The sequence below is a fragment of the Acipenser ruthenus genome, chromosome 36 (assembly GCF_902713425.1).
Source record: "Acipenser ruthenus chromosome 36, fAciRut3.2 maternal haplotype, whole genome shotgun sequence".
NCBI classification, from domain to species: Eukaryota; Metazoa; Chordata; class Actinopteri; order Acipenseriformes; family Acipenseridae; genus Acipenser; species Acipenser ruthenus.
In genome coordinates, this window is record NC_081224.1 from 7,934,052 (window position 1) to 8,078,230 (window position 144,179).

At 42.1% G+C, this 144,179-nt stretch overlaps 1 protein-coding gene across 2 annotated transcripts; it reads left to right on the plus strand.

The window, feature by feature from the left end:
* The first annotated feature begins 52,572 nt into the window (after window positions 1-52,572).
* On the plus strand, window positions 52,573-118,973 carry LOC131706678 (interferon-induced protein 44-like). 2 transcript variants are annotated; one of them, XM_059008242.1, is made up of 12 exons: window positions 52,574-52,695; window positions 66,925-66,970; window positions 67,332-67,508; window positions 72,114-72,337; window positions 80,382-80,416; window positions 80,986-81,024; window positions 86,455-86,541; window positions 86,641-86,851; window positions 109,227-109,355; window positions 110,278-110,425; window positions 117,888-117,985; window positions 118,482-118,973. In XM_059008242.1, the coding sequence occupies exons 2-12, from the start codon at window positions 66,940-66,942 to the stop codon at window positions 118,638-118,640; spliced, it is 1,338 nt and encodes a 445-aa protein (XP_058864225.1). In that variant the 5' UTR covers window positions 52,574-52,695; window positions 66,925-66,939; the 3' UTR covers window positions 118,641-118,973. The 2 variants fall into 2 exon arrangements, with proteins under 2 accessions (XP_058864226.1, XP_058864225.1); XM_059008243.1 differs by lacking the exon at window positions 118,482-118,973 and having other exon boundaries at window positions 52,573-52,695; window positions 110,278-110,336.
* Window positions 118,974-144,179: the final 25,206 nt, after the last annotated feature.

A 144,179-nucleotide genomic window follows, 5' to 3' on the forward strand; every position in this document is an offset into this window, starting at 1 on the left:
ATCTCTGCCCCAGACCTGCGTTAGCCCTCGACTCTCTGCCCCAGACCTGCGCTATCCCTGCTCGCTCAGACTCTAAGAAACTACAAGACTGCACCTGGAGCCCACAGCTCTCAGTATTTATCCATCAAGGTTGGGGGCCCTGACACTCAGAGAAACACAAGGTAACAGAACGCTGAAAGTGACTGCTTGCCAGGCTAGGTAACAATACTCTTAAATATCTATTCAGGTATTGTGTGACCCCTTGTTTTTGTGTCAGTATGTACTAGTACTTATTTAGTAAATTGTTGTTTTAAACCTTAGTTCTCATTGTAATGCTTTTAATGTGACATTAGTTGTGTAACTGTTTTGTGTGATTTTCAAACTTGTTTTGTTGCATGCTTAATAAATACCATCTTTCTAAGAAGAGATTCCCAGTATTGAATCATTCGCTCATGTTGAACAAACACGATTTATGAACTTTGAACAGTCTGGAATGTGGTCAGTTTTTGGTTTGTTGTAACGTGTAAATCCGCCATCGTTTATAGAGAGCGATATTAAAAACGGGTTTGTACATTATAATAGGACACTGTTTATTGTAGATGTCCCACCGAGATCTTGACAATCGAAGGTATCTCTTTATCCCCTACAGTTTTTGGAGGTCCTTTTAATGTATTGCTTTTAAGAATATATTAACTGCCTACAATAGTACCCACAGCTTTCTCTGCGTCTCACACGGTCCTTCCAGTCTCTCAATAAAAACCAAGCGAAGGAAAAGATTTACAATTCTCCGGCCCCTTTAAGCGATCATGCATGACCCCTAGGTAAACGATTACAGCTGACTCTATTGCCTGCAGCTGCTACCTCGTTTCCCTTCCGGGTCAATACGTTCCTGCAACGGAGTCTTGCCTTCTTCCAGGCTGACCGACTTCCCGACCCAGGAAGTGAACTGTCAGGCCAACCCGTCCAAAGCCTTTCCCTTTCGCTACTTAGCGCCCTCACAGGGCGGGAGGGAGATTTACAACCAGAACTCATTATATTTCTGTCACACAGTGAAACAAAGCAGTTTCCATGCAAGACATTTAAAAAAAGACTTTCGATCTATTTGGAACAAGAAAATAACTCTACATTTTGAAGGTGTGTTTGTGAATTGTTTACTTATGGGTAAACTTAATGAATATAAACTACGCTTTTTCTCATGGGAATTTGTCGCAATTCCTTTAGGCATATTCATAGTTCATATTAGTTTCATAGCAAAATCAAGTTTAATCATAAATGATAACCAGCATGTTTGCACGTTTGACACTTGTCATTTGAATCTGTGATATCCCTACATTTTATATTTTCTGTCAAAGACACATTTTCTTCAGTATCATGCATCTGTTAACCACGTCATTTCAAAATGTTAAACTTGTGTATTTGAACCAATGCATTTGACCTAGTGCTTGTCTATGGTTAAGTGGCATTCAAAATATCTATGCGTTATGTTTTAGGGTGGTTCATTTATCCTTGGTTGTTGGTATCTCTGCTCAGCAACGGAGTTGTCTGTTATCTTAATTGCTCAGGTTGTGACAAGCGTAAGGCTTCAGGACACACCCGGCACTTAAATAAACATGTTGTTGAATTGACTATGCCACAAACAAACTTCTCCAGTGACATTTGAACGAGTGATCATATTTATTCAAAACTTAAGCCCCTAGGCTCTAGAACTACCCCAAGCTTGTATGGATGCCACAGACATTTACTTTTGTAATGTGTGTGTGTGTTCCAGGTTTTGTTGTAATAAAATAAGAAAATAAAATGAAAATAGAAAACATCCGGTAAGTTGATGTAATAACTGAGCCAGTGAAACAAAGCAGTTTCCATGCAAGACATTTAAAAAAAGACTGTCGGTCTATTTGGAACAAGAAAATAACTCTACATTTTGAAGGTGTGCTTGTGAATTGTTTACTTATGAGTAAACCTAATGAATATAGACTACGCTTTTTCTCATGGCAATTTGTCGCAATTCCTTTAGGCATATTCATAGTTCATATTAGTTTCATAGCAAAATCAAGTTTAATCATAAATGATAACCAGCATGTTTGCACGTTTGACACTTGTCATTTGAATCTGTGATATCCCTACATTTTATATTTTCTGTCAAAGACACATTTTCTTCAGTATCATGCGTCTGTTAACCACGTCATTTCAAAATGTTAAACTTGTGTATTTGAACCAATGCATTTGACCTAGTGCTTGTCTATGGTTAAGTGGCATTCAAAATATCTATGCGTTATGTTTTAGGGTGGTTCATTTATCCTTGGTTGTTGGTATCTCTGCTCAGCAACAGAGTTCTCTGTGATCTTAATTGCTCAGGTTGTGACAAGCGTCAGGCTTCAGGACACACCCGGCACTTAAATAAACATGTTGTTGTTTTCCACATACAGGGGTGAGTGAATGTTTGGTCACAATGGGGCTTGCAGCCTAAAAGTGTCCATCTGTTAATCTCTCTCTGTCCTTTTCAAAATCATTCCAAGATGTATCTTAGAAACTGTTGGAAATACTGAAACACATTGTCCATCAGTTGAATTGACTATGCCACAATCATGGTACAGTTTACAGTTTATAACTAAGTAATATAATGTATTACAATTGCATTCCACCCCTTTCTAGGCTGTTTTTTAAGACATGTAATTTCATCTAAAAATAAGTTACAAGCATTCTTCTGAGTGACTCACGACCAAATCCCAATATACCAACTAATAATAATAATTTACATTTAGCACTTTTTCACTTTTGTGTGTCTTCTACCATAATCGTTTCAATGTCAGCTAGAATCGAAGTCACTACACACACACACACACACACACACACACAGTACAAAAGTAAATGTCTGTGGCATCCTGTGACAGAAATATGAGTTTTGGTTGTAAATCTCCCTCCCGACCGGTGAGGGTGCTAAGTAGCGAACGGGAAAGTGTCGCAGGTGATGCTGAAACAGTTATTCTGTGCAGTAAAACATATGACCCCTTTTGCGTGGAGGATCTCAGTAAGCTACAGTCCACGGTTCATCAACTGATTCAGATTCAGTTATGTTAAGTCTGCCAACTGATGATGTGGAGCAGAGCAACTGGGTGCCTGAAAATATGAATAACAGTGAGTTTTGGCCTCCTTCAGTATTCTGGATGGAGGGCACACCTCACAAAGTGATCCTGTGTGAACAAAATGAAATATATAGAAATAATATGTACAGATCCTGAACTATTGTAAAAGGTATCCCAGCTAAACGTGTCTAAGTATCTTGTAGGTATGAAGTCAAGACCATGGCGACCCACACCTGTGATGCGAAACTTTGGAGAAAGGGACCTGTTGTGGTGTTTACAGAACCAACTAGAGCTGAACCTGGCACAGAATTTGAATCCTGCTGGAAATGTGCTGATATGCTGGACATGTACTAGACGATTTCAAATATGAAATGTACTTTCTGATATAAATTAGTAAAAAATAAATGATTAACACTTTTTTAGACAGAACGATATTTGAAACTAAAAAGATCTATTTGATTTCATAGGATTCATAATGTGTTTTAAGTATTTTGGTCTAATAAGAAACATAATATTTAAACTGTCAAGTGTTATTGCTTGTTCATGACTTTACTGTAGTGATAGAGGACTGAAGAAGCTGGAGCAGTATGTACTTTAATCAATTTAAGGATTGGTTCAGTTTCTTTCTCTAACTAAATAAAAAGTTCTTTAGACATTATAATATCCACCAAATTACAGAATATATAGGTATTATGCTATGTTCTTTGTGTTAGTTTGTAATAATATACTATAATGTACCACATGGCAATTTGTCGCAATTCCTTTAGGCATATTCATAGTTCATATTAGTTTCATAGCAAAATCAAGTTTAATCATAAATGATAACCAGCATGTTTGCACGTTTGACACTTGTCATTTGAATCTGTGATATCCCTACATTTTATATTTTCTGTCAAAGACACATTTTCTTCAGTATCATGCGTCTGTTAACCACGTCATTTCAAAATGTTAAACTTGTGTATTTGAACCAATGCATTTGACCTAGTGCTTGTCTATGGTTAAGTGGCATTCAAAATATCTATGCGTTATGTTTTAGGGTGGTTCATTTATCCTTGGTTGTTGGTATCTCTGCTCAGCAACGGAGTTGTCTGTTATCTTAATTGCTCAGGTTGTGACAAGCGTAAGGCTTCAGGACACACCCGGCACTTAAATAAACATGTTGTTGAATTGACTATGCCACAAACAAACTTCTCCAGTGACATTTGAACGAGTGATCATATTTATTCAAAACTTAAGCCCCTAGGCTCTAGAACTACCCCAAGCTTGTATGGATGCCACAGACATTTACTTTTGTAATGTGTGTGTGTGTGTGTGTGTGTGTGTGTAGTGACTTTATTTCTAGCTGACATTGAAACAATTGTGGTAGAAGACAAACAAAAGTGTAAAAGTGCTAAATGTAAATTATTATTATTATTAGTTGGTATATTGGGATTTGGTCGTGAGTCACTAAGAAGAATGCTTGTAAGTTATTTTTAGATGAAATTACATCTCTTAAAAAACAGCCTAGAAAGGGGTGGAATGCAATCGTAATACATTATATTAGTTATAAACTGTAAACTGTACCATGATTGTGGCATAGTCAATTCAACTGATGGACAATGTGTTTAAGTATTTCCAAAAGTTTCTAAGATACATCTTGGAATGATTTTGAAAAGGACAGAGAGAGATTAACAGATGGACACTTTTAGGCCCCATTGTGACCAAACATTCACTCACCCCTGTATGTGGAAAACAACAACATGTTTATTTAAGTGCCGGGTGTGTCCTGAAGCCTGACGCTTGTCACAACCTGAGCAATTAAGATCACAGAGAACTCTGTTGCTGAGCAGAGATACCAACAACCAAGGATAAATGAACCACCCTAAAACATAACGCATAGATATTTTGAATGCCACTTAACCATAGACAAGCACTAGGTCAAATGCATTGGTTCAAATACACAAGTTTAACATTTTGAAATGACGTGGTTAACAGACGCATGATACTGAAGAAAATGTGTCTTTGACAGAAAATATAAAATGTAGGGAAATGACAAGTGTCAAACGTGCAAACATGCTGGTTATCATTTATGATTAAACTTGATTTTGCTATGAAACTAATATGAACTATGAATATGCCTAAAGGAATTGCGACAAATTGCCATGAGAAAAAGCGTAGTCTATTGTGGCAACTAAAGGGTTCAAGTGCATGTGCGTGCGTGCGTGTGCGTGCGTGTGCGTGCGTGCCTCAGGGGAGTAGATAAAAGCCCAGTTGAAAATGAATAAACAGTTCAGTTACCTTCAGCCTGGTGTATGTGTGTTACCTATAAGAGCCTCCGATGTAACATACTGGCGACGAGATAAATGGATTGTGAATTAAAAAAAAAAAAAAGTAGAATCCTCGGCACCCAAGCACTATACGATTTTCCTAAATCGGAACCCGGGCTGGCAACAGACGCCCGAAAACTACAAGCAGATTCTCCACGCTCCGTTCACTACAGGTCAGTGCAGTACAGGCCTTGCTACGCGCAACAATAAATAAAGTGCAAGAGAGTCTACTGAGACACGGATCCGCCGCTGCCCCTTCGCGTTTGAAGGGGCAAACAGCAACTACCACAAATAATAAGAAGGACTGCATTGTACTGAATTTGGTTGCTTATAAAGTTGCCTGTAGATAAACCAATTAAATGGCACACTTTGGGAAAGTAGAGATCTGTGACCCTAATCAAGAGCCTTGGAGCAGATACAGTGCCTTGCGAAAGTATTCGGCCCCCTTGAACTTTGCGACCTTTTGCCACATTTCAGGCTTCAAACATAAAGATATGAAACTGTAATTTTTTGTGAAGAATCAACAACAAGTGGGACACAATCATGAAGTGGAACGAAATTTATTGGATATTTCAAACTTTTTTAACAAATAAAAAACTGAAAAATTGGGCGTGCAAAATTATTCAGCCCCTTTACTTTCAGTGCAGCAAACTCTCTCCAGAAGTTGAGTGAGGATCTCTGAATGATCCAATGTTGACCTAAATGACTAATGATGATAAATAGAATCCACCTGTGTGTAATCAAGTCTCCGTATAAATGCACCTGCACTGTGATAGTCTCAGAGGTCCGTTTAAAGCGCAGAGAGCATCATGAAGAACAAGGAACACACCAGGCAGGTCCGAGATACTGTTGTGGAGAAGTTTAAAGCCGGATTTGGATACAAAAAGATTTCCCAAGCTTTAAACATCCCAAGGAGCACTGTGCAAGCGATAATATTGAAATGGAAGGAGTATCAGACCACTGCAAATCTACCAAGACCTGGCCGTCCCTCTAAACTTTCAGCTCATACAAGGAGAAGACTGATCAGAGATGCAGCCAAGAGGCCCATGATCACTCTGGATGAACTGCAGAGATCTACAGCTGAGGTGGGAGACTCTGTCCATAGGACAAATCTGGCCTTTATGGAAGAGTGGCAAGAAGAAAGCCATTTCTTAAAGATATCCATAAAAAGTGTCATTTACAGTTTGCCACAAGCCACCTGGGAGACACACCAAACATGTGGAAGAAGGTGCTCTGGTCAGATGAAACCAAAATCGAACTTTTTGGCAACAATGCAAAACGTTATGTTTGGCGTAAAAGCAACACAGCTCATCACCCTGAACACACCATCCCCACTGTCAAACATGGTGGTGGCAGCATCATGGTTTGGGCCTGCTTTTCTTCAGCAGGGACAGGGAAGATGGTTAAAATTGATGGGAAGATGGATGGAGCCAAATACAGGACCATTCTGGAAGAAAACCTGATGGAGTCTGCAAAAGACCTGAGACTGGGACGGAGATTTGTCTTCCAACAAGACAATGATCCAAAACATAAAGCAAAATCTACAATGGAATGGTTCACAAATAAACATATCCAGGTGTTAGAATGGCCAAGTCAAAGTCCAGACCTGAATCCAATCGAGAATCTGTGGAAAGAACTGAAAACTGCTGTTCACAAATGCTCTCCATCCAACCTCACTGAGCTCGAGCTGTTTTGCAAGGAGGAATGGGCAAAAATTTCAGTCTCTCGATGTGCAAAACTGATAGAGACATACCCCAAGCGACTTACAGCTGTAATCGCAGCAAAAGGTGGCGCTACAAAGTATTAACTTAAGGGGGCTGAATAATTTTGCACGCCCAATTTTTCAGTTTTTTATTTGTTAAAAAAGTTTGAAATATCCAATAAATTTCGTTCCACTTCATGATTGTGTCCCACTTGTTGTTGATTCTTCACAAAAAATTACAGTTTCATATCTTTATGTTTGAAGCCTGAAATGTGGCAAAAGGTCGCAAAGTTCAAGGGGGCCGAATACTTTCGCAAGGCACTGTATGTGGAGAGACTGAATTTTTATTTTGAAGAAAATGAAGTGACAGAGGAAGAAAAAAAACGAGCCATTCCACTAAGTGTCTGTGGCAGTGTTGTTTATGGATTAGTGAGAGATCTAGTAACACCATTGAAGCCATCTGATGTTTCTTTTGCTGACATTGTCAAAACTCTGGGAGATCATTTTGAGCCTAAACTTTCTGTGATAGTAGAGAGGTTCAAATTCCAGTCTTGCACCAAGATCGCTGGGGATTCAGTGGCCAGTTTTGTGGCTAAGTTGAAACACCAAGCAGCCAGGTGTGAGTTTGGTGGGACGCAAGAAGAGCGTCTCCGGGATCAGCTGGTCTGGGGTATAGGAGATGAAACAACACAGAAGCGTCTCCTTGCACTACCAGATGTGACATGGCAGAAGGCATTGGAGACTGCAGATAAAGGAGCTCAGAACATTCAAGGCTCAAAGGAAGTCAAGAAGATATCTATGTTTCCACCATCAGACCAGGTTAGAGAGAGAAAATGGGGAAGGTCCAAGCCCTCCGTACAGTCGATACAATGCTACCGGTGTGGAGAAAATCATGCACCAGATGTCTGCCGTTTCAAAGAGGCTGAGTGCCACTTTTCCAAAAAAACGGGGGCATATTGCTCGAGTGTGCCGCAGGAAAGCACTGGACAAGAATAAAATACCCCTTGCCAAGCATAAAGTCGGGTTAAGTGCACACCAAGTTACTGAACCCCAAATCCCTGCTTCAGAGGGAGAGGAGGTGGCAGCGTACTCTCTTTTCACTGTGCAAAAGTGGACACCGGCGCCTCATTTTCAGTCATTGGACATGAGACATTTGAGGAATTGCAGGGCAAGAACCCCAAGTTAAAACTAGAGCCCTCATCAACAGTCCTTAGAGCTTACACAGGAGAGCGCATTTCAGTTTTGGGTGCCCTACATGTCCAAACATTGTACAGTAGCCAGAGCTACTGGTTGAAACTTTCAGTTGTACCGGGTCATGGTCCAAACCTGCTGGGAAGAGATTGGATGAAGGTGCTAAAGCTAGACTGGCAGGAGTTGTTCAGTAAGATCCTTAAAGTATCAGAGAGCAGACTACCTGCTATACTGGAGAAACACAGTGCAGTGTTTCGTGATGAACTGGGTGAGCTCAAAGGATCAGAAGTCCATATTCAACTGGTTCTTTCAGTACCTCCCCGGTTCTGTAAAGCAAGACCTGTACCCATGGCTCTACAGAAGAAAGTGGAGGTTGAGCTTGAGCGGCTGCAAACAGCAGGAATTATTAGACCTGTAACGTACTCAAGAGTTGGCTGCGCCCATTGTGCCAGTCCTGAAAAGTGACAGGTCAATCAGAATTTGCGGAGATTACAAGCTAACAGCTAATGTGGCATCAAGACTGGAACAGTACCCCATCCTACGGATCGACAAGCTGTTTGCTAAGCTCTCCGGTGGAACCTGCTTCTCCAAACTTGACTTGTCACATGCCTACCAACAGCTGGTGTTGGCTGAGGAGTCACGCAGTGTGGTCACTATCAATACTCACAAGGGCTTGTTCCAGTATTCCCGGTTACCCTTCGGAATCTCTTCCGCTTGTGCAATCTTCCAGGGGGCCATGGAGGGACTCCTGGCTGGAACTGATCACATTGTAGTATACCTAGATGATATTCTTGTGACTGGCACCACTGAGGAAGTACACTTAAGGAACCTGGAAGCGGTGTTATCCCGCCTGGAGGATGCAGGGCTGAGACTGAAGAAATCAAAGTGTGCTTTCCAGATACCTGAAGTGGAATATCTGGGGCACAAGGTGTCTGAAAAAGGGCTGCAACCAGTGGATAAAAAAGTACAGGCGATTAAGGAAGCCCCAGAGCCACAAGACGTGGGAGAGCTGCACGCTTATCTGGGTCTGCTAAACTATTATGGCCGTTTTCTACCAGCCCTGGCCTCTGTGTTGGCCCCACTGCATGAGCTTCTAATAAATGGGAGGAAGTGGGCCTGGCACACTCCACAGAAGTTGACATTTCAGAAGTCAAAGGACTTGCTTTCATCTGCTGCTTTACTGGTCCATTACGATCCGTTAAAACCGCTGGTGATTACCAGTGATGCATCCCCTGTGGAGTAGGGGCAGTATTGTCTCAGACAATGGATGACAACACATATCAGCTGGTCAGTTTCACATCATGCTTGTTAGCTCCGGCAGAGAAGTGTTATTCTCAATTAGAGAAGGAAGGTCTTGCTATAATATTTGCAATCAAAAAGTTTCATCAGTATATTTATGGTTGCAGCTTTACCATTCAAACAGACCATAAACCATTGCTTGGGCTTCTTGGGGATCTGAAAAACACCCAACCTACGGCATCAGGTCGTCTGCAAAGATGGGCTCTCATGCTGATGCAGTATCAGTATACGCTGGTGTACAAACCGGGCCCCACAATTGCCAATGCTGATGGCCTTAGCAGGTTGCCATTACCGTATATACCCGCAGATCCCCCTGCACCCCCTGAGCTGGTGTGTTTACTGAAACAGCTGCAGTCAGCTCCAATCACCAGTCAGCAGCTTAAGCGATGGACAGCTCGAGACCCCCTGCTTGCCAAGGTGTGTCAGTTTGTAAGGGAGGGCTGGCCCCATGTGTGCCCATCAGCGGAGTTACAGCCTTATTTTAACAAGCAGAGTGAATTGTGTGTGGAAGATGGCATCCTGTTGTAGGGTCTGAGAGTAGTTGTGCCACCACTTGGCCGCCAAACTCTTGTGGAGGAGCTCCATGAGACACATCCAGGGATCTCAAGGATGAAAGCCACGGCTCGAGCATACATGTGGTGGCCTGGCTTAGATGCCGCTGTGGAAGAGCGAGTGAAGTCTTGCGAGTGATGTCAGCAGTTGCGGAACGCTCTGTCCATGGACACAAATTCATATTGACTATGCAGGCCCATTTATGGTGATGGTAGATTTATGGTGGTGGTAGATGCCCACTCCAAGTGGCTGGATGTGTTACCAGTTAAGTCAGCCATTTCAGCTGCTACTATAGAGCACATGCGACAGCTGTTCAGCATTCATGGGTTACCCCACACCGTGGTCTCGGACAACGTTGCCATCTTCACAAGTGCAGAGTTTGTGGGTTTTCTGTCAGCTAATGGTGTGCGGCCCATCACCTCAGCACCTTACCATCTAGCCACAAATGGTTTGGTGGAGAGAGCAGTACAAACTGTGAAGTCTGCACTTAAAGAAATGAAGGAAGGCACCCTGAAGACACGATTGTCTCAGATTTTTGGCTTCCCATGCAACAACCAGACTCTCTCCAGCTGAAATGATGTTCGGCAGGCAAGTGAGAACCAGATGGGACCTGCTTAGACCGGACATTCAAGGTAGAGTTCTCTGCAGTCAAGAGAGGATGAAGCAGAAAGTACTATGGCCGGCTCGGGTACTAGCCAGAGGGACAGCTGTTTGGGTGAACCACAGCGTGATTCTGGCATTGCTATCCTTCATTCAGTGAAGCCATGCTAATGGGGCATGATCTGTAACCAGGGTGAAGTGTCGCCCCAGGAGGTAGTACCGGAGTGACTCGACTGCCCATTTTACCGCGAGACACTCCTTCTCGATGGTACTGTAGTTTTTCTCACGGGGAAGTAGCTTCCTGCTGATGTACAGGACCGGGTGCTCACTTCCCCTGACCTCCTGAGACAACACTGCTCCGAGACCTGTCTCGGATGCATCCGTCTGCAGGGTGAACCCCTTACTGAAATCTGGACTGCACAGCACTGGCTTGCTACACAGTCTCTGCTTCAGAGCGAGAAAGGCCCTCTGGCACGGCTCCGTCCACTGAACCGTATTTGGGGCAGCCTTCCTGGTGAGATCTGTCAAGGGAGCAGCAAGCAATGCGAAGCTCGGGATGAACTTCCTATAATAGCCCGCTAGTCCCTGGAAAGAGTGTACCTGGGTTTTGGTCATAGAGACCGGCCAGTCAGCCAAGGCTTTCACCTTAACAATCAGTGGTCTGATCTGGCCACTCCCTACTCGATACCCCAAATACTCAGACTCACTCTTCTCAATGGTTGGTGTCAGATTATCTGTAACCTGTACCGATCCCTTTTTCAGAAAGATCAGGTCCCAGGTCTGTCATCTGCTTGTGCCACTAAGAAAACCTCATGTTGCAACCAGGGCTTCAAAAGGTTTACATGTGCTTTTCTCTCTGCCGCTCCGGCTGGCAGATCTCATAATCCACCGTCCCAACCCGGCGTGTAACCGCACAGGGTCCTTGCCACTTCACCAGAAGTTTGGACTTAGAACTGGGTAACAATAGAAGCACTTTATCCCCTGACTGAAATGTGTGTAACCAAGTCCCCCTGTTATATTGGGTCTCCTGTCTGTGCTGAGCCTGCTGCAAATTGTCATGAGCCCATTTTCCTACAGACTCAAGATGTTTGCGCAGGTCCAGCACATACCGGTTGAATTGGTTGAATTGTCCTGCTGCTCCTCCCACATCTCTCTGACCAGATCGAGCACACCCCGGGGTCTCCGCCCATACAGCAGCTCAAATGGTGAAAACCCGTGGAAGCCTGGGGTACCTCTCTGATAGCAAAGAGAAGGGGCGGAATCAGCTGGTCCCAGTAGTGCACGTCACTGTCAATGAATCTGCGCAACATGTTTTTGAGGGTCTTATTAAAACGCTCCACAAGGCCATCGGTTTGGGGGTGAAAGACCGAGGTCCTAATGGTCTTAATCCCCAAAAGTTTACATGTTCTGCGGACTAGCCGGGACGTAAAGTTAGTGCCTTGATCGGTTAATATTTCCTTGGGGATCCCCACCCGGGAGAAAACCTTCACAAGCTCGTTGGCAACAGACTTAGCAGATGCAGATCGAAGGGGAATGGCCTCTGGATAACGTGTAGCATAATCCAAAATGACCAAAAGGTGTGTGTATCCCGCCACACTCCTTTCTAGCGGTCCCACTATATCTACTCCAATACGTTCAAATGGAGCTTCCACTAGGGGCAATGGCACCAGTGGGGCTCGCGGGACGGCTCTAGGGCTAGCTTTCTGACACTCCCCACAGCGTTCGCAAAAACGTCTGACGTCACCATCCAGCCCCAGCCATTATTATTATTATTATTATTATTATTATTATTATTATTATTATTATTCAAACATATAATAAGGGCCAGACGCACCTGCAGAAATCTTTCCCATGGTCCGCACAACTGAACCACACCGACATCCCATCTCATGCCGATAACGACTCTGCATCACCATGCAGTAAAGAGTTTCAGCAATCAGAGTGATGCATGTCTGTTCTTTCAGGAGTTTCCCTTTCAATACAGTAAGCATACAGAACCCACAGCAATTCTGTTACCAAGGAAGTGACCTGTATAGAGAGCTGTGACAGGGTCTTCTTCGTGTCACGCGTGTGGGTAGCCGCTGTTCAAGCATACAGAGAGACAGAAGTGGTGTTGTTGAAAACGCCGGCACAGGCGCGCAGGTTTTATTCACAAACAAACAAACAGAAAACGAAAGTAAAATAAAGGTGGTCATGTGACGTTACCAGCGATGGTAACGCACAGAGGACTAGTACATCAAGCTGTACAAAAAGTGCAAAATAAAACACAATACCACAAACTATAAATCAAAGGTGCCGTGAAAATGGCAGGCCTTGCAGCAGCCCTGAACCATCTCCCGCGGATGTTTTTAACCTGACGGACACTCGATCAAGACCCGCCCACCTGCTGATTGAGGTCCAGCCCAGCCAATCACCTGCTGCCCTTCCCCTCAACCAAGCCTAGCAGGCAGCAAGTCTCAATCGAGCGTCCGTCTGTAAACAATAATTCAATCAAACAAATCAACTCCCAAAACGACACAAAATAAACCCATTTCCCCATACAAATGATATCAACACTAAATACACATATGCAGGGCAATAGCCCTGCTACAAGAGCATACAGAACCCGCAGCAATACTATTACCAGTGAACTGACCTGTACAGTGAGCATACAGAACCCACAGCAATACTGTTACCAGTGAACTGACCTGTACAGTGAGCATACAGAACCCACAGCAATACTGTTACCAGTGAACTAACCTGTATAGAGAGCATACAGAACCCACAGCAATACTGTTACCAGTGAACTAACCTGTATAGAGAGCATACAGAACCCACAGCAATACTGTTACCAGTGAACTGACCTGTACAGTGAGCATGCAGAACCCACAGCAATACTGTTACCAGTGAACTAACCTGTATAGAGAGCATACAGAACCCACAGCAATACTGTTACCAAGGAACTGACCTGTATAGAGAGCATACAGAACCCACAGACAGCAATACTGTTACCAGTGAACTGACCTGTATAGTGAGCATACAGAACCCACAGCAATAATGTTACCAGTGAACTGACCTGTATAGAGAGCATACAGAACCCACAGGCAGTGTTTTAGCAGTAGTGAATCCATAACATAATTTCATTTTTCTTCTATAAAAAATGTGAAAATGTTTCAGTGATATCACTGGTAATGAATGGCAGTGCACAGCACATGAGATTTAATCTATAACCCTTTAAAATAGGACTGTATGATAAAGTACCTATCTAATTTATCTGTATCTATGCTTTAAGTGTTAGAAATGGTTCACTGCTTGGATCAGGAGGACACAAATACAGACTTTACTGTAAAATTTTATCAGTATTTGTGTACTGAGAAAAGCTGTCCACATCTGCTTGTAGATCACAGGTAGCTGGCAGTTAACACTAGAACTGCCACAGTAGTCATTTTGACGGGTTTGGATTTAAAATGTAAATGAATCTGTGTTTGTGAATGCAATGCGGTTGTCTTTTTTTTTTCGTTATTTTCTTTCTTTTTTTTTTTTTTTTTTAACGGACAACCGCCTTGCATTGACAGTATGCAGATTCGTTTACATTTTATATCTCATTAATTCCTAAATCCTGCTTTACTTTTTGCCAGGGGCATGCTTTAGCTTTTGGGGGCCCTGTACAAAGGTTGAGCTCGAGACCATACTAAATACAACCCATGTAATCAGGTGTGAAATCTGCACATACAGTTGTGAAAAGGTATGTTTACGGTAGGTGATATAAACACAGGGGACAGAATGATAAGCTTTAGATTAGGAATAATCAATACCAAACAATTATTTTCCCTAAACTCAAAAGACCCTTGACTTCCAGGTCTTCCTTTGCTTCTGGAATATCATCAGTGTTCGTGGATCTGGTCTGTTTAAAACACTCTGAAAGTGTTCTTTCCATCTTGAGATTGTCTCTTTCTTGCCAGAGATGAGACTTCCATCCAGAACTTTGAGGAGTAGGTCCTGGTTTGTCCCGTTTCCTCCTTTCAACTGCTTTGTTATTTTGCACAGTGTCTTCAAGTCCTGCCAATCAGCTGCTTGTTCTGCTTCTGTAGCTAGTCTTTCAATGAAGTGTTGTTTTTCTTTCCTGGCTCCGTTATCCGAGTATTCTCTGGATATCCTTTCTTTGTCTTTGGGACTTGGTGTCAAGCATACGTTTCTTAATCTGTTTTCTGTGTTCTATTGCCTTCCAAGTTGGCTGTGATATCCAGTCTTCTTTCTTTGTTTTTCTGCAGCCAGTTATTGTTTTCCCAGCTTCCTCCATGGCTTTATTGAAGGCTGTGGCAGGTTGTGAGCTCTGCACATGTGTGAAGCAAATGTGTAAATATTGTATATACAGTAGATGTGTGTGTGATGTTGGTGGTGGGTGAAATGCGGGAAAGGGTTAAATTCACTGACCTAAATACACATGATTATGTGGTGGTGGGTTTAATTATGTAATTGGTGTGAATGGTTAACACAGGTGATTATAAAAGAAGCTCACAGCTCATTAGGGTGAAGGTGGAACTCCAGTTTTGTTTTGTGTTCTTTTGTTTGTTCTGTGAGTATCGTGACTGTTTTTGTTTAAACCTTTTATTTTTGTTTTGTAAATGAATACGCATTGGCACTTTTCACTGCAATCCTGTCTCTGAGTCTCTGCTTCAACGCATACAATGCCCTGTGCCTCAGTATCCTGTCACTTATCAGCGCCTGGGAGACTCTGGCTTGCAAAGGTTTTATTTTATTTTGCCTTTTGAAAAAAAAATGAAAATGAAACCAGTAAAATGGGACAGAAAAAGGGACAGCGGCAAAAACAGTAGCAACAGCAGCAACAGCCACAGGCACAGCCACAGCCACAGCAGCAACAGCCACAGCCACAGCCACAGCAGCAACAGCCACAGCCACAGCAGCAACAGCCACAGCCACAGCCACAGCAGCAACAGCCACAGTCACAGCAGCAACAGCCACAGCCACAGCCACAGCAGCAACAGCCACAGCCACAGCCACAGCAGCAACAGCCACAGCCACAGCCACAGCAGCAACAGCCACAGCCACAGCCACAGCAGCAACAGCCACAGCAGCAACAGCCACAGCAGCAACAGCCACAGCCACAGCAGCAACAGCCACAGCCACAGTCACAGCAGCAACAGCCACAGCCACAGCAGCAACAGCCACAGCCACAGTCACAGCAGCAACAGCCACAGCCACAGCAGCAACAGCCACAGCCACAGTCACAGCAGCAACAGCCACAGCCACAGCCACAGCAGCAACAGCCACAGCCACAGTCACAGCAGCAACAGCCACAGCCACAGCAGCAACAGCCACAGCCACAGCCACAGCCACAGCAGCAACAGCCACAGCCACAGTCACAGCAGCAACAGCCACAGCCACAGCAGCAACAGCCACAGCCACAGCCACAGCAGCAACAGCCACAGCCACAGCAGCAACAGCCACAGCCACAGCCACAGCAGCAACAGCCACAGCCACAGCAGCAACAGCCACAGCCACAGCCACAGCAGCAACAGCCACAGCCACAGCCACAGCAGCAACAGCAACAGCAGCAACAGCCACAGCAGCAACAGCCACAGCCACAGCAGCAACAGCCACAGCAGCAACAGCCACAGCCACAGCAGCAACAGCAACAGCCACAGCCACAGCCACAGCCACAGCCACAGCAGCAACAGCCACAGCCACAGCCACAGCCACAGCCACAGCCACAGCCACAGCAGCCACAGCCACAGCCACAGCCACAGCCACAGCCGCAGCAGCCACAGCCACAGCCACAGCCACAGCCACAGCAGCAACAGCCACAGCCACAGCCACAGCCACAGCCACAGCCACAGCAGCCACAGCCACAGCCACAGCCACAGCCACAGCCACAGCAGCCACAGCCACAGCCACAGCCACAGCCACAGCAGCAACAGCCACAGCCACAGCCACAGCCACAGCCACAGCAGCCACAGCCACAGCCACAGCCACAGCCACAGCAGCAACAGCCACAGCCACAGCCACAGCCACAGCCACAGCAGCCACAGCCACAGCCACAGCAGCCACAGCCACAGCCACAGCCACAGCCACAGCCACAGCCACAGCCACAGCAGCCACAGCCACAGCCACAGCAGCAACAGCCACAGCCACAGCCACAGCAGCCACAGCCACAGCCACAGCAGCAACAGCCACAGTCACAGCAGCCACAGCCACAGCCACAGTCACAGCAGCAACAGCCACAGCCACAGCCACAGCCACAGCAGCAACAGCAACAGCCACAGCCACAGCAGCAACAGCCACAGCCACAGCCACAGCAGCAACAGCCACAGCAGCAACAGCCACAGCCACAGTCACAGCAGCAACAGCCACAGCCACAGCAGCAACAGCCACAGTCACAGCAGCAACAGCCACAGCCACAGCCACAGCAGCAACAGCCACAGCCACAGTCACAGCAGCAACAGCCACAGCCACAGCAGCAACAGCCACAGCAGCAACAGCAACAGCAACAGCCACAGCCACAGCAGCAACAGCAACAGCCACAGTCACAGCAGCAACAGCCACAGCCACAGCAGCAACAGCCACAGTCACAGCAGCAACAGCCACAGCCACAGCCACAGCAGCAACAGCCACAGGGCATTAGGGTAAGGAGCTGTTTGAAAGGTCGGGACAGTTTCACTGTCAACATGAAATGACGTTGGAAGTGATAGTGTAGAGCTTTCTTTAATCAAGTATAACCTGGAAACGTAAAGAAAGTGGAATATGCGGTTTTAATGTCTCAGACAGACTACAAAAGCCTTGTGTAATATTATAAAAGGTAAAAATGCCTTCAGAAAATTTGAGGAGGGAAATTCAGTTTGTATTTCTGCTGGTTTCCCACCTATGACCTAAAGGATGCTGAATTAATGGGCAGGTCAACAACATACAGTTTAGGTTCGCCAAGCAAATTAACAAGCACTCAAACTAGAATAAATATTCTACATATATTCAGGGGTTCACATAACTGGTAGGCAGGTACGCATGCACTAAAAAAAAGCATACTTCCATGTTGCTTATGGCTTACGGTTTAGGGTAGCAGGATCGTCTTCACTTACTGTAGGTATGTATTCCTGATAATAATAGTCTGATTTATTTACTTCAATGCCAAAATTGGAAAACGTACACAATCGTTGCCTTTCAGACTTAACAATAATAGTAAATGTTGTGAATTATTTAGGCCTACTTAAATATGCCACTATTTTAGTTAGCTAATTAAAACAGCCTTTGCCTTTATATAAGTGTGTCGTGCTGCTCACCCAAATCTTACTGATAAAACAAGCGTTTACTACACAGCTGCAAAAACCTTCAGTCAAACACGGAGAGTGCTGAACATGTAAAGGTTGTTGAAGGAATGTCGGCTGCAAATCTCAGTCCTGAAGAAAAATCAAGTCGTCCACTCGACCGATGGCAACAATAAAGCAAATGAAGAACAGTACGTAGCTCTTAAGAATATTTTTTTACTTGCATTTCATGAAGGTTATGCACATGCACGTCCTATTCGCAACTATGAAGAAGATGTTGTACTATGAAAGTGGCTGTGTGTAAACGTTGGAAGTGCTTATCACAGCAATACAGGGGGTGCACAGATTATTAATACCATTGCAGACGTGATTAATTCTGCATTGCAAGAAAAACTGAAATCCACTGATTTCTGGGGTCTGGTGTTTCGAAAAAAGGGGAATTTTCTTCCGACTTCCTTGGTCTTATTCAACTAGATGAAAAGCGGTCAGCTCAGGATATTGTGAATGGAATTGTGAACCTGTTTGACATTTAGGAGGAAAAAACTGGTCTTGGTGTGCACAGATGGCGCCCAGAGTAAATGTTGTACAGAACCTATGCAGCATGGTTGCCATAGGGGATTCCATTGTACATATTCTGTGCATTGCACATACGCTAGAAAATTGCTCAAAATCAGCTGATCGTTCAGTTCCATACTGCGAGATATTCAATCGCTGTGTTGTTAGGGTGCTGAGCTTCTATTTGCAAAAAGACCAGGCTAAAAAAAATAGCAACATAAATATTGTGATAACCAGCAATCCAGATTCCTTCTTAAACATTCATCAGCTATTGTTGTTGTTTCTTACACTGCCATTAAGCAGTGTTGCATCTCAGTTGTTCGAACTGACAGAGGAGGAGGTGGAGCTAGACAGTGACTTGAATGAAGACGCCTAATTTCGCTGACTACCAAACCATTTCTGCTGGTACTAATGTGAGAACCTAATGCAAAACAAATATGTGAACCCCTGGTAATAGATTATGGAAGCCAAGTTATAGAGGCAGCAAGTAAGAGTCAATTAAAGAGTTTAGAAGCAATTCAGGGACAGGCATTAAGAATATGTACAGGAACAATGAGATCATCACCAATTGAGGCTTTGCAAGTAATGACAGGAGACATGCCACTAAGATTAAGGAGAACAGTACTGAATATAAGGTATTGGAATAAGATTCAATCCTTTAGTGAGGAACATCGAGATAAAATATTGATGCCAAAACAGATGTATAAGAAACCAAAAAATATGTAAACTGTTAACCACGATAATTAGCAAGAAAGGAGATACAATGTAAACTAAGATAAAAAGACAGGGGTATGTTAAAAATAAGGAAGATATGTTACATATATACACAGATGGATCAAAAGACCCTAAATCTGGGAAAACAGGATATGCTTACTATATACACACATTTGAAATATGTAAAAGGGGAAGATCACACTATGTAACACAATTTTTGTTCCTGGGTAGTAAGTGTTATTTCCTAATTGCTTATGCCTCAAAAGTATAGAAAATGGCTATTATTCCCCACAAACTTTGCTTTTGTGACCAGGACAGTGATATTTTGAAATTTACCTATTTCCAATGAGAAAACGGGCGAATTTGTGTCTTTTCATTCACATAAAATCAGAAAAAAACAACATATGAATCCAAATTAACATGTATTTATACTAAAGTAATACAAAAATGACTACAAAAGATTTAGAAGTGAGTAGTTTTTCGAGATTTACGATTATACTGTAAATCACTTTCACGAATCAGCCCCCAAATGTAGTCTCCCATCATGTTCTCGTTATACTGTCCTTCATTGACAGCTCATCCAGGAGCCTCAAAGCCGTGCTGCTCCATAATGGTAACAAGTACCCGTCTCTTCCCCTGGCTCACTCGGTGCACCTCAAAGAGGATTACAACAGCATCAAGACCTTGCTGGACGCCTTGAAGTATGATGAGTACGGCTGGGAGGTCATAGGAGACTTCAAAATGGTGGCATTCCTGATGGGTCACCAAGGCGGTTTTACCAAGTTTCCCTGCTATCTTTGCCTTTGGGACAGCAGGGACACCAAGGCGCACTACCACAGGCGGGACTGGCCACAGCGGACCGAGTTCTCTGTGGGGAGGAACAACATCAAGTGGGAGCCACTGGTGGACCCCCGGAAGGTGCTGATGCCACCACTGCACATCAAATTGGGCCTTATGAAACAATTTGTCAGAGCTCTAGATAAGGAGTCGGCAGCCTTCAAGTACCTTCAAGACTTCTTCCCTAAGTTGTCTGAGGCAAAGGTCAAAGCCGGTGTCTTCGTCGGACCACAGATAAAGAAGATCCTGGAGTGCAATGAATTCCCCAAGAAGCTCAGTGTCGCAGTGGTTCGGGGCTTCCTGGGCAATCACAAGGCCGAAAACTATGTGGAGCTGGTTGAGACTCTGGTGAAGAACTACGGCACAATGGGCTGTAGGATGTCCCTCAAAGTCCATATCCTTGATGCTCATCTTGATAAATTCAAGAACATGGGAGCGTACTCGGAGGAGCAAGGCGAGCGCTTCCACTAGGATATACTGGACTTTGAACGCCGCTAACAAGGACAGTATAACGAGAACATGATGGGAGACTACATTTGGGGGCTGATTCGTGAAAGTGATTTACAGTATAATCGTAAATCTTGAAAAACTACTCACTTCTAAATCTTTTGTAGTCATTTTTGTATTACTTTAGTATAAATACATGTTAATTTGGATTCATATGTTGTTTTTTTCTGATTTTATGTGAACGAAAAGACACAAATTCGCCCGTTTTCTCATTGGAAATAGGTAAATTTCAAAATATCACTGTCCTGGTCACAAAAGCAAAGTTTGTGGGGAACAATAGCCATTTTCTATACTTTTGAGGCATAAGCAATTAGGAAATAACACTTACTACCCAGGAACACTTACTAACACACGGTGTTATCAGATCGTTTATCAGGATTTACGGCAGAGTGTGTGGCAATTCTTATGGCCATAGACAAAATAGAGGAATTTAAAGAAAATGATATTGTGATTTTTACAGTTCTCTAAGCTCGATACAGGCATTACAATCGGAAACAGGAAATAGGATAGATATTATAAACAAAATTATCCAGAAATTACATACTAACTACAAAAATGGTAAAAAAAAGTTATATATTCTGTTAGCCTGGATTCCAAGTCACTCTGGTATCTTAAGAAATTAAATTGTGGATTTTGAAGCAAAAAAAGCAACTCTAAATGAACAAATTGATATAACAATACTTTTGAGTCCTGCAGAGGTGAATGCTGTGGCTAAATCAAACATAATGGATGTATGGCAAGAACAATGGGAAAACAGTGGAAACAAGATTATATTATAAAAATCACTCAAGTAGGGAAATACAAACAAGAAACTAATATTAATAGACAAAGGTTAGGACACACAGCATTACACCATCATTTCTACAGGACTGGGAGTCATGAGAATGGGTTATGTAGTAATTGTAGTGAACAAGAAACAGTGGAACATATACTCAGGAAATGCAATACATATATTCAGCAAAGAGACACATTAAACAGAACATTAAGGGAAATAGAAATTGAAGTAACAACAGTAAATGATACTTTGAAGATAGAAGCGACTGAAAAACAAATGGAGAAAGAGAAATGTATAGTTAAATTTATAAAAAGCATAGGGAAATGGGTGAAAACATAAGAGAACTAATATATATATATATATATATATATATATATATATATATATATATATATATAGTGGTTTGCAGAAGTATTCACCCCCCTGCAAAGTTTTTACATTTTGTTGGCACCTGAGCATACTCCACGACACTTTCAAATTAGACTTTACATGTAGAATCTACACAAACTACTCCACATTGATAAAGTTAAAAATGCATATAGAATATAAATACGTAAGATTTACATAGAAAAACAGATTAATCTCAGTTGCATAAGTATTCAACCCCTTTGCTACTGCAGCCCTAAATCAGCACAGGTGCAAATGATTTGTTTGAAAGATCACAAAATTAGTGAAACAGTTTCAGCCTGTGTGTATTCAAAGTGGTTTAACTTGTAGATAATTTCCCTCAGGTATATAAAGACTTTCAAGCTGCAACTCACATAGTGATCCAACAAAGCAACCATGAAGACCAAGGTGCTTTCGAAACAAGTCAGGGATAAAGTGGTAGAGGCGCACAGAGCAGGAGAAGAGTACAAGAAAATGTCAAAGGTGCTGATTATCCCTGTCAGCACAGTGAAGTCCATCATTAAGAAGTGAAAGATGCATCATACCACCCAGCCACTATCCAGATCAGGTTGCTCTCCCAAACTGAGCAGCCGGGCAAGCAGGAAACTGGTTCAGGATGTCACTCTGAAGCCAACAATGACCTTGAGAGATCTGCAAAGTTCTGTGTCTGATATGGGAGTCAGTGTTCACACATCAACAATAAGCCGGTCCCTACACAAAGCTGGGCTGTATGGACGGCTGGCAAGAAAGAAGCCATTACTCAAAAAAACTCATCTTAAAGCACGTGTGGAGTTTGCGAAAAAGCATGTAGATGACACTGCAGACATGTGAAAAAAGGTTTTGTGGCCACTGACTCATTGTGTGACCCTGAGCAAGTCACTTAACCTCCTGGTGCACTGTCTTTCGGGTGAAACGTAGTTGTAAGTGACTCTGCAGCTGATGCATAGTTCACACACCCTAGTCTCTGTAAGTCGCCTTGGATAAAGGCGTCTGCTAAATAAACAAATAATAATAAATAATAACAGGTGAATCCTTGAGGAAAACCTGTTTGAGTCAGCCAAGACTGAAACTGGGGAGGAAATTCCTTGAAGATTGCAGTCCATCGATGATCCCCAACAAACTTAACAGAACTGGAGCAATTTTCCCATGAAGAATGGGCAAAAATGTCACCATGCTGCAAAAGGTGCTTCTACCAAGTACTGACTTAAGGGACTGAATACTTATGCAACCAATAAATTTCATTTTGTACATTTTCTTTGCAAGTTTTGCTTACATTTAACCTCCTCCTCATATAACAAGTGTTCAGTTTAACCACTACAGCTTTGAATAAAAAAAAAATGTGTTTGAAAAACTGTGCATAAATTATTTGTAATTAAACAAAATGTGACATTATTGGTAGGGGGTGAATACTACTGCAAACCACTATATATGTACATATAAATGCAAAACTTGCTTATAACTAATTTAAAGTGCATATTTAATATGGAACACATCTAGTAACCCATATATACTCCAATGGTACAATATGCTACACAGATTAGTAGAGGACAATGGGCTACTATGCCACGTGTGAAATACAGTCATAGGACACATGGTCTGGTGCTTGAACCCCGGTCATTACTGCTTGCAGCTATATTTATTATTATTATTATTATTATTATTATTATTATTATTATTATTATTATTATTATTATTATTATTATGAACAGTGGTAGATACCATTGAGTTTTTCAATGCAGATTCGTTCTTCTGCTTGTTTATTTTCCAACGTTTTGCATATCCTTGTTTACAAATGTATATAAAAAAACAAAATGAATACTTTTGTTTTATACTTGGGGGTGTACAATACAATGGGAATTTTGTTCTAAAGTAAAACTTGTTACTTAACCCACTGACATACAACTTTTAACAGTACGTTGCTGGAATGCTGTTATTTAGTTATGTTCTTGCTATCATGGTTGCATCTCAAGTATTTGAAGATGTTGGTGATCTTACATAATAAACGCAGAGTCTCAAATAGTCGCTTGTCTCCAATAGGCGCCGCCGGGGGCTACCGGCAAATATTGTAAATAAACACTGGGGTGTTTAAAAGAAGTTTTATGGCATTCAGATGTTTTTCAATAGTAGCTTAAAGTACATTATTAGTATACCTAAATTGTAGGTTGAATTTACTTAAGTATAAAATAATACAACTTTAAGTAAACTAAAACTAAACTATACATATACATTACATAGCAATACTTCAAACAAACAAAAAGTAAACCATATAAATTATAAAATACTATTAGTATTGTGACATTTTTGCTGCTGTGGGTGTACCCAGAAATTACGAGATTGTAACAGGCATTGGATCAATCAAGCTCTTTATTCTTCCACCCTGTAACTGCAATGCATAATACAGATAAGGAACCAACATAGTATAGAGAGACACAAACATGTCAATATCAAACTGATTTAAAACAAGGATTATTATTATTAAAAACAATGCATTATGGGAAACTATATTACAGTACATGGGAAATGTATGAGATGGGATTTTCAAATACAGTGGTTAGTAATGTGGACATCCTGAAGTTAATACATTTGAAAGGTGTTTGAATGAGCCCCCTTATTAGACAGACTGACCAATACAATACAATACAATACAATACAGTACAATACAATACAATACAATAGCAACAGCAAACATGAGTGTTGCGTAAATAGGAAACAAAGGCATATTTTATTTATTTATTTCAAAATTGACATTCTTCATTTTCCTTAGTCTTTTACATTATTACAGAGTATCTGTAAGCTGTAAGATTCAACTGTTATTAATAAGGAAACGGTTAAAGGAACTTCCAACATATAATGCAAAGGTTATTGCTGATTAATTCAAAGATCATTAATTGACGTTAGAACTAGATTTAAACAACAGTACTCAAGTAGAGTATTTTTAATCATGTTTTTGAATAAAATGATAGGTTAAACAGTAGATTAAATGCTGAATAATTCAAAGCCGCTTATTGACAGTTTTTCTCTGTTTATGCAAAGCTGACGGCAGTAGTGCCCTATAACCTGCTTTGAATACGGGCTATGCCACCGCCTGTCTTCATCGCTCCCAGTCAGTGTAGGGGTTGAATAATAAGAAGTGCCAATTCCAAACTGGGAATAAAAATGGTGAAAAAATTGACAATTCTAAATTTATATATAAAAAAAATTAACTAAGAATATACAAAAAGTAACACTGTGATAGCGCTGTTTGGGTGTTACTTTTCTTATCTGGGACCACAGCCTCCTGCTGCTCCCAGTCTCTCTCCAAACAGAGGAATTGGCTTCTCTTATACACACAGTGGCCATTCTCCAATTGGAAATCAATCAATGTTGACTCAGAAATGTCTTCATCTAGACAATGTGGGGAAGCTATAAAAAAGGCTAACAAGATGCTTGGATATATTGTGAGAAGTGTTGAATTTAAATCAAGGGAAGTAATGTTAAAACTCTACAATGCATTAGTAAGACCTCACCTAGAATATTGTGTTCAGTTCTGGTCACCTCGTTACAAAAAGGATATTGCTGCTCTAGAAAGAGTGCAAAGAAGAGCAACCAGAATTATCCCGGGTTTAAAAGGCATGTCGTATGCAGACAGGCTAAAAGAATTGAATCTATTCAGTCTTGAACAAAGAAGACTACGCGGCGATCTGATTCAAACATTCAAAATCCTAAAAGGTATAGACAATGTCAACCCGGGGGACTTCTTTGACTTGAAAAAAGAAAAAAGGACCAGGGGTCATAAATGGAGATTAGATAAAGGGGCATTCAGAACAGAAAATAGGAGGCACTTTTTTACACAGAGAATTGTGAGGGTCTGGAACCAACTCCCCAGTAATGTTGTTGAAGCTGACACCCTGGGATCCTTCAAGAAGCTGCTTGATGAGATTCTGGGATCAATAAGCTACTAACAACCAAACGAGCAAGATGGGCTGAATGGCCTCCTCTCGTTTGTAAACTTTCTTATGTTCTTATGTTCTTAAAGTTGTGAATGGGCTCAGCATGCTTCAGGTGTGACAGGTGATACACTACATTCTCTCTTGAAAGGATTTTGCAGCCATCAGCATTTGAGCAACTGCCTCCAACAGCAGAGTTCCTTTTATTTGGTTAATTTTCATCTCCTCAAAGTAGTTTGAAACCACAAGGACATTGTTCATTGAAATTCTAATCTCCTTTGCTAACTTTTCAATCTGAAAGAGAATGAATAAAGTATTAGTTTATAAAGAACAGCACATTTCAATGCCTGTGCATATGTCGTGTGAAACATGCTGTATTTGATGTCCTCCAGAAATACTCCACAGTGATTTTCATTTTTATTTTACAGCTTTTCTTTCTTAGTTTTTATCCTTGTTGTACTAAAAATAAACACTTGAACATTTGGATTGACCTTGACCCATCCAAAAAGGATGACCATTTTCTGGACGTTTTTGGGGCTCAGCCACAATACTGCAAGTCATTGCGCCAAAATGTGTCAATCGTGGATTGGAGGAAAAGCGATTACAATCGCTACCAAAGTGGGCGGACTGATGGTATAAAAAGGGATGTGGCCAAGCGATCTGTTCCTTTGTATGATTAGATCTAAACCGGAAGGAGACCGTGTATTGTAATCGTGAGTGTTTTGTTTGTTTTGTTTTGTCGTATCTAAAGAATCACTGTTTGTTATCATTAGACGGCTGAACACGATCTGGAGCTGTCGCCAGAGGCCAGCACTAAACCAGGACAACATCACTGCACTTTGTGTCACTGAAGAACTGTATTGTCACTACGAGCACTAGAGCACGCACTGTGTTTGTGTCTGTGTTACGTACTGTATGGGTGAATAACAACGGGACTGTATATTATTTGGGAACCAAACGTGGATTTAAACAGAGCAATACACGCCGCTGTATTGCCTGTTAACGTTGTTATTATTTACTGCTGTTCCGCCATCAGGCAATTGGATTACAAAATAAAACACCCTTGCACCTGGATTATCATTGTCTGTTTGATTATTGATCACCTGCACCTGCACACTGTTAACCACTTTGCCACATAACTTCATACAGTTCTTCTTTCCTGTATCTAGTGTTTACTTTAAAAAAATTACACATTTATCAGTTCAGGTCTAATGCTACTTGGACTCTTCTTACTATATCTTCTTGAAGAGCCCTGGATTTTATTAGCGTATGTTTCAATCCATGTTGATATTGTTTTGACTCACCTTTTGTTTCATATCTCTTCTCCTGTACAGACTTTTCAAATCCTCAGTTTTCTCAACAAGTTTATCAATGAATGTAACAAGCAGCTGGCATGGTACTCCTGAAAAATGATGAATTAGAAGTGTTGTGTTATATAGAGTATAGTGTATTGATGGTTAGAAAATAAGATCATGTTTCAGGTCAATCATCTCACTTAACAGACTTGATTAACACTAATCATCAACAACCTAATGTTCCTTCACCCCTGTAGGGGGGGTTACTCAAGAAAAATGCTAATCAGGATCACTGAAAACAGGCCGATTTTTTTTTTTTTTTTAATTTAGAGTGCCCAACTATTTTACCCCCAATTTGGAATCTTCAACTATCATCGTTTCTCCTCAACAAACAGCGATCTCCACACAGTGCAGCAGATCTGAAGGTTCAGTGAGTATCCTCCTATCCCACAACCAAGCCAACTTCCTTTTTACACCCAACAAACCAAGAGCGGATATCAGCGAGGTACCAACCTCTGGAGGACAAAGACCAGCCCTGCAGATCTCCACCCAGGCTTACCAGCTGTCTGGCCTGTAGAGTTCACTGTGGCTTGATGAGGAGAGACAGTCCCTGACGGCTTTTCCCTTCCTAACCTGCTGGAAGTGTCAGAGCCAATGCAACGCCCCCTTGGAGTCCCCAGCACAGACCGGCTAACTGCACACAGGCAGGATTTGAACCTGCTCTGTAGGACTCATCCTGCACGCCGCGCGGTACTGCTTTTGCCAGATGAGCCACTCTGGGATTCTTCACCAGACCTATTTTTAAGCAGTCATGTTCAACGCAGCAGTCATTACCAGTTAGATAATCTACCACAGTGAGCTAAAGAAAGGAGCACTTAACCAAACACAAGATACAAATTAGAACATAAGAACATAAGAAAGTTTACAAACGAGAGGAGGCCATTCGGCCCATCTTGCTCGTTTGGTTGTTAGTAGCTTATTGATCCCAGAATCTCATCAAGCAGCTTCTTGAAGGATCCCAGGGTGTCAGCTTCAACAACATTACAATTATCTGGGTAAATAACTGCCTCCTATTTTCTGTTCTGAATGCTCCTTTATCAAATCTCCTTGTCCTTGTTTCTTTTAGCCTGTCTGCATAAGACATGCCACTCCTCCTATTTTTGTGTCGTCTGCAAATTTAACAAGTTTGCTTACTGTACCAGAATCTAAATCATTAATGTAGATTAGGAATAGAAGAGGACCTAACACTGATCCCTGTGGTACACCACAGGTTACGTCGCTCCATTTTGAGGTTTCTCCTCTAATCAGTACTTTCTGTTTTCTACATGTTAACCACTCCCTAATCCATGCACATTTTAACAGTCTGAAGCTAGCGCACAGTATTTATTCTGTTCTCAACAGGTGAAGGTGCTTACCTGGTGGAGGTGGCAGGGATATATAATATATACAAGAGAGAGAAAGCAAGAGAAGGAGGAAAAGAAACAAAACAAAATAAAAAAAAACAATATCGTATATCGAGCACATACAGACGTGCTCAAATTTGTTGGTACCCCGCCGCAAAAAACGAAGAATGCACAATTTTCTCTGAAATAACTTGAAACTGACAAAAGTAATTGGCATCCACCATTGTTTATTCCATATTTAATAGAAATCAGACTTTGCTTTTGATGTTTTATTCAACATAATATTGTAAATAATAAAACAAAGGAAAATGGCATGGACAAAAATGATGGGACCGCTAACCTAATATTTTGTTGCACAACCTTTAGAGGCAATCACTACAATCAAACGTTTTCTGTAGCTCTCAATGAGACTTCTGCACCTGTTAACAGGTAGTTTGGCCCACTCTTCCTGAGCAAACTGCTCCAGCTGTCTCAGGATTGATGGGTGCCTTCTCCAGACTGCAAGTTTCAGCTCTTTCCATAGATGTTCGATAGGATTCAGATCAGGACTCATAGAAGGCCACTTCAGAATAGTCAATGTTTTGTTCTTATCCATTCTTGCGTGCTTTTAGCTGTGTGTTTTGGGTCATTATCCTGTTGGAGGACCCATGACCTGCGACTGAGACAGAGCTTTCTGACACTGGGCAGTACGTTTCGCTCCAGAATGCCTTGATAGTCTTGAGATTTCATTGTGCCCTGCACAGATTCAAGGCACCCTGTGCCAGGCGCAGCAAAGCAGCCCCAAAACATAACCGAGCCTCCTCCATGTTTCACTGTAGGTATGGTGTTCTTTTCTTTGAAAGCTTCATTTTTTCATCTGTGAACATAGAGCTGATGTGACTTGCCAAAAAGCTCCAGTTTTGACTCATCTGTCCAAAGGACATTCTCCCAGAAGGATTGTGGCTTGTCAATATGCATTTTAGCAAATTCCAGTCTGGCTTTTTTATGTTTTTCTTTCAAAAGTGGAGTCCTCCTGGGTCTTCTTCCATGGAGCCCACTTTCGCTCAAAAAGCGACGGATGGTGCGATCAGAAACTGACGTACCTTCACCTTGGAGTTCAGCTTGTATCTCTTTGGCAGTTATCCTTGGTTCTATTTCTACCATTCGCACTATCCTTCTGTTCAATCTGGGGTCGATTTTCCTCTTGCGGCCGCGCCCAGGGAGGTTGGCTACAGTTCCATGGACCTTAAACTTCTTAATAATATTTGCAACTGTTGTCACAGGAACATCAAGCTGCTTGGAGATGGTCTTGTAGCCTTTACCTTTACCATGCTTGTCTATTATTTTCTTTCTGATCTCCTCAGACAACTCTCTTCTTTGCTTTTTCTGGTCCATGTTCAGTGTGGTGCACACAATGATACCAAACAGCACAGTGACTACTTTTCTCCATTTAAATAGGCTGAATGACTGATTACAAGATTGGAGACATGTGTGATACTAATTAAAGAAACTAATTAGTTTGAAATATCACTATAATCCAATTATTTATTATCTTTTCTAAGGGGTACCAACAAATGTGTCCAGGCCATTTTAGAGTATCTTTGTAGAATAAGCAATAATTCATCTCTTTTCACAGCTTCTTTGCTTTATTCTATGACATACCAAAGGCATGCAAGTATACATGATAAAATAGCTTTTAATTTCATCACTTTACAGGAGGAATGAAGCATTATTTCAATGAGCTGTAAGGGTACCAACAAATATGAGCACGTCTGTAAAGTATATAAACATACACACACACAGAAATTAGCACACACAATGCTAATTATATATTACCAGTCTCTGTGAGCATTCCAATAAATTGTTCATAAAAATGAATCAAGGCTGGGTCCATATTTTCAACGTTATGAAGTGATAGAACCAACACAACACAGTGGATTTGGTTTCCTTCCATTTTGATTTTTGTTTTCAGAATATCGTCAAACTGAAAGATAAAAACCAAAATAAGTTTTAGAAAACAGTAACCATTTCTCAAAAGACACTTAAAATATTACCAAGAAAAGTCCCCTTTTCTGAGATTATTGCAATTTTCTTTTTAATGCCTCCAGTTAGCCATCTATATGCATTGAGAAACAGAGTAGCTATTCAGAGACTGAGGTCTATTAAAATGACCTGCTTGGAATAAATGAACTTGATGATGATGATTAATAATACATTTTATGTTTGTGATTTATGATTTTTACTGAGAGGGAATGTTTTAACTGACATATTAAGTATGGTTAATTGCTGTGGTTTTAACTCACACAGTTTTAGTACAATTGAAATAAGCTGTGTTTTCTTTCAGTGTAATAATGGGGAGAATTCCCCACTCCCCCTAAAAAAAAACACGATGCAAAGATGTGTGTGTGTGTGTGTGTGTAAAGATCAAGCCTGACATGATACACCTGACATTAAAAAAATAAAAAGCTAAGGATGTTTGAAAGTGTATCTACTTCTGACATGAATTTGAATTTTAAAGGAGCTGAAAGCATTAGTTGTAAATGCATGGTGTGTTTGTTTACTGTATGCCACTGTAAATGATGGAAGAGAGAACTGTATTCACTTGTATTGCATCATGCTGTGTAAAAATAGTATTCAATGATGTTACAGCTGCTGAGCCACTCAAAGGAGCCAATGCGCTTTCAAAATGCTTTCTACAAGTCTTTTACACATCATTGCATTAACATTACTTACATACCTTTGAGTCTTCAGCCACTTCACCATCTATGATCTTCTTTAATACTATCGTGGCAGTTGCTGTTTTCTCCAATTCAAATCCTGCTGTATCAAAGATTTTGATCTTGTCAATGAATTTGTGGCATTTTAACTGCAAAGCAATTATACAATGATCATATTTATTATGTGTATGCATTGATGTTATGTGTAACATGCTACAGTTATAGGAACATTAACACTCAAACCCAGAAAACCCAATTAACATAAAGTGCTACAAAACTTGCTCGACTGCGCCAAGCCCTGATTAAATATAGAGCAGAAGGAACTCAATCTGGTCAATTAAGAAATAATTAACCACATTCCGACAACTGCAAACACTTTTCAATTAAATGAAAAGTAGTGAGACATGAATTACAAAAGTGCACATTTTTTTCACAAGTAACAAAAGAATCCATTCAGCAAAAGTGTTAATTTTTTTCTTTAAAAAAAACACATAAAAATGGTGGATTATGAGTTACAAACTTCATAAAATCAGAACACGTGCAAAACTGTTATGCAGGCTCGCTTCAGAAACGTAGACAAAAATGAAAGGAGTGTGTTAGGGACACGTCAGGCACAGATCTCCTATCACCAAAGCAGGGGCGGATCCAGACTGTCATGAAGGGGGATACCTGATACAAAACATACCGTTAAAAGTAAATAATATATTGACATTTTTAACGAAAGTGCTCTTTCATTTCATGTATGACATGTACCTGTAACCTTTATAGTTATAGAGATATAGGCACAAATCTAACAACAGTATAAAAATAAAAAAACAGATGAAAATAGCTTAGACTCTAACTAAACATTATAATGGCTTTTACTGGTCTGCAACTTTAACTAGCCCAAACTACTGCTATTTCCTACTACAATACATGTAGATATAATAGTAAATGCTGACAAGACAGACAGAAGTACAGAGCCACATCATGTATGTTATTGGATAGTTATGTGCTAAGACATGTAAAATGTATGTAAGACATGTATGTGTGACATAAACCCAGTGCAATCCAGACTTGTATTAGAACAGAAATTTTATTGACCTCAAACACACACTATGTATGAAACACTTTGTGGCTCATCTGTTTAACTACTGGAGCATAACTACAGATTGCTCCAGTAAACCCAACCATATAAATGGGGACCACAATTTGTATGTAAAAAAAATTGCTTTGGATAAAAGCGTCAGCCAAATAAATAATAATAATAATAATAATATACTGTACACATTTTATATAATACATCAACCTGCAATTAATGGGTTTTCCCATCTGTATGAAACATACATGGTTACTTTATACTTAACAAAAAAATAAAAATAAATAAATAAACACTCATTTAGTGTCAAATCACCAAAACAACAATTCCATAAAAACAAAGTGTACACGTTTTTTGAACTTTACTGTTTGTGGCACGACTGTAAGCCTGCTGAATACTATCCCCCATTGAACGATGCCATCTATTTATTTCACAAAGCAATTTAAGCTCAACAGCATTCTTTTTTAAGCAGTTAAGCAACTCTGTTGTAGAGTGATGAAACTTCATAGAGTAGTAGAGGCCTATGGGAATTAATATCAGCAGAAGAATGAAGTTGATTAATCACATGGTTTGGTAGCCATATTGAAATTTTCAAGCCAAATTTTTGAATGTCCCTAAAATGCAAAACTGGCTTTATAACTCCTTAGAGACTGCAGATATTGAACACATATAGGAACCCACATATGCTGTATCAAAAAATGTCCACTCATATGTTGCACTTGGCCCCCGGGCATTGCTGCTTGCAGCTATAATTCTAAATGTTATTGTTAATGTTTCTGTAGTTTTAATAATTCTCTTAAAATGTGTTTTATGAAACACTGATAGGCGTCTTTAATTTCCTAGCCGCTGCCTCGTTGGTTTTACATGGCGTGTTTCGAAAAGCGAACGATTTAAATTACTTATGGTTTATTTTACTAAAATAAACCCCCTTTCACACAAATTTCCAAATTTAAAAGCACACTGATGGACTGCAACTTACTAAAATACTTTTATCTAAATTAATAAATTAGAAAAAGAGTTTACAGCCACTTCACGTATTTACTGCTCGGTATGTATTATTATTATTTATTATTATTTATTTCTTAGCAGACACCCTTATCCAGGGCAACTTACAATTGTTACAAGATATCACATTATACATTATTTCACATTATTTTTTACATACAATTACCCATTGTTAGTTGGGTTTTTACTGGAGCAATCTAGGTAAAGTACCTTGCTCAAGGGTACAACAGCAGTGTCCCCCCACTGGGGATTGAACCCACGACCCTCCGGTCAAGAGTCCAGAGCCCTAACCACTTAAAACATTTAGATTGGGTTTCAGTCTTTTCTTTGTGCAAAGAAGCACAAATAATTGCCATTTTTGTAGGTTGCTCACAAAATAATTTTTTATATTAAAAGGACAACACATGTTTAAATTAGAGAAAGCTTTGTGTGGAGTGCATGTTGTGAGTGTTATCATGACTGTATGTTATTCTGTAAAAAAACAACTATGTTTTAAGGTAATTCTGAATAGCATTGTGTACTAGCTGCCTTTAAATGTATTTATTGTTTTTAGCTAGATTTTGAGAAGTTGCAGCCAGCAGGGAGGTGTAGGGCTCTACAGCTCATGTCAAGTTCCAGAAAAAAAAAGTTAGTTAGCACTGCCCCCATTAACCTACAATGAAAGGTAGGCCTACATAGTATCTAAATATAGATCTCATGGGAACTTATGTTTCTGGTGCAATAAAATCATTTTTAAAAATCGTTTTTGTAGTTCATTATTTTTATTGTGAAGTTGAAAAAAAAGGGTCAAATTTTGTCTTGTCATTTGACATCATAATTTTTCAACTAAGTTGAAAAAGTCAGTCATATTACTTTACATATTTATATGTGGTATCATATATCTTCTTTTTAATGTTTGTCATTAGTATTTTTAGTGGGTTTTGGCTTTCTTGAAACTCAAATTAACTCTACTTGTCTTGCAATAATTAAGAACGGTTAACCAATTAAAACGGAGAACGCAGTTTATAAAATGTAAAACTGCCAATCTAGCACAAGTAGCTCATATCAAAGAGGGTGCATTTTCTTAGAACAGCTAATCTTTGAAAGTGTACTGTGCATTATAGATAATTTACCGTAACAAAATATTTATGTATACATGTATATTTATGTATACGCTGGTGAACAAATCCTTACCTGGTTAAGTTAAGCACTAGTTTCAAAACAATTGAAATGGGGTTAACGACTTTACTCAAATAAGAAATTTTCCACATGTACATCATCTTGCCCTCCCCCCCACTTTTATTTAAATATGTTTTATTTGAACTGTGCAAGCACAAAATGTCAATCATTCCCCTCAGCCTTGCCCACTTCCATCGAGGAAATCAGGGCTTACTCTTGCTGTCTGCTGACACGTTCTGACACTCGGACGAGTTCTGGATGGGGGCACCGAGCTTTACAGGAGGACCGGGCTGAAGTTAGTTACTTATTCCCGATTCGAGGGTGAAGTTAGTTACTTATTTGCACAGTTACGTATTGAATATTAGCTCACATTCTAAAGGAGAAATCACATAGATAGTCTGGACGTGCCACCTCAAGTAGGGTATCATTTTATTTTATTATTTATTTATTTATTTCAATTTAGTCGTTGCCAATTGATTTTATCCCGTTTTTCTCCCAATTTGAAATGTGCAATTGTATTTTAGGCTTAGCTCACCACTACCACCGCTGCGCTGACTCGGGAGCGGCGAAGATGAACACACACTGTCCTACAAAACGTGTGCCGTCAATCGACCGCTTCTTTTCACTCTGCAGGCCCACCATGCAACCAAACCAGAGCTACAGCATCAGAGGACAACACAGTTCTGGGCAGCTTACAGGCAAGCCCGCAGGCGCAATTGTGCACCGCCCCCTGGGAACTCCAGTCCACGGTCGGCAGTGGAATAGCCTGGACTCGAACCGGCAACCTCCAAGCAAAAGGGAGCATACTGCACTCCACGTGGAGCGCCTTTACTGGATGTGCCACTCGGGAGCCCTGGGTACCATTTTAAACCTTGAGCATTTCTCTTCAACATAAAGTAGATTGCAGAGTGGCACAAGTAGGCATTCACAGGATATGCCGTGAAATATACACACACACCCTTTGTCACCTCAAGCTGGGTGTGATGTTGAAGGTTAAGCAATTGACTTGCAAATAGAGTATGGTGCATAGTGGCATGTACAGTACTATTAAGTGCTTTTTAGTATGAAAATTAGAGCATTTATTATGAATTATTTTGCTCAAATTGCGAAATGGAAAATATCAAACAAGCAAAGAACAAAACAGTAAAGAAGATTGAGCAGCATCTTCAAAATCTGTTTGGGAACTGTGCATTTTACTCAAACCACATTTTGCAATTTGATTATTTCGCTTTACTCAAAGACTGAAGAAGTTGTCTCTTTTCTGTTTCGTTCTTTGCTTGTTTGATATTTTACGTTTCACCAAAATAATTTGCTCAAAGACCAAAATAATCAAAATAATTTGTAAATGCTCAAGTCGTGAAATGGTTATTTTTGTCGGTGATTGACCAAATCCTGACTCTGAGTGTAACACACACACACACACATATTATTACATTACATTAAAGGGTACATAAGGACCTTTTAATTTGATTGTGTAACATGTTCCCATGTGTGGCTACAACTGTTTATGTGAGGTGTGTGTATTGTTTTAATTATTGTTTTTTGTTTTTACATTTTGACCACTTTTTTAAACTTTAAAATTGCATTCCCTGCCTCAAGATGGCTTTACATGTACCCGCATGGACCTCTCAGAACTACATTTCCCATCATCCTCCTGATCACATATGTAAGTGAGATGGATTTACCAGTGAACAGGAGGATGATGGGAAATGTAGTTCTGAGAGGTCCATGCAAGTAAAACATTGAAACAATACACACACCTTACGTAAACAGTTGTAGCAACACCTGGGAACATGTAACACAATCAAATAAAAAGGTCCTCATGTACCCTTCAGGTACATGGACATTTCAGGCTCATATCAGAGGTTCTTTGGGCAGTAAATATTTAATACAAAAATAATACAATTTTGGAATCTCACTGCATCAAACTATAAAAGGACTTTTGACTAAACTGTTTATGTTGTTTTATTTATGTATTTTTCTGTGCTAGGATCAATAACAGTAATACTTTGAAACAAAATTAAATTAAAAAACGACTGAAGATCCTTGAAACATGGATTTATGAACTGATTGTGCTATCTGAACTTTCATTTATGATTTTGGTATTTATGTATTTTTTTTCACTAGTTTTGTTTTTAATCTTTGTACAAATGTTTGTTTAATTTCTTCTACTCTTCATTAATGTGGATTAAAGTCTACAACAAAACATATTTTTGTAATGTACCTAACACACACACACACACAAACAATGTGTTTTATTTTAGGTACACACTTTTTGGAGCAACAGTGGAAACCACTTTATATCTGTGTAATTGGATTCATTGGATTTTATCCAATGAATTCAAGAGTAATTTGATTTTATATGATGGCCTAAAGGAAGACTTCCAGATAATTGAAAAAAAAAATCACAAAATAAAAGCTGCAATGTGTAATGTAATTTACATACGGGTGTGAGTACTGATGTATACAACACACTTTATAATAACATTAGAGACATTTAATTTCCAGAAATGTGGTGCATTGCACATACCAGGCTACTGCCTGATAACATACTGTATGTGTTCCGTCATGTAAAATTTCATTCAAAGAAGAACACAAGACATATTTTTTATAAGTTAAATGATTTTGTACCTTTAAATGTTTATTATAAATGAGTATATTTCACATACTGTATTTGTTGCTTAGTTCAAAACAACATGTGACTTTCTAAATAAATATATGCTATTAAACAAGGCCTTTTTTTCTTACAATTCATAATAAAATAGCACTTAATAGTACTGTACATGCCACTATGCACCATACACTATTCGCAAGACAACTGCTTAACCTTCAACATCACACCCAGCTTGAGGTGGCAAAGCCCTCACAATGTGTGCTAATATGCAGGAAAAGAAGGGTGTGTGTGTGTATTTCACAGCATAGCCTGTGAATGCCTACTTGCGCCACTCTGCAATCTACTTTAGGTTGAAGAGAAATGCTCAAGCTTTAAAATGATACCCTACTAACTATTTATGTGAATTCCCCCTTGGAACGTGAGCTAATATTCAATACATAACTATGCAAATAAGTAACTAAGTTCAGCCTTTGAATCGGGAATAAATAACTAACTTCAGCCTTTGAATTATTATTATTATTATTATTATTTATTTCTTAGCAGACGCACTTATCCAGGGCGACTTAAAATCGTAAGCAAATACATTTCAAGTGTTACAATACAAGTAATACAATAAGAGCAAGAAATACAATAATTTTTGTTCAAGTGTGACAAACCACAATTCAATAATACAGCAGATAATAGTGATAGTTACATTAGGATATGATTAAATAGTGATAGTTACATCAGGATGTGATTAAATACAAAATACTACAGGTTAAACACTTGGCAGATTACAGTATTCTGAAGTACAGGATTAAATGCAGTAAAATAGGGGGCAGATAAGAGCAAAATAAAGCACATTTAAATGAAGGTTGATAGTGTCCCAGGATACAAACAGAGGAGTTCTACAGGTGCTGTTTGAAGAGGTGAGTCTTAAGGAGGCGCCGGAATGTGGTCAGGGACTGGGCAGTCCTGACATCTGTAGGAAGGTCATTCCACCACTGCGGAGCAAGGGTGGAGAAGGAGCGGGCTCTGGAGGCAGGGGAGCGTAGCGGAGGTAGAGCCAGTCTTCTAGTGCAGGCGGAGCGGAGAGGTCGAGTGGGGGTGTAGGGAGAGATGAGAGTCTGGAGGTAGCTGGGTGCAGAATTAGGCATAAGTAACTAACTTCAGCCCGGTTCTTCTGTAAAGCATGGTGTCTCCATCCCAAACTCGTCTGGGTGTCAGTTTTGGGTTCCAACTAAAGTTAGCTGTGATTGGCTGAAAGTGTCTGCAGACAGCAAGAGCAAGCCCTGGTTTCCTCGATGGAAGTGGGCGGGGCTGAGGGGAATGATTGACACTTTGTGCTTGCACAGTTCAAATAAAACATATTTAAATAAACTGTGGAGCAAAGGTACACAGGTCAAATGAAGATCTTGCGCACCCTTGTGTAAACTGAATTTCAATTTAAGGGAAGCTGTTTTTTTGTACACAACTCAAATGAAGAACTTCCGCACCGAGGGCAAATTGAATGTCAATTGAAGGTGTGCTGTTTTGTTGTTAATAGATGCACATTTTGTTAATAGATGAGTGTGACGGGGGACTGCCCCGTCTTTATGAACATGGTTGGGACTGGCAGGGAGGGGGTTAAAATTCTTCCCTGACAGGAAAACATGTGAGAATGTGGCTGGAGCCCTAATTGAATAATTAGCAATTATTGATTAGTTGGGCTCCAGCCACAGGGGATAAAAGCCAGGGGAGAGGTCCTGGCTAGAGAGAGTTGTAGAGAGAGTTCTGGAAAGAGAAGGAGTGTTTTGTTTGTGCTGTGTTTTCTGTTCCAGTGAAGGCAACGCCCAGCCTGGAAACTTTATTTTGTAAGTTTTTGTTTTGTGTTTGTATTTTGTGTTTGAAACCTTTTTGTTTGGCCCTCGTGCCGGTTTATTTTGTATTTTTGTTTATTAAAAACTTTATTTTTGAACTTTATACTGTCTCTGAGTCTCAAACCTCGGTCAATCCTGTCATAATGAGTTTGCATTATATTATTTACTTTTTGTTACTTTCACCTCTCATGTTATTACCTCGTAGTTCATGATGATATTCGATTGGGTTTCATCTGCTTTTCCCTGGGAGGAGCATCATCTGCCTGTTACTCCCTGTCCTTAATACTGTTCCGTTTTACAGATGAAATCCTTCATTGACGGATTGCACAGATGGATTTAAGGGGGAATGTGTGCTCACCGAAGTGTTTTATTTTAGGGGATTATGTTTGTGTATCATTTCGACTTTCCGACAAAATGGTAAAACATTGCTTCGGTAAAATTCGGTAAAACACACTGAAATACTGATGGTTGAGTATAGAGCCCTATATATATATATATTTCAGGATTTGGGACCCAGGGGAACCCAGTGGCATGCATGCATTCAGGGCGTGGTTCTTGAGCTAGTCGTAGTAGTATACATTAGCCCGGAGGCGCTGGAGATGTCCGGGGAAACCCGGAGATGCCCCGAGCCTATTATTATTATTATTATTATTATTATTATTATTATTATTATTAATAATGAAAATAATAATCACGTATTTATACTAGAAAGGAAGGGGGGAGAAAACAAAAAAACAGAAGGGAGACCACATCAAAACAAGGACAACAACTCAAGTAAGACAAGTCTTAAATGTATTTATCTTAATGCTAGAAGTCTCAGAAACAAAATGTTAGAACTTGAAGCTACTGCATTAACAAGTAGCTACGACGTGATAGGTGTTACAGAAACTTGGTTATCCGAGAGTGATGGAGACGAATATAATATTAGTGGGTACACACTGTATAGGAAAGACAGGCAGGACAGAAGAGGCGGAGGGGTAGCGCTATACATAAGAAATAGTCATAAAGCCCAGGTGTTAAATCTGGACAAAGAAAACAACGGCGAATCAGTATGGGTTAGAATAATGGACAAAAATTCAAAGGGCATAATAACAGAAGCATGCTATAGACCGCCAAATTCAGACGCTAAGCAAAATAATCTGTTATACAATGACATTCGAAATGCGTGTAGAAAAGGAGAAGCCATGCTAATGGGGGATTTCAACTTCCCCCATATAAAATGGGAGAACCCGTTGGGGAGCACGACGGACGAAATTGAAATGGTGGAAATGACAAATGACTGCTTCCTAACGCAATTTGTCAAGGCACCGACTAGAGGGGAGGCAAGCCTTGATTTAGTCTTTTCAAATAACAAAGACAGAATTACTAAAACAGAGGTCAGAGAGCCATTGGCAAACTCAGACCACAACATCGTCTTATTTGAAGTATTTTTTAAAACCCCAAAAGCTAAGGTTTACAATTTTAGAAAAGCAAACTATGAAGGTATGAAACAGAGACTAACAGAAGTAGATTGGAGTAAAATAGAGAAAACATCCACAGAAAAAGGGTGGCTGTTTTTTAAAAATGTAGTACTCGAGGGGCAAAACAATTACATCCCAAAAGTAGACAAATCTAAATCAAAATGGCCAAAATGGTTTAACAGATCAATTAAAAAAAAATATTCAGCGAAAAAAGGCACTTTTCAGAGCGTTTAAAAGGGACCAAAAACAAAGTACACAGAAAGAGTACTTGGAACTGCAAACACAAGTCAAAAAGGAAGTTAGAAGGGCCAAGAGAGAGATAGAAATCAATATTGCTAAGGGGGCTAAAACCAATTCCAAAATGTTTTTCCAATATTATAAAAGCAAGAGAAAATTCAAAGAGGAGGTTAAATGTCTAAGAGACACAAATGGCAAAATCATAGATGAAGAAAAAAAAGTAGCAAATATATTAAATGATTACTTTTCACAGGTTTTTACAAAGGAGGACATGGACAACATGCCCCACATGTCGACCTGTTCCTATCCAATTTTAAATAACTTTAGCATAACAGAGGCAGAAGTGTTAAAGGGAATAAGAGCTCTTAAAATAAACAAATCCCCTGGGCCAGATGAGATCCTCCCAATTGTACTCAAAGAAATGAAAGAAGTTATTTACAAACCGCTAACCAAGATCATACAACAGTCTCTTGACACAGGGGTTGTACCAACAGACTGGAAAATTGCAAACGTAATACCGATCCACAAAAAGGGAGACAAAACCAAACCAAGTAACTACAGACCAATAAGCCTGACTTCTATTATATGTAAACTTATGGAAACTATAATAAGATCTAAAATAGAAAATTACCTTTATGGTAACAATATCCTGGGAGACAGTCAGCATGGTTTTAGGAAAGGGAGATCATGTCTAACTAACCTGCTTGACTTCTTTGAGGATGCAACATTGACAATGGATAACTGCAAAGCATACGACATGGTTTATTTAGATTTCCAGAAAGCTTTTGACAAAGTCCTGCATAAAAGATTAATTCTCAAACTGAACGCAGTAGGGATTCAAGGTAATGCATGCACATGGATTAGGGAGTGGTTAACATGTAGAAAACAGAATGTACTGATTAGAGGAGAAACCTCAAAATGGAGCAAGGTAACCAGTGGTGTACCACAGGGATCAGTATTAGGTCCTCTACTATTCCTAGTCTACATTAATGATTTAGATTCTGGTATAGTAAGCAAACTCGTTAAATTTGCAGACGACACAAAAATAGGAGGAGTGGCAAACACTGTTGCAGCAGCAAAGGTCATTCAAAATGACCTAGACAGCATTCAGAACTGGGCAGACATATGGCAAATTAAATTTAATAGAGAAAAGTGTAAAGTATTGCATGCAGGGAATAAAAATGTGCATTATAAATATCATATGGGAGATACTGAAATTGAAGAAGGAATCTATGAAAAAGACCTAGGAGTTTATGTTGACTCAGAAATGTCTTCATCTAGACAATGTGGGGAAGCTATAAAAAAGGCCAACAAGATGCTCGGATATATTGTGAGAAGTGTTAAATTTAAATCAAGGGAAGTAATGTTAAAACTTTACAATGCATTAGTAAGACCTCACCTAGAATATTGTGTTCAGTTCTGGTGACCTTGTTACAAAAAGGATATTGCTGCTCTAGAAAGAGTGCAAAGAAGAGCAACCAGAATTATCCCGGGTTTAAAAGGCATGTCGTATGCAGACAGGCTAAAAGAATTGAATCTATTCAGTCTTGAACAAAGAAGACTATGCGGCGATCTGATTCAAACATTCAAAATCCTAAAAGGTATAGATAAGGTCGACCCAGGGGACTTTTTTGACCTGAAAAAAGAAACAAGGACCAGGGGTCACAAATGGAGATTAGATAAAGAGGCATTCAGAACAGAAAATAGGAGGCACTTTTTTACACAGAGAATTGTGAGGGTCTGGAACCAACTCCCCAGTAATGTTGTTGAAGCTGACACCCTGGGATCCTTCAAGCAGCTGCTTGATGAGGTTCTGGGATCAATAAGCTACTAACAACCAAACGAGCAAGATGAGCTGAATGGCCTCCTCTCGTTTGTAAACTTTCTTATGTTCTTATGTATTAATGTATCGGGAAACAGACAAAGCAAGTACGTTTCACGTTCTTTAGCCTGCAGCAAACCTGCAACCAAACAAAGAACATCAACTTCCTTCTATGTGTTTCATTGCCGCTTACTTTTAATAATGGTTTAGACAGTTGGCTTCACTTACAGGTTTGCTAGCATTTTACTTCTCTCTCTGTTCAGTCCATAGCTGTGGCCCAGTACAGAAACATCTCAAACAATATCTATATTGACACATTATGTTCCTCCTTCCTGCACTTAACATTCCAGTCAAAAAATCTACAGCACAATGTACTGTGTGTATTATAAATGAAATAACAATACAACACTAACATGCCTTTTAACATTAGGATACTTTCCCCATTAGAGAATAGGTTCATTTTTCAAAAATAGGTCAATTTTTAAAAAATATTTCTTTATCATTGCAAAAATAGTTTTACAATTTAGGATATAGTATGTCACTAAAATATAAAACCTAGCTAACAGTTTTACGTTGTTACATTTCATTGCCACAATGTTACAGACCACTTTGTCTGTGATAAGGTTTTGATCAAATAAATCCGTGGACTCCAGGAGATGCTGTCTCACTGATATATACGTATATGGATACGTATACATACCTACCTACCTACCTCACTCACTCAGAAGCTCAGGAACACAACACATTGAAGTTAATACCCCAGTTAAGGGGAAATGTATCCTTATGTGTTGTGCTTAAATGTAATAGTTCAGGTGTTTTGTGCAGCCAGCCCCTGGAGTTTATTTCAGTTAATCACAGCGCCTTCAGTAGTTTGCAACAGTTTAAGTGACGGTTGTCACACTGACACAAAATAGAAGAAAATAAACGAAAGAACAGATATAAGCAGCCCGCAAACCACTAACATAAAGAACAGGATTCATAAGGGGGGTGTAAACTCAACAGATGTGTTTTACAAAGTGTCTGGAAATTGTAAAATGTTTTTATATCTAAGTGTTTGCAGTAGGCTATATTTCCTGTCATGTGTAATGCAGCACTATCATCTATTTTGGGCTAATTGTAGATGAAATAGGCTAAAAAGAAAATGTACTAAAATATTTTAAGTCACCTTTTATTATCTACGTGTCATACAACAATGTGTACAGCTTTTCAGCACGATGGGTTTGTATTTGATTTATTACTGGTAGCTTATAGACTAGAATAAAACAGAAAGTGTACTATTTGATGTGTAGCTTACTGCCGTACTGTATAAGCCAATAACATCTTTATATTCGTACATTATATCATTTTAGCACAATGACTTGTACATTTAAAATAAATACACATACGTGTGTGTCTATGGTTTGTTTTAAACTGGACACATCGACATTTCGGAGTTGGACTTTGTGGCGGAGTGTCCCGCCCCTATGTATTTATTTATTATTATTTGTATTTTTGTTTGCGGCGCGGATAATTTGTTTATTGTTTTTTATATTTAAAAACCCGTGAGGATGTGTGGCTGATCAGCTACTGATTATTTAACTAGCTGACAGTCACGCATCCTTACCAAACACGTGCAGGCTGTGGCCGAGGGGTAATAAGATAATTAACAGCTAGTTAACCCCTCGGCCAGAGTATAAGAACCTGCAGCTGTCCGTGCTGCGGGGGTTGTTGAGTGTAGAGAGGAGAGTACGGGAGAGCGGAGAGAGAGAGCGAGGAGAATATAACGAACAATTGCTATATTTAAAAATATACTTGTTTCTGTTTGTTTGGCCATCGCGCCTTTTTGTTTTGTGTTTTGTTATTGTTTAAATCTTTTGTTTTGTTTATTTATTTATTAAACACGCTGAGTACCGTAGCATTCAGCTTCACCCGCCCATCCACTGTTTTGGTTCAGTTACTTCCTGGTCCGTGACGTCACCACACCTCACCACTGCAAGCCATCCTGCCACAGACTTATACAGAATCACGTATTTATGTATTAATACATCGGGAAACAGTGTTTCTGTACTAGGCCACAGCTGTGGACAGAACAGAGAGACGTAACAGCAGAAGTAAGGTGTTTAGAGAGAAGGAAAAAGATCTGACAGAAGCATGCTAGCAAACCTGTAAGTGAAGCCAACTGCTTAATAAACATGTGTTGTTGTTAAAGTTGTATCGAGTTGCCTAAACCATTATTAAAAGTAAGCGGCAATGAAACACATAGAAGGAAGCTGATGTTCTTTGTTTGGTTGCAGGTTTGCTACAGGCTAAAGAACGTGAAACGTACTTGTCTGTTTCCCGATATATTAATACATAAATATGTGATTATTATTTTCATTAATAATAATAATAATAATAATAATAATAATAATAATAATAATAATAATAATCATAATAATAATCATAATAATAATCATAATATTCTCCGGGCTCCTCCGGGCACTTCTGACCCCACATTACCACTTACAATGGCTTTCTATGTGCAACTGGTCCGGTTAAAAAACACAAGTATTAAATCACGCAAGTAGTGGAAGGTAAGCGTTCACAGTTTATATTAAAATTGCAACATGATGGGTTTGAAATAATATCGATTTATATACTTGTGTTCATGTAATACTGCAGCTAACTGCAGTTACAGTCCTGATTGGTAGGATATATGTATACAAGAAAAATATCTCCCTTTCTACATTTTTCTAGCAACATGTAGACTGGTGTCCCCTCGGCTTAAAGCACCTGAACCTCATCTGCACTTGCTGCTTTTTTCTCTTCTGTTAGTGAGATGACAGGACACAGTAATTAAGCACACTAGATGAGAAGTGTAGGAGGTGTTGGAATTTAAACACTTACATGTTGTGTGACGCTTGTTTTTACAGCTGGTCTCGTGGTTTGAAAGCTTTGCACTCTGCCGTTGAATTCTTCTCTCCTGAGTTCTGAGAGCACAGAATTCAGAAAGCTTGACTTTCCAGAACCCACATTGCCCGAAATTAGAATATTTGTTGTGGAAGCCTTAGGGTGTGGTTGGTGGTTTTTTATTTCTTCTTTAAGTTTCATGTAAGCACTGTAAAACAAGTAAAAATGAAAACAAATAAACTTTAAAAAGCTCAGTCTTACAAATATTTCAGAAAATACAAAAATAGAAATATAGCTGCAAGCAGCAATGTAGGGGGCCAAGAATGGCAGTATGGATGTATGGATATGGCATATGACAATGGATATGGCTGTATGGCTATGGTATGGCTGTACAAATATGACATATGGCTGTATAGAAGCAGCAACGTACAAATCTGGTCACATAGTTTGGCAGCCATATTGAAATATTGACCAATCATCTTAATTCATTCATAGACTGTATTTCTCACAGTCTGGTATCTGATATTAGATTGGATTGTGGCGGCCATGTTTTTTAATGCAGCGACTTGCCTTGAACAAAGTGTGCCAATTTACCAGTTATTACTTTCCAATGGTCTGTGCAATTGTGTTGACATTGAAGAGCATAAGTGCAATGGTGTTCTTGTTATGGGTTGCGAAGGTTTTTTTACAATTATCAATATGGCCATGTGATAGAGAGAGAAAGGATCGATGCTGCAAATCTCCCTCCCGATTAGAAAGGGCGCTGTGTAAGGGGGAAGGTATGCAGCCTCCTAGATCTACCACCTCGGTGGTAGGTGGAAACCGGAAGGTGACCATATTAGGAGGGGCGCGTAGCTGCAAGTACTCAGGACGATTCCATTGCAGTCAGCTGCGGGGCAGCCCTCTATTGGAGAAATCATGGCGACGCGTTGGCTGCAGGGAGGAGTTTGCTGGGTACAAAGGGGAAGCAGCTATGTCAAAACCTCCCCTTGCGCTGAGAATGATACACAAACGGCCGGAGCCTGTATTGTTTTTATGATTTTGGATTACGTGTGTTTTGTGTTGCAGAGGAGGAGTGAGCCGCGGACCGGCAATTATAAAGAGCACGTCCCTGCACTGCACAGCACAGCACAGCACAGCACCGCACTGCACCACTCACGGCACCACGCTTCTCTGGAGCGAGAGCACTGCGTGCACAGAGAACGTGGGGACGGACAAAGTCCCGTTTTTGTTTATTTTTAAGAGAGCTGCTGTGTACCCCATCAATACCATCGCTGGTAAACGGGTGGACTTATTTTGTGTTATTTGTTATTATTTTTATTATTATTAAAATCCACAGACTGTTTTGGGAGAAAGGATTGTGTGGACTTGATTTATTTACTGCACCATGGCACCTGACCACACTTGGTGTCAAGAAGAGGGATTACAATGGACCCAACCGCACTGGCAGCGCTGTTGGAGGCGCAGGAGCGGAGGCATCAGGAATCATTGACGGCCATGATGGAGAGGATGCATGGCTTGTTCCTGGAGGCCAATCGGGGGAGGGAACCGGTGGTTCAACCAGCAGTACCCCTACCAAGGGTAAAGGTAGTGAAGATGTCGCTGGAGGATGACCCCGAGGCTTACTTAGTTGCCTTTGAAAGGCAGGCAACAGCAGCTCAGTGGCCTCGGGAGTGGTGGGCTACCCAGTTGGGCCCCAATTTGATCGGAGAGGCCCAGGCAGCCTACCAAGCCCTGACACATGAGCAAGCCCTGGTGTACGACCAGGTGAAGCAGGCCATTCTCCAGCGGCTGGACATCACAGAGGAGACACACCGCCGCCGGTTCCGGGAGTACCAGCGCCCCCCAGGACTGCGACCCCGCGTGGTGGCCCAGCAACTCGTGGATCATGTGATCCGGTGGCTCTGCCCCGGCACCAACAATGCAGAAAAGATCACCGAGCTGATTGCCATAGAGCAGTTCGTGAAGGTGCTGGGGCCGGACACCCAGAACTGGGTCACCAGGCATCGACCCACCACGCTAGAGGCAGCAGTCCGATTGGCTGAGGGGTATGAGGATGCCTTGGCATCAGCTCCCGTGGTCGTTACCCCCGCTCCTCCCTCCAACCGACCCCGGACAGGACCGACTCCAAGGACAGGACCCCCACAGCACTTCACCCCCTCCCTCCACGGGGCTACTTCTCATCGGCACCCCATGGGCGGCCTTCCTCCACCCCAATGGAGGGCGAGGTCGACCCCCAGCGGGGTGAGAGCAGAGAACCCCTCCCCACTGCTGAACCGGCAGTGGGACATACAAGCTCCGTGGGCGCCCTTTCACCCCACGTGTTACCGGTGCCATGAGGTCGGCCACCTTGTGCGGAATTGTCCAGCGGCGATGGAATGTGGTGCGGCCTCCCATTACTTACCAACAGCACCAGGTAAGTCCAGGGGTAATGATTGGGAGGGGCCTTGCATTGTTGATGTACGGGTTGGTGATGTGAGTACCCACGCATTAGTGGACTCAGGATGTGGGCAGACTTTAATTGAAGAAGCTCTGTTGGCGGGGGTACCTTGGTGGTCACGCGGGGTCGTGGTCATTTCCTGTATTCACGGGGATAACAAGGACTACCCCCTCACTAAATTAGATGTGACGATTGGATGTCATACCCGCCGCGTAATCGTGGCAGTGGCTGCAAAGTTGCCATATCCAGTTATTTTAGGTCGAGACTGGCCATATTTTGAAACAATGATTAATAAAACGGTAACGCCAGTCTCCGGTAAGACCTTGGGAGCAGCGGGGGAAACTATTGGGAAAATATTCCCGCTGCAAGCTGATTTGTTCCATTCCCAATGTCACAGTGTTTGAAAGAATTGTATAAATTGTTGCAAATTAAGTCCATTCGAACCTCTGTTTATCACCCGCAGACGGACGGTTTGGTGGAATGTTTTAATCAGACTTTAAAACAGATGCTGAAGCGGTTTGTCACCCAAGAGCAGAAACATTGGGCTAAACTCCTCCCCTACCTGATGTTTGCAGTGAGAGAGGTGCCTCAGAGCTCGACCGGGTTCTCTCCCTTTGAGCTGCTGTATGGGAGGCAACCACGGGGCATTCTGGATCTTGTGAAAGAAGGGTGGGAGGAGCAAACAAAAACTTCCAAAAACATAGTCAAATACGTAATCCTGTTAAGAGACCGCCTGGAATTGGTTGGTCGTTTGGCACAAGAAAACCTAAAACTAGCTCAGCATCGCCAAGAGCAGCAGTACAACAAACAAGCAAGAATTCGGACTTTTCGGCCAGGTGATAAAGTACTGCTGCTACTTCCTTCATCAGAGTCTAAGTTGTATGCTAAATGGCAGGGGCCATATGAGGTGATACGGGGAATTGGTAATGTGAATTATGAAATTAGACAACCCAATCGCCGAAATAAGACAGAAATGTATCACATTAACTTGCTAAAACCCTGGAATGAAAGGGAGGCCCTGTTTATAGCTGGTGACAGTTTAGAAGAGGATTTTGGTCCCACTGTCAATCCATTAGCTACAACTAACATTCCGATGGGAGAACAGTTACTTCCGGATCAGAAACGTGAGCTCTTCCAGTTGGTGGAAAGGTTTAGTGATGTTTTTTCTGATTTGCCCGGCAGAACTAATGTTATTTCTCATGCTATTATTACTCCGCCAGGTTTCAGGGTCCGAGAGAGACCGTACCGGATCCCGGAGAGTCGCAGGGGTCCCGTTCGCAAGGAGGTGGAGGTTATGCTCGAGCTTGGAGTCATTGAGCCCTCCCGGAGCGAGTGGTGCAGTCCTATCGTGATGGTGGGCAAAAAGGACGGCTCCACTCGGTTCTGTGTGGATTTCCGGAAGGTCAATGCCATCTCTAAGTTTGATGCGTATCCAATGCCCCGAGTGGACGAGCTCCTCGACCGACTGGGTAAGGCACGGTTAATTTCGACTTTGGATCTGACGAAGGGGTACTGGCAGATTCCACTCACTCAGAGCTCAAAAGAGAAAACTGCTTTCTCTACCCCAGATGGCTTGTTCCATTTCCGGACCATGCCCTTCGGGTTGCATGGAGCTCCCGCCACCTTTCAGAGACTGATGGACCAGGTCTTAGCTCCTCATCATCAGTACGCAGCCGCATACATCGATGATGTAGTGATTTTTAGCTCCACCTGGAAGGAGCATATTATTAGGCTTTCAGCCATCCTACAGTCTCTAAGGGGGGCTGGGCTAACAGCCAAGCTGGGCAAGTGTGCATTTGGCAAACAGGAGACCCAGTATCTTGGCTACATTATGGGTAATGGCCGGGTAAAGCCTATCGCCTCCAAAGTCCAGGCGCTGGTGGAGACGGCGATCCCGAGAACCAAGTCACAGGTGAGATCACTACTGGGGTTAGCCGGCTATTATCGCCGTTTTATCCCCGAGTATGCCACCATGATACACAAACGGCCGGAGCCTGTATTGTTTTTATGATTTTGGATTACATGTGTTTTGTGTTGCAGAGGAGGAGTGAGCCGCGGACCGGCAATTATAAAGAGCACGTCCCTGCACTGCACAGCACAGCACAGCACAGCACCGCACTGCACCACTCACGGCACCACGCTTCTCTGGAGCGAGAGCACTGCGTGCACAGAGAACGTGGGGACGGACAAAGTCCCGTTTTTGTTTATTTTTAAGAGAGCTGCTGTGTACCCCATCAATACCATCGCTGGTAAACGGGTGGACTTATTTTGTGTTATTTGTTATTATTTTTATTATTATTAAAATCCACAGACTGTTTTGGGAGAAAAGATTGTGTGGACTTGATTTATTTACTGCACCACGGCACCTGACCACAGGCCGCCAAACCATGTGACCAAAATGTGTCATTTTCATATCACCAGTACTTCACGCGAGTCTCTATGGTCATATGAAGTTTCATGACTGTAGTGTATTGCACCTTGGATTTATGCACGAATGTATGAAAATAGAGCTGTCAATTATATGTGTGTCGCGGCCATGTTTTTTAACGAAAAATTTTGCATTGAACAAGCGTAAGAAAGGACCAGGTCATAAACATGCGTGCCAGTTTATGTGCTGATTGACGTTGCGGTTTAAGACAAGAAGATTGTTGAATATTTGGCGCCAATCCAGCGTAGCGGACAAAGTAATTGTTCAATCGACCTCGATTGAACATATGTTTTTTATAGGCCATTGCTGCACTATCTGCTGCCATTGTCATAGTTCCACCTTAAGTTGTTTTTAATGGCAAGAGTTTTGAAAAATTCCCAAAGTTTCCACGAGATCCAATATTGCGGTCGAACCATGTGACTTTTTCATTTGGGGACACAGGTCTGGTTATCTGCACATAGCCAGCTACCTACATACCCGATTTCATAAGCCTGCCATGAGGTCTCGGAAGAAAGAAAAATAATAATAATAACTAGAGTTGCGAGCAACTTTACGGCTTCCAAGCAGTTATCATGAAATTTAAGCGCATTGGTTGTTATAGATGGAACGTTATCATCACAAATCATTTTGGACACAGCTGACTGTCAATTTTGGCAAAAATATTGGAATCACTGGTTAGATAATCAATGCTGAAATCTCATTGGCCCACAGCAGCCATGTTTTGTACCATAGCAACTTCCCTTGAACAACCGTAAAAGATAATCATACGTAGATCATTTATGCTCATTTTGGCTTCAATCAGAACTCTGCATGTTATATAACATGTATGTTATATTCAAGTATCACAGTACAACACAGCATGTTGTACTGTAATACTTGAAATGTATTTGCTTACGATTGTAAGTCGCCCTGGATAAGGGCGATAAGGGCTATAAGAGCGTCTGCTAAGAAATAAATAATAATAAGGGATAAGGGCTATAAGAGTGTCTGCTAAGAAATAAATAATAATAATAATAATAATAATAATAATAATAATAATAATAATAATAATAACAACAACAACCATCTGCAGTCAATAAGAAATGATGGGAAGTTTTAAAGCCAGCTTTAAATTTGACCAGAACTTAACCATACTATATAAAACTATTTATGTATTACACATTACACTTCTTGCATTACCTATAGTGCTCATATAAACACACCAGTTTGGTAAAACAGCAAAAGTCACTTCTAATAAATTACAAACATACAAACCTTGCAATTCTGTTCAAGCCACAACAAATCAAAACCAATTGATATCAACACACATCCTATATTAAATAATAAAACATAAACACTTTATATAAATAGTGAGTATTTCAAAACTACTATCTGCAAAAATCATACATGCACAACACACTGAGCTATTTCAGTATAACGTTTAAAAGGGACAGTATTTAATACAGGGTTATAGTAGGTTTAAGAAAGAGCTGAAGTTAATATTCCAATATAAAAGTAGTATTACTGAACTGCTTTCATGTAACGTTTAGCAGGGGCAGTATATAATACCAAATTAGTCGTGGGTTTTTAAGAAATGATTACAGTTAAATGCTTTAGCTAAAAAGTATTCACAAGTTAGTCACCATACATATAAAACAAAGAGGATAGAGAGAGAAATGTGAGATTTGAGAGACAGTCTTACTAAACTCTGTAGGTATTGCGTGATCACTTTCAGAATTTGTTTCCGAAGCATGTCTGGGTTTGGTCTGCATAAAGGTGGCACCCCTACTTACAGTGTGTGTGTCCGTATGTGTCGCCTACAGTTGTGTATATGCCTGCATGTCCACCAGGATATTTAAAGTAAACAAACAACATTACTCTGGTCAGCTGCAATTATACTAAAATGTCCGCTTTTTGGGGGGATTCTCCGTGAATAACCGTGCGAGCTTTACCGTTACAAGTGTATTTCATAGCGCAAGCGATTCTGAAGAGTTTTGTGTATACTTTTTTGTTACCTAAAATTACATATATTATTAATTATAAAAGCCAGTCAATCGAAATTGCTCAAGTGTACAGGTGGAAAATGTGGACGTGAAATGTGCCTACGGCTTGGAAGCCTATTAATAATAATAATAATAATAATAATAATAATAATAATAATAATAATAATAATAATAATAATAATAATAATCATAATAATAACAATAACAATAGGTAACTGATCACTTACTCATCACTAAATTTAACTTCACGCCATGGATTAGGGAGAAGTGGCTCTGGTCTTGGCTCTGGTCTCGGTGGTTCTGCAAAATAGGGAGAGATACATAAATACGCACAACTTTTTTTCTGTGGTAAAGATGAGGCTTTTAATATGATTTACCGCTTGATGGCGATCCTCCCATTGCAGCAGACGTTGAGATGAGGATATGTATTGTGGAAAGTGCTCTGAGGTTACAGAAGTAATGATGCTATTAAAGAAAAACAAACTATATATATGGTAGATGAGTTGACACCCCCTGATGAAAGGAAATCTAAATCCAGTCTATATTTGGTTAAATGGGAGGGGCATGATAAGATTCTTCTAATAAATGACTGTGTCTGAACAGACTGTTTGCCACATGTAGGATCTGATGCTGTGAACACACAATACATTGTCACCAGAATCCAGTATTTCCAGTTGCAGAGAGGAGTAAGAGAAGAAGGTAGGGCACACTTTATCTACTTATACTTATTAGGTGGTTTGGGTTGGTTGAAATTTGACAGATTGCATTAAAAAAAAAAAAAAAAAAAAAAAACGCTGATAAATTCAGACAAACTACTATTTTGGGATCATCTGATAGCATTTCCACTCAGGTTTTAAGATTTCAGAACTTAGTTGGACAGAAACGGCTTTGTTTTTGAAATGTTAAAGCATTAAGGAAATATTTAGCCTCTGTCAATTCTAGATTCTAGAGAACTTATTTCTGGTATATTTCTTGTTTTTACTAATGACAGAAACCCGCTGGTCAGGTCTTTTTTTGCATGTGTCTGGCTGCTGCTGCTGCTTATTATTATTATTATTATTATTATTATTATTATTATTATTATTATTATTATTATTATTATTAGTTTAGCATTCGAATGCGTGTGCAATACAATTCTTCATTGTTATTTTCACAGATGTGCAGTTGTTTTAAATTAATTATTTAGATTTCCTCAGCCAATCTGATCAGTCGATTAAATGGCACGTTATCAATCAAAATCATCCCATATCAATCTGCCAGTAGGTACCTACTAGCCTCCTACCCCCTACTCCTAAACCTAATATCTACAACTAACCTAATCTGAACCTCTAATCCTAACTGTGTTACTATTAAAGCCATTTGTACTATTATTTCGATACTCTAGCGGCTGCTACATCCCACGTCCATTAAAGCACTTCATCCGTACATTCTCTACCTGTTGGGAGGCTAGTAGGTACCTACTGGCCCATTCCTATGGGATGATGTTTGCTTGATAACGTCCCATTCAATCGACTGATCTCAATCAGATCGCCTGCTTTCCTTGACGCATTTGCGACTGTTCCTTAAAACATTTACCGAGTCAGCAACACAATCTAATCAGCTATAGGTCTACATTAATCGGTTTTTGCACTTAACGTTTTCTCCATAATGAATACAAATATTATTTAAATCTATCGTGTGTCCAAACTGGAGCATGTTTAAGACTTCAGAGCATTAAATCTATCGTGTGTCCAAACTGGAGCAAGTTTAGGACTTCAGAATTTACATTGTTTTGGATTGTATTAAATAAATTTAAAATGAAAAAGGAGGTTGCCGTTTTAGTTCTGCAAATTATATACATGCATGTGTTTAATAAAACCTGGCTAAACAGTACAGATAATCACATATGGGAGATAATGCCATCAGTTGTGATAAAAAACAAACAAACTCATTTTCATGTCAATAGCATATTGCTGAATTAAAAAAAAAAAAAAGATGATTCCGTTTAGCATAACGTTTTAGGGTAATGGTAATAGAAATATGCTATATCAAAAACTGGCTCGCACATGCCACCTTGTGATCTTTTTTGGTATCGCACAAGTAAATTCTACTCCCCCCCCCCCCCCCCCCCCCCCCCACAAGAGAAAATTAAAAGAAAATGATAGCCCCTCCTCTGTTTTGTTGTACCCGTGCCCCACACATGCACGTCTTTCACACGGAAACGCCAATGCTAGAGAAAGGTGCTTGATTTTACTGTTGGATTGTCTGCAGTTCATTTATTTAAAGTGCAGAAATATGTAGGTGGCAGAATGGCGAAAAAAGTCCCACTACACCCCTTTTTATTCCATACACTGGAGATATACAGTACACTGAATATAGACAGCAGAAAAAAGGGGGTGGGTTTGCCGAATTGAGGGCGGCAGTTTCTTTATTAAATACACAGTGCCGTTCCTAATGTCCGGTTTCGAGAAAGTGGAAAGTTGGCAAACCCACAGCTCACCAATTCATTAATGCAAAAATATATCAATGTAGGGAAATCCAAAAAAAAAAAAATATTATATATCATAAAATATAATTCTTTCAAACCCATTAGAAGTTTTCTGCCCCCGTTCCTAAGAAGATTCTGACGCTGGTACACTCCGGACCAAGTTCAAAATACATTATTATTATTATTATTATTATTATTATTATTATTATTATTAATTAGCTTAGCAGACTTACCGTGGTTGCAAAATATCAAAATACAGTTAAGTGCTAGTACACATGAGAGGTGGCCCTGGTCTCTATAACCAGACAGCTATTTACAGATTTAAAGAGAGAGTGTACATTTACAGCTCCCCACAACTCTATCTTTGGTTAGGTGAGTTTAGATAAAAGGGTAATTGGAAAGGGGCTCAGGAGGCTGAGAAATAAAGAATATATAAGTCTGTAGTATGCTTTTGCAGAATTCAGCATGCAGGGTTTCTACTGGATATTTATCCCATCTTGTGTAGTCTTGTTGACTGACTGGACCCCACACCTCACTTCCATGTAGTACAATGGGCTGGATAACACTGTCAAATATTTGTATCCAGAGTCTAACAGGTGTATTTATTTTATAAAGCCTCATTTTGATGGCATAAAAAGCTCTGCAGGCTTTTTCTTTTAATGCATTCACTGCCGGGTTAAAGCACCCTGATGCATTGATGGTCATGTCTAGGTTTGTATATTGTGTGGTGTGTTCTAGGGTGGACTGGTGTAGAGTGAAGGGGTACCTGCTTCCTTGAGATCTGGCCTTTTTTTGGAAGATCGTCATTTTGGTATTTTTCATGTTTAATGTCAGGGCCCAGGTCTGACAGTACTGCTCTAGCAGTGACAGGCTCTGCTGTAGCTCCTGCTCTGTGGGTGAAAGCAGGACCAGGTCATCTGCGTAGAACAGGAATTTAATTTCTGTGTCGTGTAGATCACCTTCTTCACATTATCACATTATTTCACATTATACAGATATCACATTATTTTACATACAATTACCCATTTATACAGTTGTGTTTTTACTGGAGCAATCTAGGTAAAGTACCTTGCTCAAGGGTACAACAGCAGTGTCCCCCACTGGGGATTGAACCCACAACCCTCCGGTCAAGAGTCCAGAGCCCTAACCACTACTCCACACTGCTGCCCATATATATATATATGATTTTCTTTATATATGTATTCTCTATATGCAGTGCGTTGATAGGCTTGTTGTACATTATCAGTACAGAACAGGTGTCCTTAGTTCATCAGCCTTGTGCAGATGAGGTTTAGGAGCTGCTCTTGATCTCCCTTAGCTCAGTGGGGGCAGAGCGGGCTGGAGAGCTACAGCATATCTGTGCTGGTTGCTGTGCCAGGCTGGGCTGAGCTGAGCTGGGCTGGGCTGGCCTGGGAGGTTGCAGTGTGGGCTGATGATGTCCAGCCTGTGTGTGGGGGTTTCCCTTGAGGGGTCACCCTGGCTCCTGCCTGTGCTGTGCCCTGCGCCTGTCCTTGCGGGGCAGGGCTGGCTGGGTCTCGGCTCAGGGTCTTGGCAAAGATCTTGACGCCCTGCTGATTCAGGTGCAACCTGTCGTAGATGTGCTCAGGGTGGGGTGGTGGGCCAGGTGGACTCTGGGGAGCTCTGTGCAGCCTCTAGAGATCTCTGCGTTGATGCCATTGAAGATGTGCTGGGGGGTGTCGTGTCTGGGCAGCAGGGTGGAGACGATGATTTTGGCGTCGGGGAAGCGCTGTACGGCTCTCTCTGCCACCCTTCTCACTGACCTGGCCACCCCTCCCACTGTGAGGCCAGGTCGATGAGGATGGTGCGGGGGCTCCCCAGGGTGGGTCTGGTCAGCAGCTGCAGGGCTCTCTGAGTTTGCACACCTGATCTTCATCACACCCTGTCCTGGGAGCAGCCGCCGCTCGTCTAGGTATTTCCTATTTGAATCAAAGAGAATGGCGGGACTGGGCTCTTTTGTATCCTGTGTGTTTAGTGGGGTCTGTGCTTCAGGGGCCATCTTGCTAACAATTGGCGTGAACTCTGTGTGTGTGTGTGTGTGTGTGTGGGGGGGGGGGGGGGGGGGGAGGTTGTGGGGGCAGTGTGTGTGTCAGTGTCAGTGTTTGTTTGTTCTGTGTCTGTCTGTTTGATAGTCTGTGTTTATTTTGGCCATAGCACCTTTTTTGTTTCTGTCAAGAGTTTTTGTTTTGTTCAGCCTTTTTATTTTGTAATAAACCGGAGCAACAGCGCATTCCCTTCATTTCACTCGCAGCGCTGTGTGTTTCCTCCTTGTACTGTTTTTTCTTTTTAGTTGTTTGTAAGCCAGGGTTTGTAGCATGTCTTTTTTGGCCTTGTTTCTTTTCGGTTCTGGGTCGTCACTATAACATTGTTGTTGCTGTTTTACCTTTTGGCTGTGGATTGTCATGGTAATGCAGGAATTCTGTACAGCCGGACGGCAGAACATTATGGCCGGGAGCACTTTTAATGGAAAAATAAACTTGCCTTGCCTTTCCATATATAATACGACAAATAATGTGTTGTCTTTCGTTGACTATATCTGGTTGCTTGTTTTTATGTTTTAAATTTTATTTTTCATTACTGTTTTTTATTATGGTAAATTACCATAGGCACTCTACAATTTGACTGGGGAAAGATAACGTAGGTTTATTGGAGTTCACAAAAAAAAACCCAGTAACCTTTTCACTTCCTATTTAGCTTAATTATTGAGCCGATTTCTTCATTTTAAATTGTTTTCTTTATGTTAAGTCTTCAGGGCGTTTTGTTAATACGTCTATTTTTGTTTTTCACTGTTCTACAATTTTTTTAATGTAACTGTTAATTTTAACCATTTTTTAACACAACAGTGCTCACACACATTTGATCACCATCATAAATGTTACATGAAACCGGTGTGTAATAATCCAGCACCTCTGCACTTAAGCATTTGTATGTCAGCTGACAAGTGTTCAGCTGATATCCCATCACGCCTTTCTTCTTAAAGGCGTACAGTCTCTGTATATGAACCTCCAATATCTCTCACAAGCACCTGGGTACATATTGTTACGATATCACAACAAAAGGAATATGCTTTTTTGTGCATATGTATAGCTATTACGAACTATATATCACCTTATAATACAACAAGAATGGACTGAATGATATACAATACCTGAAAATAATCTTAATATTTTTTTAATAAAGTAGCCTGGTGGAGGATTGCGTCGATCACCGGCTTATTTTGACCCCCTGCATTCATTGTCACTATTTTTGCTTCGAAAATAATTGGTTATTTTTTCAGCAGTATTTTTTTTAACGTTTTAGCCTCTCGAAGTGCTTAACACAGAAAACCTGCCCCTTCAACTCTTTGATTGGTTAAATGTTCTTTTTTCACCAAGCAACTGATCTAGTCTGCCAGAACAGAAGCGCAGTCAATCCGTATTGTTAAAAGCTCATTAGCATCTGCAAGACGGGCGGATCGGTTGTTAAAAGCTCATTAGCATATGCAAGACGGGCGGATCGGTTGTTAAAAGCTCATTAGCATCTGCAAGACGGGCGGATCGGTTGTTAAAAGCTCATTAGCATCTGCAAGACGGGCGGATCGGTTGTTAAAAGCTCATTAGCATCTGCAAGACGGGCGGATCGGTTGTTAAAAGCTCATTAGCATATGCAAGACGGGCGGGTCGGTTGTTAAAAGCTCATTAGCATATGCAAGACGGGCGGATCGGTTGTTAAAAGCTCATTAGCATCTGCAAGACGGGCGGATCGGTTGTTAAAAGCTCATTAGCATCTGCAAGACGGGCGGATCGGTTGTTAAAAGCTCATTAGCATATGCAAGACGGGCGGATCGGTTGTTAAAAGCTCATTAGCATATGCAAGACGGGCGGATCGGTTGTTAAAAGCTCATTAGCATATGCAAGACGGGCGGATCGGTTGTTAAAAGCTCATTAGCATATGCAGGACGGGCGGATCGGTTGTTAAAAGCTCATTAGCATATGCAGGACGGGCGGATCGGTTGTTAAAAGCTCATTAGCATATGCAGGACGGGCGGATCGGTTGTTAAAAGCTCATTAGCATATGCAAGACGGGCGGATCGGTTGTTAAAAGCTCATTAGCATCTGCAAGACGGGCGGATCGGTTGTTAAAAGCTCATTAGCATATGCAAGACGGGCGGATCGGTTGTTAAAAGCTCATTAGCATCTGCAAGACGGGCGGATCGGTTGTTAAAAGCTCATTAGCATCTGCAAGACGGGCGGATCGGTTGTTAAAAGCTCATTAGCATCTGCAAGACGGGCGGGTCGGTTGTTAAAAGCTCATTAGCATATGCAAGACGGGCGGATCGGTTGTTAAAAGCTCATTAGCATATGCAAGACGGGCGGATCGGTTGTTAAAAGCTCATTAGCATCTGCAAGACGGGCGGATCGGTTGTTAAAAGCTCATTAGCATCTGCAAGACGGGCGGATCGGTTGTTAAAAGCTCATTAGCATATGCAAGACGGGCGGATCGGTTGTTAAAAGCTCATTAGCATCTGCAAGACGGGCGGATCGGTTGTTAAAAGCTCATTAGCATCTGCAAGACGGGCAGATCGGTTGTTAAAAGCTCATTAGCATCTGCAAGACGGGCGGGTCGGTTGTTAAAAGCTCATTAGCATATGCAAGACGGGCGGATCGGTTGTTAAAAGCTCATTAGCATATGCAAGACGGGCGGATCGGTTGTTAAAAGCTCATTAGCATCTGCAAGACGGGCGGATCGGTTGTTAAAAGCTCATTAGCATCTGCAAGACGGGCGGGTCGGTTGTTAAAAGCTCATTAGCATATGCAAGACGGGCAGATCGGTTGTTAAAAGCTCATTAGCATCTGCAAGACGGGCGGATCGGTTGTTAAAAGCTCATTAGCATATCCAGGACGGGCGGATCGGTTGTTAAAAGCTCATTAGCATATCCAGGACGGTCGGATCGGTTGTTAAAAGCTCATTAGCATATCCAGGACGGTCGGATCGGTTGTTAAAAGCTCATTAGCATCTGCAAGACGGACGGATCGGTTGTTAAAAGCTCATTAGCATATGCAAGACGGGCGGATCGGTTGTTAAAAGCTCATTAGCATCTGCAAGACGGGCGGATCGGTTGTTAAAAGCTCATTAGCATATCCAGGACGGGCGGATCGGTTGTTAAAAGCTCATTAGCATATCCAGGACGGTCGGATCGGTTGTTAAAAGCTCATTAGCATATCCAGGACGGTCGGATCGGTTGTTAAAAGCTCATTAGCATATGCAAGACGGGCGGATCGGTTGTTAAAAGCTCATTAGCATCTGCAAGACGGGCGGATCGGTTGTTAAAAGCTCATTAGCATCTGCAAGACGGGCGGATCGGTTGTTAAAAGCTCATTAGCATCTGCAAGACGGGCGGATCGGTTGTTAAAAGCACATTAGCATCTGCAAGACGGGCGGATCGGTTGTTAAAAGCTCATTAGCATCTGCAAGACGGACGGATCGGTTGTTAAAAGCTCATTAGCATATGCAAGACGGGCGGATCGGTTGTTAAAAGCTCATTAGCATCTGCAAGACGGACGGATCGGTTGTTAAAAGCTCATTAGCATCTGCAAGACGGGCGGATCGGTTGTTAAAAGCTCATTAGCATATGCAAGACGGGCGGATCGGTTGTTAAAAGCTCATTAGCATCTGCAAGACGGGCGGATCGGTTGTTAAAAGCTCATTAGCATATGCAAGACGGGCGGATCGGTTGTTAAAAGCTCATTAGCATATCCAGGACGGTCGGATCGGTTGTTAAAAGCTCATTAGCATCTGCAAGACGGACGGATCGGTTGTTAAAAGCTCATTAGCATATGCAAGACGGGCGGATCGGTTGTTAAAAGCTCATTAGCATCTGCAAGACGGGCGGATCGGTTGTTAAAAGCTCATTAGCATATCCAGGACGGTCGGATCGGTTGTTAAAAGCTCATTAGCATATCCAGGACGGTCGGATCGGTTGTTAAAAGCTCATTAGCATCTGCAAGACGGACGGATCGGTTGTTAAAAGCTCATTAGCATATGCAAGACGGGCGGATCGGTTGTTAAAAGCTCATTAGCATCTGCAAGACGGACGGATCGGTTGTTAAAAGCTCATTAGCATCTGCAAGACGGGCGGATCGGTTGTTAAAAGCTCATTAGCATATGCAAGACGGGCGGATCGGTTGTTAAAAGCTCATTAGCATCTGCAAGACGGGCGGATCGGTTGTTAAAAGCTCATTAGCATATGCAAGACGGGCGGATCGGTTGTTAAAAGCTCATTAGCATATCCAGGACGGTCGGATCGGTTGTTAAAAGCTCATTAGCATCTGCAAGACGGACGGATCGGTTGTTAAAAGCTCATTAGCATATGCAAGACGGGCGGATCGGTTGTTAAAAGCTCATTAGCATCTGCAAGACGGGCGGATCGGTTGTTAAAAGCTCATTAGCATATCCAGGACGGTCGGATCGGTTGTTAAAAGCTCATTAGCATCTGCAAGACGGACGGATCGGTTGTTAAAAGCTCATTAGCATATGCAAGACGGGCGGATCGGTTGTTAAAAGCTCATTAGCATCTGCAAGACGGGCGGATCGGTTGTTAAAAGCTCATTAGCATATCCAGGACGGTCGGATCGGTTGTTAAAAGCTCATTAGCATCTGCAAGACGGGCGGATCGGTTGTTAAAAGCTCATTAGCATATCCAGGACGGTCGGATCGGTTGTTAAAAGCTCATTAGCATCTGCAAGACGGGCGGATCGGTTGTTAAAAGCACATTAGCATCTGCAAGACGGGCGGGTCGGTTGTTAAAAGCTCATTAGCATATGCAAGACGGGCGGATCGGTTGTTAAAAGCTCATTAGCATATGCAAGACGGGCGGGTCGGTTGTTAAAAGCTCATTAGCATATGCAAGACGGGCGGATCGGTTGTTAAAAGCTCATTAGCATCTGCAGGACGGGCGGATCGGTTGTTAAAAGCACATTAGCATATGCAAGACGGGCGGGTCGGTTGTTAAAAGCTCATTAGCATCTGCAAGACGGGCGGATCGGTTGTTAAAAGCTCATTAGCATATGCAAGACGGGCGGATCGGTTGTTAAAAGCTCATTAGCATCTGCAAGACGGGCGGATCGGTTGTTAAAAGCTCATTAGCATCTGCAAGACGGGCGGATCGGTTGTTAAAAGCTCATTAGCATCTGCAAGACGGGCGGATCGGTTGTTAAAAGCTCATTAGCATATCCAGGACGGGCGGATCGTTTTTTTTCAGCCGGGTGGCGACAGACGCTTTGCTGGGCGGCCAGCCCAGGTGAAAAGGCCTGGGGAGAACCCTGTAATGTTTCCACTGCTGTTCTAGCTTCAGCTGTGGGATGTGTAGCAGGGCATTGGAAAATGTGTGTATTTTGTGGGTGTTTAAACTGTGTTTTGGTGTTGGGGACAACCTACCTGTTGTGTTTGGTTGCGGGGAAAGGCAGCGTGTGATTGGCTGTGCCGATACCTAACCAGCAGGTGGGTGTGTCCCGGCAGAGTTGCGGTTAGTTTAAAAACAAGCCGCGGAGGTTCTTCTGGGCTGCTGAAAAGCCACAGGACTTGTGACAGTCTGCTGCGCTGCTCCAGAGGGATTGGAATCCCGCTGGTGAAATACAGGAACTGAAGACCGCTGACGGCTGGGTGTTTAACCAGGGTCAGGGTTGCAGTGTTTACAGAAGAAGAAACTGCAACCGCTGGTGAGCGAGTGTATATCTGGGGTCGGGTAAGAGCAGGGACTAGCTCCAGGATTTAATGCCCGCCTGTGTAGTGAGATCACAGCAGGACTCCTGTTTTAGGGAGCAGCGCTAGCTGTCTTCACGTCATCTTTTATTTGTAGTTTTTGTATTGTTTTATTTTTGCCTTCTGTACCGTGTGCTGTATGTCCTCTGTGTGCTAACATAGTTGGTAGCGTCACATAACTGTTATGTTCATGTATGTATGTATGTATGTATGTATGTATGTATGTATGTATGTATGTATGTATGTATGTATGTATGTATGTATGTATGTATGTATGTATGTATGTATGTATGTATGTATGTATGTATGTATGTATGTATGTATGTATGTTTGATTCAACACCAGCCCTCCGTCTCTCCCATTCATCCTGCAGCAGGATTTGATAGACTTGAGCACGGTGGTTCTGGTCAATGGGCTTTGGTTGATCCGGCGGTGTTTGATAGACTTGAGCACGGTGGTACTGCTGTAGCAATTGTTGGTCTTGCTCTGGTTCCCAATGTGTTATTGTACTTTCATTAACTGAGCTGCTTGTTTTTGGTGACTTACTGTTGGTGTGCAATTATCCTTTCCCTGTTTGTGCTTCATATAATACTCATGGCTTTGTTTTCTTTTGACTTTTAAGGTAAATGGCTGATAGTAGCAGTGTTTCAGACCCTTGGAAAATTTAAAGAAAATATCATAGTTAATATTATGAATATGTCCATATTGTTATTCAAAGTACTTTGTCATGTACAGTGCCTTGCGAAAGTATTCGGCCCCCTTGAACTTTGCGACCTTTTGCCACATTTCAGGCTTCAAACATAAAGATATGAAACTGTAATTTTTTGTGAAGAATCAACAACAAGTGGGACACAATCATGAAGTGGAACGAAATTTATTGGATATTTCAAACTTTTTTAACAAATAAAAAACTGAAAAATTGGGCGTGCAAAATTATTCAGCCCCTTTACTTTCAGTGCAGCAAACTCTCTCCAGAAGTTCAGTGAGGATCTCTGAATGATCCAATGTTGACCTAAATGACTAATGATGATAAATAGAATCCACCTGTGTGTAATCAAGTCTCCGTATAAATGCACCTGCACTGTGATAGTCTCAGAGGTCCGTTTAAAGCGCAGAGAGCATCATGAAGAACAAGGAACACACCAGGCAGGTCCGAGATACTGTTGTGGAGAAGTTTAAAGCCGGATTTGGATACAAAAAGATTTCCCAAGCTTTAAACATCCCAAGGAGCACTGTGCAAGCGATAATATTGAAATGGAAGGAGTATCAGACCACTGCAAATCTACCAAGACCTGGCCGTCCCTCTAAACTTTCAGCTCATACAAGGAGAAGACTGATCAGAGATGCAGCCAAGAGGCCCATGATCACTCTGGATGAACTGCAGAGATTTACAGCTGAGGTGGGAGACTCTGTCCATAGGACAACAATCAGTCGTATACTGCACAAATCTGGCCTTTATGGAAGAGTGGCAAGAAGAAAGCCATTTCTTAAAGATATCCATAAAAAGTGTTGTTTACAGTTTGCCACAAGCCACCTGGGAGACACACCAAACATGTGGAAGAAGGTGCTCTGGTCAGATGAAACCAAAATCGAACTTTTTGGCAACAATGCAAAACATTATGTTTGGCGTAAAAGCAACACAGCTCATCACCCTGAACACACCATCCCCACTGTCAAACATGGTGGTGGCAGCATCATGGTTTGGGCCTGCTTTTCTTCAGCAGGGACAGGGAAGATGGTTAAAATTGATGGGAAGATGGATGGAGCCAAATACAGGACCATTCTGGAAGAAAACCTGATGGAGTCTGCAAAAGACCTGAGACTGGGACGGAGATTTGTCTTCCAACAAGACAATGATCCAAAACATAAAGCAAAATCTACAATGGAATGGTTCACAAATAAACATATCCAGGTGTTAGAATGGCCAAGTCAAAGTCCAGACCTGAATCCAATCGAGAATCTGTGGAAAGAACTGAAAACTGCTGTTCACAAATGCTCTCCATCCAACCTCACTGAGCTCGAGCTGTTTTGCAAGGAGGAATGGGCAAAAATTTCAGTCTCTCGATGTGCAAAACTGATAGAGACATACCCCAAGCGACTTACAGCTGTAATCGCAGCAAAAGGTGGCGCTACAAAGTATTAACTTAAGGGGGCTGAATAATTTTGCACGCCCAATTTTTCAGTTTTTTATTTGTTAAAAAAGTTTGAAATATCCAATAAATTTCGTTCCACTTCATGATTGTGTCCCACTTGTTGTTGATTCTTCACAAAAAATTACAGTTTCATATCTTTATGTTTGAAGCCTGAAATGTGGCAAAAGGTCGCAAAGTTCAAGGGGGCCGAATACTTTCGCAAGGCACTGTATATGTATTGGCTGTTTTTTTTGTTTTGTTTTTTTAAATTTAGAATGTCCAATTATTTTACCCCATTTTTATCCCCAATTTGGAATTGCCAATTATGCAGCCCGGCTCACCGCTGCACCCCCACACTCCCGGGAGAGACGAAGACAAGCACATGCATCCTCCGAAATTGGTGCTGTCAAGCCGTCCTCTTTTTCGCACTGCAAGCCTACAGTGAAGCCATCAGACCCATCGCATTGGAGGATTACGCAGGTCTGAATGACAGTGCTGCAAGCCTGCAGACGCCCGGCCAGCCACAGAATGCACCAACCCCTTCTCCAGAATGCAGTAGAATATGATATTGTAATATCAGATTAGAATGGAGCACTGTAAATAGTGATAGTTATTTGTACTTGGTGTATTAGAGGGCTGATCCTCATGGTATTGGTGTGGAATTTAGAAATCTGAAATCTGTGAAGCCTTTGCACAAACCTTATGGGATTTGAACCCGGGACATGCAGAATCCAGTACAGAAGCGCTACCTTTTACTCCATTTACACCACGAGAACACAAAAGTTGCTCTTAAATGCAGCACCAAGTATCATGTGTGTTACTTGGTGCTGCAGTTTTTAACCAGTAACAGACTTTAAATTATTATGTGTTATCCCGAAAAGTTTTCATCTTATTTTGCTAACTAAGAGAACCCGGTACACAAAATAAACAAAACAGAAAATGCACGAGAGACAAAAACATTAATGAACAGGTTCAGCCTATGATGCAACCGCTGCACAGCCAACCTCTGCTCAGCCGGTCCCTTGTCGGTTATGTCACAGGCGCAGCCTGCAGTCACGCCCACAGGCGCACACACACACACACACACACACAGCAGCAGTGGGTCAGAGCTCCCCCATTACAACAAATACCCCCACCATTTACAGCCAGACCAGTGACACGTTGTAATATGTAGCAAATAAATAAATAAATAAATAAATAAATTAAAAACCTGATAATGTAAGTCAGGAATGAACCCTGACCGTGCAGATTCCAGTACATCTTATGTCACGAGAACTAACACAAAAGTTGCTCTCAAATGCAGCACCAAGTATCATGTGTGTTACTTGGTGCTGCAGTTTTTAACCAGTAACAATTAACAGACTTTTATAAATAATTATGATGTATTATCCTGATTACCCATATATTAAAAGTTTTTATCTGATTTTGCAAACTATCAGCTTCAGCCGTTCTTTTACATTACATTTTATTTGGCTGACGCTTTTATCCAAAGCGACTTAAAATTAGCATTTTTTACATACAACTTCTGATACCCAGTGTAACAGGGCGAGCAGCCCTGTACATTGTTTTGTTTATTTTATTTTAGAGCGGGGTCCCCCTCCGCCCCTGTGTTTATTTTGTATTGTTTATTTATTTTTATTGTATTTATATGACGGCGAAGCGCCGGTTGTTTTGTATTTTGATGGCGTAGCATTAATTAATAAACACGTGCAGATTGTGGCCGAGGGGTAATAGGATAATTAATTACAAGCTGGTTAAACCCCTCGGCCACGATATAAAAAGACTGCAGCTCTCCACCTCCGGGTGGGAGTTCAGAGGAGAGAACGTGAGAAAACAATATCGTAAACATTTAAGTATACTATTACAGGAACAGTGACTGCCCAGCCTGACCTGTACAGTTTATTTATATTTTGTGTTTACCCTTTAAGTTTGCTCTGTGAGCACATTTTCTTTTTGTAAAAATATTTTATTTATTTTTGTTATTTAAAAATAAAAACGGCAGCCAGCCGATTCTTTCCTGCAGTACTCCCTGGTGTCAGTTTATTTTCCCTTCCTGCTTCTGCCTGACGTCAGACCACCAGTCACCCTGCCACACCCAGTTATACTGTTGTGTTTTTTTTTTTACTGGAGCAATCTGGGTAAAGTACCTTGCTCAAGGGTACAGCAGCAGTGTCCCCACCTGGGATTGAACCCACGACCCTCCGGTCAAGAGTCCAGAGCCCTAACCACTACTCCACACTATTTTTTTTTTATTTATTTAATTTTACAAGTTTAAAAAATATATTGAACAAAACATGATGACCGACCTCTACAAACATCATTTACTAATGTACAAACAGAGTTGGGTAATTATTTTCATTTTGTACAGTAAAAAAGGGCAGTGTTTACATCTAATAGACAAATACATTTCAAAATAAATTAACTGACAACGTGAGCTGCCGCTCAAAAGATAGACAACGAATATGAATGGCATCTAGTTTAATTCAGTAGTGTTAAGAGTTGTAATGTTCTTATATATTCTTCAAGATTAGCATTGAGGGTAAATGCAATGATTGTGTTTTTTCTTTATAGGAGAGGAGGAATAAAATGGCATGGGTTCAAACCAGAGAGTTTAAAGGTAATATCATTTATATGTACTTCATAAAATAAAACTATATTGGGTTTGTTTTTGGAGTAGCTGGATTCAGCTCTGTAACTGTTCCCTTCTTGTCTGGTCAGAATCAAGCCCAAATTCAAGGGCAGGTGGAGCGCTGACTCAGGAATAGAAACATCCTGGAGATATAATAATAAAACAAGAGTCAATTCTGAGGACGTAGATAATTGACCAATATACATTTCCCTGGCTGAATATAATAGTAAAAAGGAAAGTCATTACAATTATTAAGAGGAAAGGTGCGGACAGGAAATTGGCTGTGCTGTAAGAAACTGTTGTACATTTATATCAATTGGCTATATTTCTTTTTGTTTCTGAATTTTAGTGTATGAACATGGAGGACGAAATACAGAGATCTGTAAACAATTTACAAGGAAGATTGAAGAAAGAGTAAATTGTAAAGTATCAGTTCGTACTGACATTCCGTCTTTTCTGTATGTTCATGAAGTTACTTATGTTTTTCATGACATTAAGAGTGCACTGAATAGTGCTGGAAATATCAGTAAGTATATTAGCCATGTTAATTGAACATCTCTTTAATAAAGCTGTAAAATGCATAACCATACCTGTCACATAGCTGCACTGGAAATGGATGAGCCTCTGATATATTACATTTTTTAAAAGTTTCAGATCCAAGGCTTTCAAATCCTTGTTATTGCCTCTTATTGGCAAATTATTGCTAGAAAGAGGAAGCAACTGAACACTCAGTTATACTGCCACTTTAAATAACACAACCTCCCCACGGCACAATAAATAAATCCTATATTAAATTAAATCAAATACCCAAGTTATATACTGAACTTATTAGTATTTATTTCTTAGCAAACGCCCTTATCCAGGGTGACTTACAACTGTTACAAGATATCACATTATTTTTACATACAATTTTACATGAATACTTATCTAACCAAGACATTTCAGTTTTTTAATTCTCTTGCCTCTTCAAAGTGTTGAGTAGGTTGTGTAACTCAAAAGGAAAAAAAAAAACCCATTTAAATGCATCAAGATTTCAGGTTGTAACACAACAAACTGTGCAAACATCCAATGCGGGTGAATACTGACTATAGGCACTGTATGTATATGTATATATTGTGAGCAATATTGCTCTATTTCATAAGACTCTTACTGATTGTGCTATTCCAAAGACTGAGGCGGAAACAGAAGTGGCGAACCAATAAGTGAGATTTTATTCGTAAAGAAAACAAAAATAGCAAACAAACTAAATATAAACAAATAAAAGACTAACCCAGGTCTAGGCACTAACTCACTTTTGGAGCCCTGACTATTGATTATGGTATGGCTAACAGACACCATAATAATAAAAAAATACTGTGCACACAAACACAAAGCACTTAGTTCCATAGAGATTCACTTTAAATCCATAGGTAAGGGCACCATTTCTTTTCAGTCTTTTAACTGTCCACAATTGGTGTAATGATCCAAGTAATAATACAGCGCCTCTTTCTTGATCACCAGTATCCAAGTTTGCGTACCAGCAACCCCACCAAGTAACTTGTTTGGAAATATGCACCCAGGTTGTAGTGCTTGTACTCACTGGTTGTTGTATGGTTGCAGGTAAGTTTATATCTGGTTTCAAAGCGCTGTCTTCAGCATTACTGGTGTGTTACAGTTCATTGCCAAATCCTTTGTTAAACAGTTCTGCCCTTAGCGTTGGATTGCTTGCACCAAACGCTCATTCTTAAACCGCACACATTGCTGTATTGGCGTATTTTCACAGTCCTTTGTAGACGGTCCCTTACAGCCTCCGCTTGCTGGGTAACCGCGCTAACGTTCAGTTTAATAATAATAACAATTTCCACTCTTTGGCGTACACAGGCACGTTCTGCCTAGGTCTTCATAACACTTAAAAATAAAAAAACCCAGCACACCTACTCGTCTTGTCCGTGTTGTCCGTTTTTGTTTCCAACCCAACTCGTCTCTACAGGTTATATTTTTAATCCAGTCCCGTCTCACTTGGACTACTTGCTGTACAATGGTTTCGTTCTTACAATCTCTCACGCAGGCCCTCACTGCCATACCCTTTTTATTACCCAGAATCCCGCCGTTACAGAGCCCCTGAGTTCCAGGAACTACAGGAATTGTAGTCTTTTGAGCAGCAGGCATTTTTTAAAAAACCGAAAAGAAAACCCTACCTTTTAACTCTTGTGACAAACAGTACAGTTATCGCTGTCCTTTTATAGAAACCCCCACTATTACTATCGGGACTAACACACAATAACCGTCTATTTATCACAATATATATATATATATATATAAACAAATTAACGCACTTCCCCGTCACAAAGCTCTCTTCAATGCTACAATTAATTTAATTATCCGTCACAGTCCGTTGTTTTTTGTCTTTATTGCGCAGTTACACAGCGCTTCCTCCAGTTTCACCTGATGAAAATGCAATCAAAACAAAGTGAACGAGACCAGCGACTGTTATTCTGCCCTGGAATTGCGTTCCCATGCAAAACTAGACAGATAGCTAACAACTGAGTCTTCAATAAAACTCCCAAGTCGTGACTTTTCTTGAACGAATATATTGAAAACGTTTATGTTGTGAAACTGCAAAATACAGAAAAGAATATACTTTAGTATTCAATTCACATTGACATACTGTAGCTGTACATTATACATTTCAAGTGAAGTTGCATAAATACAAAGCACGTGCCAAGGTACTATGTGTCTGGCATGACGCCAAACCAGATAGATAATTACCATATGAGTAGCAACTAGCCAACTCCTTTCATTACTCTAATAATGTGCAAACACCTCTGTACAATAACAGAGCATATTACACTAGAAACAGTAACAAAACTATAGTATAGTATGTTTTACAATTCGCTTACATGACGCACGAGCAAACTAATACAGCTGACGGCATACATGAAAGGCAAGGCAATTTGCGTCAGTAAATGTAACCAACTAACATTGATAAGTAAGCAATTCTATCAATAACAATATTATCATCACTAGCAATATGCTTGAATTGAACTTACAAACAAATATTTTCCGAGGCTGAAGCGTGACAAGAAATAGCTGCACTGAAAGAGCTGCACCGTAGCGTTGTTTTCAGCTGCTTGGCTGAGTGCAGAATGACTACTCTACTCTACTTCCTGTTTACGTGCTGTCTTTCTAAGTACCAGAAAGCTCCACTAGGGGGCGATAAACACCATGGAACACAATGAAAGTCAATCTTAACCACTATAATAAAATAATCTGTTGCCTTCTAACAGGATGGCAGCACAACTGTAATGTAAAAGTTAATCATTAGTTTTAGATACTGTGATGCATTTTTTAAATCTGATCTTTAGTTGCTTTTGTGCATTTTCATTTACAAGTGAACTGTGACATTAGGGCTTATCAAGCACTATATTCTGCAATTTTGAATGACTTTAGATACTGTTTTAGTTCTGGAAACTGGTGTTTTTTTTAAAAAAAAAAATGTTTTCCTAAATTGCATTGCCTTTTATATTGTAGCGTTCGAGTCGATGACCTAACTTACTGACGGAATAAAACAAAAACCAAGGGAGACAGGCTTACAAGGTGAAATCAGCAATGGCCGAAAAACCTACGTCTTTATTTTTCCTCTGCGCGGCCAAAAACAACACACAGCTTCCGCTTCCTCTTACCACCTAATACATAACTTTATTACTCCAGTAGATGGCAGTATAACACCACAAATAGCTAGGGGAATAATTATGTATTCAGTACAGTTTTAGACGGCTACAATATTTTACGCCGTTCTGTGCATGGGTAACATTTTAATTTAAGTGGGCTCCGGAGTGGCGCATCCAGTAAAAGCACTTGCGTGGAGTGCAGGATGCGCTCTATAGTCTGGACGTCGCGAGTTCGAGTCCAGACTATTCCTTTGCCGACCGAGGACGGGAGCTCCCAGGGGGTGGTGCTCAATTGGCCGAGCGTCGCCCGTGGGGAGGAAGGATTAGGTCGGCCAGGGTGTCCTCGGCTCACCGCGCACCAGCGACCCCTGTAATCTGGCCAGGCGCCTGAGCTGCGTTGTCCTCCGACGCTGTAGCTCTGAGGTGGCTGCACGGTGAGTCTGCAGTGTGAAAAGAAGCAGGCGGCTGACGGCACACGCTTCGGAGGACAGTGTGTGTTTGTCTTCGCCCTCCCGAGTCAGCGCAGGGGTGGTAGCGGTGAGCTGAGCTTCAAATGATAATTGGCCATTCCAAATTGGGAGAAAAATAATACAAAGTAATTGGCAACGACTAAATTAAAAAAAAAAACATTTTAATTTCACTGTTGGGTCGCTAATATTGAATTTTATATACTGCTACAATACGTACCGGTACCAGTCCACGTGTCGTCTCTTTTGGCAAGTGATATTTTCAGAATCATATCTTTCTGAATTAAAATACTTCTGTTTAAAATATAGTACTGTACCAACAAAACCAACTAGTTACTGTACTTTAAAACACAGTCCTTTCAGATATGTATTTGACATTGTATCTTTTTTGTGTTCCCTGAAAAAACTGACATGTTTTTGTCTTTTACTGCTGTGTTATTCCCCCAACTCGTGCGCGAACAAATTTCAATGACAGAATCAATGAAAGACCCCTCCTGATGAAAAATAAAACTACCAGGAGGACAGTCTTCAAATACTTAAACATTCGAGACAGATTGCTGTAAATATCCTGCCTTGACCCTGCTGAATCAAATCTTCCATGAACGATCTACCATCATCATGAGCCATCTCTTGTGATATGTCAGATATAAGAAAAAATAAGAAAAAGAAAACGGCAACAGTGCCAAAGAAAAGAAGAAAACACACTACAATATACGTCTCCCAGTGCAGTCCTCAAACCCAAGACATATTTTTTCTTTCCATATGAAGTCTGTGTGTGTGTGTGTGTGTGTGTGTGCGCGCGTGCGCGCCCAGGGCAGGGGGTTGTGGTTACAACGTGCTCGCCTACATACACGTCATATTAGATGAAATAATCAGATATGCATCACACTCGTTTAACCGTCATTGAAGTCAAAATGTTTTAGGGTCGGATATGTGAGTGCTGACTGTAAAAAACGTGCGTGGGTTGTACATTATTTTAATTAAAAACAAGTTCTGTTTTGTTTTGTTTTTAAGATTCCTACGCTGCTGTGGTTGTATTTAGGAAATTAACACCATATGAAAAACCAGACTCCAGTGATCTCTACTCCAGACCCCTGCCCTTGGGGATCCCTAATGAGTTACCCATCGTTGCATGCTACTGGTTTGAAAAGAACTGTAAGCAACAACTGTGTGACTGTGAGGAAAACGAGAAGTCTGTAGAGAAGCTTGTTCGCTTAATAAAAGGAGAGCCGCAAACAGTAAGAAGCTTCAAATATAATTGTCATTCTTTACTGTTTGATAAGTCTGTGTTTAGGAGCTGCTCTGCTGTTCTAGCGATGGGATGCCATGTGTATAAAAAAAATTAGAAAAAAAGTGTTAAATCTTAAATCTTTTTTTTTTCCCCAGATTTATAAATGTGAAAATATATAAATATATTTTTTAAATGTGTACATTCAGATATAATTTATAAATCTAATTACAAGATTTAACATTTAGCTAAATATTTAACTAAGTGTTAAATCTCTTATCAAGATTTAACATTTAGCTAAATATTGAACTAAGTCTTAAATCTGCTATCAAGATTTAACATTTAGCTAAATATTTAAATGGCCAGCTAAATCTGGAGTGTGAATGCAAATGAGCTCCACCCGCTTTGTGCTTTCACGCGATTTGATTGGCTCTTGTAATGCTTAAAGACTTAGTTATATTTAGCTAAATGTTAAATCTTGTAACTAGATTTATAAATTATATCTGAATGAACACATTTACATTAAAAAAAATATATATATTTTATAAACAGTTATAAATCTGAGGAAAAAATACAAGATTTATTATTATTATTATTATTATTATTATTATTATTATTATTATTATTATTATTATTAATTTCTTAGCAGATGCCCTTATCCAGGGCGACTTACAGAGGTAAACAAATACATTTCAAGAATCACAGTACAGGTAATAATACAATTAAGAGCAAGATAAATACAATGACTTTGGTTCAAGCAAGTACAAGTATATGACAAAATACGATTCAATAACGGAGCAGATAAGTGTCAGTGATAGTTACATCAGGATATAATTAAATACAAAATACTACAGATTAAATAACACTTGACAGATTACAGTACTCTAAAGTACAGGATTAAATGCAGTAAAATAGGGGGCAGATAAGAGCAAGTAAAGCGCATTTAAGGAAAAGTGATAAGTGTCCAGGGGGAAAAACAGAGGAGTTCTACAGGTGCTGTCTGAAGAGGCGAGTCTTGAGGAGGCGCCGGTGTCATGGCAAATTTCGCCCCCCCCTGCCAAATTTGTCCCCCACTGAGTGATGTGACATATTAGCGTACGAGTCACGTGACGATTAAGTTTCGCGATGCGATGACAGGATAGGGTAAAACATCTCGGCATTTTACTTACTGAAAGTTACATTTGCTTTTTTATTGGCATTTATTCGTATTATATTTATTTTTTTATATTTATCAATGTTTTTTGTATCATAAATGGTTGTATTTAATTTGATTGCTTTTGTTTTACTTACTGAATTACGTATGCGTGTTTTTTTTACATTTATTCGTATTATTATTATATTTATTTAATATTTAACAATGTTTTTTTAATCATAAATGGTTGTATTTTATTTGATTGCTCTTCACATGATTACATAAGAGCTTTTACAGTAAATATAAAATACATTAAATATTGTTTAATTACATATATATACATATATGCTAAGAAATAAATAATAATAATAATAAAGTTGAACAGCTTAAATGATCACAACTGTAACGCAAACGTTATATTAATTGTAACTTTTCAAATAAAATAAAATGTTTGTAACAAACAATAAGTTCGAAGTATAGTCTGGTAATAATTTCTACACATATCTGTGGGTAGTCATGTTGATGTTTATAGTCTTGCTGTACTTATGGATCACAATCAGGGAGTTGTCATGATTACACACACAGTTGCAGACAAATTTATTGACACCCTTAACTAAAGATCATTCGAGACGTTTTTTTTTTTTTTTTTTTTTGAATTGTTGTCAAATGTGGTTAACATTAAGGTCGCGTATAAGCCTTTTGTGTTTAGATGACTTTGTATAGTTATTTCATACACTGCTATACCAGATGTTTCTTTAAATCCTTGGCTGTTAATGTTGGATTTTTTCGAGCAGCTCAAACAGTGCTTTATGCTATAGTCATAATTTTCCTGGGACGTCCATTTCTTTCCATCCTTTCAGCTGAATTAGTCTTCAAATACTTCCTGATTATTGTGGATTTTTGTATTACGATTTTTTTTCCCCACAACGCTCTTTATCGATTCCCCTGCTGCTGTAGTAGTTACTGTAACAAGTGTTTTTCTCACATCTAGATCCAACTCCTTTGTTTTGACTATGCTTTGCTAAGTGCACAAACTACTTTGCTTCAGTTTCTATGCCTGTTTTACAGCTAATGTTTTTTTTTTTATATAACATTGTTAAATTGATAAGTAGTGGTTTCTAATTGATGAATAGTGTTAATAGTGACTAGCTCAATTAAGACTAACCTTAACTTACACAGACTTTAATTGAAAATGTGCCGTGTTATCAGTAAATCATATGGACATTTCATACTCTTAACTTATTTATAGTATGTAATTGTCTAATATCAGTAAATAGGAATGGAAATCAAATTTGAAATTGAAGCATTAATGTCTGAAACATGTACACGTAAAATGTGAAGTTGTTTATTACTTCAGAATTACATCTACTGTACTTTTATATCATGTTACACCCACCTTATTTGGCACAATTTCACTTCAATACAGTGAATCAGCCCCTCCCCAGCTGGTTCAATATAACTACATTAAACAAGGTGGGTGTTGGAACTGACATCCAGTTTACTTTTGATATCTCTGCCCTGGAAATACTCAAGTCAGGCAATAATTCAGCAGCTCAGAAACTAAGACTACCATACCAATTAAAAATAAAAGTGCAAAAGCATCTGCAATATTTCTCCAAATAAAAAGATATCAATACAGAATCAGGGTCTGCTGAAAAAAATAAATTCTTCAAAATAAGTAGTTTGTGCGCTTATGAAAAATAAACACTGAAGACAATGAGCCTTATTAACAATACACATGTGAATAGCTGTAAATGATGGTAATGTTGCTTGACAGGCATTACCACATTGGACTGTTAGTATAATAAACTAAGATAGAATGCTTAGTATAAAATGTACAAAAAAACATATACAGTAAAAAACCAAATAAACCTGTTACACCTTTACTTACCATACTTACCCATGTGTGTAACTCTGCAAATGGAGCACATACACTCCTCCATACTTATGAGGTAATCTGGCTGTAGATCTTGGCACTGGCCATGGAACCATTCGCCACTCCTCCCGCATTCCACCATCAGCTCCAGTGCAATCCTGTATGGTCTCCATCACAGAAATGTACCTCTGGAAGGGGGGGTTCTCTCACAGCTCGGGAAGGGAGTAAGAGACACTTTCCAGTCTTCTCAGGGACATACAGGTACTTACCTGACAGATAAAACAAAAGGAAAAATAATACTACAGTAAATACTTCAATGAGTGGAGGTTTTTAAATGAATGTTTTTAAAAAGAGTGACCTAAAACCTATTCAAAAGAATTAGAAAAGCATTCATTGTGATGCAGCCCTAAAGACCTGACACTACTGACATGTTGTGGAAAACTGTCTCTGTCTATTATAATGGTCATTTCTTACACTATATAATATATTCTTTATTCTTCAATACAATTTCTGCTATTAGTTGTTTAAAAATTCCAAATATCCTATGTGTGTGTGTGTATGTGTGTGTGTGTGTGTGTGTGTGTATATATATATATATATATACACACACACACGTTTATCATTTATTTAAATGTCTATGTACGTCTTCAAAATACAAAAATACAGGACGGCTTCAATAACTTATAATGTATTCATATTAATTTTCAATATTTATTTATTTTTTTTACCTTTCAAAATGAATGTACTCGCTTTCTTTCTGATACCCCTCTTCTCTTTGGTGGCTTTTTCAGGATACTCAGTAGCGATGTTCTGCTCTCAAGTGATCCATATCAATGATAAATGTAGTTTTCTGAGTAGTTTTATAAATTTGTATTGTAAAAAGATAAATTATTTGATCACAATTGTATGACGGCGTCAACGAACTCCAACTGTCAGTCTCAAGACCAGTGGAACAAAAGCAGTGACGTGCATAGCAATAGAATGCTGACATGTCACATGACTGGGCAGTCCTGACATCTGTAGGAAGGTCATTCCACCACTGCGGGGCGAGGGTGGAGAAGGAGCAGGCTCTGGAGGTAGGGGAGCGTAAAGGGGGTAGAGCCAGTCTTCCAGTGCAGGAGGAGCGAAGAGGTCGAGCGGGGGTGTAGGGAGAGATGAGGGTCTGGAGGTAGCTGGGTGTAGTCTGGTCAAGGCATCTGTAGGCTAGTACAAGAGTCTTGAACTGGATGCGAGCGGTGATCGGGAGCCAGTGGAGTGAGCGGAGTAGTGGAGTTGCGTGGGAGAAGCGAGGCAGAGAGAACACCAGGCGAGCAGCGGAGTTCTGGATAAGCTGGAGCGGATGGATGGCGGACGCAGGGAGGCCAGCCAGGAGGGAGTTGCAGTAGTCTAGGCGGGAGAGTACCAAGGCCTGGACCAGGAGCTGGGTGGCATAGTTGGTGAAGAAGGGTTGGATTCTTCGGATGTTGATCAGGAAGAATCCTCAGGAAGAGTGGAGATGTGCTGGGAATAAGAGAGGCAGGGGTTCAGGGTGACTCCAAGGTTCTTAGTTGAGGAGGAGGGAGTGTGGTAGATTCCAGAGGAACGGAGATAGAGATCAGTGGAGGGGGAGTAGGAGGAGGGAGAGAAAAGGAGGTCAGATTTAGAGAGGTTGAGTTTGAGGTGATGCGAGTGCATCCAGGAGGAGATAGCAGACAGACAGGTAGAGATACGGGAGGAGATGGTGGAGTCAGAGGTGGGGAAGGAGAGGAAAATCTGAGCATCATCAGCATAGAAATGGTATGAGAAACCATAGGATGCGATGAGGGGGCCCAGGGAGCGGGTGTAGAGAGAGAACAGGAGAGGACCCAAGACTGACCTTTGGGGGACTCCTGTTGAGAGAGGGCGAGGTGTGGAGGTTGCTCCACGCCAGGTTACCTGGTAAGTGCGGTTGGAGAGGTAGGAGGAGAACCAGGCCAGAGCAGTGACAGAGATTCCCAGGTCAGCGAGAGAGGATAGTAGAATAGAGTGATCGACAGTGTCAAAGGCACCAGAGAGGTAGAGGAGAATTAGGACAGAGGAGAGAGAGGCAGCTCGGGCAGAGTTTAGTGAGTTGGTGACAGACAGGAGGGTGGTTTCAGTGGAGTGAGCAGAGCGGAAGCCAGATTGGAGAGGGTCGAGCAGAGAGTGGTTGGACAGGAAAGCAGAGAGCTTGTACAGCCCGCTCAAGGGTTTTGGAGAGGAAGGGTAGGAGGGAGACAGGACGGTAGCTCTGGAGGGAGGTGGGGTCGAGGGTAGGTTTTTTGAGGAGGGGAGTGATAGAAGCTTGTTTAGAAGGCAGAGGGAAAGAGACCAGAAAGGAGAGAGGTGTTGAGAAGGGAGGAGATGAAGGGGAGTAGAGCAGGAGCAGTAGCTTGAAAGAGGTGAGTGGGGAGGGGGTCCAGGGCACACGTGGTGGGTTTGTGACCCTGGAGCAGGGAGGAGAGGTCAGTCTGAGAGGGGAGAGAAGGTGGAGAAGGAGGGTGAGTTAGTAGGGGATGCAGTGGGTGTAGGGTTTGGAACAGGAGGAGGTGTGGGGGAGGGAGGGGTGTTAAAGAGTTTGAGATTGAGATTTTAGAAGAGAAGATAGAGGCAATGTCATCAGAGGAGATAGAGGAGGGAGGAGAAGGGGGGAGGGTTTAGGGGGAGGAGAAGGTAGAGAATAGTTTACGTGGGTTGTAGTGGAGGCTTGGATTACAGATTGGAAATAAGTACATTTAGCAGAGGAGAGAGTAGAGGAGAAGGAGGAGAAGAGAGTGCGGTAGAGGTCTAGGGCAGCAAGGAGTTTGGTTCTCTTCCATTTCTTTTCAGCAGATCGCAGTGTGATTCTTGCTGAGCGGAGCACAGAGGAGAGCCATGGTTGGGGAGGGGAGGGGCCAGCAGGTCGGGAGGTGAGGGGACAGAGGGAGTCGAGGGAGGAGGTGAGGGAGGAGAAGAGGGTGGAGGTAGCAGAGTCTACAGAGAGTTGTGAGAAGGAGTCGATAGGAGGGAGGTGAGAGAGAGCAGTGGAGGCAAGGACAGGGGGAGAGAGAGAGGAGGTTATGGCGAGAGTTGACAGTGGGGGTAGGAGGAGCAGGGAGAGAGGGGAGAGACAGAGAAAAAAGAGATGAAATAGTAATCAGAGAGGTCCAGGGGGGTTAAAGAGAGGGTGGAGGGGCAGCAGGCCCTGGAGAAGATGAAGTCCACTTGACGGCCAGTACAATTAGCAGGAGTTGACAGGGAGAGGTTAGTTGGACGGCATGGAATTCAAAGGTATTAACAGAGAGTGAGGAGAGGTCGGAGGGGACAGAAAAGAGTAAGGAGGGAAAGAGGAGAAGACCAGTCCCACCTCCCCGTCCAGTGAGACGCGGGGTATGGGACAGGACGTAGAGAGAGGACAGGGCAGCAGGAGTTACAGTGTTATCAGGGGACAGCCAGGTTTCAGTGAGAGCAAGGAAATCGAGCGAGAGGTGGGAGGCAAAGGCAGAGATGAAATCAGCTTTGTTAGCAGAAGAGTGACAGTTCCAGAGTGCACCAGAGAGTGTGCGGGAGGGGGGAGAGGCAGAGGGATGAGGTTAGAGGGGTTGGAGGAGCAGCGGCGGAGAGAGGGTAGAGGACAAGGGCGAGAGGACAGAACAGGGATGTGAGAGACAGTCATAGCAGGACAGGCGAGACAAATAGGTACAATGGGAGCGGTGGGGTGGAGGGTACAGACCTGACTAGTAGGTGGCATCTTCCAGAGCGCTGTTAGGTTCAGATCTATTCGAACAGCGTCTCAGCGCAGGCCTCCCACAGCTAGACTCCCGGCTCTTTTGTTGAGGCTCTTCTGTTTGCTGGCGCTTCGTGCTGGCGCGGTAATAGCCTGCCTGATTAATATAACAGCTGGGTGGGGAAAGAACAGCTAAACTGTGTGGAAACCAATCAAATAGCAATTTATTTAAGTTAAATCTTGGAACCCCATATCTAGCTGCCTGCAACAGACATTACATTGTCTGATCTGCTTATTCTATCTTTGGTTAGGTGAGTTTAGATAAAAAAAAAAAAAAAGGTAATTGGAAAGGGGATCAGGAGGCTGAGAAATAAAAAAAAATCTATATATATATATAATGCAAATCAGCAGTCCCAAAGGTCCTGTTTAACGCCAGACAGAAAGCAGAGTGACATTTCTTTTATTGACTGCTTTCATGTGATCTGGCTGGCTGTTGTACAAGATAATGTGCACAGATTCGGGCTGCTTTTCTGTAACATGCTAATCAGACACTAGTGCTACAGTCTGTAGATCTTCTCTGTAACTGAGCTGCAGTGACTCACTCAATCTAGGTGTGATAAATACTGCACTGGAAATAGAACACATCTACTGCAGAATATCAAGTAATATAATTGTTATTCTCAAGATGAAATGTACAATATGTTTCTGTGAAAACTTCTTCTGTAAATTAGTGGGTGTTATCCTGTATAGTTAAGGATCAGCAGGCTAAAGGAAGGGTCCTGATGGTGTTGAAGACTGAAGAGAAGTTCTCACACAACAAAAGTCCAAAAAAGTTTTTATTTATTTGAAAAAAATCAGGACCACAGCTGGTGTGGTTTAAAAGCAAGGGACAGCCAAAACTATTTACAGGCAAAACAGAAGACAAAACAAAACCAAAAAATAAAATTAATAAATGACTAAATAAATAAATGCATAGAGCATACATTCAAACTGGCCTGTAAGAGGAAAAAAAACCTCTAGTAGTCACAGCACCCTTACAGCAGCAATAGTTCCCAGTCCTATTCATCAATGGGCACACGCCCCTGCAGGTCTGAATACCAGGGCGGACACACACGTGCACACGTGCTTTCTCATGAAGCCATGCAGCCAACAATACGAGAAGCTGCCACTCAAAAGAAAATTAAACTTAACTTTTAAAACACTGCAGAAAACATTGGACGGTCTTTACAAAAACAGAGATCTAGCATTTCATATCAATGCTACCCTTTTCCCATGCAATATCCCATGGTCTTCATTTTTGTTTAAACACTCAACTTTTCCCCTTTTTTGTTTTCTTTACAAAGGTCACGGCCAGCAGGTCCCCTAGCAGCCAGTCAGCGTAAGTACAATTAGGTTTCACTTGAGCTTTACTAATACTGCTCCAAGTAGAGTCACAGCACCCTAGAGCAGCAATAGTTCCCAGTCCTTTATGGTAACAATATTATACCCAACACACCAAATAATATAGTTTTATAATTTAGTAAGTGAATGTCAACAAGTGGCAGCATTTACATTCCAATGATTAGTTTTTGTAGGATATTTATAAGTCAGTATAATGCCAATTTGTTGCATGTGGTAAGTGCAGACCGGTTTGGGAAAGATGCTCTTCCGAGGATTCCTCAGGGAAGCATGAAGTAGAGGTGTGTGACGTACTGGAGTTTAATGGCACATTTGAGGGAGTATGCACCAAGGTCTGGGTGCAATCCATCTGCAATGTGTCATAGAGAAGCTGATGAATTCAGAACCTTGCCCGGGACCTACTTCACTCAGAGAGTTTGCTGAGAGAAACAGAGATGAATTTTGCAAAATATTCATACTCTTTTTTTTCTTCTTTTGATGTATCTATACTTTTGAGCCTGTCTAGCAAAGCTTCTTCCACAGGATCTAAACTCTTTCTCTTCTTCCTAGCTGGTGGCCCTCCCTGGGATTCAGAGACTTCTGGTACAGGTGCGTAATCTAGCTGAGCTACAGATGCACTTTCTGTGTTGCTGCAAATACTTTCACTCTCTTCAGCATTGTCTGGTGGTGCTGGGTTCTGAAATAATAATCATAACTTCTTCATAGCATAGGCTACTTGTAATAAAATAATAATCATAAGAAAAAACATTGGAAACAAAGGCTTCAGACTTCATTGTTATGTCATAAATTACAGTATATTATTACTTTTAACTCAAACTGAGTAAGACATTAACATGATTGTATCTATCAAACACATATAACAATAAGTTAGCTTCAAGCTCATCTGTGAATGTGTAATTATATCTAGCCTCTATATACAAACTTCTATGGCAATATGTCATGAAATAAATATGTCTGTTTTTATTTTGTGACAAAGAAATGAAAGCTAGATGAGGTAAAGATTCTATCAAGCTAGAATTATTTTCTGTTCATGAATATTTAACGTGTTTGTTTATTTATTATTACTCCTACTCCTTAATTCCTTATGGCAAGCCTGCATATACTGTACTTGTTTGATTTATTTATTTCAATACATACCTCATCATCCTGCTCTGGCACATTTAAATCTGTGTCCCTGTGTTTGATAAATTCAGATAGCAGCTCAAAGGTGTTTTCTTACTTCCACCTGCGTCCCCACTCTTTCCCCTCATTTTTTTCTTATTTAACATATCTGTCCTGTATATACATCCATGTCTCCCTACAGAAATGGAAGTAAAAAGTTACAAAATTTCAACTTAACGATTTGATGCTCGCGTCTACACCTTGCGCTTCACACATCTCAAGACGCGCACCAATTATTCTTCGATTGTACCGCGAGTAGGTTGCGTGTCCTGGACCCTGAATAGCCCTTAATGCTGCTGCTGCTCTGCTGACCTGTGAGTGCAGACTGTTCCCGCACGCTGCAGACCTGGATGAAACACGAAACCTCTCTGGTTGTCTTTTTAGAGTTTTATTAAGAAGAAACAGCATACAAAGATTACGAACACAAAGTCTAGTTTCAGAGTTGTGAGGCTCTGAACATAACAGTTCACGTGGATTACAGACAGCGTGTCTGGGTTCAAGATGGATGGTAGATTCTGAACAAACTACAGACAAAGAAAACCCCTTTTTATACAGATCCTAAAGAAACCCCCCATGCACATGAGACTCTGGAGACTGACCAGTCATTCTAGAACATCTGGTTCACCTTAACAGGGTACTTGTTTTTCTCCTGCTTTGTTCTGTCAATCCTCTCACCTTAGCTGCTCCCAGCTAAGTATGTCCAATCTTATCTGTTAAACATATCTACCCCATCCGATACTGGTGTTCCAGGGGACCACAGCCATACAGATCCCTATTCTATATGTGCACCACTGGAGACTTGTGCTCGAGGGGACCATAAGCTTAGCGAGTTGAAAGGCCCTGGCCTTGTAGGAAAGCAGACTGTGTTGTATCTGCAGCCCCTGCAACTTGCACCAGGAATACAGACAAAAGAAGAAGCTGCTTCCAACCTTAAACACCTGTCTTCTCCTGGCCCCTCCCTCTGGCTAGCCCATTTTACAGGTATTTTTTTTCACATAATTAAACAACAAATAAAATTGTTATTTCTTTAAATATATATGTATACCAAAGCAACAGAACACATCAGTTAAAAGGTTTAATGGTGTAACCACTGTTTTATAGCAGTTAACCATTTTTCTTCTAGATTCAGAAATAGACTGGCGGAATACTATAGTTTTAATTATTACTAATTCAATTGCAACACACAAGTGGGATTCGTTCTGGTAACAATTTTTTATTACCTTAAAACACAAAATGGCAGTTGTCAAAAAACTAGAATCTGTATTCTCATGTGCAGTGTGACAGACTGCTCAGGTAGTGAGGTCAGACCAGGAACTAGACAGACAACTGAATGCGCCAATGCGTGGATTTAATTATAAATGAACAAATAAAACAGTTGAACAAAACAAAAACACTCAAAATAAATGGCACAATGGGCAAACGAACAGACAAACAAACACTGACCTCCAACAAGTAGCAGGCTGGTGTAGACCCAAAACACGTAGCAATTGTTAGTAACTTATTTATATTTCTCCCGACTCTCTCCCGTTCTCTCCACACTGAACACCCAACCCCGAGGTGAGTGATTCGTGTATCTATACACACACACACACCTGTGCCAGAATTCAATTACTAATTAACCATTCATTTGAATCTCGACATGTGAACTAATTTGAACTTCCTGTGCTTCCATACAGTTACCCATTTTAATCTGCACGTGAAGTGATTGTGCAATCCACATGGCCGGCCACCTCCCCCTTAAAAGCCCAAAAGTCCCGTTCATAGTCCTGAGCCAGAGACACAGAGACCTTAAGGGCCCCATGGGCGGCAATGTTCCCCATACCAATGCTGTCAGTGGAAAGGCTGACAGCTTCCAGGCTTGCTTCACCAGCTGAGTTAATTCTGGCAGCAGAAAAGCTGCTAAGGGCACTGCTGACAGTGCGGCGAGTTCCTCCTCCCATGGCACCACTAGCAGCAGAAATGCTGCCGGTGGCAATGCTGTCAGTGGAAAAGCCGACAGCTCCAAGACTGGCTCCTCCAGTCGGGGCAATTCCAGCAGTGGAAATGCTGCCATTGGCAACGCTGACTGCGGTAATGCTGGCAACAGCACTGCTGTCAGCAGACGTGCTGACGGAGGCAGACTCCAGCAGAGGCCACAGCAAATCCCCGGGGGTCAGCTGCAAACGACCTCCAGGCGATGACGAACAGGCCTTTCCGGGGGATGGTGAACAGGCCTCCCCGGCCGATGGCGGTGGCGCTGGCAGCAGTAAGGCTGCCCTCAGGGTGGGACACTCCAGCAGTGGCAGCGGTGCTGTGTACTCCAGCAGTGTAACTATCGTAGGTGGAGGTGGTCTCCTCACCTCTCCCCCTTCTCTGTATCCCACGATTCCCTTTTCTTGGGTTCCAGCCCCAGAACTTCCTGCAGTGCAAATGCTGCTGCTGGTTATAGCAGATATACAATTTACAAAGTACACAGCGTTTTAGTTATTCCACAGAACAAAAAGACTCAACCCGATTCCCAGTTCTGCTTGCTATATCCTAGGATACTTGAATTCAATAGTACTACTCGGGTTGAGTCTAGACCATAGCACGCAGAAACAAAAAACGTAGATCTCCACTTCAAACGTTCTTTGGGGTTCTCTGCTTGAAATTCTAAACCAACGCAGTCAGATTCCTGGCTCGGCATCTCAGAATTCAATTGTAAAAAATACAACTGGAGTTCCAAATAAGAAGGAAAAAAACTTAAATGTCTGCAAAAAATCTGCCCCTTCTTTTAAATGGGGTAGGTTTTCTTTTTCTTTATTAATTATCATCGTCTTTTTCTATTTAGTTTTTCTCTTGGCAACTCGGATCTCCTTTTTCTTCTTATATTTATTTCTCCTTCTACTGCGTCTATTGGCCAATCATATCTATTGCATGCTGCATAATATATTTAACCCTTTACTGGGTGTAACTTTCTATGGGGTTACAGTGGCAATCCTTCTAAATTAAGAGACAATTAATACACAGCATCAAATAAGTGGCATTCCTTAACAGTTAAAACAAAACATTTTCATCCTATTTGCATTATAAACACTTACTCCAAGCCTGCACACAAACTTTACAGCATACATGTAATACCAAGTGCAAATACCCACGCATTAATAGCTAGAAGGTTTATTTTAACATTTTACATACACACGGTGCAATCAGTTTATTGTGCATAAACCATTGTGCAATAATCCTGCCCGCATTGAAGTGCTTAATCATCAACGTACCTGTATAATGTGCAGCTGTTTTAGTCAAAGCGTTATCTTCAGGGGTCCCCGAGCGGCTCATCTGATAAAAACACTGCCGTGCACCTTGCAGGGTGAGTCGTACAGCGCAGCTTTGAGTCCTGCCTGTGCGCAGTTAGCCGGTCTGCGCTGGGGACTCCCAAGGGGGTGTTGCATTGGCTCTGACGCTCTCAGCGGGTTAGGGAGGGAAAAGCCGACAGGGACTGTCTCTCCTCATCGAGCCACAGTGAACTCTACAGGCCAGACAGCTGGTAAGCCTGGGTGGAGACCTCCAGGACTGGCTTTCATTCTTTCTTTCTCATGACCGCCCTTAGCCATGCAGCCAAGAATGAAACTGCCACTCAAAGAAAAAGAAAACAATAAAAAACTTTTAAAATACTACAGAAATCATTTAGCTGGGAAGGTACTGCGTTAAACTTAAAATTAGGAGATGACCCGTGTGTAATCTAATCTATTTGCTTTAACATTTTAAAACATTTTCTGTCCAACTATGTCCTAGAAATCGTATAACCTTATGCTATCAGATGACCCCAAAATAGTATCAAACCTTTAGTTTTATTGTCTGAATCAATGTTTTTTTTTTTTAATGCAATTTGTCAAATTTCAACCAACCGAAACCACACAACAAGTATAAGTAGATCAAGTGTGCCCTACCTTCTCTTGCTCCTCTCTGCAACTGGAAATACTGTATTCTGGTTCCAATGTATTGTGTGTTCACAGCATCAGATCCTACAAGAATCTTACCATGCCCCTCCCATTTAACCAAATATAGACTGGATTTAGATTTTTTTTAATCAGTGGGTGTCACCTCATCTACTTTGTTTTTCTTCATTTTCATTACTTCTGTAATCGCAGAGAACAACATGCCTTAACCCTTTGCAGTCCATTTATTAAGTGCGCGTCAGACACGTCAGGTCTAATTAATTTTCACACGCGCAGTTAATTTTAGACGCGCTGTTTAAAAGTATTTTTTTCCACAGTCAAACGGGTTTAAAAGGCCCTGCATAACAACAAAGCACTCACTAGGCATCTCCAGCCCCGCCCCACCCTTTCGTTCGCTATAGCTTTCACCTATGTAAGAAATAAATAATAATAATAATAATAATAGTCGTACATACCGATCAATCATCTCCTGATCACTCGTTTTATCACCAGACTCCTCAATAATGCGATCCAAGTCATTATTTTATTACTATAACATCTCAAAAAAGCTCTGCAAATGTCCGTGTTCTCTGTGCGCTCACTCACAGTCAGCCAGCTTGTTTACTTTTGACCGCTCCATTATCTGATACCAGGGCCATGTATGACTATTCATGAGATACACCTTTTTTTTTTTTTTCAACTTGTCTCGGCTCCTGTCGCTCCCACTCGGCCATTGAATGGTTTTTCGGCTTTTTCCGGAGAAACAACGATTAGAAACCCGTTTTTTTGCGTTTCTAAAATGATGTCGGACAGGGTCCGACAGTGGAGCTGATAGGAATAATTGCAATGTCGGACCAGGTCCGACATAGGACCGCAAAGGGTTAAGATCTGCTGCAGTGGGAGGACAGTCATCTGCTCCGGCAAGAGGTAGATCATATTAAAATCCTGATCTTTACCACAGACCAGAGCCGAGACCAGAGCCGAGACCAGAGCCGAGACCAGAGCCACTTCTCCCTAATCCATGGTGTGAAGTTGAATTTAGTAATGAGTAAGATCCGTTTTTTTTTATTTTGGTATTTTCTGAAATATTTATAAGACTGAGCTTTTTAAAGTTTTATATTTCTTTTCGTTTTTACTTGTTTTACAGTGCTTACATGAAACTTCAAGAAGAAATAAAAAAACACCAACCACACCCTAAGGCTTCCACAACAAATATTCTTATTTCGGGCAGTGTGGGTTCCGGGAAGTCAAGCTTTATAAATTCTGTGCTCTCAGAACTCAGGAGAGAAGAACTCAGCGGCAGAGAGCAAAACATTGAAGCCGTGAGACCAGGTGCAGAAACAAGCGTCACACAACATGTAAGTGTTTAAATTCCAACACCTCCTACACTTCTCATCTAGTGTGCTTAATTACTGTGTCCTGTCATCTCACTGGCAGTAACAGCAGAGAAAAAAGCAGCAAGTGCACATGAGGTTCAGGTGCTTTAAGCCGAGGGGACACTAGTCTACATGTTGCTAAAAAAATGTAGAAAGGGAGATATTTTTTGGAGAAAGTGACGTGGAAGCTACAGTTGCAAGCAACTTCAAAGGACTTTTGATTTTGTAGAAACAACATTACAACATAAAATTATTCAACCAATGAAAGTGGGAAAAGTCATGTGACTTGCTTCACTGCAAAATAAAAACAAATGGCAGAGAAAATGAATGTGAAACTGAGAAACCGATGTGGACATGGTCAGGGAGACTCTCCTTATGGTTTTTTTTCAGAGTGGTATATATTAGAGGTCGACACGGGTACCCGTAAACCCGGGTAAATTACCCGACACTACCCGGGTCTCGTTCTACTATCCAGGTTTAGGTTTACTGATTTGAAAATTTAAAGAAAATGTAGAAAATTTGACAATACAGTTGTAAGCCCTGGTCTCTGGTCAGCATAATAAAGACAACATTAAAACAAGCTTTTAACGTCGGCAGGAAGGGGTTAACTGACAGGATATCAATGTTTTACAGAAAACAATAACACACAGCGAGCGGCAAGTACACCTCAGTAATAATAACTATTCCTTTCAGGAACTAAATCGGAAAGAAAACATCCCAACAGTGCTCTACAGTGCATTTAATTTGGTCACACATGTGATTAAACATTTGCTTGTGCGAACGTAAATTTTAATTTAGGCACATGCGCCACTAGAAATTCCTAAAGGTTGACTATAAAAAATAAACGTGTTTTAACCTGAAATTATAAAACATTACAAAAAAAAAACACATCTAAACAGTCATCGCTCAATCGTAATGTACTCTGGGAATGTAGTTCATTGGTGTCCACTGCCCACTGTTAATCACACATTAAAAACTACAAATCCCATACATATATATAGACACACACATACATATATATATATATATATATATATTGTGACCCAGAGACTCGCCACACAGGCTCGCTCGGGTTCTTTTCCCTTCCAAATCACGACCCAACACACAGAATTTGAATTAAGCGCCAACACACACTTTTTTTTTGTGAACATTTTTTTTATTGTTTTTAGACAATGCACTACAATACTATTCAATATAATAATAGTAATAGCAAACTATTTACAATGCTGGCTGAGGAACAAAACCTATACAGAATTAAACCTATACAGAATTAAAGTAGGTCTCTCACAGCTGTGACAATTTCTGACCATGGTGACATAGATTTGTGCTTAGCACCATGCAGCCTGGCTGTAGATCCTTCTAAACGTGCGATGGACTGGATATGTACCAGGTATGATATAATGGAAGGTCAGGATTGAACCAGGACTGTAGAATAGTTTTCTTTGCAGCAGTAAGAGCAGCTAGCAGGAGCCTACGATTAACTAAGGATGGACAGAGTTTGGAATCATCATTTAGTAGAAATAAAGTGGGTGTTGGTTTAATTTCAGTCTTCAATAATTTAGAAACAGTAATAGCCACACGTTCCCAAAAACTGCACACTGCTGAGCACTCCCAAAACATATGCAATGTAGTACCCATTTCACCTTTTTTACAAATGAAACAAAACGGGTCTGTTGATATTTCCATTTGAAAACGCTTGAGTGGAGCGGTGTAAGCTCTATGTATAAGTTTAAAATGAATGAGTTGGTGTGCTAAATTTTTTGGAGATAAAAGTATTTTCCCACCCTTTATCCCAATTAGGAGTGACACCATATTTACAGAGTTTTCTATCCCAAATAGTTAAAACTGTCAGAGGTTTTAAAGTATGTTTTATAAAACGATCATATAGAAAAGACACTAACCCTTTGGTCAAATAAAACCACCCTACAATTGGATGGGAAGGTAACCCAGTGTCCAGAGGTATTCCACAAGCACGGACAGCCGAACGGAGCCGCAAGTACATAAAGTAGGACGAACCAGGGAGAGAGTAGGTGTCCTTAAGGTCCTGGAAACTGCGTAGGCCCTTATCATTAAAAATGTCATTTAAAGTGAATATGCCTTTGGATGACCAATCTGCATACTTAAATGGTTGCCCCCAGTCATTAATAAGGGATTATTCCATATTGGAGAGCAGCTGTTAAATTTTGAAAAAACTCCAAGATTTCTTTCAGCCATTTTCCAGACCTTCAAGGAATTAACTATAATAGAACCTGCTCTAAGATTAAAGGCCTTAGACTTATGCCCTGAAAAGGGAATATCTTGAATCCTCAGTGGTGAAACCAGTGAGGCTTCAATTTTACGCCAAGGCACCAAAGATTCCGAGTTCAACCAAATCTGAAAGGCTCTTAACTGGAATTCCCAGTAATACAATTTAAAATTAGGAACCGCCAAACCACCAACCCCTTTAGGACGCTGTAAAACTGAGAGTCGAATTCTTGGTCATTTGCCTCTCCAGATAAATTTAGAAATGATGGAATCAACCTGTTTAAAGTAATTAATTGGTGGAGAAAGAGGCAACATGAAAAATAAGAAGTTAATGCGGGGCAGGATATTCATCTTGATAATTGAAATTCGACCATGTAAGGATAGAAGTAAGGGTGCCCATCTCTCTAAATCATTTACAATTTTCTTTAATTTTAATACCTAAGTAAGTGAAGCCGTTAACATTACATTGAATTGGGAAATTCTGTGGTAAGGAGAGGTTCTTAGCTTTTATATTTAGAGAAATAAGAATAGATGTATTCCAATTTATCTTGTACCCTGATAAATTCCCATATTCCGTAAACAAATCCAGCGTCTTTGTGATAGATTTAGAGACATCAGAAATAAATAGCAGGATGTCGTCTGCATATAATGAGATATGATGTTTAGAATCGTTAATACTAATGGGAGTATTATCTGAGCTTTGTCTTATAGCTTGGGCCAGCGGTTCTAACGATAAAGCAAATAATAAGGGCGACAAGGGACAGCCTTGCCGGGTGCCTCTTTCTAAAATAAAAGGTGAGGACCTATATAAGCCAGTTTGTACAGATGCTGTAGGAGTATTGTACAAAGTACCAATCATTTTAATAAATAATGAGCCAAAGCCAAATTTTTCTAAAACTAACCACAAAAAGGACCATTCAAGACGGTCAAAAGCCTTTTCAGCGTCAAGTGAAAGAATTGCGCACGAGTCAGGTTGACTCCCAGTATTGTCTAATATATGAAGTAGGCGCCGTAAATTGTCTGAGGCAAGCCTGCCCTTCATAAAGCCTGTCTGATCATGACAGATTAAAGAGCCTATATAAGGTTCAAGCCTCAAGACCAGAGCCTTTGCATACAATTTAAGGTCTGAATTAATTAACGAGACCGGTCTATAGCTTGAGCAATCAAGGGGGTCTTTTCCTTTTTTCAGTAATAAAGAGATTAAGGATTTCTTTTGGTCTCTATGAAAAGAACCCATGTCCATAGCATAATTAATAGATTTTAGTATTAATGGCCCCACAAAATCCCATATTGTCAATAATAGTTCTGGAGGCAAACCAGGAGACTTCCCTTTTTGCATAGAGCATACAGCACGATCCAGCTCCTCTAAAGTTAGTGGAGCCTCCAGCTGTTCACTCTGTTCCTTACTGAGTCTAGGTAACTTGAGATTATCCAGAAACTCTTTAACCCTGTCTGTGTTGGATTGCTTATCAGACATATACAAAGTGGAATAAAAGTCCTTAAAAACACCATTAGTCTCTTCAGGATCAGATGTCAAGACAGCATCAGAAGTTCTTATTGTGCTTATGCCCGCTAAACGTTCATTATTCTTAAGTCTCAAGGCTAAAAGCCTACTAGGCCGATCTGCGTTTTCATAGTATAATTGTTTGCTTTTGTGTAATAAGAATTCTGCTCTAACTGAGGTCAAATCATTGAATTTATTTTTCAAAATTATTAGTTGTCTAGCTCTCTCTGTCAAATATTTGCTTTTCTGCTCTTTTTCAGTATTTAGTATTTCTTTCTCTAATTGAACTATTTGTCTATTGCGAGAAGAATTTAAGTGAGAAGCAAATGCTGTACAGTTACCTCTTAGAAAACATTTAGTTACTTCCCACAATATTTGTGGATTGTCAGTCGAGTTGGAGTTCAACTGGATAAATTCAATCAGACCAGAACGCAGCTGTTTAAGGAACTCCTCATTCTGTAATGAATAAGTATTAAATCGCTATCTATTAGCGTGAGACGATTTGGGTACAAGGCTGAAAGAATATAATATAGGGGCATGGTCTGAGATTAAAATCGGTAAAATATCAGTACCCAGCACAAACTGAAATATATCTGGAGAAACAAAGACGTAATCAATACGTGAATATGTTTTATGCCTGGCTGAGAAAAAAAGTATAATCCCTAGCATTGGGGTTCCTCATCCGCCAGGCATCCCATAAATTAACCTCCTCCATGAAATGCGATAATGCTTTAGAAGTAGAGGATATGCATGTTTCTGAGATAGATTTATCTAGATTAGGATTAACCACAGCATTGAAATCACCACCAAGAATAACATGATAATCTGTGAATTCTGACAATTTAGCAGAGATATGATTTATAAATTGGGGGTCAAAAGAATTGGGTGCATATACTGATACAAAGAGTTATTAAATTCACACCGAACATAAGTAAAGTGTCCCTCCTCATCAGCACCTGTTCCATGAATATTAATATTTAACTTCCTATTAACCAGAATTAAAACTCCCTTAGACTTGGTAGACGCACAGGAGTTAGCCAACACTCTATAATGTTTATTTTGAATTCTGTTAACATCAGAGGACCTAAAATGTGATTCGTATTCCTAAAATGTCGACTTTCTTGCGGTGTAAGAAATCAAGGCATTTAGTTCTTTTTGCAGGAATATTCAGGCCACGCAGATTCCAAGACACAACTACTAGATCACACATTAAGGTGGTTTTAATACCAAGGCAGGCCACCCATCTCTCCCCAGTAAGAAAAGCACGTTTCTTAATAATATAAGAGACATAAGGATACACAAAATGTTCCAAAATATAAATTTGTCCAGCATCATCACTGTATAAAATCCCAGCACAGAAAAAAAGAATGACGGAACAATGATCATTAACGACAATAGCAAAAAAACAACTAAGATTGCCAGCTGCTAAGGAGAAGTGTCCAAACTTGCTCCCCGAGAGCAGGTCTCCTCTAAGAATAGCAAGGCTTACAAAAAAAAAAATTGAATGGTGTATACAAAATGCACACATATACACACACACACACATACATATACACATACACATATATATCTATATACATATACTGTATATACACACATATACATACATATATATATATATATACACACGTACACATATACATACACATACCTACATAGATACCTTGCTCTTATTGTATTACTTGTACTGTAACACTTGAAATGTATTTGCTTACGATTGTAAGTCGCCCTGGATAAGGGCGTCTGCTAAGAAATAAATAATAATAATAATAATAATAATAATAATAATAATAATAATAATAATAATAATAATAATACACATATACATACACATACACATACATACTGCATATAAAATAAAGGAGATTTATATATCTAATAGTAAATAAATAAAAATACTAGCCTAAGCATATACACCTACATTCGTATCAGCGTGCTATTTTGTGTAACACTTAACACTGTATATATAACTTTACACCATACATGCGATGCACGCACACCCAGCTGCACAGAGCCATATATAATTACCGACATCTTGAAATGTGGTGTAGCAGGAAATTAAATATTAGGAAAAAAATATATAATATTATTATTATTATTATTATTATTATTATTATTATTATTATTAAGAGTCATTGAAAGGATAATCTAAACCATCGACTGACCAAACTGGTAAAATCCAATTCAGCATTTAACTCAGAGAAAAATCCATTTCACTTGATTTCTGACAAAAAGTGATCAGCTTCATCAGGAGAATTGCAGTAGGATACTCGACCGTTTCTCACAATTTTCAATTTGGCAGGGTAGATTAGGTAACTCGGGATTGATCCCTCTCTTAATCTTCTGCGAACCGCTGCGAAGGCTTTCCGTTGGAGAGTTGTGGCAGTTGAATAATCCTGGTAAAACTGTAGCCTATCCCTACCATGTTCAATGGCAGCACCCCGCTCCTTTGCAACATGGAGAATAGCCTGTCTGTCATTATATCTTAGTAGCTTGAAAATCAGAGTGCGCGGTTTGCTCCTTTTTTCCGTACCATCTGTACCATCATAGACCCGATGGGCCCTTTCGATTTCAATAGAGCGATTGGCCAGCGAGGGAAACCATTTCGGAATTTGTTCTTGCAAGAAAACGACGGCGTCTGAGCCCTCGCATCCTTCTTTCAGCCCGGTGAGTCTAATATTTGATTGGTGATTCCGATCTTCCATGGCTATCAATTTGCTTTGTAGTTCAGATAACTTGTCTTTGTACTCACGGAACTCCTGTCTGTCCATTCTCTGAACCTGCTGCACATTATCCACTCTCGCTTGTACGGCCTTAAGATTAGCAAACTGCTTGTCTACTTTCTCTTCCAATTGTAGTATCCGTTTATTAATATCATTCAGGTAATCTCGTATGCCACTTTCTTCTTGCAGTACTTCATTTAGGCTCTCCTGCATGCATTCTTTAATGGCTGTTTTAATTTCGGGATCTAGTCTCGCAGGTGCAGCCTGGAGCTCGAGTTTATCACATATGCCAGATGAGGTGGCGACTGAGTTAAACGCACCAGCTAAGGATTTCCCTTTTTTTTTCACGATAGGAGATGGTGTATTAGCATTTATAACCGCAGCCGATCTCTTCACTGGTGTCTCCATGATCCCTAAATAAACAAAAAATGCCTTTTATAAAATATTGAAGAGAAAAACTGGGAAACAAACGCTATCGGGGGTGGAGGTTGGTGTTTAAGCATCCATCTTGGCGGCTTGCTCACCGGAAGTCCCGCCAATGCGCACTTTTAATTATACAAAATAAATAAAACAAAAACAAACACCTAGCTCCTTCGGAGCGCTAACTAAACATTCACTCTAACGAAGCCGGACAGCTAAGCTGTTTACCGGCTGAAACAAAAACACAGTTTTTTTTTTTTTTTTGTAAGTTGAACACAAACACAACAAAAAGGTTTCACACAGTACCTGAAGGGACTTGCTGCTCTCTTTATATACCCTGCACCTGGTTCTAATTTACAATAGACAAGTGCAGGTGATAATTAACTAATAAAACAATTAAGTTAGGGCTTTTCAGCCCGTGTCCTTCTGGGAGGTGTAGTCCTCTGTTCTCCCCAGACTACACTTTCTTACTAATTATATATATATATATATATATATATATATATATATATATATATATATATATATATATATATATACACACACACACATAGATAGATAGATATAGTAAAATAAGCTAAAAGTGCTTGGGGATAACAAGCAGGCCAGAGTCGGAGGACGGGTCAGCAGGTTGAAGAGATACCCTGGACCTGTGTGATGAAGGGCATTGTAGGTGAGCAGGAGAATTTTTAAAATAATCCTGAACCCTACAGGTAGCCAGTGCAGCTGGGCAAGACAGGGGGTAATGTGTTCATGTTTTTTTACATCTGGTAAGGATCCTGGCGGCGGCATTCTGAACTAGCTGCAATCTGTTGACGGCGCGTGCCGGAAGACCACCATAGACAGAGTTGCAGTCATCGAGTTAAGAGGAGACGAATGCATGACAGAGTATCTCCGCATTCGGGAGGGAAAGGTAGGGACAGACTTTGGAGATGTTGCGAAGGTAGTAGAAGGAAGATTTGACCACAGAGGAGATGTGGGCATCAAAGGAGAGGTTGCGTTCCAGAAGTACACCAAGGCTTCATGCAGTGAGGGAAGGCAAAAGCAGACAGTTTCCGAGGTTCAGGATGATGTTGGTGGATGAGGTGACCCAAGGGAAGCATGTAGATGTTGAAGAGGAGGCCCAAGAACAGACCCTTGAGGGGCAACACAGGTGACTGGGTTTGCATCAGCACTGCATCCAGCACAGAAAACAGACTGCATGCGTCCAGATAGGTAAGATGACATCCAGGAGAGACAGGTTCCAGAGATCCCAGCATACTTCTGAAGGTGGTCAAGAAGAATGCCATGACCTATGGTGTCAAATACAGCAGGTAGGTCAAGAAGGGCAAGCACAGATGGAGCATCAGCATCAGCATTGAGCAGGAGATCATTTACAATCCACAGCAGAGCAGTTTCAGTACTGTGATGCGGCCGGAAGCCAGACTGCAGAGATTCTCAAGCAGATTGTCGTCCGTGAGATGTTTCATCAGCTGACTGGCTACAGCCCTTTCGAGAGTTTTGGAAGGAAAAGGAAGATTGGAAATTGGATGGAAATTAGGTAAGACAGCCGGGTCAAGGGAGGGTGTTTTGAGTACCGGCGTTACTCAGGCAAGCTTGAGGGCAGCAAAACCGATCCCGAGTCCAGGGACAGGCTGAGAGTGTGCGTAATGGAAAGAGCAAGATCAGAAACACAGAGACAGACAAGATCAGTTGACCAGGGTTCCAAGGGGCATGTGGCAGTAGTTGATTTCAACAGTTGGCCGGAAACATCAGTAATGGAGAGAGGATAGAAGGAGGAGAGAGCAGGAGGGGTAACCGGAGGCAAGTCAAGGTGGTCAAGAACAAAACTGGGTTTGTGGCAAGACAGCGTAGAATAAATGTCAATTTTGTTTCCAAAAGAAGGAGGCGAAATCATGACAGGTAAGAGAGGAGGATGAACGGGAGATGGATCTATCGGTGGCTGGATGTAGGATTTGGTCAATGGTCTCAAAGAGAATACTGGGTTTACTGTGTCCCATAGTTATGAATTCAGAGAAGTACTTCACCCTGGCAGCAGGGAGTGCACACCAGTAGCTACTGAGAGAGTCGGTCCAGATCTCTCTGTGAACCGTTAGTCCAGACGACCTCCACTTGCACTCAAGTTTGCGGCAGGCAGACGTAAGCACTCGAAGTTCGAGGGTGTATTATTATTTATTTTTTTCTTAGGAGACGCCCTTACCCAGGGTGACTTACAGTTGTACCATGGGCAGGTGCGATTTTTCCTCGCCGTTCTTACTGTAAGCGGGGCAATGGTTTCAAATGAATCTGAGTAGGGGTGGTTTCTGCCCTCACGATGTGTATAAAGTACAAAGCTTGGCAGACAGCTAACAACTTCAATAAAGACCCAGGAGACAGGGGTACCATTTGAAATCTTTAGTGATTATTTTTTCTCTGTAAAACACAGAAAAAAATACAGAATAAAGAAAACAAGTATTAGAAAATGTTCAGCATACATTCACACAATACATACACATAAAGAATAGCCCGACTCAGCAAACCATCACAAGCTAACAACACAATAGGCCTAGCTAGCCAACATGACCCTGCAGAAAAAGTGCCGCTAAATGATAGTACCAGAACTATGCACACATACAACATTATTACAAGCACATAATCTCGTAATATACTGATATCTAAGTAGATACTTTACAAACAAAAGTAGCTAAGTCCCACGTCAAAACATTAACTAGCGTGCTAACAATCAATGCAATTCCTATAGAGAATATTTAGCACTCATTAGCTTAGCATCATCGCGACGCTAAAGACTAAAATAAACATGTAAGAACGCAAATATTCTAGAAAGCACAGCTTGAATTAACAAAAGCATGTACTAATGACTTGAAAACAAAAGGTGCCTACTTACAGACTTATCTTTATCCAAGGCCTAGTAAGAAAGCAAGATGGAGCTCATCTGTGGTGTTGACGTTCTTCAGATTGCTTGGTCAGGAATAAGCTCTGAACAGGAAATTAGCTGATTTAAAGCTACAGTACCCAAGTTCGCCACTAGATGGCAGTGTAGAACAGTAGAGCAATAATACTATGTACAGATAGATATACAGCTATCCGAACAGGTGGCGTTGTAGAGGGTCACCACATTGTCAACCAAAGACGGGAGAGTACCAATTAGAGGGGATGCAGAGACACATTCCGAGAGTTTCAGAGGATTGAGTAGATTCTTGTGATGAAAGGAAATAACAGTATCAGTAGTAGAGGAAGGTGCTTGAAGATTAATATTAGCAGTGATTAAGAAATGGTCAGAGAGAGATATCTCAGATGGAGAGATTGGAGAGGTCAAGACCCCTGGTGATGAGCGTGTCCACGGGTGTCAGTGGGGACGTTGACAGATTGAGAGAGTCCAAGGACAGTCCAGGAGCGTGATGAAGTCAGTCACTAGAGGTGAAGAAGGCAAGTCGCCATGAATGTTGAAGTCACCTAGGAGTAGGATTGTCAGTAGAAGTGCAGACAAGGGAGAGGAATTCTGAAAACTCAGCAATAAAAGCAGTTATTCTTTGGTGGACAGTAGATCACAGCAAGGGTGAGGGACATGGGAGAGGGGAGCTTGATAGCGAGATGCTCAAATGAAGAAAAGGACCTTTTCCCAATCTCTCCCAATGGCTAGTAGAAGCCTTATTCCTGGACGTGTGGCCCTTAGACTGGCTGGTTAAGACACTGTTTGCCAATTTATACTGTCCTGCAGATCTAGCGCTGGTCCAGTTTACACGCTATCAAAATTGATTTCAATCTACCACAGCTCAAACACTTTAGAAAATGAATTACTACAAACAGCAGCTGATGTTGTTACAATAGGAAACTAGCATTTAGACTCACTTACCAATCTGTAACAAACTTACCTAGTATAAAATAACTAAACACCTAGGTCATAGATGTATACGACACCAAGCATAAAACATCAAGTACTGCGGCCTCAGCAAGTAAATCAGTACAGCATAAAACAAGGATTTCACGGGAACCAAGAGAGTAAACTTCAACAGGATCTGTTTATAATATACTATTAGCAAATATAACAGTAATGAAATGCGTGTACATGGAGAAATCAGTATAGTATCAGAAAACGTTCAAGTACAAACCATTGCAGCTGATAGAAAAGAGAAATGTATATATCATGTGTTTTAATAGCTACATACATTATACCGTTTAGAAGGACCATTAATAGCAAACCATGACTACAGAACATTGCTGAATAGATTAAAGAGGAAAGGAAACAGAAGCAAACTAAAGATATGCCTCTAAATAATTAGACTGCTGTGACACGATGGCAGAGGATACTGGTGTTCTCAAGACTGAGAGACAGAGTATTTTAGAAATGGGGGTTTATTTTTAATAAACCAAAACCATAAATAAAACAAAGAAATGCCACACGGCAAAATAAAGGGCACAATGGCCAAAACAAAGATTTAAACAAAACAGAAATATCTTAAACTAAATATACAAAACTCAAAGTCATGAAACCAGCAAACACACAGCCCCCAGCACTTCAGTGTTTCTCCTTTGTTCTCCTCCCTCTCCCCCGTGCTGCAGCATGGCCAGCTTTATATTGGCCAGCTGGGCCAATTAAACAATTAATGATATAATCCCCCAATTTGGTGATTGGGATCATGTGTTTAATTGGCGGCCATTCCAGCTCTGGTCTGTAGCTCTACTCCAGAACCAGAATGGTCGCCCATCACGTGACCCCTTCCATTAAAGGAGCAGGACAACTTTGTCCTGCCACATATCCTCCCCCTTGTGTCAACACACACTTGGCCCCAACGGCCACCTCCCCCTCAGTCTCAAAGTCCCGGAAGAGGGGGAAGCAAGGTGTTTCTGGGGGCGGCCATGGTGGAATGTCCTCCACCCCCCCATTTCTTTGTGACTAGCTCCCTCTTCCAGGGCTTCAGCCACACTATCTCCTGCCGCGAAAGTGCGGCTGGGGAGCTGGTCTCCTGACCTCCACCCCCTTCTTCATGGCCGGCAGTTCCCCTTTGTGGGGCTCCGGCCACATTACTTCCTGCCACGAAAGTGCGGCTGGGGGAGCTGGTCTCCTGACCTCCCCCCCCTTCTTCCTGGCCAGAATCTTCCCTTTTTGGGGCTCCGGCCACCCGATATCCAGCAGCGAAACTGCTGCGGGGGGAGCTGGTCTCCTGACCTCCACCCCCTTCTTCATGGCCGGCAGTTCCCCTTTGTGGGGCTCCGGCCACATTACTTCCTGCCACGAAAGTGCGGCTGGGGGAGCTGGTCTCCTGACCTCCCCCCCCTTCTTCCTGGCCAGAATCTTCCCTTTTTGGGGCTCCGGCCACCCGATATCCAGCAGCGAAACTGCTGCGGGGGGAGCTGGTCTCCTGACCTCCCCCCCTTCTTCGTGGCCGGCAGCTCCCCTTCATGGGACTCCAGCCACAGTAGCGACCCCCGGCGAAGCAGGCTACAGGTAGCGACTCCAGGCGAAACAGAGCCCTCGGGAGGCGACGACAGCAGCAGCAGCGGACCCTCGGAAGGCGACGGCAGCAGCAGCAGCGGACCCTCGGAAGGCGACGGCAGCAGCAGCAGCGGACCCTCGGAAGGCGACGGCGACGGCAGCAGCAGCAGCGGACCCTCGGGAGGCGACGGCGGCAGCAGCAGCGGACCCTCGGGAGGCGACGGCGGCAGCAGCAGCGGACCCTCGGGAGGCGACGGCGGCAGCAGCAGCAGACCTTCGGGAGGCGACGGCAGCGGACCCTCAGGAGGCGACGGCAGCAGCAGCAGCGGACCCTCGGGAGGCGACGGCAGCAGCAGCAGCGGACCCTCGGGAGGCGACGGCAGCGGACCCTCGGGAGGCGACGGCAGCAGCGGACCCTCAGGAGGCGAACTCGGGAGGGGAGCCCCTGGCCATGGAGACGGCAGCGGAAGCTCCACTTCTCCTTCGTACCCTGTAACTAGTGGCTCTCCAGGCGATGCGGAGCAACAGGCAGGCTCAGGCGATGCGAAGCAACAGGCATCCTTGGGCGATGCAAGGCAGGCATCCTTGGGCGGTGCGAGGCAGGCATCCTTGGGCGGTACGAGGCAGGGCAGGAGCAGTCCTTCCCATGATGGTGGAGGTGGAACCAGCAGGTATTCACCCTCTGCTGGTGGAGGTGGGAGCAGTAAGCTGTTCTCCCATGGTGGTGGAGACAGAAGCAGCTCCTGCTGCTCTGCTTCTGGCGGTGGAGGTGTCGGAGACAGAGGCAGCTCCTGCTGCTCTGCTCCTGGCGGTGGAGGTGTCGGAAAGGCTGCCGACTCCTTCGGCAGCGGTGTTGGGGCTGATGCTAGCCACTCAGAGGGAGGCTATGGCGGTGCTGGCTCCCTCTGCTGTGGCGGCTGGGCTGGTGTGCGCCGTGCTCCCTTTAGCAGCATAAATAGAGGCTGCTGGGGGACACCAGCATTCTGCCCTTCTCCCTCCCAGAAAAATTCAGGGGGTTGAGCCTGTAACTCCTCCTCTTCTGGCCCTAGAGACTGCAATAATGGCTCCTCCCCTCCTGGCTCTTGGGACGGCAGTGATGGCTCCTCCCCCTCTAGCTCTCAGGATGGCAGCGATGGCTCCTCCCCCTCTAGATCTCGGGATGGCAGCAATTGCTTCTCCCCCTCTAGCTCTCGGGACGACAGCGATGGCTCCTCCCCCTCTAGCTCTTGGGACGACAGCGATGGCTCCTCCCTCTCTAGCTCTCGGGACGGCAGCGATGGCTCCTCCCCATCCTCTGCATAGAGTTCCAGGCATCTCTCCTCTTCATGCCCGACTTGGCAGCAGTAAGTGCACCCCACTTCTACCTCTGCTCCAGTCGCTCCCACGTAGGGGCACCTCAGCCAGGCATGCCCATACCCCTCATAGCGGGCGCACCAATCTGGGGGAATTTCCGGACATCCCCACCAGCGGTGCTCCTCCTGGCCACACCACTGACGTCCCAGGGCTCCGCCCCCACTTGCTGCGGGTGCCGCCATTGTGGTTGCTGTGGCCGGACCTTTCTTTGTTTTCGACCCATTTCTTTTTTTTTTTTTTCTTTCTTGCCTGTGGTCGTTTTCCAGTACAGCGGGGCCGCTACATCCTACTTCTGACAACCATATGTGACAGGATGGCAGAGGATACTGGCGTTCTCAAGACTGAGAGACAGAGTATTTTAGAAATGGGGGTTTATTTTTAATAAACCAAAACATAAATAAAACAAAGAAATGCCACACGGCAAAATAAAGGGCACAATGGCCAAAACAAAGATTTAAACAAAACAGAAATATCTTAAACTAAATATACAAAACTCACAGTCATGAAACCAGCAAACACACAGGCCCCAGCACTTCAGTGTTTCTCCTTTGTTCTCCCTTTTTCCCCTGTGCTGCAGCATGGCCAGCTTTATATTGGCCAGCTGGGCCAATTAAACAATTAATAATATAATCCCCCAATTTGGTGGTTGGGATCATGTGTTTAATTGGCGGCCATTCCAGCTCTGGTCTGTAGCTCCACTCCAGAGCCAGAATGGTCGCCCATCACGTGACCCCTTCCATTAAAGGGGCAGGACAACTTTGTCCTGCCACAACTGCTTATTCAAAAATCTACACAGCTGCACATTACATCTATACAGAAATAGTTTCAGTCCTGGTCTTATAGCAAACAGTACAAAAAAACAAAAACAAATGTCCAATACAGTTCCCAAAAAATAAAGATATCCAATAAAAAAATTAAAAAAAAAACACTCTTCAAACAAAAACTGAATGGCCATTCAAAAATATATATATTTGTAATATCCAATATCCAGCAGAAATAAAAAAGGATTGATCTCACCCGGTCACAGTGAATCTGCTGTGTAGCTCCTCCCGTTCATATCACACTGGAAATCTCATAAGGTTGAAACTTATTCTTGGTCCGTAGCAATTGAACAGTGATACAAAGTAGCAAAACAAATCAAACCGAGGGGTTGTTAGAACGGCACGTGAAACAAAAGAGCTGCGTGTTAGTATAACTGCATGTTTGCTGCATACTGAAACCGCTAGGGAAAAAAGTAAATGCGTCTGACTAAACACAAAAATAGCTGCATGCAAAAAACAGACTAACACTTTGTGGAAGAGTGGTGAGCAATTCACTGACACACACGTGAGACAGAAGGTTTAATTGAAAACGCCGCACTGGTGCCCAGTTTTATTATTTTATATACTTTCTTTTAGCCCGCAGAGGGCGCTGTTGTCCGTGACCTGAATACCGGCAACGGTAAACAGGACCACACAAATACCAATACTGGTAAACAGTTAAAAGCTGGCGCACTCACAGGTGCTCTGAAATAATAAATAACAAAAGGAGAAAGAAAAGGGAAATTAAAACACAGTATTAAAACTACAAAATAAAGGTGCTGCTTACGCAGTGCCCCCACTGCTGCTAAGCCAGTCAGCTCGGGTCTCTGTCCTATGCTGTTATGCAGTATACACTGGGGTGGCCAAGGTTCACCTTCTACTCATACACCTTCCCTCGGATACGTAACCATTTAACCTTTCTCTAGGCTGGCTGTCTTCCTCTTGCCTATTTTGGTCTCTCACTCCAACCACTGGTGTTCCTGCCTGGTCTATGTTTACACAGGCCTTCTCAGCCAGCGTCTCTGTGTGTTTCCAATCACGGCCACCCAAATGCATAACCAAGCGCAGTACTTATGGGCCGAGCAATCCCCGAAGGCCCGCCTCTCAGCCACTCGGAGACAGGGAAGGCCAACACACCCTCTTCCCCACCTCTCCGTGTCGCTGCCATGACTGACAGGCAGATCTATGAGGCAGCTGCCTTCTTCCTGCAGAACCACGCATGCGCCAGACAGTCAGCACAGATCTCCCCCATTACACACTTTTATAAGGTTTTGGAAACTAATTAAGTTTTCTTTCTTCACCCATAGAAAGAACAGGGAGTCCCCATACCTGGCTTTTTTGTGCCTTTATACCTTACCAGTAACAAGCTCCCAAAACAAAGGAATCTCCACCCCCAACTACGGATAAGACGGGGCCACATACAACCATGCATAGCCAGAAAATTACTGTATAAACCATAATATAATAGGGTAGTAAAACATGAATTGTACCACATGGCAAAGGAGTTAAAAAAAACTAGGCAACAACAAAAAGAATATATGGAGCTGAAAAAGATGCATTGACAGTGAACTAGAATGCCTGGCCAGGCTTACTGGCATTCATTTAAGAATGTGCAGGTGCTGCACTTCTTGCAGCACATTGTGTGGCGGTGGCTGAGTGACATCAGCCCTAAAAAAATAGTGTTAATATCTCAGAAACAATAATAGAAAAAACATTTGTTTTAATGGCACAAACCGGCACAAACGAATGAGACAAGTTTGGTTCAATTCCGGTATTGTTGGGGGCTGAGTGACGTCACTCCCCTAAAAAAATTGTCGTTAATATCTTAAAAACTATAGCAGCACAAACATTTGTTTCAACGGCACAAACTGGCACAAGTGAATGATATATGACTCAATGTTTGTGCTGTTTGTAGGGGGGGGGGGGGCAACTTCACAGAAGTTTCTTTTATTGCTCTGAGCACACTCTTAAACTCAGGGGAGATATTTAAGGAGTACAGAGATGTTTTAAACTCCTGTAAGTGGTTTTGTTCGTGCACTAGGCTTACAATATGTCTAGACAACTTTTTAATAATCAAGAAAATCACACAGACTCATTTTAATTTGAAGTTTTTAACAAATCAGAGCAGTAATAGTGCTCCTTCAGTTTATTAAATGCTCAGTAAAGGACCAAGTGGTTGCAAGACACTTTGGATCCCTGCTAATAAGCAATCTGGGTGTTTCCAGTGCCTTTATAGGTTCATGGCAGTGTGTCCCGCCCCTATTTATTATTATTTGTATTTTTGTTTGCGGCCAGAGTATAAGAACCTGCAGCTGTCCGTGCTGGAGGTTGGGTGTACAGAGAGGAGGTACGGGGAGATAGAGAGGAGACAGAAAAAACAATTGCTAAAACATGCTGGATTAGCCAGCACGACACTTACTTGTTTGTCTGTTTATTCGTTTGACCCTCGTGCCCTTTTGTTTCTGTTTTGTTGTTTGTTTAAATCTTTCATTTTGTTTTGTTTATTAATAAATCCACGCTGAGTGCCGTTGCATTCAGCTTCACCCGCCCATCCATTGTTTTGATTCAGTTACTTCCTGGTCCGTGACGTCACCACACCTCACCACTGCGAGCCATCCTGCCATAAGGTTTAACAGCATTAATACTTCAATACAGCAGTACAAGTATGGTTATATGCTTAGCCGTTAGGCCAGCCATGCAAAAAGCTAAAACGCCCACCACTAAATCCTAAAACATCCTCAAACAATATTGTTGAAAGAACATATTACAGTTAAAAATAATTAATAATATTCTACAACTACACTTCCATACAGTGGAAGGTAAGAACAAGTTTGAATTTATATCTCATTTATATTGATGCATTGCTATAAGGTATAGGAATTATATTTTAGCTTTGGAGAGTGATATATTGGATGTTTTAGGATTTAGCTGGCCTTTTATGTTTAAATACGGTGTTTCTGCTCTGCAAATGTTAGATATGATGTTCATGAATAAGTCTTTTGAGTTTTATCCGATAGTTTCTCTTTAATTTTCATATCGAAGCTTTTTAAAAATGTAAACATCAAATTGACGTGCGCAGCGGTTCTAGGTAGTCAGAAACTATGGCGGTTCTAGTGTTAATACTTGTGTTTTTTAACCTGAGCAGTTGCACTTGTCGCACAGAAAGCCATTGTAAGTGGTAACGTGTACTACTACGACTAGCTCCAGCACCGTGCTCACCTCACACCCTGAATGCATGCATGCCACTGGGTTCCCCTGGGTCCTAAATCCTGAAAAATATATTCCGGTATTGCACTGCGGTCACCATGATTTTAGAACTTGAAATGTTATCAAAGAAAATTCCTTTTCAAATTATGTTTAAAATACGTGAAAAATCTGTCCTGGGAGCTGTCTTGGACTGACTCCCGGTAAATAAGAGAGAGTTGACAGGTCTGAGGTGAGGGTTTGCGTTGTCAGGACAAGACGTGTGGTGATACCGGACCTAAAGCCTCCAGGAAATAAGGATTAGTGCCAGCCACTGTTTTCTAGGGTTCTATTTTTGTTTTGTATATTTTTCTAAAATGTGTGTGATGTATAATTCTATTGTGTGCTCTTTCTTGTTTAGGTCTGTGAATCGAGAACACTCGATAAATAGTGAAGTCCTGCTAAACCGAGTGTTTGTCTGTATTGCTGCATAGAATAAACCGAGGTGGTTCGAGTCTAGTTTCCGGCGCACGTTTCCCTTCTCTCGCAGGTGTGGGGATCTGTAGTGAAGGGTGTTGCTTTGTTTATTTTTATTCATTTATTTTTGGTATTTATTACGTATGGTTTGCATGATTTATTCACTTTGATTTGTCACGTTTTAGATTCTTTGGAGCACAGCTTTTTCTAGCTTGTATTAACTTTTGTTTTTTCTGTTTTGTTCGATTGCTGCACGGTGTGTTTCTTTCTTCATTTAGGCACCTTTGCATGGGGGGGTCCTGGGGGTCCGGACCCTCCTCTTTCATGAAAAATGTCAATATATTGCTTACTTTAATGGTATGTTTTGTATCAGGTATCCCCCTTCATGACAGTCTGGATCCGCCCCTGCTTTGGTGATAGGAGATCTGTGCATGACGTGTCCCTAACACACTCCTTTCATTTTTGTCTATGGTTCTGAAGCGAGCCTCATAACAGTTTTTTTTTGTTAATTTGTAACTCATAATCCACCATATATTTATTTTTAAAGAAAACAAAAAAATAAACTGTTTATGCTAAATGCATTATTTTGTTATTTGTAAAAAAAATTGCACTTTTGTAATTCATGTCTCACTAGTTTTCATTTAATTGAAAAGTGTTTGCAATTGTTGAAATGTGGTTAAGTGCTTCTTGTTAAAAGACCAGATTGAGTTCCTTCTGCTCTATATTTAACCTGGGGGTGGCGCAGTCGAGCAAGTTTTGTAGCATTTTATGTTAATTGGGTTTTCTGGGCTTGAGTGTTAATGTACTGTGGCAATGCGCCCCGCCCCTGTGTGTATTTTGTGTGTTATGTGTTGTATGTTGCGTGTGTTAATGTCGGTGTATAGTCATTGGTACACGGGATATAAACGGGTCTGTGTTTCACGTGTGATTTAAAATGTAGATTTATATTTAGGCACGAGGAGGGCACAAATCACTTCACGTGCTGGTTAAATGTAATATGTGAGCACGGGGTTGCACAGAATGAATTCACCTGCTGGGATTCAAGTGAATAATTAATTAGTAATTGAATCTCAGCACAATAGTATATATAGACGCACATTTCTTTCACTCGGGGTGGTGTGTTCGGTGAGTGGAGAACGGGATTGGAGACGGAGGTAATAATAATAAAAATAATAATAATAGTTAAAATCTGCTCACCGTGTTTTGTCTGTGTAGTACATTTTGTTTGTCTTTTTATTTTGGCGTATAGTGCCGTGTCCTGTGTTTTGTGTTAAAACCTTTTATTTTCTGTTCTGTTTATTAAATGCTGAGCGAAAGCATTCGCTCAGCTCCACCAAACCACACCTCTCTGTTGTTTTATTTCCTGCATCTGGTCTGACGCCACCCACTCCGGCCGTCTTTGTGACACGTGGTGTCCTGCGTGGGATCTACAGCGCCTCCTAGACGCCGACCAGAGCAGGAACCGCAATTTGGTGTTTAAAAAAAAAAAAAAAAAAAAAAAATGGCAGAAGACGCCATCAAACTGCAGGACTGGGTCCTGGAAAATGCTGGGCTGGAGGCCCAGTCTATACCCATAGCCATCCAGATCCTGTGGCTGATGGACAGGGAGAGATGGGAGGCGTATGAGAGGGAACACACCCCAAACACCTTGGAGGAAGGTTTGGAGTTGGTCCTCAGCTACCTGGAGGCAGCTGTAACCACAACAGCAGCCCAGGTAGCAGGTCCACCAGCAGTGGAGTACCTGCTGTCCCCATCACCACCAGCAGAGGAAGAATGCCTGCTGTCCCCGTCTCCACCAGCAGAGGAAGAGTGCCTGCTGGTTTTGCCTCCACAGCCCAAGTGGGAGGAGCCTGAGCATCCGCAGCCCAAGTGGGAGGAGCCAGAGCGTCCACAGCCCAAGTGGGAGGAGCCTGAGTGTCCACAGCCCAAGCGGGAGGAGCCAGAGCGTCCACAGCCCAAGTGGGAGGAGCCAGAGTGTCCACAGCCCAAGCGGGAGGAACCAGAGCGTCCACAGGCCAAGCGGGAGGAGCCTGAGTGTCCACAGCCCAAGCGGGAGGAGCCCGAACGTCCTACGCCTGAGTGGGAGGAGCCCGAACGTCCTACGCCTGAGTGGGAGGAGCCCGAACGTCCTACGCCTGAGTGGGGGGAGCCCGAACGTCCACAGCCCAAGAGGGGGGAGTCGGTGCGTCCACAGCCCAAAAGGGAGGAGTCGGTGCGTCCACAGCCCAAAAGGGAGGAGTCGGTGCGTCCACAGCCCAAAAGGGAGGAGTCGGTGCGTCCACAGCCCAAAAGGGAGTAGTCGGTGCGTCCACAGCCCAAAAGGGAGGAGTCGGTGCGTCCACAGCCCAAAAGGGAGTAGTCGGTGCGTCCACAGCCCGAAGAGAGGGAAGTCGGGGCTTCCACAGCCCTAGGACCCAAGCTGCCAGCAGAGGGAGAATACCTGCTGGTTCCACCTCCACCAGCAGAAGGAAAATGCCTGCTGTCCCCATCTGCACCAGCAGAGAATGAATGCCTGCTGGTATCACTTTCCCCACCATCACGAGGAGAGGAGCGGGAGCTGCCTCGGCCTCCATCGCCATCAGGGGGAGAGGAGCAGGAGCTGCCTCTCCCTTCACCAGAAGGACCAGGACGTGAAGCTGACGGTCCTCAGCAGCCCTTGCATAGGCTGCTGAGGGAAGCATGGGGAAGAACTGCCCGGCCGCAGAGGCCGAGAAGAGGGCCGACACCCGCACCCCAGCTTGTCCTGACTGCCTGCCTCGCTTCGCCCAAGGATGCCTGCCTCGCTTCGCCCAAGGATGCCTGCCACGCTTCGCCCAAGGATGCCTGCCTCGCTTCGCCCAAGGATGCCTGCCACGCTTCGCCCAAGGATGCCTGCCTCGCTTCGCCCAAGGATGCTTGCCACGCTTCGCCCAAGGATGCCTGTCTGGCATCGCCTGGGGCTGCCTGTCGCTCCGCATCGCCTGAGGCTGCCAGCCGCTCCGCATCGCCTGGGGTTGCCAGCCGCTCCGCATCGCCTGGGGTTGCCAGCTGCTCCGCATCGCCTGGGGTTGCCAGCCGCTCTGCATCGCCTGGGGCTGCCAGTTGCTCCGCATCGCAGCAGGAAGTACTGTGGCCGGAACCCCACCACGGGGAGCTGCCGGCCACGAAGAAGGTGGGGGAGGTCAGGAGGCCTGCTCCGACTGCAGCAGTTTCGCTGCCGGAGATCGTGGGGGAGGTCAGGAGACCTGCTCCCACTGCAGCAGTTTCGCTGCCGGAGATCGTGGGGGAGGTCCGGAGACCTGCTCCCACTGCAGCAGTTTCGCTGCCGGAGATCTGGGGAGAGGTCAGAAGACCAGCATCCCCCGCAGCAATTTCGCTGCAGGCGTGGACCAGCAGGCTGTCAGCCGTGCCACTACCGGCAGGGGTGCTGACAGCATGGCCAGCCCTGGGCCCACTGAAGCCTCCCTTCCCAGCCCGAGACTTTGTTCTGGACTGCTGGATTTTTAAGGGGGGAGGTGGCCATTGAGGCCATGTGTGCTGCGCACAAGGGGGGGTATATGTGGCAATGCGCCCCGCCCCTGTGTGTATTTTGTGTGTTATGTGTTGTATGTTGCGTGTGTTAATGTCGGTGTATAGTCATTGGTACACGGGATATAAACGGGTCTGTGTTTCACGTGTGATTTAAAATGTAGATTTATATTTAGGCACGAGGAGGGCACAAATCACTTCACGTGCTGGTTAAATGTAATATCTGAGCACGGGGTTGCACAGAATTAATTCACGTGCTGGGATTCAAGTGAATAATTAATTAGTAATTGAATCCCAGCACAATAGTATATATAGACTCACATTTCTTTCACTCGGGGTGGTGTGTTCGGTGAGTGGAGAACGGGATTGGAGACGGAGGTAATAATAATAAAAATAATAATAATAGTTAAAATCTGCTCACCGTGTTTTGTCTGTGTAGTACGTTTTGTTTGTCTTTTTATTTTGGCGTATAGTGCCGTGTCCTGTGTTTTGTGTTAAAACCTTTTATTTTCTGTTCTGTTTATTAAATGCTGAGCGAAAGCATTCGCTCAGCTCCACCAAACCACACCTCTCTGTTGTTTTATTTCCTGCATCTGGTCTGACGCCACCCACTCCAGCCGTCTTTGTGACATGTACCTATACCTGTAGCATGTTACACATAACATCAATGCATACGCATAATAAATATGATCATTGTATAATTTCTTTGCAGCTAAAATGCCACAAATTCAATGACAAGATCAAAATCTTTGATACAGCAGGATTTGAATTGGAGAAAACAGTAACTGCCACGATAATATTAAAGAAGATCATAGATGGTGAAGTGGCTGAAGACACAAAGGTATGTAAGTAATGTTAATGCAATGATGTGTAAAAGACTTGTAGAAAGCATTTTGAAAGCGCATTGGCTCCTTTGAGTGGTTCAGCAGCTGTAACATCATTGAATACTATTTTCACACAGCATGATGCAATACAAGTGAATACAGTTCTCTCTTCCATCATTTACAGTGGCATACAGAGAAACAAACACACCATGCATTCACAACTAATGCTTTCAGCTCCTTTATTATTATTACTATTATTTATTTCTTAGCAGATACCCTTATCCAGGGCAATTTACAATTGTTACAAGATATCACATTGTTTTTACATACAATTACATTATTTTTTACACGTTATTTTTACATACAATTCCCCATTTATACAGTTGGGTTTTTACTGGAGCAATCTAGGTAAAGTACCTTGCTCAAGGGTACAGCAGCAGTGTCCCCCACCTGGGATTGAACCCATGACCCTCCAGTCAAGAGTCCAGAGCCTTAACCACTACTCCACACTGCTGCCCATATTGTGACTTTCAGCTCCTTTTAAAATTCAGATTCATGCCAGAAATAGATACAACTTTCAAACAGCCTTAACTTTAATTTTTGAATGGTAAATGTAGCGTGTTGGACTTGGGGGGGGGGGGGTAATTCTCCCCATTGTTACACAGCTTATTTCAATTGTGCTAAAACTGTGTGAGTTAAAACCACAGCAATTAACCATACTTAATATGTCAGTTCATTTATTCCCAGCAGGTCATTTTAATAGACCTCAGTCTCTGAATAGCTAATCGGCTTCTCAATGCATATAGATGACTAACTGGAGGCATTAAAAAGAAAATTGTAATAATCTCTTTTAAAATTGACTTTTCTTGGTAATATTTTAAGTATCGCTTGAGAAATGGTAACTGTTTTCTAAAACTTATTTTTGTTTTTATTTTTTAGTTTGACGATATTCTGAAAACAAAAAGCTCAATGGAAGGAGACAAAATCCACTGTGTTGTGTTGGTTATATCAATTCATAACGCTGAAACTGTGGACCCAGCCTTGATTCGGTGTTATGAAGAAATCATTAGAATGCTCAGAGAGACTGGTAATATATCATTAGCATTGTGTGTGCCAATTTCTATCTGTGTGTGTGTGTGTGTGTGTGTGGCTGTGTGTATATTTATATACTTTATGTGCTTGATATACAATATATATTGTTTTTTGTTTTGTTTCTTTTCCTCCTTCTCTTGCTTTCTCTCTCTCTCTTGTATATATTATATATCCCTGCAGCTGCCACCAGGTAAACATCTTCACCTGTTGAGAATAGAATAAATACTGTGTGTTAGCTTCAGACTGTTATCATGTGCAATTTGTATGCCAATTAGAATTTGTATATGCCACTTAGCAAATCCATCTCTAAGTGTGTCTCTTAGGTAACTACAATGTAAATAAACAATAAACGTCTGTGTACTTAGACAATCACAGTGTCCATAACTACAATGTACTTGATGCAAGTGCACAATTGTATCAGAAAAGGGTTCGGGTTAGGTGTGTTAGGGTAAGGTGTAGTTATGATTAGGGTTGATGATAGGATGAGATTAGGGTTAGGATTATATTATACATACATGTAAGTACACATGCATTGCTACTAAGTATCTACTACATAAATACACAGTAATTAGAGACACTTCATGTAAAGTGTGATCACAGTTAAACCCTTAAACCACACCTTAAAGAACACCACAGTTTCTCATTTCCCCAAAAATTGTTTTAATATATCTTCTGCAGTGGTCATTACCTGAAGATAACTTACCTTGTGTTTGGTTAAGTGCTCCTTCCTTCAGCTCACTGTGGTAGATTATCTAGCTGATAATGACTGCTGCGTTGAACATTACTGCTTAAAAACAGGTCTGGTGGAGAGTCCCTGAGTGGCTTATCTGGCAAAAGCAGTACTGCGCGGTATGCAGGATGAGTCCTACAGAGCAGGTTCAAATCCTGCCTGTGCGCAGTTAGCCGGTCTGCGCTGGGGACTCCAAGGGGGCGTTGCATTGGCTCTGACGCTCCCAGCGGGTTAGGGAGGGAAAAGCCGGCAGGGACTGTCTCTCCTCATCGAGCCACAGTGAACTCTACAGGCCAGACAGCTGGTAAGCCTGGGCAGAGATCTGCAGGGCTGGTCTTTGTCCTCCAGAGGTTGGTACCTCGCTGATATCCGCTCTCGGTTTGCTGGGTGTAAAAAGGAAGTTGGCTTGGTTGTGGGATAGGAGGATACTCACTGAACCTTCAGATCTGCTGCACTGTGTGGAGATCGCTGTTCGGTGAGGAGAAACGATGATAGTTGGAGATTCCAAATTGGGGGTAAAATAGTTGGGCACTATAAATTAAAAAAAAATAGGTCTGTTTTCAGTGATCCTGATTAGCATTTTTCTTGGGTAACCCCTCCTACAGGGGTAAAGGAACATTAGGTTGTTGAAGATTAGTGTTAATCAAGTCTGTTAAATGAGGTGATTGACCTGAAACATGATCTTTCTTTTTTTCTATCCACCATCACACTAGACGCTATATAACACAACACTTCTAATGTATCACTGTGGCAAAGTGGTAATGACGTGCAGGTGAGTGCAGTGCAGAAGAATCACACAGACAAACGTTGGTACAGGTGCAAGGGTGTTTATTTAAATTAATAAATGTCCAGAGCCTCAAGGCAAAACCTGTAACTAATAATAATGCTGGAAGTGATACAGCGGCGTGTATCACTTCTCGTTATAATCCTACGGGTTTGACCCGCAACCCCAAAGTCCCGTTCCGACACCCACACTAAACACAAACACAAAGACAGTGCGTGATTTAAGTGCTAAAAGGTGCAAAACAAAAGACAGTTCCAGTAGTGAAAAGGTGAGTGGTGAAGTCCGGGTTTGTCGCTGGCCTGCGGCTGCAGCTCCGGATCGTGCTCAGTAATCTTTAGTGAGACAACAACACACAAGACACACAGTGTTAGAACACAGACACAAAACACTCACGGTCGATCTCACAAACGGGCTCCTTCTTGGTCATATAATTTAACCATATGCAAAGGAACAGATCACTCAAGCCATGCCCCCTATTTATACCCTTGCCCATGACCCCGAGGTTAACGAGCGCATCCGCTCCTCCAGTCCTCGGATGCCACGCCGCTTACCGTCTGGGTCACTGAGCTCGGGTGCCATAGCTCCGCCCCCTTCCGAACTGACCGACTTCCATCTACCCTACGGAATAAATTGTCGTGCCATTTCATTAAGGGTACTCTGTTCCTCGTACACCGTGCTCTCACAGGTCGAAAGGGAGATCTAACACTAAGACTCATTCGATCTCTGTCACATATCCCACCGCTCAGAGTGGAGCCGAAGGAACACTCGGCTAAACCTACCTTTCCCATTACTCCCCCCTCCCGGGAAAAATAATCCGCATTTTGGTGGTCTTTCCCTGCACGGTGTACCATATGGTACATGAAGGGCTGCAATGCCAGATACCACCGAGTTATCCGGGCATTGCTGTCCTTCATTGTGCTTAACCACTTGAGTGGGGCGTGGTCAGTGACAAGATCAAATGAGTGTCCCAGCAGGTAATATCTTAAAGAGTGAGTAGCCCATTTAATGGCCAAACACTCTTTTTCGACGACGGAGTAGTTGCGCTCCCGAGGGAGCATTTTTTTACTTATGTACAGAACAGGGTGTTCTACTCCGCCTACCATTTGAGACAGGACTGCACCCAAGCCGACATCCGAAGCATCGGTGTGGAGGATGAATCTCTTAGTGAAGTCTGGCGTGATGAGAGCAGGGGCCTGGCAAAGTCTCTGCTTAACAGTATTAAACGCCCCCTGACATTCTTCTGACCATTTAATTGAATTTGGTGCGCTCTTTTTGGTGAGGTCAACTAAGGGATTAACCACTGTGGCATACTCGGGGATAAAGCGGCGGTAATAACCGGCTAACCCCAGTAGCGACCGCACTTGAGCCTTGGTTTTGGGGATTGCCGCGTCTACCAAGGCCTGGACCTTGGAGACAACGGGTTTCACCCTGCCATTCCCCATTACAAACCCCAAATATTGCGTTTCTTTTTTGGCAAACGCACATTTTCGCAAGTTAGCTGTCAGCCGGGCTGCCCTTAGAGACTGAAGGACGGCTGTGATCCTAGCCAAATGCTCTCGCCAGGTGGAGCTGTAAATGACCACATCATCAATATACGCTGCCGCATATTCACGATGTGGGTGTAAAACCTGGTCCATCAGTCTCTGGAAGGCAGCAGGCGCACCATGTAACCCAAACGGCATGGTTGTAAAATGAAACAGCCCCTCTGGTGTTGAAAATGCGGTTTTCTCTCTAGAACTACGAGTTAACGGGATCTGCCAATATCCCTTCGTCAGATCCAGAGTGGAGATGAACCTCGCCGTCCCCAGTCTATCTAGGAGTTCGTCGACCCGAGGTATGGGATACGCATCAAACTTGGCAATAGCGTTTACCTTGCGGAAATCAACGCAGAAGCGGTTGGTGCCGTCCTTTTTGGCCACTATCACAATTGGACTGCACCACTCGCTCCTGGAAGGCTCAATCACCCCAAGTTCGAGCATGTCCCATACCTCTTTGCGAACGCCACTCCGTCGACTTTCCGGGATCCGGTAAGGTCTCTCTCGCACTGTGACACCTGGGGGAGAGATAATGTCATATTCAGCGAGGTTAGTTCTACCGGGCGTGTTAGAAAAAACATCGCTAAATTCCTCAATTAACCTACGTAGTTCACGTTGCTGATCAGGAAGTAACTGTTCCCCCATCGAAATGTTCTTTGTGCTAGAGGGTTCTAGCTCGGGCCCTAAATCATCCTCTATATTGCCTGGGGCTATAAATAACACCTCTCTTGCCTGCCAGGGCTTTAATAAATTTATATGATAAATTTCTTTTTTGTTACGGCGATCGGGCTGTTTAATTTCGTAATTCACCTTTCCTATAGCCCGAATCACCTCATATGGCCCTTGCCATTTAGCACATAGTTTGGATTCCGCTGAGGGAAGTAGCAGCATTACTTTGTCTCCAGGTCGAAAAGTTCGGATTAATGCATTTTGATTGTAATGCTGCTGTTGTCGATGCTGAGCCGATCTGAGATTGTCTTGGGCCAAACGACCGACCAAATCTAGGCGATCTCTCAGTAGGAGCACATGCTGCACTACATTTTTGGACGAGCCTTTGTGCTCCTCCCACCCCTCTCTCAACAGATCGAGAATGCCGCGAGGCTGTCGGCCGTACAAGAGCTCGAAGGGGGAGAACCCTGTCGAACTCTGCGGCACCTCTCTCACCGCAAAAAGGAGGTAGGGAAGAAGCGATGCCCAATGTTTTTGCTCCTGATTCACAAATCGTCTCAGCATCGCCTTTAGAGTCTGATTAAAACGTTCCACCAAACCGTCCGTCTGTGGATGGTAAACCGACGTTCTGATGGGACGTATTTTTAGTAATTTATATACCTGCTGTAGCGTATTTGACAAGAAATTAGTTCCATGATCAGTCAATATCTCGTTGGGGATCCCTACTCTTGCCATAATCTGCACTAGTTCTTTGGCTATCGCAGCAGCACTAGTGGACCTCAATGGAACTGCCTCTGGGTATCGCGTTGCGTAATCTACCACCACTAATATATGCGTATACCCGGAGTCAGAAGGTAGCAAAGGGCCGACTATGTCCACTGCGATGCGTTCAAAGGGGGTGGAAATAATCGGCAGTGGGACCAAAGGGCGGGGCGCACTCGACCCGGCGCTACTCTCTGGCAGTCTGGGCATGTGGCTACATATTTCGACACTTCCTTATAAAGACCTGGCCAAAAGAATCGAGCCAATATCCGTTCCCTTGTCTTGTCAACTCCGAGGTGCCCCGCAAAAGGGATATCATGCGCCAGCCTCATGACCTCCAGCCGACAAGACGGGGGGACCAATAATTGTGTTACAGGATGTCCTGTGCCCGCGGCCAGGTTTACCCTATATAGTAATTGCCCCTTGATAATGAAGTGTGGAAATACTAGTGCCCCAGCGCCTTCAACATCCTTACCTTCAATGGACCGGACCTGTCCCCGAATGTGCACCAGTGATGGGTCATTGTCCTGCTCCCACACTAGGTTCACATTCGAGTGCCACATGTCCGGTATATTGAGCGGGGCGGGAGTAACATCTGCCCTTGATGGCCCAGTAACCTCGCCCTCTCGGTCACACTGCGTTCCGACCCCCTTCGACTGACGTTTTTCACCGTTATAACAGGCTCCCACCAGCCCCCAGCCTTGTCTCATTAACGCTCCCTCCCATTTCCGCAGCCTTCTCTCTTTGTTTGTTTTTTTCGGCCGGAACAGGGAAGAGAACATTTCCGCTTGAAAGGGAAAAACATTACCAATCATTTCCCCTTCTACTTTTTCTGCCACATTTGCGTGTATGGCCGGGACTGCCCTTAATTTCAATAAATCTTTATAGTTGGGCCAGTCCCGACCCAGAATAATGGGATGTGGTAACCTTTCCGCTACCCCAACTACCAGGGAACGTTTCATCGGACCGACCGATAAATATGCTTTTACTGTGGGGTATGTTGCCGTGTCTCCATGGATACAGGAGATCGCCACCTGACCTTGTGGCTGCCACACCATACCGCCTAAGAGAGATGCTCTAATTAAGGTCTGACCACACCCTGTGTCCACTAATGCATGGGTTTTCACATTTCCAAAAATCACCTTAACAATACAAGGCCCCTCCCGACCATTTTTCCCTCGCTTACCCGCTTCAGATGCCAGATTACAGACGGCCACGTCACACTCCATCGCAGATGGGCATGACCTAGCCTGATGTCCCGGCTGGCGGCACCTAAAACAGGTAGGGGGAAAGGAGGGCACAGTATTAAATGGTCTGTCCCGCTGCTGGTATGGCAACGGGGCAGGGGCAGCACCTCTACCCCAGCTGGGGGCCAACCTTGGTCTCCATGAAGAGGAGGCAAGGTCGCCCATTGGGGTTGGTGCTCTTGGAGGTCGTTGAACCGGTCCTGGTGGTGGGGCTGATGGAGCAGAGAGAGGAGGTGGGGCTCGGCCGCTCCGTTGAGGTGGGGTGAGTAGCCCGGTCTGGGCGGATACCAGGGAGTCCTCGAAGTCCTCAGCGAGCTTGACTGCCTGTTCCAGGGTGTCGGGGTTGTGGCGCCGTATCCATCCTTGGGTCTCGGCGCCGACCACATGACAAACTGCTCAATGACGATGGCCTCCCCCATCTGGGCAGTTGTTTTTAGCGCCGGGGTGAGCCAGTGTATCATGTGGTCACAGAGCTTCTGCGCGACCACCCTGGGGCGTACGTTCGGGGACCTCCTGTACTCCCTGAACCTCACTCGGTGCGTTTCCTCCGTAATGTTAAGACGGCGGAGAATAGCCAGCTTTACCAGGTCATATTGAGCGGCGTCGTCATCCCCCATCGCCTGGTAGGCTGCCTGCGCTTCCCCAATCAGGCAGGGTCCCAGCTGGCTTGCCCAGAACTGTCGGGGCCATGACGCGGTGGTAGCCAGCCGCTCAAATGCCACCAGGTATGCCTCTGGATCATCATCCGCCGTCATTTTCTGCGTCCGTGCTTTGGGCGCTCTGAAGCTGCATTCTGCTGATGCTGTGGGAGGTATTGCCAGCCCGACCCTCTCGATCAGCGCAGTGTACCTCTCCTCTCTCCGTCTTTCCTCCACCTCCCGTCTGCTGTCCAGCTGCTCCAGCAGCGCCGACAGTGTTGCGTAGTCCATCCTTACTTCTGACAACCACGTGTGGCAAAGTGGTAATGACGTGCAGGTGAGTGCAGTGCAGAAGAATCACACAGACAAACGTTGGTACAGGTGCAAGGGTGTTTATTTAAATTAATAAATGTCCAGAGCCTCAAGGCAAAACCTGTAACTAATAATAATGCTGGAAGTGATACAGCGGCGTGTATCACTTCTCGTTATAATCCTACGGGTTTGACCCGCAACCCCAAAGTCCCGTTCCGACACCCACACTAAACACAAACACAAAGACAGTGCGTGATTTAAGTGCTAAAAGGTGCAAAACAAAAGACAGTTCCAGTAGTGAAAAGGTGAGTGGTGAAGTCCGGGTTTGTCGCTGGCCTGCGGCTGCAGCTCCGGATCGTGCTCAGTAATCTTTAGTGAGACAACAACACACAAGACACACAGTGTTAGAACACAGACACAAAACACTCACGGTCGATCTCACAAACGGGCTCCTTCTTGGTCATATAATTTAACCATATGCAAAGGAACAGATCACTCAAGCCATGCCCCCTATTTATACCCTTGCCCATGACCCCGAGGTTAACGAGCGCATCCGCTCCTCCAGTCCTCGGATGCCACGCCGCTTACCGTCTGGGTCACTGAGCTCGGGTGCCATAGCTCCGCCCCCTTCCGAACTGACCGACTTCCATCTACCCTACGGAATAAATTGTCGTGCCATTTCATTAAGGGTACTCTGTTCCTCGTACACCGTGCTCTCACAGGTCGAAAGGGAGATCTAACACTAAGACTCATTCGATCTCTGTCACAATCACTTTTCAGGAGTACCATGCAAGCTGCTTGTTACATTCGCTGATAAACTTGTCGAGAAGACTGAGGATTTGAAAAATCTGTACAGGAGAAGAGATATAAAACAAAAGGTGAGTCAAAACAATATCAACATGGATTGTAACATACGCTAATAAAATCCAGGGCTCTTCAAGAAGATTTAGTTTCCAAGAGTCCAAGTAGCACTAGACCTGAACTGATAAATGGGTGATTTATTATATATTTTTTCTTCAAATAAACACTAGATACAGGAAAGAAGCACTGTGTGAAGTTAAAATCATTTCTTATAAACATCAACTGATTTTGGTGAAATACAGTAAAACCCAAACGTCCAGAAAACAGCCATCCTTTTTGGATGGGTCAAGGGTCAACCCAAATATTCAAGTGTTTATTTTTAATACAACAGCAATTGTTTGTGTGGCAATAAAACAAAGAAATATAGAGAAAGAAAAGCTGTAAAATAAAAATGAAAATCGCTCTGGAGTATTTCTGGAGGACATCAAGTACAACATGTTTCACACGACACATGCAGCAGGCATTGAAATATGCTGTTCTTTCTAAACTAATACTTTCTTCATTCTCTTTCAGATTGAAATGTTAGCAAAGGAGATGAGAATTTCAATGAGCAACGTCCTTGTGGTTTCAAACTACTTCGAGGAGGAAATTAACCAAATAAAAGGAACTCTGCTGTTGGAGGCGTTTGCTCAAATGCTGACGGCTGCAAAACCCTTTCAAGAGAGAATGTAGAGTATCACCTGTCACACCTGAAGCACGCTGAGCCCATTACTCAATTGGTTAATTGATTGCTAATCGGAGAATAGTCACTTGGTATATAGGGAAGTTGATTCCTTTGTTTGGAGAGAGACTGGGAGCAGCACGAGGCTGTGGTCCCAGATACAAGAAGTATCACCCAGTCAGCGCTCTCACAGAGTTACTTTTTGTATTTATGAAAATTCAAATCATACTCTTTGTACACTTTGTTAAATCCATTTCTAAACTATCAGCTTTGCATAAACAGAAAAAAATGTCAATAAGCAGCTTTGAATTATTCAGCATTTAATCTACTGTTTAATCTATCATTTTATGAAAACATGATTAAAAATACTCTACTTGAGTACTGTTGTTTTAATCTAGTTCTAACGTCAATTAATGATCTTTGAATTAATCAGCAATAACCTTTGCATTATATTTTGGAAGTTCCTTTAACCGTTTCCTTATTAATAACAGCTGAACCTTACAGCTTACAGATACTCTGCAATAATGTAAAAGACTGGGGAAAATGAAGAATGTAAATCACAGGTGTGCATGAGTCTTAGTTTTCATAACATCATAAATGAAATGTGAATGATGTTTTTCTGAAATAAATAAATAAAATCTGCCTTTGTTTGCTATTTACGCAGCACTTTCACTCATGTTTGCTGTTGCTATTGTATTGTATTGTACTGTATTGTATTGTATTGTATTGTATTGTATTGGCCAGTCTGCCTAATAAGGGGGCTCATTCAAACACCTTTCAGATGTATTAACTTCAGGATGTTCACATCACTAACCACTGTATTTGAAAATCCCATCTCATACATTTCCCATTTACTGTAATATAGCTTCCCTTATAAAATGGCTTGGATAAATTAAGTGCTGTGATTGGCTGAACAAAATCACATGACTGTGTGGTAATAATTGTCTTACCGCATGGCTATGACATCATAGACCAACTTACTTACCTGATGTATTAATATTACTACACCTTAATAGTAACAATTATCCAAACAGTGTCTGTAGGTAAAAATGTCAACATACACCCGAAACAGCATTTAAATCACTCAACAATCTTTTTGTTTTTCATCTCTGTCACTAAGAATTACAGAAAAATTGGCAAATATACTGTGGTATTTATTTAGTCAGAGAACAGAACAAGGAATACTCTGAGGCAAGCAGTATCACTATTTAAAAGACATCTGAGAAATCACCACGCAAGCCTCACTCAGCATGTAATATACTGTGCAGTACAACGTCGCATATCCGACCCCCTGTGGACTGGGGTATAGGCTGATATGTGAAAGTCGGATTTGCGAACATCTATAGAAAAAGCATTTACACATCCATAAATAGGTTAATGATCAAAAACAACAAGCAAACTGCTTTAAACATGGGGACATTTTTTGCTTTAAAAGTAAGCAAATGTAAACAAGATTAATTAGGCTACAAATACAGTGTTGCTATGCGGTTTGCTATAAGCTATGCCATCTCCACACAAAGTATTTATAAATACAAAACAAACAGTAAATGTAAAGTAACCTGCAACTGATGGCTTCTTTCTTAACTCTAGAAGTCCCTGCCTCCCTGGTTCTGCTTTCTTAATATCTCTGTCACAGTACTTTGCGCTCTTTCTTGATATTGCCAACAGCCGATAAGCAGCTCGGTTTGAATATTGCTTCGGCTGTTTTAAACAAATGGCTGGTAAGCATTGTGTTTATGAAGTTTGCTTTGTTTAATTCAAATGCATTTAAAAGCTGTAACAACACGCTGACAATCTGTACTCGTGTGCTCCATCATATAAACACATTGCACAAAAAAAAGCTTTCTCCACTGGCGTATTGAAACGTCACTGCTACACGCAGCTGACTGACACACGCACACAGCCTGCCTCTCTTAAAGGCTGATTGCTATAACGCTTTCTTTCTGTTTCCATCGCGGAAGCTGCATTTGCTGCCAATGCCATTACCCTCCTAGTTTACTTGTAATATGTATTTATTTATTTAGGGTGGTTATATTATGTTACTGTCGGATATGCAACGTTCCACTGTATATGCAGCAGCGTCATCTACTTAACTAAATAGCGCCTTATAAAGCTGACCAGCTAGTAGGCAATATTTAAACTCGACACAACAGATACAGCTCACCACTACCTCTGATTTCAGAAACATATTTAAAATAAAATTAAAATCTCTCCTGCTCTCTGCTGATACAACTGTTTTAAACAAGTTCGGGTTCGGTATAGAATTCTATTGTGCTCGCCGCGGACGGGAAGCACTGCGGCACTGCGCAAACTGACACGGAACTCGTTTAGTCCACATATCATCTAATGCTGGTTTACAATCTGGGGAAATTATGCCGGTTGCCGGAAGACCGCAAAGCCTGAATAGGATCATTTCTTACATAAAAAAAAACACTCGGAAGCCCCTCCCTCGAGTGCCAGTGCAGTGTTCGGCTGTTCCATGAATCCTCCCTCAGATGTGAGAAATCAGTCTGCTTTCAATTCACAAATGCCACATCATCTCGAAAATTGTACTATAAATGGTAAAGTTCAATGTAATGTGTATGGCAAATAAAAACAGTAGAATGGATTGGAAGGTCAATTCAATAATGAAGGGTCTTGTTAGAACAGAGTCCTGCAATAGAATGGATTGGAAGTGACAAGATTGCCTAGCTCTGTCCTATAGTGCTGATTTCCTATTCTAAACTCAATAGAGGCCGGGTGGAGATCACCACAGCAATGGAAGCTGGGCTGAAGTTAACTGAAGTCAGTCTCTACTTGCAGAGAGAGTACAGCAGCTGGATTTCCTGTGAGCAATCCATGTCCAGAAAAGAAAAATGATCATTTAGTGTAATACAGAACCATTGTAGTGTCACTGTCTGTCTGTCTGTCTGTCTGTCTGTCTGTCTGTCTGTCTGTCTGCTTTGACACTTCATTAAGGGTCTAGTTAGCACACTGGTTGCATTCTAGCAGCCTCACCCCATTGCAGCTGCCCTATACTTGTGCTACCATTGCCACCTTGGTGTAATACAGAACCATTGTAGTGCCACTCAACACGCAGGCAGAACGAGGTACTGCAGGCTCTGTTTTACCTGTCATGACTCCAGTGGTGTGCTGGTGGGTGTGGTTTATGGAATCTGCTATCCTATCCAGGCACTCCTCTATTGTGATGTCATCAAGGGTGGAGCCGGGGTGAAAGTTTAACATGGTCAAGCCCAGCTGCACACACCTCTTCAGTTCATCAATCAGCATGGCTTGGCTTTTCTCATACACAATTGGAGGGGAAACAAATAAATAAATAATACTTTAGTTTGTTGCCATCCCCTTACCTTCTTAAGGCATTTGCAGCCATTATGAGTGTCTCCTATTGCAATGACTCAAATACTAGGCTTATTGTTTGTTTTTGTTTTTTTTATGTTTGTGTTAAAAAAGGTCTTTGTCTCCCTCTATTGTAGGCAGGCGGTACTGCACCAGTCAATTCCAGGTTATTTTTAAGTTATTATTATTATTTATTTCTTAGCAGATGCTCTTATCCAGGGCGACTTACAATTGTTACAAGATATCACATTATTTTTACATTCAATTACATCATTTTTTACATACAATTACCCATTCTTACAGTTGGGTTTTTACTGGAGCAATCTAGGTAAAATACCTTGCTCAAGGGTACAGCAGCAGTGTCCCCCACCTGGGATTGAACCCACGACCCTCCGGTCAAGAGTCCAGAGCCCTAACCACTACTCTACACTATTACCCCTCGGCCACAGTCTGTACGAGTTTAGTAAGGATGGGAGACTGTCAGCTAGTTAAATAATCAGTAGCTGATCAGCCACGCATCCTCACAAGGTTTTTAAAATACAAAAACAATAACAAATAAGCGGCGCTTCACCGTAATATAAACAGAAATCATAATATAAATAAATAATAAACAAAGGGGAGGGACACTCCGCCACAAGGAGAAACCTCAAAATGGAGCGAGGTAACCAGTGGTGTACCACAGGGATCAGTATTAGGTCCTCTTCTATTCCTAATCTACATTAATGATTTAGATTCTGGTATAGCAAGCAAACTCGTTAAATTTGCAGACGACACAAAAATAGGAGGAGTGGCAAACACTGTTGAAGCAATAAAGGTCATTCAAAATGATCTAGACAGCATTCAGAGCTGGGCAGACACATGGCAAATGACATTTAATAGAGAAAAGTGTAAAGTATTGCATGCAGGCAATAAAAATGTGCATTATAAATATCATATGGGAGATACTGAAATTGAAGAAGGAATCTATGAAAAAGGCCTAAGAGTTTATGTTGACTCAGAAATGTCTTCATCTAGACAATGTGGGGAAGCTACAACAAGATGCTCGGATATATTGTGAGAAGTGTTGAATTTTAATCAAAGGAAGTAATGTTAAAACTTTACAATGCATTAGTAAGACCTCACCTAGAATATTGTGTTCAGTTCTGGTCACCTCATTACAAAAAGGATATTGCTGCTCTAGAAAGAGTGCAAAGAAGAGCAACCAGAATTATCCCAGGTTTAAAAGGCGTGTCTTATGCAGACAGGCTAAAATAATTGAATCTATTCAGTCTTGAACAAAGAAGACTACGTGGCGATCTGATTCAAGCATTCAAAATCCTAAAAGGTATAGACAATGTCGACCCAGGGGACTTTTTTGACCTGAAAAAAGAAACAAGGACCAGGGGTCACAAATGGAGATTAGATAAAGGGGCATTCAGAACAGAAAATAGGAGGCACTTTTTTACACAGAGAATTGTGAAGGTCTGGAACCAACTCCCCAGTAATGTTGTTGAAGCTGACACCCTGGGATCCTTCAAGAAGCTGCTTGATGAGATTCTGGGATCAATAAGCTACTAACAACCAAACGAGCAAGATGGGCTGAATGGCCTCCTCTCGTTTGCAAACTTTCTTATGTTCTTATGATGTTTTGTAGCAGCATTAAAAAGAGAAAGGTAATGTAGGTACACAAAATGTGAAAAATATCAGGACATTTCGATCTACAAGTCCTTCTTCAGCTGAAGGGAAAAAGCAGTGCTGTAACACCCGATCCTCGCGGTTGTACATGTATTGAAGTGGTAAAGTAGCGGAATTTTTTTATCTAATTGTTTTTTTATCTATTTGTTTACGATTGCAAATTGTGATGTTTTCAAAACATATATTCCAACTGTTGCATTTATACCGAGTATTTATTTGATTTAGAAAGAAGAATTGTGGGAAATGTCGTTTTAAAACCTTGAAATATACCTTTGCTTCTATGCCTGATCCAACATTTCCCACAATTCTTTTCAACGTCCGTTCCCTGCCTATTGGTTGAGCGCCGCAGAGCAAGCAGGGGCAGCACATTCAAATTTCAAACTAAGCAGAAACACGGAGCACTTCGCTTAAATGTGTTTAAGCTACTGACTGTCTCTGTTGAACCAAATACTGTTTTGTTGTTACCTGTATTTTTATTTTCATCGTCAGAAACGTTCTGGATGCAAGTACAGTGCTGACACTCCTACAATTATATTAAGTGAGGTTTCGTGTAAATGTATAAAGAAAAAATGCAGTGTATATTTTAGCACTCGTACAACAAGCCCATGTACGGAATTAAAATGAAAGGACATAGAACAGTCTTTTTTTTAACAATTTAATTGGTTTAAAAGCACACAAATTGGTCGTTCTAAATCAAATAAATACTCGGTCAGGCAGCCCCAGGCGATGCGGAGCAGCAGGCAGCCCCAGGCGATGCGAGGCAGGCATCCTTGGGCGGTGCGAGGCAGGCATCCTTGGGCAGTGTGAGGCAGGCATCCTTGGGCGGAGCGAGGCAGGCATCCTTGGGCGGAGCGAGGCAGGCATCCTTGGGCGGTGTGAGGCAGGCATCCTTGGGCGGAGCGAGGCAGGCATCCTTGGGCGGAGCGAGGCAGGCATCCTTGGGCGGAGCGAGGCAGGCATCCTTGGGCGGAGCGAGGCAGGCATCCCTTGGGCAGTGCGAGGCAGGCATCCTTGGGCGGAGCGAGGCAGGCATCCTTGGGCGGAGCGAGGCAGGCATCCTTGGGCGGAGCGAGGCAGGCATCCTTGGGCGGAGCGAGGCAGGCATCCTTGGGCAGTGCGAGGCAGGCATCCTTGGGCGGAGTGAGGCAGGCATCCTTGGGCGGAGCAACAATTGTAATATACGTTTTGAAAACATCACAATTTCACTTGCAAAGCATTGTAGTGGGGCTGCTGCAGAGATCGTAGTTGCTCCATACACTAAAATGGGGTGCTACCGTTAGAAGGCTAAATGCGTACACCTTGGCTTCTAACAGAAGAGGGGCAGCCCCCAACTCGCAACAATTGCATAAAAAATTCTGCTACCCTGGTCACCAAAGGAGAAATGGCGAGCCCCAGTCATGACTTTATTTGGGCTGTGATTTTTGTTCTTTTAATGCATGAAAAATAAAAAAATGCACATGAAGGAGAGTAACTGGTAGAATCTTCAGAAAAAAATATCTGCAGTGGTTTTAGTGCATTAGGATGCCATAAATGGGTCAGAATTTCTGGGTGATTTTAGGGAGTGCTTTTAGTAACAAATCTCAACAAGCTGCTACATTTCTGAAAAGCAGGGCTGGGTGCAGGGAAAGTAAATGTGTCCAGCCCTGACATGTGTGCACTAATAACATGATTGTAATCATGACCTTTTCTGGTTTAACAAAATCTTGGAGGTCAAGTTTGCAGTGTGTGGAATAATGACAATACATTTCTCAATGCTATGAAGCTGCTGATAGATTCACTTGTAAACACAGTAACCCTGAGTTTTGTCATTCTCTCCTAGGTGCCAGGAGGCCTGACTACACCCCAGCGCAGAGTGAGTATTTCAGATGTGTAAGTAGAAAAAATAAAACACTTCTGATTTATTCAAGATCAAGACTGGAGAAAAACAAACAGAATTGAATTTAATAATTACATTTAATAAAGCCACAAATGTATTTTGCCAAACAGTCACCCAATTAGGAATATTACCTCGACTCCCAATTCCCGCTTCCAGGTTTTAGTAACAGTTAGCGGTTATAAGATTCCATTAACAAATTGTCATAAATAGTAGATACCATCCCCTTGGAAGGGCTAGTACGTTCGATCACACCTGCCAAAGGAGAGGGTGGCAGAGCTGTGTCCCATGGCACACCACAGGCTTGCATAGCTGATCTGAGCCTGAGGTACATAAAGTAAGAGAAGTCGGGAAGGGAGCAGGTTTATTTGAGTTCCTGGAACATACGAAGGCCTCCATCACATGTCGCCAAGCAACCCGAGTCATGGTCCAGCCAAGTTCTCAATGCTTTAAGTTGGAATGCCCGGTAATAGAATTTCAAATGAGGAACAGACAGTCCACCTGACAATCTGGCTCATTGAAAAGATGTAAACTGTATTCGTGGGCTACTGCCTCTCCATATAAATTTGGAAACCATAGAATGAGCTTGATCAGTATATTTGGGAGGAGGGGCAACATGAAAAACAAAAAGTTGATATGTGGTGGTACATTAATTTCAAATCGTTGCTATTCCTACCCTGCGAAGACAATTGCAAAGAGGACCAACTTAAGAGATCAGGCTTGACCTTTTGCATAAAAGTAATAGTTGCCTCTACAAATCTGGTGTAAAGACAAATAAAGCTGTATGCGTAAATAAGTAAAAGTTCTCTCAATAGGGGGATTAGGGGGTAGCACAGTGCCCCTAGTGGCAGTATACAAAGGCATCAAAATCGATTTAGTTCAGTTAACTTTGTAAGCAAACATCCTTCCAAATTTTTTAAACAGGGTCAAGACATGAGGGATAGATTATGTTATGTTGGAGATATACAGTATAAAAGAATATCATCGGCGTAGAGAGAAATTACATGTTTTGAGCCCTTAATTTCAATTGGAGAGATAACTGCACTTTGTCGAATGGCCTGTGCTAAGAATTCCCAGGACAGAGCAAATAAAAAGGATGACAGTGGACATACTTGTCAAATCCCCCTTTCCAAATTGAAAGGAAGAGATAGAGAACTAACAGTTAAAACTGAAACCAGAGGAGTATTTATACAGCATCCACACCATATAAATAAAACCGTGACCAAAACCAAAATGTTCTAAAACTAACCACAGGAAGTCCCATTCCAGACGATCGACAAGCCTTTTTAGCATCAAGAGAAAAAACTGCACAGGATTCAGGGTGAGTGTCAGCTGAATAAATTATATGAAGCAAACGTCAATTATTGTCTGATGCCAATCATCCTTTCATAAAACCAGTTTGATCAAAATTAATTTGATTTCCTATAGAAGCATCTAATCTAGCACCTAGCGTACAATTTACCGTCACTATTAATGAGAGACATTCAAGAGGTTCTTTGCCCTTTTTTAACAGCAGAGATATCAATGCAGTTTTTATTTTATTTTATTTTTTATAAATTTGGAATCACCAATTATTTTTTTGATTTTCTCTCCAATTTGAAATGCCCAATTATTTTTATTTCAACCCGGCCCACCGCTGCCACCCCTGTGCTGACTCGGGAAAGACGGACACACGCGTCCTCTAAAACGTGCGCCGCCCGCTTCTTTTCACTGTGTAGTCTCGCCCTGCAGCCAACTCAGAGCTACAGTCGGAGGACCACACAGCTCTGGGCAGCTTACAGGCAAGCCCGCAGGAGCCTGGCGCAGTGAGCCGAGGACACCATGGCCGACCTAAGCCCTCCCCCACCCGGGCGACGCTCGGCCAATTGTGCGCCGCCACCTGGGAACTCCCGTCCATGGTCGGCAGTGGAATAGCCTGGACTTGAACTGGTGACCTCCAGGCTATAGGGTGCATCCTGAACTCCACACGGAGTGCCTTTACTGGATGCACCACTCGGGAGCCCTTCAATGCAGTTTTTTGATCTTTGTGAAAAGAGCCAGTATTAATAGCATGATTTATAGAGCCCAGTATCAATGGGCCAACTGAGTCCCAAATCCCTAGTAATAATTATGAGAGAAGGCCATCTAGACCAGGGGCATTACCTTTTTTCATTGACTTAATAGCATTTTTCAGTTCATCCAATTTTAATGGGGGATCCAGCTGTTTACTATGTTCAGCCTACAGTTTGGGCATATTCAAGCCATCTAAGAAGACCCTGCAGGTGACATGATCGGTTTGTATTTCAGACTTATAAAGATTAGATTAAAATACATCAAAGGCCCTATTTACCTCGTCTGGATTTGATTGCATTAATAGAGGCCAGGGAGTCATTGTGCTTTAACAATTATTATTTTTATTATTATTAATTTCTTAGCAGACGCCCTTATCCAGCGTGACTTACAATTGTTACAAGATATCATGTTATTTTTACATACAATTACCCATTTATACAGTTGGGTTTTTACTGGAGCAATCTAGGTACAGCAGCAGTGTCCCCCACCTGGGATTGAACCCACGACCCTCCGGTCAAGAGTCCAGACCTCTAACCACTACTCCACACAGCTGCCTAAAGCTTTAACTGATGAATTCTCTTTGGATTAATTCAATTTGCTGAAAACATGAAACTGCACTAGACTGTTCTTGGTTTCTTTAAAAACAACCCCCCAAAAAAGTTTCATGCACAAGAAACTCTAATCTATTAAAACAGACTTTAAAGTAAAACATTATTTAAATAACGCAATTAAACTATGTGAACGGGGCCCAGGGTTGCTAATGAGAGATAAGAAAGTAGTATTGGTGGGCATACCCAGCAATGCAGAATGGTCTGATAGAATAATTTTGTGGCGGGGGCTTATTGTTATTTAGTAACGCCACCTCTTAAAGTGGACAGGAGCAAGAGGAGCCCCAAAGTACCAATTTCAAAATGGTAACTGCACTGTTAACAATCAAGTTCAGTGCAGGAAGTTAAATCCCCCGAAGAGATAAAGTTAGGTTCCCCACTCAAGCCTTTCTCAAATAAATGAAAACTAAGGAGGCAGGTATAAGATATAAAAATACAAAGAATGTTTATTAAAAGGCTTCCAGTTTCAATACTGGAAAACCTGAATAAAGAATTAAAGATGAATTACAAGACAGTTTGTATTGCATCTGGAACAGGCAGCTGTAGAACCACTGAGTTCCACTAGAAGGGGAGTCTTGGCACTCTGAATACACACAATAAGATCGATATACAGTACTGCAATTCAAAGGTTCCCAGCGTCTGTTGCAGCAATAGCGCCCGAGAATCCTAAATAAATGAAAACACACAAATTAAGAAAACAAAACCAAAAACTCAGTGCGTGAAAAATATCAGAACAAACGCAAAAATAAACCAAAACAGTGCATACAGGATACAGGACTGCATACAACACAAAAAAGTCTCCGAAACTACACTGTATACTTTAAGAAGCTCAATTATAGATTTCAGAAATTAGATAGTAATAATTCTTACTGTTAACACAAATTCAAACCATTCACCAAAGGAAGTTTCTAGCACATAACAGTAGTTAGTCTTTAACGTCTCAGATCGGCAGTGCGCCCTATCAAATAGGAAAACAGTTCAGTAACCCTGGATGCAGAGAGTCGTTCCTCTAACAAGAGAAAGTATTCAGGTGCAACGAAAGCAATACTTTTAAAACAGAAAAAAACAGCACTCTAATATACAACAAACAAGAAAAAACTATAAAGGAAACTACAAAAAGCAACAAAGTTTCTTTAGTATAAAAGAAACAGAATTTCTTTAATCTAAAAGAAACTTTAGGTTACTTTCCGTAACCCTGGTTCCCTAAAAGAGAAGATGACCGCCAACGAACATTATGTATGGGATATGCCTGTACGGTGTCCATATTAGGACATCGTCATTTCTCACGTCTCAGCGTCAGTTATCAGGAATTTCTTTGTCATGGATCATTTAGTTTGGCGATCAGTCATCATACACTATACTTATGATATGCTTTTTTTCGTAATGGCTTCAGTGAGTCTTGCAATTTCTTTATGGGTGTATCCAGGCGTAAATACATTTCTAATAATAGAGTCTCCTAATGACACTTAAGGAATAAAGTGCATTATTTTGCGTTTTATTCGTTATTTTTTTTTTGTCTTCATATTTTTTATTTACATTTTTCAGTTGATTGACATTCGCAGTAGCCAATGAAATCATAGGATATGTAAACTTAGAAACATGATTGGCTGTTACGTTAAGTCCCAGAAAAAATTCTGTCTCATGGTTGAGGAAGCATTTCTCTTTCAGGGAACCAGGGTTACGGTAGGTAACCTAACGTTCCCTTTCAATTCGAAGACGACCACCAAGACATTACATAAGGGATAATGTATATTAGAGCCGTCGCGAGGGAGAAGGAACGGCAGCATATGAGGGACGCATAAGAACCATATAACCCAATGGTTAGCGATGTGAGCTTACACCCTCAGGGACCCTCGTGCCTAATGAAGGCAGGGCACGATCTACCACATTAAGGCGGTAGAACCTGGAGAAGGTATGTGGCATAGCCCAGGTAGTCGCATTACAAATATCAGACATCGAGGCACCTCTGAAAAGGGCCCAAGATGTAGCCAACCCTCTAGTGGAATGTGCGGCTACCCTGCCAGGTGGGGGCAAGCCAGCACCATCATACGCAGTCAAGACTGTGTCCACAATCCAGTGTGACAGACGCTGCTTTGAGAGGGACTGTCCTAGGGTCCGTGTCCCGTGACAGACAAAGAGCTGGTCAGACTGATGCAGAGCTCTTGTCCTATCCACATAGCATCTCAATGCCCACACTGGGCAGAGGAAATTCAATCTCTCATCCTCCGTTGAAGCAAACGGGGGTGGATGGAAGGACTCCAGTTCCACAGACTGATTAACGTGGAAGGCTGTGATCACCTTGGGTAGGAAGCAGGGTTGGTGCGCAGAGACACCCTGCTGCCATCCTCCCAAATACGCATACAGGAGCTGTGCAGAAACAGCGCCTGCAGCTCACTGACCCGCTTAGTAGAGGTGATAGCCATGAGGAAGGCTGTCTTCATAGACAGGTACTTCAACTCTATGGAGTGTATGGGCTCAAACGGGGCCTTCGTGAGAGCCTCCAGTACAATATTAAGGCTCCATTCGGGGAGAACATTCCTCCTGGGAGGGCGTAATCACAGTGTACCTTTAAGAAATCGGGTAGCCAAGAAATGCGCACCCGGAGACACCGAATCTACGGGGGCATGGCATGCAGAAATAGCCGCTAAAACAGCTGCAAGCAGTTCTTGCAGAAACTGTAAGACGATTGGCATAGGGCAAGATATTGGGTCGTGGCAGCCATACACCAAGCTTGGAAATACCTCCACTTATAGGTGTACAAAGACCTAGTGGAGTCTGCCCTAGCACTCTGCAACGTACCCACAATCGCATCTGATAGCCCTAGGGCTAACCACCGGTCCCTTTCAGAGGCCAGACCCATAGCCGGAACCTGCCCTGTTCCAGGTGCCAAAGAGTGCCTCTCGCCTGACTGAGGAGATCCATGAGCAGTGGGATCTCCCAGGGCTGGCCGTGTAACAGCTGGCACAGGGTCGAAAAGCAGATTCTCCTGGGCCACTTGTGGGCCACTAGGAGAACTGACACTTCCTATAACCGGACCTTTTCGAGAAAGGCCGGGAGCAGCAGTATAGGTGGGAAAGTGTACAAAAACGCTTTGGGCCATTCATGCACTAGGGCGTCTATGCTGAGTGGACCGCCTAAGCGGTGGAGGGAGTATCATAGGGGGCAATGAATCGTCTCTGCCGAGGCGAAGAGATCGACCTGCGGCTTCCCAAACCGTTCCCAAATACGCTCCACCACCTGCGGGTGGAGTCGCCACTCTGACGGATGCTCACCCTCCCTCGACAGGAGGTCCGCTGCCCAGTTCACCACTCCGGGGATGTGCGTCACCCGTAGGGACAGCAAGTTCTTCTGAGCCCATGTCAATAGCCTGAAGGCAATGCGATGTAACCCCGGGGACTGTAGACCACCCTGGTGATTGACATATGCCACCACTGTCGTGTTGTCCGTCCAGATCAACACATGTATAACCCTCAGCACCAGGAGGAAGTGGTGGAGAGCAAGGGAGACCACTTGCAACTCCAGCATATTTATGTGCAGGGATGTTGAGCGGACCGGCCAGTACTCCTCTGTCTTCCCAGACTGCCCTCCAACCCAAGTTGGAGGCGTCTGTCGTCACCACTTGGCGGTTTAACACTACTCCCATCCACACACCCTTGCGCAGGTGAGAGGTCGTCCTCCACCAGCGTAGGGCTGCCGTCTTTTGTTATTGTTTTTTATATTTATAATTTAAAAACCCCGTGAGGATGCATGACTGATCAGCTACTGATTATTTAACTAGCTGACAGTCATGCATCCTTACTAAACTCGTGCAGACTGTGGCCGAGGGGTAATAAGATAATTAACAGCTAGTTAACCCCTCGGCCAGAGTATAAGAACCTGCAGCTGTCAGTCCTGTGGGGTTGTTGAGTGTAGAGCGGAGAGAGAGAGAGCAAGGAGAATATAAAAAGAACAATTGCTATATTTAAAAATATACTTGTTTGTCTGTTTATTCGTTTGGCCCTCGTGCCCTTTTGTTTCTGTTTTGTTTGTTTAAATCTTTTTGTTTTGTTTATTTGATTTATTAAACACGCTGAGTGCAATTGCATTCAGCTTCACCCGCCCATCCACTGTTTTGGTTTCTGTATTTCCTGGTCCGTGACGTCACCACACATCACCACTGCAAGCCAGCCTGTCACATATGGTGTCCTGCGTGGGACAAACAACGCCTCCAGGAGCCGGACCAGGAACAGCAAAAGGAGTTTTTTTTTTGTGTTCGTTTTTTCAATAAGTGTTTTGTGGTTGGGAAAAAAAAAAAACAATGGATAAAGTAGATGCCTACATGGAGAGGTGGCATGAGCATCAGAGGGAGTTGAAGGAAGGAGGGGCTGTGTGACAGGCTACCTGCTTGGCTGGAAACGAAAAGGCATGAGGAAACCCGACGGTAAACCAGTTGCAAACCCAGAGCTGATACTGGCTATCGATCAACTTGTCTCTGAACATGGCCTCAAGATCTACTGGAAGAAGGTAGTGGGGCACTCGCTTGTTGTTTGACCCGAAAAACAAGGGAACGACCAAGCAGACAGGCTGGCAAAAGAGGACGCTTTGAACGGAGAAAACTGGGAACTCAGCCCAGAACTCCAAGTAATGGTCCATGCCATCACCCGCAGACAAGCCAAACAAGGACAAGATATAGCCCTATCACCGCAGGTGACGGCCACCTTGTACAACGAAGAGCTACCCACAGACTTGGTAGAAATGCAAGAAGGGGATGCTACAATCTGCAAATGCGCAACGATGTCCAAGATGCTGAAGCGAACCCACTCACCCCAGCTAGCCTGTTCGATGATCCTGAAGTGAAAATCCTGGCAAGTCAGAAGCAAAGGATCTCCCTTAAAACAGGACTACCTGTGTTCACCCATGAAAAGGGTAATCTACCCAGATGGATAATCCCTCAGAGTTACCGAATTGTATTTTCTTTTTTTTCTTATTTTTTGGACATTTAATTAACCCGTCTAGTGAGAGAGAGAGGTGGTTTAGCATAGGAGTCTGAAAGACAGAAAATAGCTTAGAGATTTAGAGATTTAAGACAAATTTCACATCATATTGATTTAATACCACTATGAGTACAAGATACAAGCGTTTTTATTCTTAAATTGCCTAACAAGTATAGGATAACCCAGGTAATAAATCCCTAAGAGAATTAAACTCTTTGCAATGTCTAACCAAAGTCGCAACCCGACATGTTTGGTAAGAAATGTAATTTCTTATGGTAAAAATAACGGGAATTCAAAATAAAATCTGAATTATTTAGCAAAAGTTATTCACGTTTTAAAAGTTTCCCTTTTCCACATTATATTAATGAACTAATCAGTGAGCAATCAATCAAGGTTTCAAGCCCATTCGCTACAAAGTAGCCAATTGGAGCATGCAGCGGGAAATTCAAATAATCTCTTTGTTTGAAAAGTATAAAAGCCAACTGTAAACTTTAGCTCCCTGGCCCTGCTCTATTCCTCTGAGTTGGCCCCTGCTCCCCTCTGCGCTATCCCCCGACCGCTGATCCCTGCTCGCTCAGATTTAAAGAAACTACAAGACTGCACCTGGAGCCCTCAGCTCTCAGTATTTATCCATCAAGGTTGGGAGCCCTGACACTCGGAGAAACACAAGGTAACAGAACGCTGAAAGTGACTGCTTTCCAGGCTAGGTAACAATACTAGATAGATTAAATATCTATTCAGGTATTGTGTGACCCCTTGTTGTGTCAGTATGTACTAGTACTTATTTGGTAAATTGCTGTTTTAAACCTTAGTTCTCATTGTAATGCTTTTAATGTGACATTAATTGTGTAACTGTTTTGTGTGATTTTCAAACTTATTTTGGTTGCATGCTTAATAAATACCATCTTTCTAAGAAGAGATTCCCAGTATTGAATCATTCGCTCATGTTGAACAAACACGATTTATGAACTTTGAACAGTCTTTGAACAATGTGGTCTATTTTTGTAACGTGTAAATCCGCCATCGTTTTCAGAGAGCGATATTAAAAACGGGTTTGTACATTATAATAGGACACTGTTTATTGTAGCGGTCCCACCGAAGGTATCTCTTTATCCCCTACACTTTTTGGAGGTCCTTTTAATATATTGCTTTAGTACCCACAGCTTTCTCTGCGTCTCACACGGTCCTTCCAGTCTCTCAATAAAAACCAAGCGAAGGAAAAGATTTACAATTCTCCAGCCCCTTTTATGCGATTATGCATGACCCCTTGGTAAACGATTGCAGATGACTCTATTGCCTGCAGCTGCTACCTCGTTTCCCTTCCGGGTCAATACGTTCCTGCAACGGAGTCTTGCCTTCTTCCAGGCTGACCGACTTCCCGACCCAGGAAGTGAACTGTCAGGCCAACCCGTCCAAAGCCTTTCCCTTTCGCTACTTAGCGCCCTCACAGGGCGGGAGGGAGATTTACAACCAGAACTCATTATATTTCTGTCACACAGTGAAACAAAGCAGTTTCCATGCAAGACATTTAAAAAAAGACTGTCGGTCCATTTGGAACAAGAAAATAACTCTACATTTTGAAGGTGTGCTTGTGAATTGTTTACTTATGGGTAAACTTAATGAATATAAACTACGCTTTTTCTCATGGGAATTTGTCGCAATTCCTTTAGGCATATTCATAGTTCATATTAGTTTCATAGCAAAATCAAGTTTGATCATAAATGATAACCACCATGTTTACACGTTTGACACTTGTCATTTGAATCTGTGATATCCCTACATTTTATATTTTCTTCAGTATCATGCGTCTGTTAACCACATCATTTCAAAATGTTAACCTTGTGTATTTGAACCAATGCATTTGACCTAGTGCTTGCCTATGGTTAAGCGGTATTCAAAATATCTATATGTTAAGTTTTAGGGTGGTTAATTTATCCTTGGTTGTTGGTATCTCTGCTCAGCAACAGAGTTCTCTGTGATCTTAATTGCTCAGGTTGTGACAAGCGTCAGGCTTCAGGACACACCCGGCACTTAAATAAACATGTTGTTGTTTTCCACATACAGGGGTGAGTGAATGTTTGGTCACAATGGGGCTTGCAGCCTAAAAGTGTCCATCTGTTAATCTCTCTCTGTCCTTTTCAAAATCATTCCAAGATGTATCTTAGAAACTGTTGGAAATACTGAAACAAATTGTCCATCAGTTGAACTGACTATGCCACAATCATGGTACAGTTTACAGTTTATAACTAAGTAATATAATGTATTACGATCGAATTCCACCCCCTTCTAGGCTGTGTTTTAAGAGATGTAATTTCATCTAAAAATAAGTTACAAGCATTCTTCTGAGTGACTCACGACCAAATCCCAATATACCAACTAATAATAATAATAATTTACATTTAGCACTTTTTCACTTTTGTGCGTCTTCTACCATAATCGTTTCAATGTCAGCTAGAATCGAAGTCACTACACACACACACACACACACACACAGTACAAAAGTAAATGTCTGTGGCATCCTGTGACAGAAATATGAGTTTTGGTTGTAAATCTCCCTCCCGACCGGTGAGGGCGCTAAGCAGCGAAAGGGAAAGTGTTGCAGGTGATGCTGAACCAGTTATTCTGTGCAGTAAAACAGTAGAGCCCTTTGCATGGAGGATCTCAGTAAGCTACAGTCCACGGTTCATCAACTGATTCAGATTCAGTTATGTTAAGTCTGCCAACTGATGATGTGGAGCAGAGCAGCAACTGGGTGCCTGAAAATAAGAACAGTGAGTTTTGGCCTCCTTCAGTATTCTGGATGGCACACCTCGCAAAGTTATCCTGTGTGAACAAAATGAAATATATAGAAATAATGTGTACAGATCCTGAACTATTGTAAAAGGTATCCCAGCTAAACGTGTCTAAGTATCTTGTAGGTATGAAGTCAAAACCATGGTGACCCACACCTGCGATGCGAAACTTTGGAGAAAGGGACCTGTTGTGGTGTTTACAGAACCAACTAGAGCTGAACCTGGCACAGAATTTGAATCCTGCTAGAAACGTGCTGATATGCTGGACATGTACTAGACGATTTCAAATATGAAATGTACTTTCTGATATGAAAATTAAAGGGTTAGGGGTTTTTTGAAGGCAGGATAAAGAAAGTATCCTTGTGTCGTCAGTAGATGGCTCCCTTGCTTCATGAAATAGGTCAGTCCACTCGTTTTGTCAAGACATTAATTAAGTATTTAGCAACCTTGGAGTTTAAGAAAAATATAGAATAGCGATTTACTGCTTGTATGTCTTATCTTTAGAAAGCATGACACTTGATAAAAAGGCACAGTTTTGACATTAATTCCACCTATAAATTTATGTTGCCAAAGACAAGATTAGAAAGGGATTCTTAAATTTTTAACATATCAAGGTTAAAAAAACAATTAATAGTTTTTAAAAATATAATACTATATAATTTGCAAACAAAATATGGAACATTTTGAAATGGTATACTTCTGGCTGAGGTACATCCTCAGTATCATTCTGTTCCCCATCAAACACTTCTACCTCAAGTCCAATATCTGGAAGCTGACCTGCACTTTCACTTCCTACTTCATAATCTGGAGTTTTCTCATCTGACTTAATGCTAGCATCAGATGATCTCCTGCAGGTACAGCTACAGTGCTGTGAAAAAGTATTTGCCCCCTGTCTGATTTTCTACATTTTTGCATATTTTTGACACTGAATGTTATCAGATCTTCAACCAAAACCTAATATTAGATGAAAGGGACCATGAGTGAAAAAATAACACAAACATTTGATACATATTTCATTTATTTATTAAAGAAAGTTATGCAACACTCAATGCCCCCGTGTGAAAAAGTAATCGCCCCCTTAGACTCAATAACTGGTTACGCCACCTTTAGCAGCAATAACTGCAACCAAACGCTTCCTGTAGTTCTTGATTAGTCTCTCACAGCGCCGTGGAGGAATTTTGGCCCACTCCTCCATGCAGAACTGCTTCAACTCAGTGACATTTGTGGGTTTTCAAGCATGAATTGCTCGTTTCAGGTCCTGCCACAACATCTCAATGGGGTTTAGGTCTGGACTTTGACTAGGCCATTCCAAAACTTTAAATTTCTTGTTCTTCAACCATGCTGATGTAGACTTGCTTGTGTGTTTCAGATCATTGTCTTGCTGCATGACCCAGCTGCGTTTCAGCTTCAGCTCACGGAAGGATGGCCTGACATTCTCCTGTAGAATTCTCTGATACAGAGCAGAATTCATGGTTCCTTCAATGATGGCAAGGCGTCAAGGTCCTGATGCAGCAAAGCATCCCCAAACCATGACACTGCCACCACCATGCTTGACCATTGGTATGAGGTTCTTACTGTGGAATGCAGTGTTTGGTTTTCGCCAGACATAACGGGGCCCATGTCGGCCAAAAAGTTCCACTTTTGACTCATCTGTCCATAGAACATTGTTCCAGAACTCTTGAGGATCATCCAGGTGCTTTTTGGCAAACTTGAGACGAGCATTCTTAGTGAGCAATGGTTTCCGCCTTGCTACTCTGCCATGAATCCCATTTTTGCCCAGTGTCTTTCTGATGGTGGAGTCATGAACACTGACCTTAGCCGAAGCGAGAGAGGCCTGCAGATCCCTGGATGTTGTTCTAGGGTTCTTTGTGACTTCCTGGACGATTTTACGCCTTGCTCTTGGAGAGATTTTGGCAGGATGGCCACTCCTAGGAAGATTCACTACTGTCCCAAACTTTCTCCATTTGGACAGTATGGCTCTGACTGTGGTTCGGTGGAGCCCCAGAGCCTTAGAAATGGCTTTGCAACCCTTTCCAGACTGATAGGCATCAATAACTTTTTTCCGGAGGTCTTCAGGAATTTCTTTTGTTTGTGGCATGATGTGCCTCTAGAACCTACTTTTTCACGGCACTGTATGTATTTAGTCTGTGCTTTCCTGTAGAACACACCTGAAGGTATCCCTGCCATCTAAATGATCAAATGTAACTTATCTTTAGTACAGACATAACTACACAATATTTAGCAGACAATATCTGCTGTCAAAATATATATTTCAATATATAAATTATCTCTCAACCTTCCCTGCCACTGGCACATACTTCATCCTAGCACCTATACTATTCACTGTTTTGTATAGTTTTATCATTTATGTAAAGCGCTTTGTATAAAGCACAATATGAATAGTGATTAATAAATATATATTTATAACACATAACACTATAACTAAAAAGCACTTAAATGCCATAATATACTAATTAAAGCATCATATTTATTGAAAAACACACACATATCACATGGGGCACTGCAGTGCATGCTATAGGCCCACTGAATCCATTTGGCATCACACATTTTTATGCTTCATAAAAATAATTAAAATTATTTTGAAAATAATAAAACACTTTTTGACACTAGGTACAAACATCTATAAAACATGTTTGTAGAAAAATAACTATAATATTTGTTTTAAATACTGTTCAAATAATTGAAATAAAGTTGGAAGAATAGGAGGATTTACTAAGCTTCAGTTCATGCATTCTAAGTCACGTGACCATGCAACCACCCTTTCTCTAATACCCCTTGCCATTGCTCCAGATTTTAACCAATACCTGCCTTTATTGACACAATTTTATGTTGACACAAAAAAATTGACCTCAAATACTGAAATCTAAGACCCTAAAACAGTGATTCCAATTGGCATCTCTGGGCTGGAAAGGGTTAAAAGAGGCTCCGTAATAACTGACACTGTTTGTAGGTTGTAATGGTCAGGGAAATAGAAATTAGACACAAAGGCCAGGTATTGTAAATTAGTAAAAAATAAATGATTAACCCTTTTTTAGACAGAACAATATTTGAAACTAAAAAGATCTATTTGATTTCATAGGAATATGTTTTAAGTATTTTGGTCTAATAAGAAACATAATATTTAAACTGTCGAGTGTTATTGCTTGTTCATGATTTTACTGTAGTGATAGAGGACTGAAGAAGCTGGAGCAGTATGTACTTTAATCAATTTAAGGATTGGTTCAGTTTCTTTCTCTAACTAAATAAAAAGTTCTTTAGACATTATAATATCCACCAAATTACAGAATATATAGGTATTATGCTATGTTCTTTGTGTTAGTTTGTAATAATATACTATTAAGATAACAGACAACTCCGTTGCTGAGCAGAGATACCAACAACCAAGGATAAATGAACCACCCTAAAACTTAACATATAGATATTTTGAATGCCACTTAACCATAGGCAAGCACTAGGTCAAATGCATTGGTTCAAATAACAAGTTTAACATTTTGAAATGATGTGGTTAACAGACGCATGATACTGAAGAAAATGTGTCTTTGACAGAAAATATAAAATGTAGGGATATCACAGATTCAAATGACAAGTGTCAAACGTGTAAACATGCTGGTTATCATTTATGATTAAACTTGATTTTGCTATGAAACTAATATGAACTAAGAATATGCCTAAAGGAATTGCGACAAATTGCCATGAGAAAAAGCGTAGTCTATTGTGGTAACTAAAGGGTTAAAGTGTGTGTGCGTGTGTGTGCGTGCGTGCGTGCCTCAGGGGAGTAGATAAAAGCCCAGTTGAAAATGAATAAACAGTTCAGTTACCTTCAGCATGGTGTATGTGTGTTACCTATAAGAGCCTCCGATGTAACATACTGGCGACGAGATAAATGGATTGTGAATTTAAAAAAAAAAAAAAAGTAGAATCCTCGGCACCCAAGCACTATACGATTTTCCTAAATCGGAACCCGGGCTGGCAACAGACGCCCGAAAACTACAAGCTGATTCTCCACGCTCCGTTCACTACAGGTCAGTGCAGTACAGGCCTTGCTACGCGCAACAATAAATAAAGTGCAAGAGAGTCTACTGAGACACGGATCCGCCGCTGCCCCCTCGCGTTTGAAGGGGCAAACAGCAACTACCACAAATAATAAGAAGGACTGTAATGTACTGAATTTGGTTGCTTATAAAGTTGCCTGAAGCTAAACCAATTAAATGGCACACTTTGGGAAAGTAGAAATTTATGACCCTAATCAAGAGCCTTGGAGCAGATATGTAGAACTCCTCTGTATTTCCCCTGGGACACTTATCAACCTTCCTTAAATGCACTTTATTTGCTCTTATCTGCCCCCTATTTTACTGCATTTAATCCTGTACTTCAGAGTACTGTAATCTGCCAAGTGTTTAATCTGTAGTATTTTGTATTTAATCATATCCTGATGTAACTGTCACTGTTATTTGCTGTATTATTGAATTGTATTTTGTCACACTTGTACTTGCTTGAACCAAAGTCATTGTATTTATTTATTTACTTGTACTGTAACACTTGAAATGTATTTGCTTACGATTGTAAGTCGCCCTGGATAAGGGCATCTGCTAAGAAATAAATAAATAAATAAATAATAATAATAATAATAATAATAATAATATGTGGAGAGACTGAATTTTTATTTTGAAGCAAATGAAGTGACAGAGGAAGAAAAAAAATTAGCCATTCCACTAAGTGTCTGTGGCAGTGTTGTTTATGGATTAGTGAGAGATCTAGTAGCACCATTGAAGCCATATGAAGTTTCTTTTGATGACATTGTCAAAACTCTGGGAGATCATTTTGAGCCCAAACCTTCTGTGATAGTAGAGAGGTTCAAATTCCAGTCTTGCACCAAGATCACTGGGGATTCAGTGGCCAGTTTTGTGGCTAAGTTGAAAGCAGCCAGGTGTGAGTTTGGTGGGACGCTAGAAGAGCGTCTCCAGGATCAGCTGGTCTGGGGTATAGGAGATGAAACAACACAGAAGCGTCTCCTTGCACTACCAGATGTGACATGGCAGAAGGCATTGGAGCTCAGGACCTTCAAGGCTCAAAGGAAGTCAAGAAGATATCTATGTTTCCACCATCAGACCAGGTTAGAGAGAGAAAATGGGGAAGTTCCAAGCCCTCCGTACAGTCGATACAATGCTTCCGGTGTGGAGAAAATCATGCACCAGATGTCTGCCGTTTCAAAGAGGCTGAGTGCCACTTTTGCAAAAAAACGGTGGCATATTGCTCGAGTGTGCCGCAGGAAAGCACTGGACAAGAATAAAATACCCCTTGCCAAGCATAAAGTCAGGTTAAGTGCACACCAAGTTACTGAACCCCAAATCCCTGCTTCAGAGGGAGAGGAGGTGGCAGCGTACTCTCTTTTCACTGTGCAAAAGTGGACATCGGTGCCTCATTTTCAGTCATTGGACATGAGACATTTGAGGAATTGCAGGGCAAGAACCCCAAGTTAAAACTAGAGCCCTCATCAGCAGTCCTTAGAGCTTACACAGGAGAGCGCATTTCAGTTTTGGGTGCCCTACATGTCCAAGCATTGTACAGTAGCCAGATCTACTGGTTGAAACTTTTAGTTGTACCGGGTCATGGTCCAAACCTGCTGGGACGAGATTGGATGAAGGTGCTAAAACTAGACTGGCAGGAGTTGTTCAGTAAGATCCTTAAAGTATCAGAGAGCAGACTACCTGCTATACTGGAGAGACACAGTGCAGTGTTTTCGTGATGAACTGGGTGAGCTCAAAGGATCAGAAGTCCATATTCAACTGGATCTTTCAGTACCTCCCCGGTTCTGTAAAGCAAGACCTGTATCCATGGCTTTACAGAAGAAAGTGGAGGTTGAGCTTGAGCGGCTGCAAACAGCAGGAATTATTAGACCTGTAACATACTCAGAGTGGGCTGCGCCCATTGTGCCAGTCCTGAAAAGTGATGGGTCAATCAGAATTTGCGGAGATTACAAGCTAACAGCTAATGTGGCATCAAGGCTGGAACAGTACCCCATCCTACGGATCGACAAGCTGTTTGCTAAGCTCGCCGGTGGAACCTGCTTCTCCAAACTTGACTTGTCACATGCCTACCAACAGCTGGTGTTGGCTGAGGAGTCACGCAGTGTGGTCACTATCAATACTCACAAGGGCTTGTTCCAGTATTCCCGGTTACCCTTCGTAATCTCTTCCGCTTGTGCAATCTTCCAGAGGGCCATGGAGGGACTCCTGGCTGGAATTGATCACATTGTAGTATACCTAGATGATATTCTTGTGACTGGCACCACTGAGGAGGTACACTTAAGGAACCTGGAAGCGGTGTTATCCCGCCTGGAGTATGCGGGGCTGAGACTGAAGAAATCAAAGTGTGCTTTCCAGATACCTGAAGTTGAATATCTGGAGCACAAGGTCTCTGAAAAAGGGCTGCAACCAGTTGATAAAAAAGTACAGACGATTAAGGAAGCCCCGGAGCCACAAGACGTAGGAGAGCTGCGCGCTTATTTGGGTCTGCTAAACTATTATGGCCGTTTTCTACCAGCTCTGGCCTCTGCGTTGGCCCCACTGCATTAGCTTCTAAAAAATGGGAGGAAGTGGGCCTGGCACACTCCACAGAAGTTGGCATTTCAGAAGTCAAAGGACTTGCTTTCATCTGCTGCTTTACTGGTCCATTTTGATCCGTTAAAACCGCTGGTGATTACCAGTGATGCATCCCCTGTGGGAGTAGGGGCAGTATTGTCTCAGACAATGGATGACAACACATATCAGCTGGTCAGTTTCACATCATGCTTGTTAGCTCCGGCAGAGAAGTGTTATTCTCAATTAGAGAAGGAAGGTCTTGCAATAATATTTGCAATCAAAAAGTTTCATCAGTATATTTATGGTTGCAGCTTTACCATTCAAACAGACCATAAACCATTGCTTGGGCTTCTTGGGGAGCTGAAAAACATCCAACCTACGGCATCAGGTCGTCTGCAAAGATGGGCTCTCATGCTGATGCAGTATCAGTATACGCTGGTGTACAAACCGGGCCCCACAGTTGCCAATGCTGATGGCCTTAGCAGGTTGCCATTACCGTATATACCCGCAGATCCCCCTGCACCCCCTGAGCTGGTGTGTTTACTGAAACAGCTGCAGTCAGCTCCAATCACCAGTCAGCAGCTTAAGTGATGGACAGCTCAAGACCCCCTGCTTGCCAAGGTGTGTCAGTTTGTAAGGGAGGGTTGGCCCCATGTGTGCCCATCAGCGGAGTTACAGCCTTATTTTAACAAGCAGAGTGAATTGTGTGTGGAAGATGGCATCCTGTTGTAGGGTCTGAGAGTAGTTGTGCCACCACTTGGCTGCCAAACTCTTGTGGAGGAGCTCCATGAGACACATCCAGGGATCTCAAGGATGAAAACCACGGCTCGAGCATACATGTGGTGGCCTGGCTTAGATGCCGCTGTGGAAGAACGAGTGAAGTCTTGCGAGTTATGTCAGCAGTTGCGGAACGCTCTGTCCATGGACACAAATTCACATTGACTATGCAGGCCCATTTATGGGGGATACCTTCCTGGTGGTGGTAGATGCCCACTCCAAGTGGCTGGCTGTGTTACCAGTTAAGTCAGTCATTTCAGCTGCTACTATAAAGCACATGCGACAGCTGTTCAGCATTCATGGGTTACCCCACACCATGGTCTCGGACAACGTTGCCATCTTCACAGGTGCAGAGTTTGTGGGTTTTCTGTCAGCTAATGGTGTGCGGCACATCACCTCAGCACCTTACCATCTAGCCACAAATGGTTTGGTGGAGAGAGCAGTACAAACTGTGAAGTCTGCACTTAAAGAAATGAAGGAAGGCACCCTGAAGACACGATTGTCTCAGATTTTTGGCTTCTTATCGCACAACTCCCCATGCAACAACCAGACTCTCTCCAGCTGAAATGATGTTCGGTAGGCAAGTGAGAACCAGATGGGACCTGCTTAGACCGGACATTCAAGGTAGAGTTCTCTGCTGTCAAGAGAGGATGAAGCAGAAAGTACTACGGCCGTCTCGGGTACTAGCCAGAGGGACAGCTGTTTGGGTGAAAGAGAAAGAGTGCAAAGAAGAGCCCGGGTTTAAAAGCCATGTCGTATGCAGACAGGCTGAAAGAATTGAATCTATTCAGTCTTGAACAAAGAAGACTACGCGGCGATCTGATTCAAACATTCAAAATCCTAAAAGGTATAGACAATGTCAA

What these genes read in the sequence shown, in the direction of transcription:
- LOC131706678 (XM_059008242.1), top strand. Translation starts at nt 66,940, where the DNA reads ATGGCATGGGTTCAAACCAGAGAGTTTAAAG. An exon ending in GAATAGTGCTGGAAATATCA is followed by an intron (nt 67,509 to 72,113) that starts GTAAGTATATTA and finishes TTTGTTTTTAAG; the next exon opens with ATTCCTACGCTGCTGTGGTT. An exon ending in TAAAAGGAGAGCCGCAAACA is followed by an intron (nt 72,338 to 80,381) that starts GTAAGAAGCTTC and finishes TTCTTTACAAAG; the next exon opens with GTCACGGCCAGCAGGTCCCC.